The sequence below is a fragment of the Panthera tigris genome, chromosome B1 (genome assembly GCF_018350195.1).
Source record: "Panthera tigris isolate Pti1 chromosome B1, P.tigris_Pti1_mat1.1, whole genome shotgun sequence".
Lineage (NCBI taxonomy): Eukaryota > Metazoa > Chordata > Mammalia > Carnivora > Felidae > Panthera > Panthera tigris.
In genome coordinates this window covers 152103565-152247743 of record NC_056663.1, presented here as the reverse complement: position 1 = coordinate 152247743, position 144179 = coordinate 152103565, and the positions used below count along the sequence as shown (strand labels likewise).

Here is a 144179-nt window from a genome sequence, read left to right as displayed (position 1 = left end):
GAGGCTGTATGGTTGAATAAGAGATCTTAAAGAAATCCACAAATCAAACAATGTGAATTAAACCTTTCATGATTTTCATGCAGTGGGGCTAGTAAACTTTTTTTTGTAAAGGGTCAGATAATGAATCTTTTAAAGTTTGTAGGCCTTTATAATCTCTGTTGCAGAAACTCAACCCTGCAAGTGCAATACTAAATCAGCCGTAGACAGTACATGAATAAATGACTGTCACTGTGATCTAATGAAATGTAAACAACAACAACAACAAATAATTGTTAATAGGCCAGAATTGCTCTATGGATCGCTGTTTGCTAAGCTGTGGTTTATAGAATCCTGTTGAAACAACTAAAAAGAGAAGAATCTGAGAATCTCTTCTACTTTGGATTCTACTCTATTTCAAAATTCACAGAACTGCTATGTGCTAAAGCATATTTTATTACACTTTCCTGCCTTAGTCATTCATTATGTCCTAATTTCTGACACACATGTGTCTTTCTTCTGACACTAAATAACTTAGATACTACACTTCTACTTTTGAAATACTCATTTCCAATTAAAGTCTAATTCCACATATCAATTGACAAATTACATTGACTTAAATTCTCACAATCTCGTGTGTATCCACTCATTATATGCTCCAAATATCCTCCTGTACTTATTATGGAAGCCTGGTAAATGTGTGGGATCCCCCTATGGTGAAATGTCAAGGGAAATAGTGGTACATGAAATTCAAATTGATGCGGCCCCACAGTACTGAACTTTAGCTTGTCAAACAATTGTAAGGATTTATTCCCTTTGCTCCATGCTAATAATACAGCACTTATGGAGTGAAAAATAGAAAGAATAAATGAAACTAGTGTTCAAAGAGCCTGAAGAATTTGTTAACATTCACATCTTGTGGACTTCACCTCTTTTAGGCAATGAAATCTCAGATTTATTTGGTTACCCATAGAAGAAAACAAATTACTGTGGCATTCCTGAAACATTTGTAATTCTTTCCACGGGCGGCTTTAGAGCTTCTCCTTCATTAAGACTGCATTCTGTAGCTGCTGTGGTCTGTTAAAGTCACAGTAAACACTGCTGACAACCAGCTGTTCCTTTCTTGTACCATAACCGAACTGCTTAAAGTAGATCATCACTTGGCTTAAATCCACATATGTTATTTTTGCCACTCAACAATAAAAATATTAATCTACAAATATTCCTAATGTGAATCTTGAGTAATATGACATACTTCCCTGAGAGAATTACATTTCAAGTTACAAAATCCATTCTTAATTATACATGAGAGTTAAAATACTACTGAATATTTATGTTCCTATGTTTTGACTTTGAATGGTGACTGGTTAAGAGGATTTGTTTTTTTTTCCCTCCATGTGACGTGACATTATTAAAAAATTTAAAGCACTATCAGTCAACTACAGCTGTTGATTGTTCAATTACACTGAACTTAAATTTTAGGCATTAAAGTGAATGTCATCCTTCTTCCCAAGTAAATAATGATACTTCCATCTTGGAATGTAATTCATGCAGATATTTTTAATCTGAAGTTCACTGAGATACATGGACATATTTTAGCGTCCTTAAATCCTCTGAAATCATATGCACAATTGCTCATGCCATTTTTTTTTTCTTTTAGGAAAAAAAAGTCTGCAGATTGATATCAGTAGATTAAAAAATGGAACCATGAGTCAAACTTATCAGTAATAGAAAAATGATTGCTATAACTTTATGACTGAAAATATAACTTTTAATTTTTCTCTATGTTTCAACTCGATTTTGGTAACTTGAACTCAAAATTATTCTGTTTCTGGATTTAAAGCCTTTAAATTAACCTTTAAAGACAATTTTCATATCACATGCAGAAAGGTATTGAATAATATTTAAAAGAAATGACAGCAGACATATATCATTTGCTAAAATCAATCAATAACATTATGTGGTGAATGAATATATTGTAAGACAGACTTTTTCATTATGTTTCTAATAATGACATGTGACCCTGTGATACAGGACAGCTACAAAAACTTGTTGTCAGTGTTGTGATGTAATCAAGCTTTTCAAAGGTCTGTACCAGAGCACCAACTGTTGTTTTTCTTTTTTACTATATGCCATTTGTAAAAGCCCCAACAAGGTTTTGTTGGCTGCTTGATTGATTTTGTTGTTTAGATGGCTTTCTCCTTCAAAGTATTTTTAAACCATGACGTCAAGTCTTTGGAGTCTGCTCATCTAGCACATAGGTCTGGGTTAGGCTAGAAGAGAGCTAATAGGGCATATTTCTAATTATCCTTATATCACATTCAAATTAAAAATAAAATAGGATCCAGTTTCAAAAGAGTGAATAGAAGAAAAGATGGTTAACGTTCCTGTACCTTTGGTTTTATCATTTGTAAAATCTCTTCTAGCTTGAAAATGCTATGATTTCAGTTTCAAGAAACATCCAGCAAGTGAATCATAAGAACAATACCGCATTGATCAGGATAATGGTTTGAATAGGAAGTAATGAGTGTTGGTGACCCCCTCAAAGGACCCAAGGTATTAAACATCTAAGGTCAATTTCAACCATCAGATATTTTCACTTCAACTACCAGGTGAATTTATTTGAGCAGAATCTGGGCGTGTGTACTTGAATCAATAATATACAATGAACACAGAGTTATGATGTCTCATGCTAATGAAGCAGAGAACCGATCTTTTTTCTTCAGGCTTATTGGATTGACCTAAGAACAGGACTTGCTAAATTTTATAATTGGTGGATGATCTACTCTTCAGTGTTATAGAACAAGACAGAAAAATAAAGACTCCAGTAGAGGTATATCAGAGGTATCAATCTTCTGACGTGAAATAAATATGTAAGTGCTTCCAAACTGAGATGGTCTGCTGAAAAAGAACATAACTTCTGTTAGATTTTAGCTATATTGCAACATTTGGCTATATATTCCCTATTAAATGTGTAGAAATTTTAGTTACGGAAGTTCATTTTCCTTTCATTTATATATTTCATACCAGAAGAATCAACACCTTTTTTCAGTGAAATAGCACAAATAAACGTTTATATTTAGAAATATATTTAGCTACAATTGTCACTGCTATTAAAGTAATATAAAAATGCTAATGAGGAAGATACTTCCATCAAAATATATTTAAAAGTAAGCCTCAGTGATTAAGATTAATAAATACAAATATAATACAAAACACCCAGACAAGAATTACAAATGTAAGAGGTGGAAATCATTATATCTCTTCTCTTTGTCATCCATTATGGTCAGTTAGAATGTGCTTCTAGATCACCTTTACTGGAATAACTATCTTAAGATTTTTTTTTTGTCTTTAATTTAAGACTTTTGAGAATCATGGTTTACTATTGCAAGGCAGAAGCTATGAGCATTGATTATATTAATGAATACAAAAATTGAACATCTAAACTGATTTACATTTTAAAATATATCTACTTATTGAAGAAAAAAAAGTAGATCTAAAATATGGAAAAAAGAGAAGATGAAAGTGATTTTGTGTGAGAGGATCTACCATTATAAATAAGCCTTTGAAAAAATAAATGCAGTTGTGACTCAGTCGGTTAAGCATTGACTCTTGATTTTGGCTCACATCATGGTACCACGTGAGATAAAGCTCTGTGTTGGGCTATGCACTGACAGGGCAAAGCCTTCTTGGGATTCTCTGTCCCTTCCCCACTCAACGTGTTCTTACCCTCTCTCTCTCAAAAGAAATAAACATTGAAAAACAAGAAAAAAGAAATGATAAAGAGGATATTTGGGTGCTTTTCCATGGGTGCATCTCACGATGCAGTTCCTCGGAGGAGGAACCTCAATCTTTAAAAACTGATTCAGTTCAAAAGTCTCATTTTATTTATGAAAAATATATGCAAAAATTAACTTTATTGAAGTATAACATTAAGTAAATTAAAAATTTTGCTTTCCATTTTACTGTTTTTCCCTAATTTCAGAGTTACCTGTGTCTGAGAATCTGATAATGGATAGGAATTAGAAAGTGTTATAATCTCAAGTATGACACCCTTCAAATCCTGACTAAATGACCTTGATTCTTTTCATACAAGAGAACCATAACATCAAAACTGGAAGCTGAAATATCCTTCAACTGTTGAATGATAACCTACTATGGTACATGAAGTAATATATGGAATACTATTCAGCAATAAAGAGGAATGAACTATTGATACACAAATCAACATAGATGAATTTCAAATGCATTACAAGTGAAAGAAGTCAGACTCGAAAGTGTACATATTATGATTCCATTTGACATTCTGTAAAAGTTAAAATTATAGTGACAGAGAACATTCCTGCTTTCCATGGTTTGAGGATAAGTGGAGTGGTTGAATCAAGGAGAAGGATAACAGAATTTTTTTGCATGATGGAACTATTTTGTATCTTGATTGTGATGGCATATGTTACATGACCTTATATATTTATCAAAAGTCATAGAACTGTCCACTAAAGAGAATGAACTTCTTGAATGCAAATTTAAAACAATAAATTAAGTTGCACAGCTAAAGTACTTTTCGTAGTCTATGTAGTTTTCATGAAAAATTTATGCTTTGTTAATTTAGTGAGTCCACTATAATTTATTGAACTTTCACTTTATTGATGAATACTTAGCTAACTTCTGATATTTCAGTGTTATAGCTCTGCATTGGGTTTCCTTAAATATGTTCTTTAATGCTCAGAGCTTCTTTAAAACATAATGTCTATTACCTTCTGAAGGGACTAAATTGAATGTCACATGACTAATGATTATATTATTTTTCCATTATCCTTATCCCAATTGGGCATTTTCATCCATTTTTCCCATTTTAATTAAGATAAAATACAAAGAATATAAAATTTGCCATCTTAACCATTTAAAGTGTACAGCTGTAATGTTACTACATTCAAACTGTTGTGTAATCAATACCATCAGAAATTACCAGAACTCATTTCATGTTGCACACCTAAAACTCTATACCCACGGAACAAGAACTCCTCATTCTCTTCTTCACCTAGCCCCTGGAAACCACCATTCTACTTTCTATGATTTAAACTACTCTAAGTACTTTATGTAAATAGAATTATATAGTATTTATCTTCTTGAGAATGGCTTATTCACTTACTATAATGTCTTTAAGGTTAATGCATATTATAACATATGTGACAATTGTCTTCCTTTTTAGTGCTGAATAGTATTTTAGTTTATGTATGTAAATGATATTTTGCTTATCCATTCATCTGCCCATTTGGGTTGTTTCCACATTTTAGTTGCTATGAATAATGCTACTAAGAACATGGCTGTACAAATATCTCTTTGAGACCTTGCTTTCAATGCTTATGGCTATACCCAGAAATGCAATTGTTGGCTCACATGGTAACCCTATTCTTAATTTTTGAGGAACCATTATTTTTTTTCATATAGAAGCTGTATCATTTTACATTCCTACAATAGTTTGCAAGAGTTTCAGTCTCTTCACATTCTTGCCAACTTTTATTTTCTGTTTTATTTTGTTTTGGTAGTAGTTATCTTAATGGGTGTGAGATGGTAACTATGATAGGTTTGATATGTATTTCCCTAATAATTTGTGATATTGAGTACCTTTTCCTGGGCTTATCTGCCACATGCACATATTTTTTGAAGAAAAGTCTACTCAAGCCCTGTGGCCATTTTTGAATCAAGCTGTTTATTTTTGGAAATTCAATTTTAGGAGTTTTCGATATGGTCTGAAAATTGATGCCTTATTAGATCTATGATTTTCAAATATGTTGTCCCATTTCATAGATTATCTTTTTACTCTGTTGATAGTGTCCTTTGATGCACAAAACGTTCTTAAGCTTCTTGAAGTAATTTATCTATTTTTTCTTTTGTTGACTGTGCTTTATTGTCATATCCATGTAACCACTGCCAAACTCAATTCTGAATTTTTGGTCCTAAGTGTTCTTTTAAGAGTTTCATAGTTTTAGGTCTTATATTAAGGACTTTGATTTGTTATGAGTTAATTTTTTTATATAGTGATAGATAATGGTCCAACTTTATGTTTTTAGGAATTGGAAATCTTAAAATTGGAATATCCAATTTTCCTAGTGTTGTTTGTTGAAAAGACTATCCTTTCCCCAGTAAATGATCTTGAGACATCATCACAACTCATGTGACCATATATGAGAATTTATTTATGGGTTCTTTATTCTATTCCATTGGTCTATATGTCTATTCCAGTAGTACACTGCTTATATTTCTGTAGTGTAGAAATTTTAAAATCAGGAATTATGAGCCCTCCAATTTTGTTCTTCTTTTAAATTATTGTTATGGCTATTTGGGGTATCTGGAGATTTTATATTGATCTTAGAATGTTTTTTCTGTTTCTTCAAAAAAAATCTTTGGGATTTTGATAGGCATTGCATTAAATCTGTAGATCACTTTGGAGTAGTAATAAGATCTTGAAAATATTAAGTTTTCCAATCCATAAACATGGGATGTGTTACCATTTATTTATGTCTTTTTTTATTTATTTCAGCAATGTTTTGTAGTTTTCATCACACATGTCTTTTGCCTGCTTGGTTAAGTTAATTTTATTTTTCAATGCTCTTTTAAATGCAGTTTTCTTTTCTTTTCTTTTTATTTTATAGAGAGAGAGAGGGAGAGACAGTGTGAGTGGGGGAAAGGGGCAGAAGGAGAGAGAGTATGAATCTCAAACAGACTCCACATTCATCATGGAGCCTGACCAGGGCTTAATCCCACAACCCTGGGATCATGATCTGAGCTGAAATCAAGAGTCACATGCTCAACAGACTGGGCCACCCAGGCGCCCCTAGAGTTGTTTTCTTACTATCCTTTTCAGATTGTTCATTGTTTGTATATAGAAGTGCAACTGATTTTTTAGCATTGACATTGTAATCCTGCTAATTTGCTGAATTCATTTATTGATTCTAACACTATTTTGTGGAATCTTTAGGAATTTCTACATATAAAATCATATTATATGTGAAAAGAGGTTATTTTACTTTTTCTTTCCAATTTGGATGCCTATTATTTCCTTTTCTTGCCTAATGGCTCTGGCAGGGTCTTCCAGTGCTATGTTTAATAGAAGTGGCAAAGCTGGTATACTTGCCTTGTTCCTGATCTTAGAGGAAAGTTTTCAGTTTTTCAACATCAAATATAAATTCTCTGTGGATTTTTTTATATATGGATTTTATTATGTTAAGGTAATTTCCTTGTAATACATAATTTGTTGAGTGTTTTATCATAAATGGTGTTGGATTTTGTCAAATGTTTTTTTCTGCATCAATTGAAATAATCGAAATGATCATGTTTTTATTTTTCTTCTGTTAATGTGGTATATTACATTGATTAATTTTTGTTTGTTAAGCCATTGTTATATTCCAGGAATAAATCTAATGTAATTATGGTATATAGTCTTTTTAATATAATGTTGTATTTGTTTTCTTTCTTCTTTCTTTCTTTCTTTCTTTTCTTTCTTTCAGGATTTTTGAATCAATATCCACAAGGGATATTAGTCTGTAGTTTCCTGATAGTGCCTTTGTCTGGCTTTGGTATCAGGATAAATTTGGTTTCATAAGATGAGTTAGGAAGCATTCTCCACTTTTTTTTTTTTTGAAATTTTAAGAAGAAATATTAGTTCTTTAAATGTTTGGTAGAATTCTTAAATGAAGCAGTCATGTCCTGGACTTTTCTTTGTTAGGAGATTTCTAATTACTGGTTCAATCTCATTACTAGTTATAGGTCTATCCAGAATTTTTATTTCTTTATGATTTAGCCTTGAAAAAATTGTGTTTCTAGAACTGTCCCCATTTTATCCAGATTATTCAATTTTTTTTGGCTTACATTTTTCATAGTACAAATTCTTGTATAAATCTTTCATTTCTATAGAATTGGTAGTAATGTCTCCACTTACATTTCTGATTTTAACAAGTTGAATCTCCCTATTTCGTAGTCAATCTAGTGAAAATTTTGTTAATTTTGTTGATCTTTTGAAGAACCAATTTTTGGTTTCATTGATTTTTGTATTTTTCTGTCCTCTATTTTACTTATTTCTGATCTTTAATATTTCCTTGTTTCTGCTAGCTTTGAGTTTGAGTTTCTCTTGTTCCTTAAGTTGTAAAGTTAGATTATTGACATGAGATCTTTCTTGTTTTTTTTAGATCTGTGTTTATAGCTTTAAATTTCCCCCTTAGCACTTTTGCTGCATCCCGTAAGTTTGGTATATTGTGTTTTTGTTATCGTTTATCTAGCATTTTCTAATTTATCTTGTGATTACCTTGACCCATTGATTATTTAAGAGTGCATTGTTTAATTTCCACAAATTTTTAAAATTTCCAGTTTTCCTTCCGCTATTGATTTCTAACTTCAATCTGTGTGATCAGAAAAGATCAAAAGATTTGATCTTTTAAAGTATTTAGAGACACGATTTGTGACCTAATGTATGCATATTCTGGTGTATGTCCCATGTGCACTTGAGAAGAATGTATTCTGTTGTTGGATAGTGTGGAGGAATCAGTGTCTGGAGTCTGGGATATTCCCCCAAATGGATGCCGAGTGGCCATCAGCTGCTTGCCCATATATTCTTCTTTCTCATTAGAAGAAAATATTGCCCTGTTCTCAGTACACAGCAAAATTCTTTTGTTGCTTAATAGTATGCATCATATGGCATTTGGCCAGCCCCCGCAGTATATCTGCCCTTATGCTGGAGGGGAATAGGATCTTCACCTGTTTTAGAAGAAGGGTGCATGCAGTCCATCACCCTGAGTGGGCTATCAGACAGGCCTGGTGGCCATGGGAGACCTGCATATACTACAGACACTGATCTTTTATTTCTTCTCCTTTCTGTAAGTAAAGTGCTGTTCCAACTAATGATATACATGGTGAGTCCTCTTTGGCAGCTGCAATGCTGTAGAATATGCAGTGGACCAGTGTCTGTGAACTCCTACTTCTGATGGTTGACATTGTCATGATTTTCACATTTTCCACACAATGGGTATACTCACTTGGGATTGGTAGCTGGATCTTCTTCCCTGACAGATACAGTGTCCTATATGTGCTAATTCTAGTTAGTTCATTGTGTTATTTGGGTTCTTCATTTCATCTTGTGTCTAGTTATTCATTATTAAAAATGGGATATTGAAGTCTGTAACAATTGTGGAAATATCAATTTATTTCTTTAATTCTGTGAATTTTTGCTTCTTATTTGATTGTTTGTTGAGACATAAATGTTTATAATTGTTATATCTTCTTGACGTATGGGACTTTTTATTTATATGTCTTTTTTTCTCCTCTTACAAACTTTGTTTAAATTTAAAGTATATTTGTATTATATTAGTATAATCATACCTGCTCTCTTTTGGTTACTATTTGCATTGAATATCTTTTCCAACCTTCACTTTCAACTTATTTGCATCCTAAGATCTAAAGTGGCTCTCTTGTAGACAACATATAGCTAGCTCAGATTTCTTCTCTATTCTGCCAATAGCTGTCTTTTGGCTAGAAAGTTTAATCCAATTATGTTAAAACTACTTACTGATAAGAGGAAAATTAGTTTTGTCATTTTTCTATTTATTTTCTAGATGTCTTATAGCTTATATTGTCCCTCATTTCCTTCATTACTGTCTGTTTTGTGTTAAGCTGATATTTTATATTGAAAATGCTTAAATTTCTTCTCATTTACTTTTGTGTATATTCTATAACTCTTTCTATCTGGGTTACCATGAGGATTATATTTAACATCCTAACGTTATAACACTTATTTAAATTTATACCAGCTTAATTTCAGTAACATAAAACCTGCTCATTTAAAGCTCTGTTCCCACTTTTTTTCAGTTATTGATGTCACAAAATTACATCTTTGCACATTGTGTGTCTGAAATCATAAAGTTATGTTTTTTCATAAATTTATGTTTTTAATGCATTAATCTCTTAAATTATTACAACATAAAATAAGTAGTCACAACCCACAGTTACAATAATACTAGCTTCTAGACTAATATTTTTGAAATGTATTAGTCTCTTAAATCATGAATAAAACCAAAACCTGTGTTATGAACTATCATTACAATAATGCTAGCTTTTATAATTGCCTGTGTATTACTTTTACTGAGATTTTAATTTCTTTATATCACTTTTAGTTACTGTTCAATGTCCTTTCATTAAAACCTGCAAGAATACCTTTATAATTTCTTTCAGGACCAAACTCTAGCGATAACAAACTCTCTCAACTTTTCTTATCTAGGGATATCTTCATCTCTCCATCATTTTTGAAGGACACTTTTGCTAGCTATACAATTCTTGAGAGTTTTTGTGTTTTTTTGGTTTTTTGTTTGTTTCGTGTTTGTTTTTCCCCTTCAAATATATCAGCCCACTGACTTCTGGCTTCCAAAGTTGCTGATGAGAAATCTACTGATAATATTATTGAGGATCATCTTTTGTATAGGATGTCATCTCTCTCTTGCTGTTTTAAAGATTCTCTCTTTGTCTTTCCACTACTTGATTATAATGTGTTTGGGTATGAGTCTCTTTGAAATAATCCTACATGGAATTCATTGAGCTTCTTGGATGTTCATATTCAGGTCTTTTATAATGTTTTTTAAAGTTATATTAAGTGGTACTGCTTTTTCAGTTAGGTTTCTTTGTTAATACAGAAGACTAAATACATCTTCATTTATTTCTTTTCTTTAATTTTAAGTTTATTTATTTATTTTGAGAAAGAGAGAGTGAGAGAGAGCAAAAGTGCTAGTGCAGGGGGAAGAGAAGGAGAGAGAGAATACCAAGTAGGCTCTGGGCTCTCAGTATAGAACCCCATGAGGCCCTCAACCTCCCAAACTGTGAGATCATGACCCGAGCCGAAACCAAGAATTGGATGTTTAACTGAGCCACCCACAGACCCCTTTTTTCATTTATTTCTTAAACATATTCTCTTGATTTTTAAGTCTTCCTGTCCTTAAGAGAAACTATGTGATTCAGTGGACTAAAGGGAGAACTAATTAGTTCTAATGTACATATATTTTATCAATAAAGCTGTGTCAATTCTATCTTGACATTTCCACCATCATTCTTGATAAAAAAAAGCACTTCCATGCAATGAAAGAGTCAGAAAGACTCAAAACACACACACACACACACACACACACACACACAAAATGAACCAAAGCTCCAAAAATGGAATATGTTATGTTAATCACTGATATAAGTAGAAATATATATATATATTCATCTAATTTCATCTAACCTTTCAATTCTGTATCATTAATTTCTGACACAAAATGTTGAGTTAGCAATTATATTGAAGTTTAACTTTAATGCTGCCTTGCTTTTCCAATCAATATCACAAATATATACTACTATTTTGACATTTTAGCAACCTGCCTAGTATATCCCCTGCCCGTTAGTGTATTTAATACATCGAAGAACCCCATAAGGGACTGTTATCTTTTGTCTATTTTTTACTGCTGTAATTTTTTTCCTATGTTACAAATTATCTGTAGATTGTATATGTCAATAAGATATTTGAGTGCTCTGAGAAATAAAATTTTATTTCCATTTTTTGAAATATCTGAAAAAGTATTGTTCTCTGTGTTTCTCAGGGACAAACTTCTTGTTATCATTCAAGAAGATGACAAAGAAGTATAATGTTTTATAATTTATTATTTGCAAATAACAATGTAGAAGCAATGTGATCATCCCCTATACTCACGCTAGAAGTATGAAAATTTTAAGATTTTTTTCTCACATAATATATGTTTTTATAGTCCTCAATATAAAACTGCTTGCTTTGCTCTGCATTTCTCAGTAGCCTGTTGCACATTACCAGATTTAATGTTTTTTCATGAATCAAGTTCAAGTAGATGAAAGTGACCAGTTTGTCTCAATAATCACTGAATGGCAGTCCAATTGTCAGTCTTTTAAAACTGAAACTTTCCCTATGTAGCAGTTGCTAAAAAAAATAATTCATCTGAATTATATACTATTGTAGAATAGAAATTCATTTCACATTAGCAACTCTAGAGTCAGTATCCCTAATTGAAAAAAAAAAAGAGATAAAGAAAAAAAGAAAGACCTCTAAAACTGAACGCTTACTGGTGTGTAATCTGTTGATTGAACCCTTGTAGTGTTCTTAAATATTTGCTCATGACTACACATATAAGTATGATTAAGTCTTGATTCTTGCCTGCAAGAAATACATAGAATATACTATCTATTAAGGCAAGAAGGTCAGTACTTATAATATGATGTATGGTGTATCAACTGACATAATAGAGTGTGTTTAAGTATAATAGAGAATAAGTATATAAGAAACAACCACAACTTGTGAGAAGAGGAGAGTATAGGAGAGCGTCAGGTTATGGAAAGTTTCATAGAGAAGTTATCAGCTCAATTTATCTTCAAAGGTGATTTCATAGCTTTATGATTTTGTTCATTTGGGGATAAACACGTATACATGTGTGCATGTGTGCATATATATAAACACATTTAATTGTAATGATGAAGAAGGCTGGTGAAAGTAGGATTAGAAAAACACCTTCAAGAGACATTTTGAATATTTAATTTGGATCCATATTGTTCTGTTTAGTTGACTCAAAGGCTGGTACTACTAGAAGACAGATCATTATTTTCACTTACATTTAAGTTAACCTTAAATCTATATGTTAATTGAGTTATAAATGCTTAATTATGACAAGTAATTATATCAGAATCTTAACACTTTTATATATACATATATGTATACATACATGTATATATACATGTATACATGTATATATACATGTATGTATACATATATGTATGTATATATGTGTGTATATATATATATATACACTTACCTCTACTTAATCACAGATGTGGAGAATCTGCTGGCAGTAAGAAACAGCTATTTAAAACAAAATATAAAAAAAGCCAAAAGAGTAATGTGCCCCTTTATTCTTTTTTTCTTAGTGAAACGTTGTTGGATAGTAATGAGGTTACTTTATTAAGAGATTATATATATTCAAGTGCTAAAAATGCACACACACACAAAAATAAACAGAAGATTCTCTGAACTCACAGAGGATACACTGGTGAGAAATATGCAAATGATCAAGTAAATGCAGGAGCCTAGAGTGAGTAGAAATGAGAACTTAGAGTCTAATCAAGATCTGTTGTCATGGAATGACATTGGACATTGGATTCTCAATATCCAGCACAGAAACAATCAGTTTAGTAGGATAGTCTGTAAAAATTTGGAAAGTGGCCAGAGACTGGCAAAGGTTAGAGGTATGTAAAAGAACTTTTCATTCGTAGAGTGAAAAGCGAAAGTAAAATTGCATAGTGGTACCAACATAGAATGTCATTTTCACTGAATACTTATCATTTGTCTGTTGTTGGTATTTATGAATTATGTAGTTTGGCGAGTTTTTGCAAATGAAAAATTCATGGTTACTGAGATTCCCCACCCCCTTGAAATTTTAAATACAATTTTTGAAGTGGTTTTGCATGACTATTAAATATTAATAGAAAAATATCTTAAAATCTTTATTGATTGTATGTGTTCTATTTTTATATACCCCATAATTAATTTCAGGTCCACTGGAACCAGCTTATTGGCCTATAATTTCTAAATTATTATCCTTATCATATTTAAAGTCTAAATTTAGTAAATGCTAAGTATAGTTTTAAAAGCTAATTTAGTATTTACTAATTTAAGCATAATTTTGTATGTATTAGATTTAGTATTCATATATAAATTTTTAAATAGTAATCCTTATGGAATGTAATATTTTACAGTAGCTTTATATCCAAACCACACCCTCATGAAGACTACAAGATAGTGGTAAAATTAATTTATTGAAGTAAATTAACGTGGCTGTGTCTTATAGAAGACACCAAGTTATACACAGGCAGATCAACCTAATATGACAGATATTGAATAAGAACAAGTAAACTCTTACCTTGATTTCAGAAAAGTGTTTATATCACTGACTTATGTTCTTTGATTAGTTCTTACAATTTTAGTCTTTTAGCAGTAAGAAAATAATACTAAAATTATATATTAACATTTGTTTATTTGTGCATTTACTTATGTATTTAATTAGTCTGAATCTACCTAGTTCCAAATAATGTTCAGAACAAGATAATAACTCAAAGATGATACTAGATACATAATGCTGAATCATAAAAATATCAGTTGGGGTGTGAAAAGTCATCCTGAGTTAAAATTAAGTTGTTAATAACAACTTTTAACAAGTGACTTGAAATATATCAGAAAGTCACATGAAGCAATTATATTGGAAAAGTAACTAAAAGGTACATTCTTTTATGTCACAATAATCCAGTTGAATAGGTTTTTATTATTATTCTTTTGTTACATATGAGAAATTTACCTCTACTTAGCTAATTTAATTTTGTCTTTAAATGTTTTGTCTTTATATTACTTTCTTTTTAAGCCTATGCACTTTTATCTCTTCTCACAGAATTAAAGAATCTGTATTTGTAAATAACTACACCGGACTGTAGAGTAATTAATTTTAGAAGTTATTTGTTTCTGCTATTGGCAAACAAAGAAACAGAAGGTTAAAATTCACATTTGAGAACATAGAGAGCAAATCCACTTAACTGAACACTTCTTGAGTAGCCATTCCATACAGTGTGCTAGAGTTTAGATAGATGAAAATCCCATGGTTCCTGTTCTGAAAGATATTCTCTAATACCTGAGGGAAGTACTTTGATTAAGTTAACAATATATCTGAAATCATGGTAATAAAACTGGTAAAGCCATCATTTATTTATTATAGACCAGAAATTGGGCTAATTACTTCGCTATGATTTAAACATTATTGTCCTTATTTTACTGAGAGCTAAAAATCTGAGTCTTATCAAATATCACACATTTAATAAATATGAGAATACAATTTGAAGTCTTGTCTGCCTAACTCTATTTCCATGATTTTGACTACAAAAGTAAAATAAATATATATACATATGACATTAGGGGAAGAGAGAAGGAAAATATAAAACTTACTAGAGGAAAAAGTTTTGGAAAAGAATTTCTGGAGATGATAAACTTTGAGTTAGGTCTTGGGTATTAGAAAGAATTGGGATGAGATCAAATTTATTACAAGTAGGTACAATGCGTGAAGGAAAGCAGACATATTAGAAATATTATATTATGATCAGGGAAATGTAAGTGATTATTTTGGCTGAGTGGGAAATTGAAATACTTATGGCCCAATAATAGAGAACCCTACATATCAAAGTAACCACCTTGCTGTTGAAAGTCTATGAGAATAAATCTTAAATGTTCTTACCATACACACATGAAAGTTATTATGTGAGGTGATGGATATATTAACTTTATGCTGATAATCACTTTAAAGCATATATGTGTACCAAATACCACATGTATACCTAAACCTACACAATGTTATATTTCCATTATATCTCAATAAAGTTGAAAAAAAAAAACAAAAAAAATCAAAACCAAACCAAAACAAAATGAAGCTGACCAGCTTAATCTTAATTCTAGTATTGAGAGAGATCCTCTTAATGGATTTAAACAAGGGAGAGAGAAATCTATATAAGCATATGACATATGTCACTCTATCCATTTTGTTGAAAACATCTATATTGACTAGGAGTAGTTTTAATAATGTCACAGAATATGAACATTAAGAACCACAAAATATAGAGAAAAGAGTAATTTATGACATACTTTTAAGAAATAACCTTCAAGATACATAGTTTGGAGCTCTAAATCAGTTAAACATAAATAGGACATACACCTATTATACACACAAGTACATACACACAAAATAACTTCATATGCTGAAATTTTAGGTACTTTTAAAATTTTAATTAGAGTCCAAATAGAAGACAAACTGTTCTTTGGAGCATATGGAGAATGTTTTAGAAAGTTCCTAGATCAGCAGAGAGAATGTTGCTATAATTAACAGCCACTGCATATGGACTGTGTGGCCTAGAGATCACTGAATGCCTGAATTCCCAAAAGAGCTCTAAAATGGTATCAAAAGCTAATGTTTAATTTTCAGTTGCAAACTATGTTGTACAGTTTAGCATGGTTTGTGACTTATGTCCTAGATTCATTGGAATAAAATAATAACAAACTAAAATACTGTGAATATATTTCTTTATATTTTGGTAATCAAATTCTTATATATAATATACTCCTTCGTAGTTTTGCCCTATCAAGTCTTTCTGAGATCTTAGGGATGGATTAAGATTTTTAATCCTATTTCCTGTAAAAATTGCAAATTTATCGATTCCTTCATTAAAAGTAAAAAACTAAACTCAGTCTCAAGCAGTTCACATATATAAATGACAAACTTCAAACTTAAACCTGCTGTGTTGTCAATGAAAAGAAAAACAGTCTTATCAATTTTATTTGGTTAAATTTCATTTTTTTACGCTTGTTGATTTTATTCTTTACTTTGAAGTTCATGTTGTTATTTAGGAAAGGGTTTTCTGTTTTGTTGTTATATCATTTGGAAAAGCCAATGCAAGTCGTTAGTGAATTTTCCTTTCTAAAAATCATTTCTTTATTCTATGTATACTTCAAAAATTCCTCCACCTCATCAGTTATTTCGTGCTAACCGAATTGTCCCATCACACTGTATACTTTTCCTCATAAACCCAAACAAGGATTTCATTTCAGTGTTTATTTATTTTTGAGAGACAGAGTGCTAGCCAGGGAGGGGCAGAGAGGGAGCAAGGTGGACACAGAATCCAAAGCAGGATCTAGGCTCTGCACTCAGCACATAGCCCAACGTGGGCTCAAACGCAAAACCTTGTCAGACATTTAACTGACTGAGCCACCCAGGAGCCCAAGGGTTTCATTTCAAATGACCTTTGTGTTCCCTTTCAATTCTATTGGGAAAATTAACAGAGATTAGCATTATAATTTTAGCCATACACCAAAAAATTAAAATGCTACCCTATTTTATCCCCATCATTGTATAAAGCATAAATTACTGTGATAGTGAATAGGTAAGGAAAGTGAGCCTCATAGATATTACCAAAATGGACCCATGTTTTAAAATGTTTAAATGTAGAACTTATAGAAGATGGTTTTGCAGATGTTTGGGTTCATCACAAGAGTAATTGAAGTTCCTACTAAAATTTGAGGGTTTTTTTCAGTAATACATACTAATTTCACATATGCAAATAAGTCAATGTTAATAGCTTATGATATATATCAATAATGCATTGTGCATTTTTAAATATGCAAAGGACTGAAATTCATGAAAGTCTAGTAAGCTTATATAAAATGTGCACATATTGCAACATTCATATTTTTTGAGTGTGCAGGAATTTACCAAATTCGACCATATGCTGTGCAACAAAGTCTCATCGACTTTCAAAAATAAAAGAAATCTCAAATTCTGAGAGACTAAAAGTTTACTCTTAAATAATCCATGAGTCAAATCAGAAAAACATAAATTACAATGTATTCTTACTAAAATGTAAAATAGTAAATGAGTGATATATCAAAACTTTGGAGATACATCAAAAGCTATGGTTAGTGGAACATTTGTTATAAAATTTAAAATGTTAAAAATTATTTGAACTCCATTCTGAGGAAGTTAGAAAAAAGAATGGGAAAAAACCCTAAAGAATAAGAAGAAAAAAAATGTGATCATTACAATAGATGAAAAAAACCATTTGAGAAAACTCAATACTCCCATCTTGTAGGTGCCAAGGGCAGGCAGTCCCAAGATGAGCCACTTTGGCAAGAACACTAGTTTGAGTTAGAAGCAGTCAAAACTCAGCAGTTTCAGGAAAAACTCTATAACTCCTCCTTAATTACCTGCTTGTTACCAGGAAGAGAGCTATTGACAGAAAATGATCCTTACGAAGAAACTTATCTACATAATAGGGCAACTTTGGTTTCCAAACATCTCTTTTCATCTCCTGCTAATGATCTTTCTCTCCTTTGTATCCTCAGATCCCCTACCCCTTTCCAGAGCTCATAGAAGTCTTGTTGCCTGTCTTTGGAATTTCTATGTCTGTGTGGATTCCCCAAATGTTTGCTGTTAAATTTTATTTTCTCCTGTTAATCTGTTTCATATCAATTTGATTCTTAGCCCAGCTAGAAGGACATTGAACTGTAGAGGAAATTTTTCCTCTTTGACAATTATAAACATTTAACAAACTAAATATAGAAGGAATACTCCATAATTTGATAAGGAACACCTACAAAAACCTAAAGCAAACCTAATAATCAGTGATAAAACATTGATGTTTCTCTGATGTAAAAATGCAAATTATCTCTCATTATTTCATACACTACTGTACTGAGAATGTATATACACACATATGTACATGTATGTAATTATTAGAGAAAAATCAAAAATATTTGCACATTATACAGTTATATTGCTGAAAAATCCAAATTTTCTTCAGAAAACTATTAGAAATAATGCGGCAAATTTTTGAAGGTAATAATTTTTTTAAACCTGACAAGTAGAAGATTAAAAAGTTATAATTTAAAATAGTGATAAAAAGATCTGTTAATAAATCTAATGAAATATGTAAATATCTCTACATGGAAATGATTTTATTGATAGAAAGTAAAGACTGAATAAATTGAGAGATTGTGAATTGTAAAACCCAATATTGCAAAGATCAATTTTCCTTCAATTAATCTATAAATTCAATATAATTCCTATTTGAATCCCAAGAGAGTTTTTAATTTACAAAGTGGCTCTAAAATTCAAATAAAAATGTAATGGCCCAAATATAAACAAAATAGTGTTTAAGAAGATGAAGAAATGTGAAGAGGTAGGACAAATGCCACCAGGAAATGTCATTAAATAATGCCAAGGTAAAATCAGTGCAAGGTTAAACCCAAACCCAAACAAAAACAGCCTAAGCCTGACTAATGGGATATATTTGTAAACCCCTAACATAGACTTAACATAAACACTCAATTTATAAAACTAAAAGGTGATGGGCAATTTTTTTCTTTATAAACAGTTTTAGGACCCTGACTATCTATACAATATAAATGGATTTTGACCTCTATCTTACCCTGAACACAAAAGCATCAGTTCCAGAGCATAGTGAACATAGGTGACCTTGGATGAGGGAAAGAGCATTTAAAAAGACACAAAAGGCAATAACTATACAAGAAAAATGATTAGACTATACTAATGCTAACATTACTATTAAAATATGCATTGAAGGACTAGAAAAGCAACTCACAGAACAAGAGAACATATTTGTTAGGTTCATAGATCCATAGAGAAATAAATGAAGGAAACAATGGCGAAGGTAGATGCATATAAAACAAAGAACTCAACAACTTAATCCCTGAAGATTTTCTATATATCAGTAAGAAAGAAAATTCAACAATCTTTTTTGGGTAAAAGACAAATAGCAGTTTACAAAACAGGATACCCAGTTGACTATTAAGCATATGATAAGTGCTTAACTTCTTTAGCCATGAGAAAAATGCAAATTAAATGTATAGTGATATATCAATATATACCCGACCAAATGAAAAATGGAAAACATCGCGTGTTGGAAGAACGGACTTTGTGACAGTATTTACTAAAACTGAAAAATAAACCTACCCATGACACAGCAAGTCAGCTGTTAGGTACATACTTAATAGGCCTAAATATGTTTATCCAAAAAAGTACTAATACGTTCATAACTACACTATTTGTGATAATCTAAAGTCAGAATTTACCTAAATGCCCATGAAAATTAAAACCGATAAAAAATATCAAAAAGGATGAAGGTATCACACATATTAAGTAGAAGAAAAATATACAAAAATACATGTAACAATATTTATTAAACTCGTATGATTTGAGTAAAGAAAAACAGACACAGGAGGGAATCACAAAACTTGCAAAATTAATTTGTGCTATTAGAAGTCACACTAGTTTTACTTTTAGAGAGGTTAGTGACAACAAAGTTGCATGAGGAGGGGGCTGGGTTGGGGAATTGGAAAGCTGCTGGTAACATTCTGTTTCTGATAATCTATATATGCTTAGTTTGAAAAATTCATTATACTTAGAATAATGTATCATTTGGGGTATACATATATATATATGTATGTGTGTGTATATGTGTGTGTGTGTGTATATATATATATATATATATATATAAAGATAATTTCAATATAAACTAAAAATCTTTAAAAGAGTTCATATTGTAAAATAAAGAATGTATGCAGAAACTTAGTCACTTGAAAAGTTCAATATGTGATAAGTTGATTAGTGATTATTTGAACACATAGAGTATAAGGAAATATATTTGGAAATGACACTAGAGAAAAAAAATGGAGGAACCATCTTATAAAGAATCTGGTTTGTTTAATAAATTATTTACTTTATAATTTATAGTGAAATAAACCATACTTGTACATGGAAAACAATCTGGAAAGCATAGAACAATAGAAAGAAAAAAGTTTTAATCTTCCTAATCCAAAACAATTGTGAATATGTTAATACATTTTTTGTGGTATTCTTGTTTGTATATTATTACTTAATATATAAGTTGGATCTTATCATCTTTAGCAGTATTTATTTATTTATTTATTTATTATTTTACTTTAGTGATGTAAAATGCCTACAGGTTATTTATTTTACTTTAGTGATGTAAAATGCCCACAGGTTTACATGAAGTATCCATTTGTACATTCTATTTTACTTATTTAAGTTTTCATTTGAGAGTTTAATTATGCCAATTAAAATTCATAGAATATATATTTTATTTTTTTTAATTTTTTTTTAACTTTTAAAATCTATTTTTGAGAGAAAGAGAGAGACAGAGCATGAATGAGGGAGGACCAGAGAGAGAGGGAGACACAGAATCCAAGGCAGGCTCCAGGCTCTGAACTATCAGCACAGATCCCGATGTGGGGCTTGAACCCACAAACTGTGAGATCATGACCTGAGCCAATGTCGGATGCTTAACTCACTGAGCCACCCAGGTGCCCCTAGAACACATATTTTGAAGCTATATAGTACTCCATGATTTAGAGCATGGATTGATTTGGTAGATCCACTTGTTAGATGCATCCAAAGATGCATTGTGCAGTCTCATAGGCTTTGAAAAAGTTCTCCATATTCTAACTAAGGATGTCATTCAGGGATGTGCTTGGCAAATGCAAGAATGTCAAAGGGCATGGGAAGCTCTTGCTCTTTATGTGTGTACACACACACAAGTAGATTAGACTTATTGACACTGTAATTGTTTGGGTTTGTTTATTCAGGCCAATAAAAGGACTTAAGATTCAAAATCTAGACCCACCATGCCTTCACCCCAACTCTTTCCTGGAATCTAGAATGTTCTATAGACATTCTCTGTAACACAAAAGCAAGACCCAGAGCATCCTGTAGCAGCTAAGCATTTCTCCCTTTGGATATTACTGGATTCTTCTAAATGTTCTCTTGTGTCATCTCTTTATCCACACATTTTTTTTTTCACATAAGAAACAGAATGAGCTATTTTTAAAAGTATATCAGATCACTGGGACACCTGGGTGGTCCAGTCGATTAAGCAACCAACTCAGGTCATGATCTCGCAGTTTGTGGGATCGAGCCCCACCTTGGGCTCTGCGCTGACAGCGGGGAGCCTGTTAGGGATTCTCTCTCTCCCTCTCTAAATAAATAAATAAATAAATAAATAAATAAATAAATAAATAAATAAAAAGTTTAAAAAAGTATATCAGATCCCATTATATTTATTTATTGCCTTGCATATTTTTTTTCTTTCAGTTGGAATAAAATCTTAATATTATCCTCTTGGAAATTACCTTGATGGAATTTCTTTATGTGTCTCCTTTAATACATACATCCTTATATTCTATAGCAGAATTGAATTTTCTACAATAATATACCAAGTAGTATAAGATTTAGACTGGCCTATGGGCCATACATGACATGTATATTCACTATTTCTGTATCACTATTTAAAGCAGCCTTTAAAATAAACGGTTTTTAATTATTATCATTATGCAAAAGCTGCATAAATGCCTTTAATTGTGCTTATAAAGTAACATTTGCTGTAATCACCTTTAAAATCCAGGATAGGGGCACCTGGGTGGCTCAGTCTGTTGAGCGTCCAACTTCGGCTCAGGTCATGATCTCAGGGTTCGTGAGTTCAAGCCCCACATCAGGCTCTGTGCTGACAGCTCAGAGCCTGGAGCCTGCTTCAGATCTGTGTCCCTATCTCTCTCTCTGCTCCTCCCCTGCTCACGTTCTGTCTCTCTCTCTCTCTCAAAAATAAATAAATGTTTAAAAAAATAAAATAAAATAAAATCCAGGATATTTCGCCAAAGTCAATGTGCATGACTCTTTCTCCAAGTACACTCCGTCTATTCTGGATGGCTTACTGATCTTCAAGCATACCAAGTTTTTCCTGTCCCCATACCTTACACATGTCAATTCATTTGTGTAAAATATTCTTTCTCCAATCCTTCACCTATCTAAATACTCTGAGTGTCTGCTAAAAGGTCATCCCCTTACAGAGTAAATTCTTGATCACACCATCTTCCTATTTTACCCCTCATATTATTACCTAACTTTGTCATAGCACATAATTCATTTCCTTACATCATTGATCATAGTCTAAAATTAGTTTGTCACTCATTTATTTAATTGTTATATTCTAATTTTATACCTCAAATAGAAAGCTCCAAGAAAGAAGAAATCATGTTTAATTCATTTAGGAAAATTCAGACCTGCTTTTTGGATACCTCATACCAATAAATACATTTAACAAATTAGTAGAAATTATGCTATATAAAAAGTAAACATTGATCATATAATTCAAACATGGATTTTATGATATATAGTTTTTGAAAACAATAAGAATTGACAATTATTTGAATCATCAACAATTTTCTATAAGAATATTAGGAAAGGATATCCTAGGTTATTTACCTCTAATGTTTTATTTTATGGATAGGAAAACTCATATTTAAACAGGTAAACAGGGGTGTCTGGGGAGCTCAGTCACTTAAGCATCTGACTCCTGATTTTGTCTCAAATCATTATCTCATAATTATAAGATCAAACCCCATGCCTGGCTCTGTGCTGGGCATGGAGCCTGATTGGGATTCTCTCTCTTTCTCCCTCTCTTTCTGCCCCTCCTCTGCTCATTCTCTTTGTCTCTCTCTCTCTCTCTCTCTCGCTCTCTCGCTCTCTCGCTCTCTGTCTCTCTTTCTCTCTCTCTCTCAATATGAATAAACATTAAAAAAAATTATACAGCAAAAGAATGACTCATTTTTAAAAAAAAGAAATAAGTAAACAAACTTCAGCTAGTGTCAGATATTTCACAATAATAAATCCTAAATTACTTTTTTATTTCTATAAACTTCTTAAAGTATCAGTACTTGGATTTAAAAAGTCCTTAATGGGATTATATATACTATTGTATTCTGTATTGAAAATTAGCAACTAGGTCAAGTGTAATGATTACCTCTACTTGGAGATTCTGTCTGGAAATATGAGAGAGCTTTCGGAAAATGCACCATCTGGTGAATGGATAGTAAGTAGGACATCACTAGTAGAGGAAGAATGAATTGTTAAGTGAGGATTTATTATAGAAATAGCATTGATTTCCAGCCCAGTAGAATGACGAGATACATAGGAAATTCTGCTTTGTAATTGTTTTGAAAATTTCTTATATTTGTTGTAAATAATAAAATTTTCCAGGTAGCAGTCTTATGGGACTTCATTTCCCAAACAAATTATATGAAAATAGGTCTTCTATATGTCTTCTCAATGAAATCAATCTGGGATGATTATAGATTCATTTTTTAAAGTATTTCGGAGCATTTGTTCTCACATATTTTAAGCACCATTATCAAACTAAAGTTAAAAACCAAAATCCCATTTTAGCAGTGAACTTCTGCCTTTGGAAATGCCTTTATGTATTTCCTCAACCAAACCTCCTCTGAAGAAAGGCTAATTATAGGCTTCAATATGCACCTGGGTGAAAATTAACTTTTAAGCAGCCTTTAAAATAAACGGTTTTTAATTATTATCATTATGCAAAAGCTGCATAAATGCCTTTAATTGTGCTTATAAAGTAACATTTGCTGTAATCACCTTTAATATCCAGGAGCAATATAAAGGTTTTCTTTTTTATTAAAATAAAAATATAAAGAACCCTTACTACTGATTCACAGGTCATTGTATTTCATCCTATGAGAAGAAATATTTTAACTGAAATATATCAGCTGCTAAAACTTAACATGTTCTGAATGCCAGTTACTTAAAAATGAACTTAAAATATCTTCAAAATGCATTTAGTTACTGAAGATTAAATGTCAGTATACAAGATATTCAACTACAACATTGAATTTTAATATTTGACTATTCTTAGACATTAGACTTAACATTTCTATAGAAAAGATAAAACATGCATATTTTAAAAAATAAGAATATGCTTAATTTATTTAAAAATTATTTGACACAACATAGTCTTCCTCTTAAGAAATACTGTTTAAAATTTCTGTGTGTATGTATGTGTGTGTGTGTGTGTGTTTGCGTGTGTGTATGAGTCAGAGAATAACTTTGTTTACACAAAACTTGCTAAAAGAAAAAATGAACTACAGGTCTATTTTTATTCAAAATTAGCCAAAACATTTTTTAAAAACACATGCAAACAAACCAAAAAACACCTTTAAAATAGCAGCTTGAGGTAGACATGATGAGGAGTGGGGAATAGAGGCATGCTGTGATAATATGGAGTAGCATAGCAGCTGATTTAAATTTTGTTGTTTTTCCTCTGATTATTTTCTTTCTCTAGCTACTTTTTATAAGAAATGTGTGAGAGATAAAGATGTGGTATTTTAAAAACACTATTTGCAAAATTTTATTTGGGATCAGAGAAAGTATTATTCCAGAATTATTTAAAAAAAGCAGCTATTAGAGGAATTATTAGATTAAGTGAAGTCTAATTTTTTAAAGTATTATATGTAATCACAAATCCAGTATCAGTCTGAAAACTCTGATGTTAATTTATTTACTTTCATAAGATTAATTACATTCATAAATTTAAATATGTTATTGGCTACCATTCTTAAACACTCCAAATGGAAGGTGCAAAGCTATAGTTTGGTAGGGATCATAATAATCATTTTATTAAATGATCTGGACAATAGAAGCTGAAATACGTGATTATATTTTTGAACGCTTGCTTAAGTTTATTTCCAGCCTTTGTTTCAAATGAGGCCTTTATTAATGAAGATATAGTAAGTTCTATTTTTGATGGAGGGACACCTTACATGAGACTCATTGCCCAATCTGGTCTAGTCTACTTTGCATAGATTCATTCTCCTAAAGACCCTGTAAACTGATTTATATCTAGATGTGTCGGAGGAGTTATAAAATACCAAATAAACCAATAAATAACCCAATCTATAAAGATATCATTGGACACAAATTTATAGATCTATGTATTTCTCAGAAAAAAGATTTATAACCCTCATGATATATTTTAGGTTTAGACTTTAAGGGTGTTTGTTTTGTTTTTAGAAATGGTATGTTCTGCAAAAGTGATAGAAATGGAAAGAATATGCATTTTAAGATATTGTAATAGAGAAGTGGCCTGAGAGAAGATAGATCATGTCAATCAGGTTCCCAGTTCCAAAATTTGAACAGGAATTTACAGCTTGAGGTAATGTCCATTCCTTTATATCCAAACAGCCCAGTAAATAAAAGAATAAAACATAAGGATAATATTTTTAGTATGTTTATTTTAATTAATTTCAATTAATTCTACTAAATATTTTTAATGAATTGTTATGTCCTAAATATGTAAACTATATAAAAAGCAGAAACTACATATTCCCGTTTTTTCCTCTTATGATTGCCCACAGCTGACAGTTAATTTTTTAACAAATTCATCAATAAATGGATTATGAAAAGTTGGTTGTGAAGTGGCAACATCTTAGAATTATTTCCCAATTGATATAGCTACTGATAGCATTAAATGTGTCCATTTCCCAAACTACAAAACTCCTTGACCAAACTCACGTCACTTATATGAAGATATCATGTATATACATACCTCATTCAAATCAGAAATAGGGCCTCTTTTGTCTTTTTTTTATGAAAGCAGGGAATGTATAAGTTTTTTGTATGCCCAGAATCTTCACCTTGACAAAAAAAAAATCACTATTGTTGAAAATACACAAGAATTTCAGAATTTGATGATGCAAGTGTATTTTACTTATAAGGTGAGAATTTTGACACTCAGGGAGACTATTGTATAAAGAAACATATTTGGGACAGCATATTATATAAACAAATTATTGTGATTTTGTTTAATGTCTATAATTATTTTTTAGATTGTTAAATCAGAAAGTAGAGGACATTTGGAGAAATTATACATTACTTTGGAATAGCCATGAAAATATAACTTAGAATGCTATTTTTATGTTGTTTTTATTAACCATGAAGGGTTGGTAGGCAATTCTATATTGCTCTGTCAGTTATCAAAGAAGAAATTTTACATGTTTTTACATGATTTTACGTGTTTCCATTTGCCAGATATAGAAATAAAAGCTAAGACATATTGTACCTGCAGAAATTTTTTTTATTTTCAAAAGTTTTTCTCCGATTAAACTTAGCTGCTTGAACATCTCATTTGTGCAGTATCCTATTTGCTGAGGCATCATATCTGCTCACCTTTGAGAAGACTTTAGGAGCAACAATGTGACTGCTGAACTACTGATCCACTTAGAACAATTATTATACTTGTCCACTAAGGACAAATCCTATGGCCTGCTTTGAAATCCTAGGGTAATAAAAATGGAAGTATTTTGTTTTGTTTTATTTAAGTTTTTTTTTAAATTTTAATTCCAGATAGTTAACATACAGTGTTATATTAGTTTCAGGTGTACAATATAATAACTCAACAGTTCCATACATTACCCTGTGCTCATCATGACAAGTGCACCTCTTAGTCCCCATCATCTACTTAGCCTATCCCATTCCATAACCATCAAATTGTTCTCTATAATTAGGAGTCTGTTTCTCTCTCTCTTTATGTCTCTCTCTCCCCCCCCCCATTCTTAAAGCCCCAATAGGATTGAAATCATATGGTATGTCTTTCTCTGACTGACTTATTTCACTTAGCATAATACCCTTATCTCCATCCATGTCACTGCACATGGGATGATTTCACTCTTTGCTATGGCTGAAGAGTATTCCATTGTATGTATATACCACATCTTTATTCAGCAATCAATGGACATTTGGGTTGTTTCATATCTTGGTTATTGTAAATAATGCTGCGGAAACAAAAGAGTATATGTATCCCTTTGAATTAGTGTTCTTATATTCTTTGGGTAAATGCCTAGTAGTGCAATTATTGGTCAAAGATCTTCTAATCCTATAAGAATATGCAAAGTTCCTGAGTTGGCATCAGTCTGAATCCAGTTAAGAAAACATAAACTACTCTTTGTCTTTCAACAAAGGGATGATTATCACAGGTGGTTGATAACATGGATGCATTCAGTGTATGTGGTTTAATTCATAGTACCTACTGTTAATACTTTCAAATGAGTCCATGATATTTTGCTGAATAGGTATCAGGTAATTAAAGTTATGTGTCTTCCTCTGAGATATTTTAATGCTATATATTTAGGGAAGATAACAGAGCTTTTCAAAGGAGTGCTTTTGTTATTTCTTGAATAATTTGCTACATATATTAATGATAAACACCCACAGAAGGTATATATACCTACATTTACCAAGAACATTTTACAAATATATATATAATCTAAGAACTTTAATTAGAATATTTTGATTATGTAGAACTTAGAAGGCTGCAGAAATTAACCAATCTAAAAAATCCCAGTTTAAAAATAAGGAAATTCAGAATTTCTTTAAAATTTTTAACTAATGTGTACTTGATTTTTATAACATCAGTCATCTCTTTGTCAAAATATATATGCATAGTCACATACATACTTACATATATGCAAACAAGGTTTGAGAGGACATAGGAATTTAAATATGTAAAAATAAAGCAAAAAATATTTCTACTCTTAATTTAAAAAAATTTCCAATGTATTGTCATCACATATAGTCCATTTGAAGTATACATAATTCAATATATATTTACATATAAATATAATTTATATGTAAATATAAATATATATTTTGGTACAAAGTATATATTCAAATGATTTAGTAAATAATGTCTGGAAGATATTTTTAATTATTATAGTTTCAGAATGACAACATACATTGTATGTATGAATAAATAAATATGATTCATGAGAAATTATGTTTCACTTTTAATATTGGTAGAATTTTCACTAGAAATTGAAATACTACTGTGACATATTATACTTTTCAATAACATGTTAAACAATAAAGAAAATAAATTACCATCAAAATGTGTAAAATTCAGGTGATTTAAAATCACAAATTTTTAGTTTATAATTCAGATATTTTAATTGTCTTAAGCAGATAGTATTATGAAACATTTAATGAAGTAAGAAAATCTTGTTCAAAGACCAATCCCTTGAAAATATTTGGATGTATCTTTTATTAGTCGTATCTACAGTTTCTACTTTTTATTTGCCTCAAGTTTATTACTCTAAAGTTAGCTAGAATCTACCATTTAATATTTTTATTCAATAAAAGTACTGTTTGTTTTGAATTTCTGTTACATGATAGTCAACTATTGACCAAGTTTGATTTAGTGAATTTATATACTATTTTTATATACATGAGATAAGATAAATTATTTTTACTACAGTATGAATGGAATCATGGCTGATTTTCTATGCATATAAGAATTGAATTTCTTCAAATAAATCTTATGCTTCTTTTGTGCCCACAAAGACATCTGGATACTCATCAGAAGTGTAAAAATCCCAACTAGAAGAAAAAAGAAATAATTATCCTTTCTTATTTCTATGATCGATATACCAAGTTATATTGGGAAAAAAACTATCTTATGTAGCTCTTAAAATATTTCTCAAATGTTGCATACTTCTATATCAATTTTCTTTACTCATATTAATTGCTTAGCATAATATATGTTCATCCATATTTATTGCATAGTTGAAGAAACATAGAAAGTATATAGCAGAGTTCAAAATAATCCACATTTTTTATATCCCACTGCCACAAAGTATTTCCAAATAAGGAATTGTTATCTCTTTGAATTGCTCAATAATAGTTTTCTATATGCAGACAATATATGTCTACACACATGCATATGGCAAACCACATTAATTATGATTTAAAAATTTTGTACAGTGAAATAAATAATGTGTGAAATGGATGTAATCCATATACTTTCCAATACATGAAGTTCAATGCAATTTAACTCTCTTATGTATGTTAAAATGCCCAGCATTTGAGATTACACACTCATGCTCCCAGCCTTCCATTCAGAGACATTCATGAACACTTGAAGGACATAACACATACATATGCCTATATTCATCATAAAAGAGATTTTCAAGTGAAGTGCATTATTAACACAACTTCTTATGAGTAAATCCTTTTTGCTTAATTAATTTGTTTGGGCTACATTAAGCCATAAGTACCTAGAGATTTTTGTTCCAGTATATTTTAATACTGCTAAAAATATCCAAAATAAAGATAAAAATGAAGGCAAAAAAATCCTTTTGCAGAAATGCCAAACTTTAGCACTACAGAAACTTGTTCTCAGAAATCACTTATCCTAAAGGAGCATTTACTTAAATGTCAAATAACCAAGGTCTTACCTGGCAGTGTTTGTGTCATGACAGTGAAACTAATCCATGATCCAATCTGTTAGATTAAAGCATAAATTAATAAATACCTATGATTAATCTAGGAATATTTCATTTGTGGTTTTAAATAGGTAATGTGAAGCTTAAAACACGATAGAAAAACTACTGGTAGAAATACATTTTCCCCAAATAATGATTTTGTTGTTAATTATGATAGTCATAAAGAATCCCATAAACAGCATCATATTCATAAAATAAGAAATGAAAGACGTTCCAAAAACTTTGATAAAAAACAGAATCCTGAAACATCTCAAGACATTTTATATGAAAATTATAAAATTTTGTTTAAAAATATATATATGGAAAGATATTCATTTTCTGCAGAGAAAATTGTAGTTTATGTAAATATTCCAATTTCCCATGCCTATAACTCGAATTGAATCTATATCATAATTTATATCTCTGTCTATGCCTATACATACAGATAAATCCTGTGTATAATTATATATATTAAACTTTAATACTTGTAAATATAGAAACACATGCATTTAGTTTCTCATAGGATAAAGTTTAATTATTTACATACATAAATAGCATACCTCATAGGTGTAGTTAGGACATGAAACCAGAAAAAACATCCATGTGAAGGGGTTATAATTTGGACTTGGAAAACAGGCATTAACTCCTTTTAGAAAGAATAAAATATCAATGATGGTACATACTGCAATTTAATCATATATGTATTATATAATTCTAAATTCCCTAAAACAACTTACACCACATAAAATGTCATCAATTATTTATAGAACCAACTTCCCAAATTACTCAGAAGAGTCCCAATTTCAAATGCTATGGCCTTTTGACTCAAACAATATACCTGTAATTTTCTATGTCTACAGCTATGTTGCCATACATTTATACAATATACCATGATAATCAGTTCTTTAAAATTTAATACAGAAATGTTATTTTGCATATCATAATAGTTGCAGCTGAATTACATACTACAATTAGTAAATATGCTTTAACAATTGCATGCCTCTTCTCTTTTAGTGTCAAAGAAGATATTTTTGGTTGAGATTGTTTAATACTTCAAACCTCCCTTTCTATTTAATTAGTGAAAATCCAAAAGAAATTTTTTAAGGATGTCATTTATATCAGAAAAGTGTGAAAAATCTCTCATAAGAGGATTACAATGAATATCAGCATAGTTAATATTCAGAAATACCACATAAATTATTTCTGCTCAGCAATCAGGGTTGTTATTTACAATTTTCATTATACTTAGCATATTGTCACTTGATTTTTGTGATTCTTTGCCTTTTAATTTTGTTCAAGAAATATTTTAGATAGCATATTAAAATGATTTCAAGTTGAACTTTGAGCTGTGACATTTATAAAAGTAAATATGAATTATAAAATTACTGTTTATTCTCTGTAACAAGCTTAATTGGATAACACATCAACTAATCTCTTTTAGTTATAATTCTAAAGTCATAATGAAATGCTAGTATGTTGTTTTCAGAGTTGTATCTATTGTTAAAGTATCAACAAAAAATATATTAGGTACAGATTTCATGTACTGCTCATTTCAAGATAAAGATAAATACATATGCCATTTAATATCATATTCTCTTGATAACATTCATGTAAATGTCTTTGTGTAATGCCCATATATTCATCAAAAGAAAAATAATTGAGGGAGCACCTGGATGGCTCAGTCTATTAAGCCCTGGACTCTTGCTTGCAGCTCACATCGTGATCTCACAAACCTGTGAGATGGAGCCCAGCATCAGGCTCTAGCACTGACAATGCAAAGCCTGCTAGGGATTCTTTTTTTCCCTTGCTCTGTGCCCCCACCCTGCTCATGCGCGTGTGTGAGTGCTCTCTCTTTCTCTTTATCACAATAAATAAATAAACTTAAAAAAAAAAGGGAATTCCCAAACTCAAAATAGATATGGCCAAAACAGGAAGAAAGAAAGAAAAGATGAGAGTTGATTGAACTCAAGAAAGAAATTGTAGAAAAATAAAAAAAAAATCATCTCAGTAATATAGACATTTAAATTTTCCTAAGAGTAGAATGTTCACTAGAATAGGGGATATTAAGTAGATGAACAAAACCAGCCAAAACAAGCAAACAAGAAGGAAAAAAACAGAAAGTGATAGATATATAAGATATAAAATATAATACATGTACAATTTACCCCCTGACCCAGTCCACAAAGCAACAAAACAAATTTTAAATTACAAAACTTTCTGGTACTAAAAAAAGGGACATGAATCAATGTCCTGGAAAATTGCATCATGTATCTGGGAAAACTGACCTGAAATGATCAACTCTGAGACACACCTCACAAAATTAATAGATGTAGTGATAAGGAAAAATTCTTTTGAGTCTGAAGGCAAAAAGACCAAGTCAATAAACAAAGAAGACAAGATTAGATTTCTGATTTCTCAAGAGCAACATACAAGCAAGATAAAAGGCGGAGTGAACCCTGAAGAAAAAAAAAAGTTTTTTTCATTTGAACAATTCCAAAGTTACATTTGACTTTAGAAATATGATGATTTAAAAATTTTCATTTTCTTTATTTTTTAAATGTTTATTCATTTATTTTGAGAGAGAGAGAGTGCACAGGAGGGACAGAGAGAGTCCCAAGTAGGCTCCGTGGAGTCAGCAAGGAGCCCTAGGAGGTGCTCAATCCTACAAACCATGAGATCATGACTTGAGCCAAAATTGAGAATGGGACACCCAGCCAATTGAGCCACCCAGGAACCCCTGAAATTTTCATTTTCATATAATGATACCAGAATCCAGACAAGATGAAGAAACTTGAGCAAGGTAATGTTGTTAAGGGTTCATAGTCAAGACTAAAATTAGTGATATTCATAACTTTGGTAATGTTAGTATTTTTATAGGACTCTATTGTGTTTCCACACAAAAACAAATCAGACTATCAGAACTTTTAGGCTTCAAATACATCCAAAGAGAACTCAGTAAATCATGAATATAGATAAGATAAAAATGGCATCCAACCATTTAATTAAATGCAGGCTCTACTGTAAGGCAAAAGCAGACAGTAAACCACTATAGTACTGGCATTAATCTGTTAACATTTTTCAGCAAGAGAGAGTACAGATATTTTCAAATCATATTATAGTTATTTTAGATATCTATGTATCTATATCTATCTCTATATGTTCATCAATACTCAAGAAGTTGAGTAGTTATCACAGGATTATGTAATGTAATAAAAATGTTATATATTTTGGCTTTTTTATACATTCACAAATATACCAACATAATAAATTTCCTTTTTAATTCTATATGTGTAAGTATTATTCTGGAAAATGTTTCACCAGACTGCCAGAAATATGCAAGGCAAGAAAATGTTAAGACATTCAGGTAGATATTAAAACATACTTGAGACAAATACACGTTTATATTTTCAGCGAGATTGATAACAAAATGAAATCCAACTGTTGACCATTGTTATTTGAAAGTATAATATAATCATGTATCATGTACAAAAAACAGTGTGAATCCTTACATATAATTAAACCTGAATGACAGGACTGATTTACCAAGAATAGCTTTAGATAAACAGTATAAATTTAAAAAAAATTTTTTTTAGCTAACTACTGAATTCAAAATGTCCTCCTAGGCATTGCTATTTTATAGCTACTGTATTTGCTAAACAATGATCACTTTTATAAGAAAAAAGCTTAAGAAGTCAATTGAAATATAGTGAGATTGTGTCCATTATTATGCAAATTAGATCAAGATTGAGAGTTAAGAAATTAGATCTGTATCACTGAATTTTATATTGCCTTTATTAGTAATATCTCTTTATTTTTTCATATATTTAAGTGAGGTTATCATTTGTTCTGAGGAGGGCATGCATACTTCATTTTAGAGAAACCATTATTAGGAAATATGATTTAGTTCAAATATTTGAAAAACTTAGGCATAAAGGGGCTAGCCTTGGGGCATATTGTCTTAAATGTTTCCAACTATTGCTTCACTTAAGGCTTTGAAAGTAATAATTAACATCACACTAGATTAACTCACACTAGAGAAGATAAAGAGAAAAAGGGACTAACCTGTGTGATTAGGATGAGACAAAATTACATTGATGAAATGATTTCCAGCTTCACAAATCTGTAAAACATTTAAAAGTTTTCACTGTGGTATACCTGTTCCTCTTTAAAAATTGTATTCTCTCTCTATATACTAATGTCCATGTAATATATTAATTCCAAAGATCCAAGAGACATATTATTACTCTAATTGCAAGAAGAGGACATGTTGTATTGTAACAGTAAAAAAAGCTGTTGAATATATATTGAGTTAACATAATGAGTCACATTGAGGTAGAAACTTTGAAGATATTATTGACACTTTTGATAACTAGGTTCAAATTTCCTTGTTAATCAGGCATTGCTGACTATATGCTTTGTACTTGTTTTAGTAGGTAAAGTTTGCATGCTATGAAGAGGTAAGTCACATCGGGAAAGATAGATTTGGCAATGGTTAACATGTTCTAAATTCATTAGCACAGCAGCACTACTTCAAGGGTGGTAGTGTGATTCCCAGGTGGATTCAGCTCAGTTTAGAAAAGTTATTGTAAGAGGTACTGTCCCACCAAGACACTTACTGCTTGTCTGTCATCTGGCCCCTTGATCATGCACACTCCACATGTCCCTGTAAATAGGCCACTATGACCCTCTAAGAAGCTTGTGTTACTAACATCTTTGGAGAGGGGTTGGGGAGGGCTAATAATGTTTCCAATTTGCAACATGTATTCTCAGAAGTTACATGCCTTATCTGATTAACACAAAGTGTGTATTCAACATTTAAATATTATGGTATTAATAACAGATTGTTATTCAAAACCTTTATCGTTTAGGGTCATCCAAAGTTTTACTATAATATATTCCATAATAGAGCATGTTTTTAACTCAGTGTCTTTAATGCTATTAATCTCTTAAAATATATCTGATTTTGTTCTTTTCAACAATTTCTGTATGGATTGATTCACATTTTGTAATTGTAGAAGAAGCTCCTAGTTTCTCAAGTTATCATTAGGAATCAAAGTTGAATTTCACATTTTCAGATAATAATTTTATAGTTGAACTTATTTGTAGGTGAATGTGGTTAAGAGTGTGGACTTTTGTTGGACTAATTTGTGTTCAAAAAGCACATCTTTTAACTTACTTATTAGAGATTATGTGATTAAGACATTTGAAATTTCATTTCTTCACCTAAATGCAAATATTACTTCCTATCTCATGATGATTATTTTAGGATGATTAAATGAAATCCAGTGTCTGACATATGAATTGCCCAATAAAATTATGATAATTTTAGTTACCAATATCATCAGTTAAAAACTTCTCCAGAGAATGATCCTACATTGATTGATCTTCTCTAAATTTCTGTGTCACACATTGGCTACACTACAAAACATATAATTACCAAATTAATAATTTGTTATATTTGTTTGATCTTAATACCTGTCCTCATCTTTCAGTCAAATAGAATGTCATACTCATTTTTCATCACTCACAGTGCCAAACACACAATGGAATATATGATAAAACGAAGTAGTATTAATAAGCAAATTACCTTAGCTAATCTTTGTAAACAAATTATATTTTAGAAATACGGATTTTCTTCTGGTGAAATGTATTCACTTTTTGATTCTCAATATTTTATACTTATTCAACCATCAAAATATTTTCTCCTTCTTACTTTTTACAGCTAAATATGGAAACATCAATCTTCTACTCAAAGTATAGGCCATGGAAAAAAGAGCTTTTAGGCTTCAGTCAGACCACTAGAATAGCTGTAACTAATGCCATAATTTAAGATTATGTGCTCCGTGAAGGGCCCAGCCCCAAAATAAAACATATAACATATTGAAATAAGAAAAATAAAAGAAGGGGATTAAAAAAAAAGTTGTAAATAAGCCAACTAGTCCATTGCTGTCTACCGATGAAATGCATATCTATATACATTCCAGGGGTGGAGAGAGAAAAATAAACACATCAGCTATATCCATATGCCTAGACATACTTAGCTTATCATCAACTTAGCAACTCCATAATGGATTTTAAAGAGCAATGTGACTATTTTCAATTTTCACCTTAAGCACTGGGTTTAAAATGCTGAAGAATGAATGAGTCCACTGTAGGCTAACTGCCCTAAATAGAAGTGGTTGATATAATTTCCTCTTGGATCCGGGCTGAGTAAGATTAGAAAATTCAGTCAGTGCTATAAAACTCAATATACGGTTCTATTACCAAATAAAATTTCAGAAGCACATTAAATGTGAAACACTGGAACATTTTTCAATATGATTTATACATTTCTCCTGGATTGATTCTTTTCTAAATTAGATGTATTCATTTGGCACATTATATGTTAACACAACAATTTCATAAATAAAGCTTGAGGAAGTTGCTATCATTAGGTTTGATTTTTACGTTACTTAAAATTTAAATTATCTTATGCAGCAAAACATACAAATGCAATCTACTATGAAATGTGCATGATTCCTACGTAACACCGATGGTAAAGACATTGTAGATAATAAGTACACAGGAACATAAGAAAAAAAGCCAAGGAAACATTGTCCAGATATTTTAAGAAAAAAATTATATTTAAATAATACGTGCAAGAAGAAGCAGTTTTCCTGCATTATAGTAGTAGAACAAATGAGTTTCAAAATATTTCATTTGATTTGCTCATATACAAATTGATAATTTGGAACAATGTTACCCTCTTTCAAAAAGTTTAATTAAAAAATAAGTTTATATTTTCCAGACACATTCACAGAGAGATCAGCAACTCAGGGGCATTGCCAGAATCACCTTACTTACAAAGAACAAGATGACCTAGATTTTAAAAGTCACTAGGAGTTTTGCACAACAATGTGGATACACTTAACACTACTGAGTTGTGCACTAAAGATGGGTAAGATAGTAAATTTTATGCTCTTTGGGTTTTTACCATAGTTAATGTTTTTTTACTTCCCTGGATATATTGTTTTAATTGCAAAAGAATTTGAGAAGAGTAAATAATGAAAATTCAAATGTACTTTCATTTGGAAGTATATGTGTTGCTTAAAGTAAATCTAAAAAAAATTTATTTTTGCTTGTTTCATATAATCTTTATTGAGTAGCTTGACTATATGTTGCGTCATACTATATGAATAATAGGGTGTTAGTGATTCAATAATCCATTTTCCTCTTGAGCGTTAACATTATATTGATAAGTATAAAAATAAATTTGTCAGCTAATTGAAAGTATCACAGTGTTTACATGAGAAAATAATCTTTTCCTTGAATGTTTTGATTTAGGAAGTAAATGGAAACACTTATTTTTTCAGCACCCTCAGTATTCTCAGTTCTTTGACGTTTCAATTTTATTTTTAATTATTGCTAAATATTTAACAATGTGGGATGGGTGAAATAGGTGATGGAATTTAGGAGTGCACTTGTGATGAGCACTGGGTAATGTAAGTGTTGAATTACTGTGTTGTACTCCTGAAACTATTACATTGTATGTTAACTAACTGGACTTTAAATAAAAACTTAAAGATAAATATATAGACCTTAAGAGATATTTAACAATATGCATACGGGGCAGGGAAGTATCAAATTAATAGCTCATAAAGGACTTTTTAGTTACTATATCAGAAGTGTGGTTGTCCAAATTTTTATCAAAATATTCACCATTAAATCCCACTGTTTCCTTATTGAAAGACATGATTGGATCAGAATATATGGAATTTCAGTAGTAAAGATGCTTCTTGTTTACTACTCGGTACTGTACCTCAGTCCATAGCATGTTGTCATTATGGTAAAGATGCCTATGACCAATGTCTAGAAGAAGGCCAACTTGCAGAGATCCACTTTTTTTTAAAGTCTTTATTTACATTCTAGTTAGTTAGCATATAGTGTAATATTGGTTTCAGGAATAGAATTTAGTGATTCATCACTTACATATAACACCCAATGCTCATCACAAGTGCCCTCCTTAATACCCATCACTTATTTAGCCCATCCCCCTCCCATCTCCCTGCCAGGAACCTTCAGTTTGTTGTCTCTGGAGTTAAGAGTCTTTCCCCTATGTTCATCTGTTCTATTTCTTAAATTCCACATATGATTTAAATCATAGAGCATTTATCTTTCTCTGGCTATTTCACTCAGTATAATATACTTTAGCTCAATTCACATTGTTGCAAATGGCAAGATTTCATTCTTTTTGATTGCTGAGTAATATTCCATTGTGTGTGTGTGTGTGTGTGTGTGTGTGTGTGTGTGTGTGGTGGATGTATACAACATCTTCTTTATTGATTCATCAGTTGATGAATGTTTGGGCTCTTTCCATAATCTGGCTATTGTTGATAATGTTGTTATAAGCATCAGGGTGCATGTGCCCCCTTCAAATCAGTATTTTTGTATCCTTTGGGTAAATACCTAACAGTGCAATTGCTAGATCATAGAGTAGTTCTATTTTTATCCTTTTGAGGAAATCAATACTGTTCTCCAGAGTGGCTGCCCCAGTTTGCATTCCCACAAACAGTGTAAGAGAGTTCCCCTTCCTCCACATCCTCAACAACATCTGTTGTTTCTTGTGTTGCTAATTTCTGTAATGTTCTTTCTTGAAAGCTTCATCAAGTGAAGCATTCTCTACTTATATAAGTGAAAATTATGCACCTAGGGAACAAACTCTAAACATCCTAATATAGAATTTGTAGCCATCAAATAGTCAGACTGTATGTTTTATCTTAGTAAAATTATTTTGGTTTCCACTGTAAAAGTCAGTAATCTTTATTCTGTGATGTAGTAATATTTTTATAGGAATTAAAATGATTATTTCTGTCTATATCTGTTCTTCCCAAAGTTTCATATATGTTATATATGTTATCATTATTATTAGTTATTGGCAGATGTAAGTTTATCATTTGAACAATGTAATGGTCATTTTATTAATACAATTAAAAAATAGAATCTGCTAAAATGTTTCTAACACTGATAATCAGGTGTGTTTTGCATTTCAGCTTTTAATTTTTCTATTTCTAGTATAATAAGTATTATTATTATAAGTTGTGTCTTATTTATTTTATCTTAATATTTCAAGGAAAATATTGGATCACTATATAATTATGGAAAGCTTCATCTGTGATATGTATCAACTATTATAAGCTTGAGAAGTTAGTTTCTACTCTTAGGGATAAAATATATTCACACAGACATGATATTTGATAATACAAGCCAATATTATACTGTTTTAGCATAGGTTTTATAACATGATAATTTATATCACTATGATCATAATATTCTAATAATTTATTTCAACTCCTAATCTCTATTTTTATTGATTCTATATATATTTAGCAATGATATATTTTATCATTATAGTAGCTGCTGTTTTTAATTTAAATTATTACTGTTTTTAGAAGTAAGTCAGTTTTAGCTAAAACATAAATGATAATTATAACAAATTATAATAAAATCAATTTCCATTAATTTTACATTATTATTTTTAAAACTAGTTTCTAAACAAATTATTTAAGAAGCAGTAGTAACTCCAGCCAAATTTGCATATAAAGTTGATTCCTATTATGTTATTAGGTATCTTAGATACTTGAGGGGATTTGCGAGGAAATTAAATTGACAAATGATGAGAAAAGGTAGAGTCCTATATTTTAAGTCTTCAATAAAAAAGTAATGTGAATCTTTTTTATTGGTGTCTATAACTGTCTATCAACAGTGAGCAAAAGATAGAAAAAACTGTCCCAAACAAACCTGAGCGCGATGCTGAGAATAAAAGCATTACCTTTGGCACACTTTTCATCCCTTATTTATCTTCCCCCCACAAATACCAAACGTTCAAGCAGTTTCCTGGCCTTACTGCAGTTCCCATTGCATGGCCCCACTCTCCTCCAGCCTTGCTATGATATATGCTATGATAGATAGTGTTCCCAGCACCCTCTCTCCTAATCAAAAATTACTGTTCTATGCCCAAGGTCCTTCTTGGTTCAGTGTTACAAGTGAAGTTGTGACTGCTTGAGAAGAGCATAATTTATTACCTCTCCAAGAATATTTTCATTTTAATAAAAAAAAATTAACCTAAATGACTGGATAACTAATGGTGAGACTGAAGTCACAGAGAGAAAAACAGGAAGTAGAGTGATTTTCAGTGTTTTGTAAACCATGTCTTATATGTTATCTATTCTATAATTTCCTACGTTGTTGAAGACAGTAAGAAATTCAGGAGAAAAAATTCCTCTTCTGGTGAAGTGCTCAGTGCACAAAGAATTGATGAACTGTAACTGCTCCTGGAGAGTAAAACTAAACTGAGAAGAAGAGAGGATAAAGAAAACAGGAATATTATTTATAAAATAGCAAAATATTAAAAATTATAGAATATATTTTGTTTTGCAATAGGGTTTTTGTTTCTTTGTGGGTGGACTTGAGTTCAGAGAATGAAGAGAGGTCATAGAAATATGAAGATACTGGGTTATAGTGTATGTCCACATTATTTCTAGCAGAAAAACAAAGATCTAAAAGTTGTGGAGAAAAATATTATGATGCCTTTATAAATTTGCCTAATTTTGATTCTACTTGTTTGGTTTTTTTCCCTTATAGATTTTGTGATTTCAGAACATATTTGAGAGAACAAAGGCACATTGAAAGTCAGAAAGAATTTACACAGAGAGGGAGGTGATAAAATACTTCTCAGAATATAATATAAGCATGGCAAAACTCACAAAAATCAAAGAGTTTCCAAAAGGAATTAGACTCTACTTTGGAATGTTTTAAGTGTGCATTGTAAAGTGTGTTGTTTGCTTACAGTATATTTGGCTTCATATATTAGAAAATAGAATGGCAGTAGAAAAAAAAAAAAACGGAAGGCGGGAGCAGAAGAGAAAATCATAATTGTTAATAGTCCACAAAATGCCTGATTCATACATAAGTCATTAAGAATTAATTATGACCTTATTGAACATAGTTCTCATACATTGTCTTCTAGCCAGGTGATAATGTGGCTCTACACAACAGAAGCAAATTCAACTTTAAATGAATAAAGCATTTTTTTCTTAGATTAAGAGGGTACATATATCAATAAATGAAGAACAGGACATTTTGCAAACATTTGCAGAAAAATTAGCACTTGGAATTAAGATAGGCATTTTCTGGGTAGACTTTATATTATACAAGACTGGCCTATGAATTTCCCCTGAGTTTCTTCACATAATAGTAATTAATTATAATATATGCTGATAATCTTACTATAATATAATTTTAGATGCACTTGACTTAAAAATATGTGCTTTTGGGGCACTTGGCTGGCTCAGTCAATAGAGCATTCAACTTTTGATCTCAGGGTTGCAAGTTGGAAGCTCATGTTGGGTGCAGAGATTACGTAAAATTAAACTCTTTAAGAAAAAAAAAAAGATGCTTTTCTTTCCAAACCATTTGCATATACATTTTTGTGATATATATGAAAGGCACACACTTCATTTATTATGAATGAAGAAAATTAACCTTGAAATACAGAATGTTATGCTCACAGTGATATGGTAGGTATCTTCAATTTAGGTGATAAATGTGCAAACTCAAACAACTCAGTTTTTATTACATTCTGTATTGGAATCAGTTTCCTAACTTACATCTTAATATCATATTTTATTTGTGAAAAATAAATGTGTTTTGCCTACATCCAACATTATTAGGAAATTCCAGGGCTAGCAGGCCTTTTTAATTTGCCATCACAATTTATAATGTTAAGAGAGTCCCAGTGGCCCCTCTACCTTCTTTCTAAATGTCTACTTGCAACAGAATAGACAAAATTCAAAATTTTGACTTTTAAACAAGGTTTTCTCAGATAATACCATCTATAATTGAAAACACAGATGTTTCTTTTTATCTTAATTTAAGTCTAGGATTGAGATAGTCAATGTTTGTTATGTGCTTAGAAATGTGGAATTAAAGTCATTATATTTACCTACTGTCTATATTGGACTTAGACAATGCTACTATTTATCACTATTTATTTTGAGACCTTGGCCCTTATAAGACAGCAACTATGATAAAATTATAAGACTTGCCTAATTCTCCTCCTCCTTATTTTTTCCCCATGTGAAATGTATAAAGAAACATTGATTAATAAAAGAATGTGTGAAGATTGAAAACTAGTAGCTTAATTAGGAGGTAGCGTCTTTAAAAATCCTGGGAAAAAATGTATAGTGCAAACTATTAGAATTTTGCTTGCTTCCAATTATACCTTTTTTACACTAAAATATTATAATTGTTATGACATTTTTAAAAAGCTGTAACTTTTTTAAAACAAATTTTATTTTATACTAGAGCCATGGATTCATGGCTATACCACATTTGAAAACAGGAAAGAATCAATAATATTATATAAATGGGAAATGTGTAAATATTTACACAGAAATAACGGAAACCAAGTTGCAAAACTCTTGTACAGTGGTTAACATCATAAGGAGAAGAAATATGAGAGAAATAATCATACATGAAGTTAAAAATATATCAAAATAGAAACCAAATATGTGGTTATTGTTTTGTTTATCCACTAGTTAATTCTTCCATTTGCTCAAATTTACTGAGTAGTTAATATACAGAGATCATTAGATTTGGTACAATGTAGATTAGCAATAAAGGCATCAAAGTAAATAAACTGAAGCCTTACTATCTATGAATAATATAAACATGTGGAAAATTAAAAGGTGGTGATATACTTCTAATACATTCCCTTAAGAAATTATGAATAAAGAGGGGGGCTCCTGAGTGGCTGTCGGTTAAGCATCCAACTTTGGCTCAGGTCATGATCTCAGGGTTTGTGAGGTCAAGCCCTGCATTGGGTTCTTTGACATAAGCACAGAACCCACTTCAGATAATCTGTCCCCTTTTTTCCCTCCCCTTATCCCCCACTCTCTCTCTCTCAAAAATAAATAAATATTAAAAAAAGAAATTATAAATAAAGAAATAGTTTTTATTATTCACCCAAGAAAGTAGTATTTCTACTATGTGCAAGACCAGGTGTTAAAAATATTAAAGCATGACCTGCCTCCACCACAGCCAACAAGTAGAGAACCTTATTATATAAACTATTCATTAAAATACGCACACACACACACACACACACACACACACACACACACCCAGGTTTACATGAGACCTTTTAACAAAGTGTGGTGTGTCATTTGTGCCTTGTATGAATGTGGGAGTGTAAGTTGTCTAATACAAACTTCACAAAGGATGTAGACTTATATATGAATCAAGGGAATTTATCAATACATCAGGGACAGGAATCATGAGAGTTAATCTATCAAGGACAGGAATGAGGAAGAACATGAACAAAGAATAAAAGTATGCGTTATATGGTGGAACTATATGGTATATGAAGTAAAATATGTGTCTCATAAAATAATGCATTACAGAAAAACTAAATAATCTTTTGTGCTCAGATGGATGTGTACCCAATCCAAACAATGCATATGTAAAGTTAAACAGATTTATCTAAATAACTGGATTGAAAACAATTAGAAAAGATCTGTAATTCATTAAAAAAAGCAGATTTTGTTTTCATTCAGAATTAGTTAATTAACAATTATGCCAAAGTGTTTTTTTATTTTTTTAATTTTATTATTATTATTTTTTAACAGTTTTAATGCTTGTATATTTTTGAGAGAGAGAGAGAGACCAAGAGCTAGTGGGGCAGGGGCAAAGAGAGAGACACATAGAATCCGAAGCGGGCTCCAGGCTCTGAGCTGTCAGCACAGAGCCTGCCATGGAGCTGAAACTCACAAACTGCAAGATCATGACCTGAGCTGAAGTCAGAAGCTTAATGGACTGAGCTACCCGGGCACCCCACCAAAGTGTTTTTTAAATGTTCATCTTTTAGATTCGTAAAACTTTTTGCTGTTAGGGGTTTATAAGTGTGCAGACAATAGGAAGAACTACTAAGTATGATTTTTTTTTCAAAGTTTACTATACTTCAAAAATTTTAATCATTCTTTATAGATAAGTAGAACATTTTGATTAAAATATTTAGAGATTTGGGGTGCCTGGGAGGCTCAGTCAGTTAAGCGCCTGACTCTTGACTTCCGCTCAGGTCAGGATCTCACGACTGGTGGGATCATGCTCCATGTCAGGCTTTGTGCTGACAGCATGGAGCCTGCTTGGGAATCTGTCTCTCTCTCTGTCCTTCCCCACTTGGGCACAAGTTTGCACATATGTGAGCGCTTTCTCTCTCTCTTGTAAAAGTAAATAAATAAACTTAAAAGATTTAGAGAACTAAAAAAAAAAAAAGATTTAGAGAGCTAATGGCTTGATTTTGGGAAGTTGTTTGACCTACTTCACTTAATAGCATTAATTACATAATATAAAAAGATATCATATTTTGTACATGGCAAATCCTCAAATATTTGTTTTGCATTTTTAATAACACTTCAATTAGAGCATGAATAGTAAAAAAATATAAATAATACATACCAAAAAATTGATAGCAGATATTGTGACTTGCCGGTTTCCAAATGCTAGAAAGTAGGAAAAGAAGATGTAATGCATGCATTCACATTTTGGATTGTCTTGCTATAAACATAATTGAAGCAGTGTTTATTGGATATTACTATCCTCTAATCCAAAGTACTATGCTGTATATAATTGACCTTTTGGGGTAATACATTTGAAATTTAAAAGAATGAAATATTTTTGCTTTCCACATGAACTTTTCTTCTAGTTACCTAATGATATTTAGAATACAAATGGAATCTACTTTTAATTGGTATTATAAAATTCTTTGAAGGCAGATTTAATTTCTCATTTGTCACTTTAAAAGCACATCATTGATGTATGTGTGTTTCTGTGCCAGTACCATACTGTCTTGATGACTACAGCTTTGTAATCTAGCTTAAAATCTGGAATCATGATGTCTCCAGTTGGGTTTTCATTTTCAGGATTGTTTTAGCTATTCAGAGTCTTTGTGGTTCCATACAGATTTTAGGATTGTTTGTTCTAGTTTGTTCTGTGAAAAATGCTGGTGGTATCTTGATAGGGATTTCATTAAATGTGCAGATTGCTTTAGGTAGTATAGGCATTTTAAAAATATTTGTTTTTCTAATCCATGAGCATGGAATGTTTTTCCATTTCTTTGTGTCCTCTTCAAAATCTTTCGTAAGTATTCTATGGTTTTCAGAGTACAGATCTTTTACCCTTTTAGTCAGAATGTATTATGCCATGCGAAGTAAGTCAATCAGAGAAAAACAAATGTCATATGATTTCACTCATATGTGGAATTTAAGAAACAAAACAGATCAACATATAATAAGGGGGGAAGAGAAGAAAGGGAAACAAACTACAAGGAACTCAATGATAGGGAACAAACTGAGGGTTGACAGAGGGAGGTGGGTGGGAGATGGGCTAGATGGTTAAAGGGTATTAAAAAGGGCACTTGTGATGAGCACTGGGTATTGTATGTAAGTGATGAATTACTGAATTTTACTTCTCAAACCAGTATTGCACTGTATGTATATTAACTAAAATTTAAATGAAAAGAAAAGGAAAATGATTCCTTTATAAATAAATAAATACATACATACCATACGGACTAATATATGATTGCATTTGACCATATGTCTTGTTTTTTAATGTTTAACAACAAAAAGAGACATGCTAATAATAATTTTTTTCATTGATGTTTTATAATAGGTAATATTGTAAGTATTTTATATTTATCATCTAGAAAAAATATATGAGGTAAGATTTAATGTTCTCATCTTAAAGAAAAATATAGATTATATCAGTTCCCAAATCATATATGAGTAATTAATAAATTAGCATTTAAGAGAGTACCTTAAAGTCACCTTTCTGATGGCAGAAAAGTTGTAATATAAAAAAGTACTAAAAATAAAATTTTCTGATAAGCTCATGAGCTGTATTAATAGTTGCATTTTTTATAGATTTATGTGAGGGTGTGTACATATAAATTGTATTTATGTAAACACATTTACAAGTAAAAAATATAATGTCTCATTTTAAATCTTGCATATTTTATAAGGATATATTTAAAGACTTTTCCAATACTATTAAGCATTCATTGTAAAATCTATGACAGCATATGCATTATAATGTGTAATATGGCTAGCTGTAAACATTAAATATTATCTAATTGCTGCATAATTAGTGTAACTTTAATTTTATGTATGATAAGTAACACAACTTCAAACATCTTTCTTTGTAAGACATTTATAGAAGTTCTATTTCCATGGGCTAGAAATTTGAAAGTATAATATAGTCAAAAGTTATATAAGGATTTATGTATGAATATATATATGTGTATATTCATATATAAAACATGTAGAATTATTGGCGATTTTGTTTTTATAAAGTACATGTATCTAATTATGAAATAAAATACATTAATGGAGAAAATTTGGGAAATAGATAAAAGTAAAAAGAGAAATAAAATGCATAAAAATCCCATTATCCATTGTAAATCTATTAAAATTCAGATTTTCCCTTGGAAATATACATATTTTCTCTATACTTTTTATAGTATGTGGTAAAACATTCTTATAATCAATTATTCTTTAATATCTCTTTGCCATATAACTAAGCACATTTACCATATAATTAAACATTCTTCTATAGCTAAATCAAAATATTTTTTTATTTGTACCTACTATTAGACAAAACTTCATTCATTCAACAATACTTATTAAGAATTTATATAATAGGCACTATACTATGTGCTTGTGATAAATCAATTAAACTTAAGCCAAAAGCAACTCTTATCTTAATAAAAATTATTGTCTGACAAGGAAACAAATAATAATCACAAGATAACAAATGGGAGTTTGCAACCCTGGTAAGTGTTACTAAGAAAGACCTATATACTATTTAATGTAAGAGCTAAAATGAAGGATTTATTTTAATCAAGGAGATCAGGAAGGACTGTCTGAGTACATGATTGCACTCTGATTTAGAAAATGAATAGATACTAACATACACAAGAGAAGGGTTCAGAACATTTCATGTATCAGGACAGTGAAGATATACCTTGTTTTCATTTTTTAATGAGAATAAATAACTGTATGATTAAAACAGGTACTGGGACAGAGATTATAATTTTTAAATATTTTAAATGTTTATTTCCAGTAAGCAAACTTACAGATAGTATAACTTGAAACAAACTTTCCAGAAAAAAATCTAGCCATCATTAAAATTTTCTGTAATATTTTTATAATTTTTATAATATTTCACATTTTGAATTTTTACAAAGGCCATTTTTCCTTGCTAGCTGCTGATACTAAACATATGTATTGAATTTTCTGAACATATGCATACAGTTTGCAGTTAATGGAATATGCCTGCCATTGGGCAGTTTTCAATTATGACAATTTTTTTCCTATTTACTTTTAAATATTTTTGAGAAGTAAGAAAAATGACCTCCTTAATGGTATATGTGTCAGAAATACATAATAATATGTTGTGTTTTATTTAATGTGTGTAAATGTACAGATGCCATTAATTTTATGCAGTCAAATTTGTTGAGAATAGGGCTTCTCTTGATATTCTCAAGGTATTCTCATGATATTCTCATGAAAATATTCTCATGATATTCACTTTCCAGCTGGGATCAGCATTATAGGGCTATATATATGTTCACGGAATTTGATTCCTACTTACACCTTATGCATTTGAGAGTCTTGAGCCAGTAAAGTTAGACTTTCAGGGTCTCATTTTCCTAATCTATAATAGGGACTATTGACACATCATAATGTTTCTTAATGGCATTTTTACATTTCTTGACAAACATTTCCTTTTCAATAAATACTTTACATATGTTAATAACAATCAGCCTCTATTTTGTATCACATATGTGAATGTAACATTTTTCAGAGTCTCCTCTTCTTAAATATACTATGGAGCAAAAGTATCTATCTGTTAATGTTCTGAAGTTAGTAGGTAAATATTCTGATAACATATCTTTAAGTATCAGAGTTATAAGATGTTAGGAAATTTCTCTCTTCAATATTCATAGTCGTTAGTATTTGGAAGAATTAAAGTTTTGAACATTGCAATGATATACACTTAGCAATCTTGACTAGATTTCTTGATCTTAACAAAGATTCTGTGTTGGTACTTCAAGTATGTATTAAGAGAGTTTAACTGATTTTGTAAAATCTAAAATGAAGCTTGAATACTCTATTCATTTCTATTTATTTCAAACTTTAAAAACACCAGAAATAGATCACAAAAAATAATTATCAATTAAATTTGAAACCTCAGCCCTTTCGCACTAGAACCCCGTGTGTGCCTTGTGAGCTGCAGCAAAAGCTGAGGAGAGAAAAGTCCAGAGTAAATAAAAGAAATGGAATCCTTTGTTAGGTACAGCTATTTCCCTCCAGTTTTAGGAACTGAGAATTTAGGTTTGGTCCATTGTGCTTTCCAACAAATTGCTTCAGCTGAGTCAATGGCCAGGATATTTTATAAAGTTATAAATAGAAAATAGTATGTTAAAGAAACAAATTGCTTCTTACTGAATTATATTTAATATTTTAACTACATATTTATATTAATTGTTTATTTTTTAAATCCTGATAGTTGATTTCATGTGATTGTGTGATGATACAGAATTTTTCTTTTTAATCTTCACCCTTTCATTTTTACTATCTGTCACTTTGGAGATTTACAACCAACTCATATATTTGTTAGAGTTCCTATGGAAAGAAAATAAACCAATGTCAAAATGGTCTTTAAGTATACATAAAAATTTAATGGAGGATTATACAGAAGCAACTTAAAATTGACATTTTTTTCATTATTTGCTTATTTTTTAAGTGTACCATGTTTTATAGCTTCTGTGTAGTTTAGAAGAAAGTCTTGATGTTGGCAATTTAGTATGGATTTAATTAGAAAGAAATCATACATACATGGTGGTGTATACTGTGGGTGATTAATATAGTAGGCAATCCAAGAAGTAAATCCCCAATAAAAGGCACAGCCCTGCAAATAAAACATAATAAAAGTTAGGGAATATATATATATATATATTATATATATATATAATGTATATATATATATATTATCATATCATTTGAAATCATCCCATATACTTATATGCCAAACTGCAGCTTTTTTTAATATGAAAAATGGTATAAAATGGTCTAAGCCAGATAAATGAAACACTTCCTCACCCAATGAAGTAGCATTTTACAAGTACCTATCTGATACCACTAAGGAAATGCATTACTTTGCTCAATCCTTATTAATATAAATGGGAATTTAGGATATAAGACAAATGTAACAATATATTTTAAAAATATCTTTCAAGAGTGGTTTTGTCGTATCAAGTAATATATATGAATGAAAGCATAAAATAATAATGTATTACATAAAATATATTAATATTCATTTTCCATCAGTAAATGAATAAAATAATGAGTTATTTAATCAGTAGTAAAACCTGTCTTGATAGAATATAAAGGGAAATGTCCTAGTTTTAAAAGTCCTAGGCTGTAATACTGATCTTGTACTGATACGATAAATCTTAGTGTCTTCTGCAGAATAGAAGCAGCTAGTCTAAATGAGTTTTGAGGTTTCTAAGAGTTTTAGGGTTTATTGTTTTAATACAATGACAATAATAGAATGGCTTGTTGAAATTTTTACAAAACAGGTATTCGCCAAAAAAAAAAAAAACAAAACCCAGGAAATCTTCAATAAGGAAATACTTCCTATTGAAAGTCAATATTAAATTGGAATTAGTACTGGAAAATTGAATTGCAGTATGTTATATCATGTACATTTCCACTTTAATATTTCATAAAACTTCCCATTTTCTTGACAGCTCTTTGATGGGATGGTTATTAACTCCTGCATTCACCATTTTTGGAAGAGCAAAGACACTGTCATCACACTGACAACTGTCATCAATACAGAATGTAGTTTCATCATTTCAAATATAGGTCACACAGACCTATATTTACACAAAGTTCATATATGACATCCCTCCTCTTCAAGTGGCACTTAAAGAGTCTGAATTCAATGCTAAGTACTTCCAAAATCAAATGTGCCTGAGCCTATGTGGCCTGTAACATAAAGGACATGGCAAATCTTTTATGTAGGGTCATTGGTTGAGGGCAGCTCCAGTGAAAAAGGTCACGGAGGAAGTGGCATTTCAGGAGCAGAGGTTTATGATGTGCTGATACAGTTGAACGGAAGAATCTAAGCATAAGGGAAATAAAGATGATTGCATTATTTTATGGATGACCCAATACACAAAATTTCTCAATAGTAATTAAAATGACAAAACATATCAATCCCACCTTTATCAAATTTTTCAAAGGTGTATGTCCTGCAGAAACTTTATGGACAAATAAGGTTTCCAAAAGATAGCGGATATAGTGTATACAATGACAGAAGCAAGCCACACTAGAAAGAAGATAAAAAATGAACATTAAATTCACTTCCAAAGGTCTGGCTTGCCTTCTGTATAGGACGTTTTATTATTTATTTTTATTTAGTTTGCTACAATATTTATTAGGAAATGTTTCTAATAATCAAACACTAATGTTTATTTCAATATTGTTATGCTAGAAATTTCTAAATTTATTTCACAATAAAAGTACTATTACAACACTTTCTATAAGTTTACTTCTGATGACACTCAAAATATTTTATAATACCAGTCGTAAGCTATATGCTCACACCTACCCCAAGAATACATAAAACAATAGATGGACTCATATCAAAATGCCTCAAGAATGAAGCAGAAAATGTACACTTTTGTTTTGTTTGAGTATGGTTGACATACAATGTTATATTAATTTCAGGTGTACAACATGGTGATTTAACAAGTTTGTGCATTATGCTATGCTCACCACAAATATAGCTGTCATCTATCATCATACAATGCTATTACAATATCATTGACTATATTCTTTATACTGTGCCTATTACTCCTGTGGCATGTTTATTCTGTAACCGGAAGCCTGTGTCTCCCTCTCTACTTAACCCATTTTGCCCCCCCCCCCCGCTTTCTTCCCTTCCCCTCTGCCACTTGCTACTACATGGATAGACCTAGGCTATTATGCTAAGTGAAATAAGTCAGATTGGGAAAAACAAATACCACATGATTTCACTCTGTGGAATCTTAAAAAAAAAAAATAAATGAAAACAAAAACACAACAAAACAAATGAATAAACAAACACACAAAAAGCAGAATCAGACCTGTAAATACAGAGAACAAACTAATGGGTGTCAGAGGGGAAAATTTACAAGTTTTAAAAATATCCAAAACCTACTTAGACTTCATTTGACATTTTATAATATTCAGAATAACTTTTTCATTGTTTGGTTTTCCTTCAACAAGAACCACACATTGAAAAAGTTTGAACTTCATTTTTTATGGAGTCAGGACAGCTTTTTTGTTTTGTTTAGTTGGTTTTATGTTTGGTTTTTGCCTACCTAACAAATTGTAATGTCTTGTTTATCTCTGAGTATTTGTTTTGTTGCTGTTGTTCTAAGTTAACATCTCTCTTGCCATTTATGAAACTATTATTTTAAAAGTAAATGTCAGATGTGATTTACAGAAATATATATTCTTCCTTATGCTTAAAATATATTTCCATTAAAATCTGTACTGCATTTGTTAAAATCCTAAATTTCAAAAACTGACTTCTATTCAAGATAATCAATATGGATCAAGAATTGCATACTTAAGCCAATAAAGTTTGAACATACAGATCATGTCATTTACTCTATGTAAAATCAAACACTGATTCTCCCCTGGGAGTTTATTTTAACAAAATGAATTAGTGATTTCTGGTTAATGATATCAGTGACTTTAGGGAAAACAAACACAAATCAACCTGGCTAAATCCCAGGGAATTTATTATTGTTCATTAATTCATAAAAATATAAGTTTGCGTCTATCAGGAGAGGGGCATGTTCTATGTGCGTATATCTATGAGTAACAGATGAATTCTGTGAGAAGTGAGAAAACAAGTGTGGATATCTGGGGGCAGAGCTTTCTAGACAGTAAGAAAAACAAAAGTGAAGTTCTAATTTAGGAAGATGTCTTATGAGCTTAAAGGATTGATGAGGGAATCAGTATCTTTCCTACCTTGTTGGTTCTTTGTTAGGAGTATTTCTATAAATCCTTGAGTGAGAAAATTTTCCATTTTATAAGAAAGCATAAAGTGAGGTTATGCCCAGCTATGTAGCAGATCACTAAATAAGAAATTTTAGTTCAAGCCATGGTTAAATTAGTTCACTTATTTTTCTGCTCCTACAAAGCACCAAATTTCTTTGTACCACAAATAATTTCCACATGAAGATTTGCTAGTTAAAATCTGACTCATCCTTCCAGAAAACAAAGAAAATGGTTGATATGCCACTTTCTTAGAAAAGCCAGCTCAGAACTCCCATCCAAGTTAGGTTCTTCTCTTTTATAATCTAAAAGTGCCCAATGTAAAATAAATATGTTTGTAATTGGTTCATCCTTCTAATCATTCAAAACACTTTTACTGAGTACTTCTTGTAAACCAGGTCATGTTAAACAGTGACGATAAACTGAACATGAAAATAGACCCATCATAGAACTTTGTAGAGGGAAAGATACAAACAAGTGATTATGTGAACATATAATTTTAAAGTAATAAATTGCATAAAGGAAGAACATTTCAGTAGCATGCTTGTCGTACAAAGAATAGGAATGGCCACCCAGAATAAGAAATACTGAACTTTTTTTAAAGTTTAAATAAGAAAGAAGAAATGAGTAATTGAGATGGGAGAAGAAGGATAGCATGTGTAAATGTCCTTGTGAGAAAGGGAACATGGTAGGTATCAGGACAAGAAAGACCAGTGTGGCTGTGGCAGAGAAATTAAGGGTAAGGGAAAGCTTGATTTGAGATGAGAAAGTCAGAAGTGAAATCACTCTCTATCTTCTAGTATTCCTATGACCTAAATTGTGCTTATTTTTTTAAGTTGATTTATTTTGAGACAGAGAAAGGGAGAGAGAGAGAAAGGGAGAGCATGTGTGAGTTGGGCAAGAACAGAGAGAGAGGGAGAGAAAGGATCCCAAGCAGGCTTCACGCTGTCAGAGCAGAGCCCCAGGTGGTGCTCGATCTCACAAACTGTGAGATCATGACCTGAACCGAAATTACGAGTCAGATGCTCAAATGACCGAGCCACCCAGGCTCCCCTGAATTTAGTCTTTCCTTAAATTTTGTTCCTTATTTCACTTAGAGTTTAGTCATTAAATCAGGTTCTTTTTTTTTTCTTAACAAATTGCTAACAATACATCTCAGTTTAGCATCTTGAATAATTATTCTTTCTCTTTAATTTGGTAGTAAGCTGAGAGAAATACAGAGACAGACAGAGACAGAGAGACAGAGAGACAAAGATTATTTTCACAGTATGCTATATATTCTGCTTTGATAACTGCCCTCATCCTTTTGTGTACCTTATTTTTACTTTTCACTTTAAAGTAAAATTTAATTTTGGATTTTGACCAACTAAAGGTAACTTATAAAACTTTTTTAGGGGGAGTGCCTGGGTGGCTTAGTTAAGTGTCCGACTTGGCTCAGGTCATGATCTCACAGTCTGTGGGTTTGAGCCCCCGCGTTGGGCTCTGTGCTGACAGCTCATGGCTTGGAGCCTGCTTCAGATTGTGTCTCCCCCTCTGTCTGCCCCTCCCCCACTCGGGTTCTGTCTTTCTCTCAAAATAATAAACGAATATTAAAAAAAAAGTAAACCTATTTTTTCCTGTTTAAGTGTCATTGTTTCTTTCCTACAAATTTTGCCCATATTTTTAGAGAAGTATGTATTTTACTATATTTTATTTACTATTACATCTTCAGCCCTATATATGACCTCTCAACTTTATAATCTTAACCTTTTTGTGATATTTTTAAATTTCCAGATTTCTCCTACTGTGATCATTATGAACTTATATTACCTCCACTTTAAGGTATATTTAATAGTTCTTTGTATATAAATTTGCAAGTTGGTGTGTATACATTATTTAAAGTTACTTAAAATATATTTCTATAACTGTCATCCTCTTTGAGCTTATAAACAACCTTAATATCTGTGTGCTAGTTTTATCTCCTCCTAACCTATAGATATGATACGTATTACTTACTGTACCACTGGGTGGCGCAATCTTCTAGAGCTCTCTTTCATGTCATATATGTATGGGATCCTCAAATAAAAGAGGAGATATATCAGCAAAGGTCCTGTGTATTCAGCCAAAAATACCTGAAAGAAGGTGATATAAATAAAAAAATAATAGAATGTTATTAAGATTTCCATGTAAACATAATAAGCATGTCCACCGGCAGCCTACTGAATGAACTGGTAAATTGGATAGGTAGCATTATCTATTATTTAAAATGTATTAGACTGTGTGCTAACAAAATTAACAAGAAGTCTTCCTTGGAAGAACTAGTAAAGACTTAAGGAAAGAACAATTATCAATGGTGAATTTAAAATAAAAATATTGGGGCACCTGGGTGGCTCAGTCGGTTGGGTGTCTGACTTCGGCTCAGGTCATGATCTCACAGCTCGTGGGTTCGAGCCCTGCATCGTGATCTGTGCTGACAGCTCAGAGCCTGGAGCCCGCTTCAGATTCTATGTCTCCCTCTCTCTCTGCCCCTCTCCTGCTCACACTCTGTCTCTCTCTCTCTTTCTCTCAAAAATAAATAAACATTAAAAAAATAATAATAAAAAAATAAAAATGTTGAATTTAATGTAATGATTTCTTCACAAAGGAACTTTTATTTAACTAATCAAACCATTATAAACCTATTTCTTTGTGTCTCCTCAGTCCCATATACATTCCATCTTCTATGTAAACTGTCTCTGTCACTGAATGGAATTGGCTACAGTATCTTTTTTTTTTTTTTTAATCTTTATATGGCTGTGTCATCTTGAATTCAATTGATTTGACACTGATTCAAATAGAAATAATTTAGTTCTTTCTTTTGGAAATTTTAGACCTTGATTCTAATGAGTCTAAGTAGGTAGTTGAAAGGATTGTCTTCTGAATTCTGAAACAGAGTCAACCATATATGTGGAGAGAGATATCTGATCTATAGAGAAATAATCATAAGATTTGGAAAGATAAGTGGAAACAAGGCGTTTGATTGCATGAAGTTTCACCAGCTGACTATTTTTCTGATAGTTTTCTAAATCTTATAACTGTCCATTATTTGGTTTTGTTTTGATGCTAAAACAAGATTAAAGTCACTCTCTGGAATTTCAGAGAGAAAAAAGGAAAATAATTTACCTCTGAGTGTTCAAAGAGAAAGGATACAAACATGACAATGATAAATTCAACTGCCATTACTGCTTTGCTTTGTCTTTGCCAATTTTCATCATTTTCTAAGAAAGAAAATGTAAAGCTGCACATGTTTTACTCAAATATACAGGTGTGCACATTGATTAAAAATTATGTTGTTATCTCTTGTGAGAATTTTATGCAACTGCATCTTTATAATATGATATATATTCATATATTATATATAGAACTATATATGTATATATATATATACACACATGTATAAATATTTATATATGTAGGTTTATTTAGATTTTTTTTTCATTTAACAGTATTTATCATCTCATTAGCCAAAAAAGACTTTTATATGAGGGTAACATGCAACATCTGACAAATTCAGTGTCAAACAAACCTTTTACTGATGGACTATATTAATTTATGGCATACAACATGCCTGATTATTCAAATGTAAAGAAAAAAATGTTTACTACTTTTGAATGTCTGATAATAGAGTCTGGTTAATATTCCAGAATAATTAGAATAATTGTTCTATTAAAACAAAATATTCAAAATATTTATTTCAATGCCATCTGATCTAGTCAGGTCAATTCTGAGCAAGTCTTCCAGTAATATATCAGTAATGAAAAATGTTATGAACAATAGTTAACCTTGATCATATGTCACTCTTTATTAAGTTAATAAAAATGCTATCACAAATATGAAGTTTCTTTGAATCAGGAAATTAAACTACAGTTTTATCTCCATCATACCCTAAAAATAAATCAGGAGAATCTGCTAGCTTACAGTAATATGTTCTAGGGCACCCAATATTTTATCACAAATATTGTGCACTTGAAACATGGGGGTTAAAATAGTACCAAAGTATGAAGGCTGTACCCTGACCTGAAAGCATTAGAGAATGATAAGAATAATTTTTGGACAATGCATTTTTAAAAAAAAGTCTATCTGGGTGCAAGTAGAAAAAAAAAAAGGAATAGAGGTGTTTTATTAAACCCAGAAAGTAATAAAAAAGTAGTTTCAGAATAAATAAAGAGCCAGATAGAGAAAAATAATAATTAGACACACTTCTGAAAAAGGATTTTTTCTTCTCCTACTAAACAAGAACAAATTCAAAACCAAAGCTAAAGAAACAAATAAATATGCTGCTTATAAGCCCCAGCAAATCAGATGAATTTACAAAGACTAGGAAGTCCATTATAAACCAAAATTTACTGGAAATTATATATTCAAAATAAGCATATATACTTTTTTTTTTACTTTGAAGACACACACACGCGCGCACACACACACACACACACTACTTTTAAATTCCAACTTGTTTCCAATATCATTTTCTTGCTTTTGCTTTATAGAATGTTCATTCACTGTATTGAACTAATGTATGGCTCAAAATGTAAAATTCAATGATACTAGGAAAGCTAGGTAATTGAGATTTGTTTTTGGAACTTATGTGGAATATTCAACTTGGGATATGTCTAAATTGAAAAAGGAGGAAGACAATAAGATGTTTTAGAAATATAAATTGAAACACACAGCTGCAATTGTTGCAAATTGATTAGAATCTTTGTGCTTAGACTATGCTTAATGCATTTCATTCTCTCTTGAAAAAAAAAAAACTTTTTAGTCCTATTATTATTAGGATAGTGTGGACTTCATATCTTTTTTTTTAAATATCAGTTGATGGGCGCCTGGGTGGCTCAGTCGGTTAAGCGGCCGACTTCGGCTCAGGTCATGATCTCGCGGTCTTGAGTTTGAGCCCCGCGTTGGGCTCTGTGCTGACAGCTCAGAGCCTGGAGCCTGTTTCGGATTCTGTGTCTCCCTCTCTCTGACCCTCCCCCATTCATGCTCTGTCTCTCTCTGCCTCAAAAATAAATAAACTTTAAAAAAAATTTAAAAAAAATTTCAGTTGACAGTTGAAAACAAAATAAATTGCACATTTCATAGTTGTTGAAAATTACTGACAAAATAATGTAGTGTTGACCTTAACCTTCTAATGATGGGAGAGCTATTAAATTATGAGAGCATTTCCTAATAGTAATATCACTTTTTACTGAATGAGAAGTATTGAAGCTAATATAATACTTAAAGAAGTTTTTCTCTTAATTTAACCATTATATGAATAATATGTAATGGAGAGTTTTATTCTAGGTTATTCAAATAAACACTGTAATGAGATCAGCAAGATAAATTGATCAAAATATTTTTCAGTGTTCAAAGAGCTACTGAGTCATTGAAGAATTAGAAGGCCAAGATATTTTAATCAGGACTCTGGAATAGTGATTGAATCTAGGATGTGAGGGTATGTCTTTTTCTTTTTAATGTTTATTTTTGAGAGAGAGAGAGAGAGGGAGGGGGCAGAGAGGAGGAGACAGAGAATCTGAAGCAGGCTCCAGCCTCTGAGCTGGCAGCACAGAGCCCAATGAGGGGTTTGAACCCATGAACCATGAGATCACGACCTGAGCCGAAGTCAGCCACTTAACTTACTAAACCATCCAGGCGCCCTTAGGATATGAAGTCTGATAGCACCCTGGAAAGAAGACTAAATTTTTTGAGGGTGCCTGAGAATGGAAGGACAAAAATTGTTGGTTGGTATTTTTCAAAGACAGAGATAGCCTTATAAAATCTCCAGGTTTTGGGTTGAGACCTAGAAGAGTTACACCCTAGGAACAATGATGAAGCATGAGTAGATCTGTCTTTATAGGTGCTAGAGCTCAGCCTGAAATCATTTCAATCATCAATTGGATTAAGATGACCCAGACCAAATAACATCATTAGTCCTTCTGCAGGAAGATAAGTCAGTTTGAAAAGAAGTTAATATCATTCTATGCCTCAAGTTATCTTTACAAGTTTTTCATACACATTTTTCTGCACTAGGTCAGAAATGTAAGGGTGTAACAGGAGTAAAGACATGTAATCAGGGGCGCCTGGGTGGCTCAGTCGGTTAAGCGTCCGGCTTCAGCTCAGGTCATGATCTCAAGATCCATGAGTTGGAGCCCGGCCTTGGGCTCTGGGCTGATGGCTCAGAGCCTGGAGCCTGCTTCCGATTCTGCGTCTCCCTCTCTCTCTGCCCCTCCCCCGTTCATGCTCTCTCTCTCTGTCTCAAAAATAAATAAACGTTAAAAAAAATTTAATAAAAAAAAGACATGTAATCAAATCCAAAGAAACAACAGACATTCGAAACAGATAAACTGAATATCCACATAACAGAATTATCAGACACATACATTTAAAAAATGATCTTTGTATGTTCAAAGAAATAAAAACCAAAGTTGAGAATTTTAGCAGATAGTTGAAACCTCTCAGAAGAAAAATATGGAAATGGGTGTGTGTCCCAGGAGAATACAAAGAGAATAATGGAAAACCAACTGTTAAAGAGATTATGATAATTTTCAAATAAAATATTTATACAAAACAGAAGACTCAGATTATACTCTAAACCCAAAGCGGGATAAACAGAAACAATCATAACTGTATCATTTTCCGACAGTGAAAATCAAACAAAAGACAAATTTCATATGAGCCAGAGAAAAGGCACATTAATTTCAGAAGACTGTAGTGGACTTTTAGAAACAAGGGAGTCAAATATCAAAATAATGAAATTTTGTGAAATGAAGACAAATATAACTGCCAATATGGAATTATTTTTTCCTGTAAAAAGTATTTTCCAAAATAAATGTTAAATGAATATATTTAGAATGAATATGACAGAACTAGAATAAATTACTAAAGATATTCTTCAGGAAGAATGATAATGATCACAGTTATAAGAGCAGCATTAGAGGTACTAACTAAATTACAGTGAAAATGATAAATCTAAATAAATATTGGCCATATAAAATTATAGTAGTTGGGGTGTGCCTGGGTGGCTCAGTTGGTTAAGTGTCCAACTTTGGCTAAAGTCATGATCTCATGGTTTGGGAGTTCAAGCCCCCTGTTAGGCCCTATGCTGACAGCTAAGAACCTGGAGCCTGCTTCCGATTCTGTATCTCCCTCTCCCTCTGCTCCTCACCCATTCGCACTCTGTTTCTCTCTGTCTCACAAAAATAAATAAACATTAAAAATTTTAAAAAAAATTTATAGTTGTGGGTTTTTACTTAAAAGTACCTAGAAAATTAAAATATATCACAACAATAGAAGATGAGTCAGGAAGAGCTCAAATATCATAAAGTCATTCAATTATCTATGAAATATCTTCACATCAGCAAACCTAAATTCAACAATGTATATGAATGTTCAATATCTTAAAGGTATACATTATAATCTCTTGGGTAACCAGTAGAATTAGTAAAAAAGAAACCAAAATAACAGCGAGGCTAATAGATAATAAAGTATGACAATTCCAAATGGAGCAGGGAAAATGAAAACAAAACAAAAGGATTGTAGAACACATGAAGCAAATTGAAAGAAAATATTAAGTTGGGTGATAAAATTCAATATCCTTTATAATAAAAATAGACTATGATTAAAATGTAAAACATTGAACTATTATACCACTAGAAGAAAACATAGAAGAAAGCTCCCAGACCTAGGGCAAGACAAAAGGTTCTTCCATATGACAGCAAAGACAGGATCTTTAAATCATTGACAACTTAAACTGCATTAAAATTGAAAACATTTTGCAAAGAAAAAGAAAATCTCATTAAGGGACTGAAAAGACAAACTGAAAACTGAAACAAAATATTTGCAAAACACTTAGCAAAGGACTTTAGAATATAAAAGATAATTTTGAAACTCAAAAGTATGTGCTAAATAAATGAAAACTTATGTTTATACACATACCTACACAAAGATAACAGCTTTATTTGTAAGAGCAAAATATTGAAAGCACCCAAATGTCCATCAGTGGGTGAATAGATAAACAAACTACTACATTCATACAACCAAATACTACTCAAAATAAAAAGAACTGAGTATTGATATATGCAACAGATAGAATGGATCCCAAAGGCACTATACTTAGAGAAAATTAAACATCAATCTAACAAAAGAACCTGTTTAATTCTGTTTATAGCATTTGACACATGACAAAAATATAGAAATGAAAAACAGGTCAGTAGTTGCTCCAGGTTAGGGAAAAGAGTGTGTAAATATAGAGGGATAATATGAGAGAGTTCCTTGTGGCAATGGAACAATTCTGTATCTGATTGTGGTTTTAGATACTTGAATTTTCCCAAGAGATAAATTACACAGAAGTTAGGCACAGACACGAATGAACATAAAAATGGTGACAAGTGAATTTGTTATTTAGTTAATTGGATCTATATAATGAGGATTATTATATTAATCTTTTATCCTAAGTCTTTCAATAAGTTCAATGAGGCAAATATTTTCTCAATAATCTGTGACAGCACACTCTTACTTGACGAAAAATATTATTAAAATCTTAATTTTGACCTTGTAAAGAGACTGTTTCTAAAAAAACCAAAAAACAAAAACAAAACCCAACCCTATGATAATGCCTTTATTATAGGAGCACATTTTAATGTTTTATAAATGTATAAGAATGTTAGGTGCAGTAAAATATTGCTTTTATTGTATAATTTACTTGATATAAAGTGGGTGTGATTGCAATGTAATGTGTATATTTTTAGCATTTAATAGGACTGACTCATTTGGAGCAAAAGATTATGTGAACCATAGGGTTGATTTAAAAATATTCATCCTATTTCCAGAGTTCTCTTTGTCACCTAAATGACTTTCCTCTCAAATAAGCTATAATTTTCTAGTACAATTGTCCTAGAATTCCACCTTAGCACTTTCTCCGCTCAGTGCTTATCCAAATGATGCAGCTGGAATTTTTAATGAACTCACCATTAATGCCACTCGGCTCGACACAACTTCTGTAGACAGAATTCCCTTTTCATCATAAGTGTGGACAAAGACTATGAATATTTTAACCTTTGAAGATCAGAATCTGCTTGTCTAAAATCTCCTTTAGTAAAGGTCTGTTGATAACACATTTAAGTATTAAACCCTTTGCTTACATAATGCATGCATTAATAGGTTCTTTTATAAATATTCTACTTCACAAGGATTCAGAATATTCTAAACAGTGTTTTTGTACAACAAATTAGTACTCAAAGCTGAATCAACAAACTTTGAAAACTAAAGCAACTATTTAACCAATAACACTAAAATATAAATAATGATCTAAATTTAGGAATAATATGTATTAAGGGAGGGTGTTAGAAAAGCAAAAGATGTGACAATATTGTAAGTAATAAATGCAAACTTGGATTTCTCTATTTGAGGATTAATAGTAATGAATAAATTGTCCTGTGTTTGGAATAATTTTGAAAACTGAATGAGCACTGCCATCCAGATGGAAGAGAACGTGGTGAATTCAGAACCACAAGTGTCAACATTGGTTCAATCAGTACTGCAGATGGTTCCACTCTAGTGAAGCTGGGAAATACTACACTAATTTGTGGAATTAAGGCAGAATTTGCAGCACCACCAACGGATGCCCCTGATAAAGGATATGTTGTTCCTAATGTGGATCTACCACGTCTGTGTTCCTCGAGATTGCGGTCTGGACCTCCTGGGCAAGAGGCCCAAGTGGCTAGCCAGTTCATTGCAGATGTCATTGAAACACAGATAATTCAGAAAGAGGACTTATGCATTTCTCCAGGAAAGCTTTCTTGTGTTCTGTATTGTGATATCATTTGCCTTGACTATGACGGGAACATCTTGGATGCCTGTACATTTGCTTTGTTAGCAGCTTTAAAAAAGTGTACAGCTACCAGAAGTTACTATAAGTGAAGAAACTGCCTTAGCAGCAGTTAATTTAAAGAAGAAAAGTTATGTGAATATTAGAACTCATCCAGTTGCAACTTCTTTTGCTGTATTTGATGACACTCTGCTCATAGTTGACCCTACTGGAGAGAAGGAACATCTGGCAACTAGAACCTTAACAGTAGTAATGGGTGAGGAAGGAAAAAACTATGTTGTCTTCACAAACCAGGTGGAAGTGGGCTGAATGGAGCTAAACTTCCAGACTGTATGAGCCGAGTGGTTAGCAGACACAAAGAGGTAAAAAAGCTAATGGATGAAGTAATTAAGACTAGAAACCCAAATAAACAACCACCACATTTTGAAAACGGATTTGTAAAAACTGTATTTGTTACACTGTGCACAAACCTTTTATACTAAATAAATATCAAACTACATTCTTCTGGAAAAAAAAAAAAGAATGTTTAACTCTAAAGGGAAAACTTAAAGCACTGCCGATGATAATTTTGAATGTTGATTGTTGTTGATGGTAAAAAGGAAAGCTATCTTAATACAGAAAATATTAAAAATGCAGTCACATCACAAATATGGAATAGAGTGTAATCAGAAAACCTTTAAAATTCTAAAAAATATAAAATAATTGAATAGAAAAATAGAATGATTGTACTATTCTTTGTATATCAGTATCAAAATTATTTATCAAATTAACTCTTTTACTGCCTCTGTCACTAAATATCCCCTAGTATTTCCTCTTACTACTGAAGCTGTTCCATCTATCTATTCCACTACTCATCAATAGTTCAGTGCTTGTGAACTAGTGCTAAAGTATGTTCTCTGTTTCTTAGTCCTACATGTCTTTAAAATGTTTTTTTTAGGGGCACCTGGGTGGCTCAGTTGGCTAAATGTCTGACTTTGGCTGGGGTCATGATCTCGCTGTTTGCGAGTTTGAGCCCAGAGTCAGGCACTGTGCTGACAGCTTACCCAGAGCCTGGAGCCTGTTCCAGATTCTGTCTTCCTTTCTCTCTGCCCCTCCCCCACTCATACTCTGTCTCTCTCTGTCTCTCAAAAAATAAACAATTAAAAAAACATTTTTTAAATTTTTTTAATGTTTTTTTTTTTTTTTATTTTTGAGAGAGACAGAGACAGAGTGTGTGGAGGGGGGAGGGTCAGAGAGAGAGGGAGACACAGAATATGAAGCGGGCTCGAGGCTCTGAGCTATCAGCACAGAGCCTGTTGTGGGACTGGAACCCACGAATGTAAAATCATGACCTGAGCCGAACAAAGTCGTATGCTCAACTGACTGAGCCAACCAGGCACTCCAGTCCTACGTGTCTTTTAATGTAGTTTTCATTCTTACAATGCTATTGGATTCAGCTGCCACCACTTTGAAAGCTCCTCCTTCAAGGAGAACCAAAAGTATGCCACAATCTCCTAACTCAAAGATGTCTCATTACTTCATTCTGATTTTCCAAAATGTCGTCCCCTTGCCTTAGAACATTTTTTATTGAATATCCTATCTCCTCTCTTTCCAATATCAGAAGTCTTCATATCCCCAGGTTCCTAGAAGGAAGAGCCAAAGAAACACCATTTAACTAACAGCATAGAGGAAGCAGAAATAGGGCCATCAGTCCTAGGGTAGATTGACACTTAAAAAAAGAATTTGCCCTCGTTTTTCCAATCGAGTATTTCCATTGCCCTAATTCTTGTGTAAAATTTTGGCCACTAATCCTAGTAAGCATGGAAAACTTAACATACTATTCAGTATAGTATTTAGTTTCATTATGAATTTATTTAATAACAATTGTCCTATCAAAATGTGGGACATGCATATTGTATTTTAAACTGATACTTACTGTAGTCCAACTGACCTGTTGACCTAGGTCTGTAAAATAGAGAGTGACAATGGAGGAAGTTGCAATGCTTTGAATGGTTATGTAGTCCTTCAAAAAGGGCCCACCTTAAATAATAAGGAAATAGTAATTTAATACAATTTCAAGGTATAGTCATTTAAAAAAACACATTTTTTAATGTGAAACCTGTAAAAGCAAAGGATAAATTATACATAGAAATTTCAATGTATTATGAATATATAAAGTAAAATAAAATGTGAACAAACCCATTTTATAAGTGATATCAGCAATTTTTCAAATGTACAGTGGTTTCCCACCTCTACCTAAACAAAGTTCAGACCACCATCCGCTACTATCCTGTGTGTTCTGAGAAAATGTAATATTAGATAATATCATAATCAAATCTAATACAAGGTATTTTTATAGTATAATTTAGGGTATCAGTAGATATAGATGTCAACTGTTCTCTAAATGCTTTTATTATATGATAAATTAGTTAGGGTTAATACATTTTAGTGGTCATCGCAAAGCACTAGTGGAGTGACATGATATATGTTTTAGAAGATCTCTATGGATGCTGTGTGGAAACTGGGAGGAAGGGGAAGCAAGATTACTTAGGAAAAATTCAAATTCATCAAGCAGGGGACTTTTTTTTTATCTTTATTTTTGAGAGAGAGAGAGAGGAGAGAGAGAGAGAGAATGAGTGGGAAGGGGCAGAGAGAAGGAGACACAGAATCTGAAGCAGGCTCCAGGCTCTGAGCTGTCAGCACACAATCCAATGCGGAGCTTGAACCCACGAACTGCAAGATTATGACCTGAGCCAAAGTCGGATGCTTAATTGACTGAGCCACCCAGGTGCCCCATGCAGGGGCCTTTTTGGATTAAGATGGCACTGATAGAGATGTTAAAAATGCATCAATTTTAGATCTGTTTTGAACACAGAGCAGGTTCAACTTGAGAGGAGAGTATATCAGTGAAATAAAGACAGCTCTTAGATTTTGACCTGAGCACTTAGGTGCATTATAATTTGGGGGTGGAAATTAAGATTTAAGTTAGGGCATGTTAAGTGTGTGATATTTATTAGACATTCAAGTAGGAGCTGTCAAATAGGCAGTTGGGTAAGTATGTCTGTAGATATTTGAAAGTCATTAACATTTAAAGCCATGCTGCCTGATGAGATTATTTATGTATTCAGTTTGGAAAAAGAATGGAAACTAAGACAGGTTTCTAGCACTCCAGGCTTTCAAAGTAATAAGAGAAACATACAGCAAAGATTACTTGGAGTTTCTCATGAAATAGGAGGAAAATAAACAGAACCGATGTCTTAGAAGACATGTAAAGGAAATGTTCCCTTCTTAATAATAAACACTAGATAAGTCTGGCATGTGTGTACTGAAAGATATGTACAGAGATATTCTTATTAAAATTATTTATAATTGCAAAACAATTGTAAAGACTTAAATGTTCATAAATGAGATAATAGTAAATATAATTTATTTTATTCAAAGATATACAGAAAATACACTAGAGCTAGATTAATCTCATAAGTATAATGCAATTATTATTGCCATTGTTGTTGTTTTGTTTATATTATTCTTTATGCTAATCTATTTGTGATTTATATTATCCTCAGTCATGAAAAAGTGTTATTTCATTCTCTTTTTTGCAAGACACATTGAATGTTAGTTTATGACTATTTTAGATTATTTCCAGAATCCAATACATTGATTTGTAATTACAGGTATCTTAAAGTAAGATAAAATATACAATTGATATATACTAATTTTGAATATTGTATTTGATAAATCCAATATGAATATAATAGGCTATCATTCCCTTGATCAGGTTATGTTATGTGGCTTCATAAAAGAGATTATTCAAGTGAGTCTGAGTTAATCATGTATTATTTAAATCTGCATGAATAGATAAGAGAAAGGAATTCAGGTTCAAAGTACTAGAGTACTAGGAATAAAGTACTAGAAAGATTTCTGGAATGAAGATGGAGAGGGCCACATGACAAGAATGCAAATAGTCTCTAGGAACTGAAATGCCCCATAGGATGTGACAACTAGTCAGGAAATAGGAACCTCTGTCATACAACCACAAAACAACGTGAATTCTTCAAACAAGAATGAAGATGGAAATAGAATTTTCTAGAAGTCTTGAGATGAGAATTCAGCTCAACCAATACCTTGATCAGCTTTGTGATATTCTGAGCAGAGAAGCCAGCCATACTGTATCTTCAAGCTAATAAATGAGTGTTATTTTTAATTTGTTACACAGCAGTAGGAAGTTAATGCGACATAGATCAAGGTAAAGACTGATATAAAAATGGTCAATAATATCTTGACAATCATGTATGACAACAAGAAATGTTAATTGGAACAAAAGAATATGATAGCCTTGTAACACCAAAAAAAATGCTGAAAACATCTTTACAACATACATCTATGTATTGTCACCTTTGAGAAGGGGGTTCATTTCTATTCCTGTATCACTTGATGACTTCAAGGAACAGAGCATTGGAATATTTTTTATTATTTTTATTTTTTATTGGCATGTTTTTAAAATGTTGTCCCATCAATATGACATTTGAATAGAAGGAATTGAGAAAATCCAGGAATATCATTAATAATGCCACTCAGACTCAGTAATCCAGGAACTTTGCCTCTGGCCTTCTATGTCTATGTATGTTTTCCAAAGAGAGAGGAGTATGTAGGGCCAAGAAAATATGCCTAAAACAGGAGCTGATGCTGTCTGTATCATGCTTCAGCATATATCATGCTTCAGCCACTTAAGGCCCCTGAATTTCCTGCCCAAATTAATTTAAACAAATCATCTTTCTTGGGCATTTCTTCCCAAAGTGGACCAGAATCTAGGGTATGTACCTAGGGGTTTTTCAAAGCTGTTGTATAAAGGGTGTGGATGATTGGAGCCAGCAATGGGAAGGAGAGTGCTAACTCTTCACCTCTCTATTGTAGAAATCCAATAATTTTAAGACTTGGAAATTTAACTCTGTGCTTCCAGAACATTATTAAATATATTAATCAAGGTAGGAAGAGAGAACACATTTTAGTTACCAATTTGTGTGACAGATTTATTACAGAAATCAGAGTTCTTTACCATTCCCATATCTGCACCATTTGCAATATGAGTTTTAGTATCTCTTATTAAGACTTGGTGTCCATTTCCCCACTTCCTTGAATATAGGTTAGCCTAGTCACTCACTTTACCTAACAGAATGTAGGGCAAAGATCATGTGACAATTCCAAGCCTGGGCCTAAACAGTCCTTGAGTACTTGTATTCATTTGTTTGTACCCCTGATTCCACCATGAGAACAAGCTCACGATATTCCACTGAAGCCTGAGAAACCACATAGAGTAGAGAGGATTTGATTGGCTGAAGTTATGACCAACCTAGACCAGACAGTCACCAAGAACCTACCAGCTGACGGCAGCTGATTGAGTGAACCTACACAAGTAAGGCCAAGTCCAGCTCAGCTCAGCACAATCCCCAAGCTAAATAAATATTTGCTCTTTTGCTCACAAAAAGCAATGTTTATTATTTTCTTTAGTTTTTGTGGTGTCTTTTGTGTGATGAAACTGTAAAAGACTAAATTTACATGATGTCATTGCTCACAGTACAAGTATTCTGACAAATATATTCTAGCAGGAAATATAGGTAAATATTGAGGACCTGCTTTGTTTCAGTGTTAAGTTTTATTTCCTTAATATTAATAGCTATAACATCAATCAGCTATAACTGATTGATAAAGCATCTACCATATGCCAACCATTATAGTGCTTTATAAACATAATCTTATTCGACACTTATAAAACAAAAACCAAACCATGAGTTTGGTTCTTTATTAGCTCCCCTTTACAAAAGAAAAGATCCTATAGATAGTTAAGTAAAAGGTTTAAAATTCTGCATTACTTCAAACAACTTCTTTCTACCATATCTTGCTTAGCCTGCTAAATTAATTGACTCTTTTTTTCAAATATGACATCATACTTTTATTCAAGGACACTTAATGGCTATATTTCATTTAGATTATACCCTGTAAATGTATGTGAGGAGAAATCAAGTAAATACATGCGAGGAGGAAGTAAAAAGTCATATTCACCAGGAAGGTTGAACTAACAGAAATTCCAGTTCCTTATAGTGTTCTTCAAACCGAGTTATATTTTACATTGATGCCTGTGGCATTCTAGAGTCATCATTATATACTAGTCAAGTTCAGAAAACAATATCACTATATAATTTTATATTACTTAGCATCTATGTGTTGAACTACATTTATATGCTTGGCATATATTAGGCTCTGCAGAGGCAAAAATAAACAAGATAATGAGTCTTCTCTTTTAGACTCTAGGAATTTGTCTTGGACATTTGAGCTTGGAAGAATTTGGGACCATCAGGAAAGTGTGACTTCCAAGAATACCATGTATTCCTATGTTTTCAGCATAGAGGTTTCAAAGAAAGGTGTAATGTCTAAGAAACAATGAAAGCAAACACGACAGCTTAGATCCAAAGAAATCATCATTTGTCCTTGAGTAATGGTAATATGAGAGAAAAGATGGCCTGAATATTAGCAAAAGTACAAGGAAGAAAAAAAGAAGGCCGTTCATTACAGTGTAAAATAATTAGAGATTGAAATTCCTTAATAGATGTGTATTGTAGATTTACTATAATTGACTTCAAGTAAGTATTTTCTAAAATTTATAACAGCTCTTCTTGAACAAGTCCAAATTTAAGATCAAGTTGATGTAATGTTAATTACAATGATTCTTAAGAGAGCTAACTTTTAAGTGTATCTATTTATAAATTTTCTGAATGGAAAATAGGATTTGACAGTTTGAGAAACTTGAGGCTTAATACTGGATGTAATATTTTCCCTAAAATTAATTCATTTCTGCTCCTCATTACCTCATTTATTTTGCTTTAAGTAGAAAATAAGAGAAAGAAAGAAAAGGAAAAAAAGAAAGAGAGAAAAAGAAATTGCTGACCAGTATCCCTGAGAACCTATTAGGAGGTAGTAGGATGAGAGAAAAAAGCAGTAAAACTTTTAGAGATAGAAAGATGTTAGTTCAGATCCTGCATCCAATGCATGTTGACAGTGAATATGTGAAAATTATCTTCTTGAGACTAAAATTCCTCATCCATAAAAATGGAGCACTAGCTTATTGGGAGAATCAATTGATATAATTGATTTACGGCACTTATTACAATGCCTGTCATTTAGTAAGTGATGAATAAATATTAGCTATTGATGAGAGAAAAGGGATTCCAAATTAAATAAATAGATCAATGAAATTTGATTCTTACCTCGTTCTAGCTGCAGGCCAACTCTAGAAGGGTACCACTTCGGACCTGTTCAATGAAAAATAATAGCATTTAGTTGTCAACACAAGTGTCAACACAATTTAAAATCCAATAGTTTCTTTGTATAAATACTTAGAGTGCAATCGCTGGGTCATAGGGTAGTTCTATTTCTAACTTTTTTGAGGAAACTTCATATCGTTCTCCAGAGTGGCTGCATCAGTTTGCATTCCCACCAACAGTGCAAGGAGAGTTCCCATTTCTCCACATCTTCAGCAACACCTGTTGTTTCTTGTGTTGTTAATTTTAGCCATTCTGAGTGGTGTGCAGTGATATCTCATTGTGGTTTTGATTTGCATTTCTCTGATGATGAGTGATGTTGAGCATCTTTTCAAATGTCTGTTAGCCATCTCGATGTCTTCTTTGGAAAAATGTCTATTCATGTCTTCTGACCATTTTTCATTTGGATTATTCATCTTTGGGTGTTGAGTTTGATAAATTCTTTACATATTTTGAATACAAATCCTTTATCAGATATGTTATTTGCAAATATCTTCTCCCATTCCACTGGTTTCCTTTTAGTTTTGTTGATTGTTTCCTTCCCTGTGCAATTTTTTATCTTGATGAAGTCCCAGTAGTTCATTATTGCTTTTGTTTCTTTTGACTCAGGAGACATATCCAGAAAGAAGTTGCTACAGCTAATGTCAAAGAGGTTACTGCCCGTGTTCTTCACGGATTTTCACGGTTTCAGGTATCACATTTACATCTTTAACTCTATGATCCAGCAATTGCATCACTAGGTATTTACCCAAAGTACTAATTCAAAGGGATACATGGATATGTTATATATAACAGCATTGTCTACTATAGTCAGATTATGGAAACAGCCCAAGTGTCCATCAACTGATGAATGGGTAAAGAAGAAGTAGTATATACATACAATGGAATATTACTCAATCATAAAAAGAATGAAATATTTTCATTTTCAGCAATGTGGATGGAGCTAAAGAGTATCATGCTAAGTAAAATAAGTCAGTCAGAGAAAGGCAAGTACCATATAACTTCACTCTTATGTAGAATTTAACAAACAAAACAATCATAAGCTAAAATAAAGGGAGGCAAAGCAAGCAACAGACTTGTTAACTATAAATAACAAACTGATGGTTGCCAGGGAGGAGGGGGGGTAGAGTGATGAGTTAAATAGATGATGAGGATTAAGGAGTGTACTTGTAGTGATGAGTACCAGCTGTTGTATGGAAGTGTTGAATCACTAAATTGTACATGTCAATCTAATATTACACCGTATGCTAACTAAATGGAATTTAAATGGAGTTTTTAAAAATGAATAATGCAACTAAAAATGGGCAGAAGACATGAATGGGCATCACCCCCTCCCCCAATAAATCTAAGAGTTTCTATTGAACAGCAGATTCGATCTTAGGAAGTGCATAAAGAAGTTATCCAGTGTCATAAATGGAGATAGTATTTACTCTTGCAGTGTGCTGATGAGCAGTAGTGGATAGTTCTGGAAGAAAGCATGATGTGAGCCTTATGGGTGATAATTTTCTGTTTTTCAATTTAAGAACTGGCTACATAGATGTGTTCAATTTGTCGACCTGTACCAAGGTATATGACATAGAATTTATGCACTTTTAAGTAAGTTATTCTTCAACAAAACGCTTCAGCATCTTCATTTGACACTAAAGAACTTTGATCTCATTAATTTTTTAACATTTTTTTAAAATTTATTCATTTTTGAGAGTGAGAGAGACAGAGCATGAGCAGGGGATGGGTAGAGAGAGAGAGGGAGACATAGAATCCGAAGCAAGCTCTGAGCTGTCAACACAGGGCCTGACGTGGGGCTTGAACTCACAGACTGCAAGATCATGACCTGAGCTAAAGTTGGACGCTTAACCAACTGAACCACCCAGGAACCCCAAATTAAATTTTTAAAAAAATATTGGCACCTGAAAGTGGGTTATTTTCTTTATCAAGAGTAAAGCACACAATTGGAATAATATGTGTTATTGACTTTTAATAATTGTGGGCCTATTGATCATAACAGAACATCACTTTAATTTAGTATCTTCTCCTACTACTGTTAGGAATAAATACATAGTTTACTAAGAATTCTACCTGGATAAAGAAATCAAAACATACTTACTATACACAGCCACAATGGAAAAATTGGCTCATAATTACCAGAATATAATTATTTTCTCTTAAAATGAATTCTGTTATTATTTTAAAGTTTGTATTGAAAATTTAATTCTTAACTTTAATATCCAATGTTAAGCAAATTAACTTGATTTATAATAAATTAACAGAAGAATATTGACAAAGGAACGTTCCACATTGCTCTTTTGTTTTCAAAACATTACTCTTAAAGGTGGCAGTAAGAGTGATGATAATGTGACATAACTAGACTATTGCAATAAATTCTATCTAAATTTACTGTAAAAGACAATTTATACATGTACATTATCTTGGACAAATAATTCATACGTCAAAAATTATAATCGCAAGTTTAAAATTATTTAGAATTATATTTAAACCAAACTTAGTAATAGCAAGGCAAATAAGCAGGCACAAAATTTAACTTTCGCATTTGATTTTTTCAAATTAGAAAATATGCAGATAAAGACACTTTCTTTTTTTGTATTTACTAATACAATTATTATTTACATAGGCAGTTGTTCTGGAATGTGTATTAACATTGTTTGCTGAAAAATCTTTTAAAATATTTACTTTTATTACTGTTAGTGAAAATCTGCTGTCAAAGAAGATATGATGCAAATGCATACAGCAGAGGCTTCTATAAGTTTAAATGAGTTTCCAATATGGGTATTGGAGAAAATACAAAGCTAATGGGAATCCATTTATATTGAACATTAATCATCGAGCACCTATGATGGGTGAACATAAGCTGTCAATTTCTGTCCATTTTAATAATATTCACACGAAACACTGCTTTTGATAGTTATTTCATGATGCCTCCTATGGTGGAAATGCAAAATTATCATTTGAAGCCCATAGATATGTCTATGATCTAGATGAGTGAATAATGGTTGAATCCACAAAGATTCATCAGAGAAGTTAGAAGCTCTAAACACTTTCAGGGAAATCCATATCCTCCCAAGTCTCTCAGCATGGATAAACTATAAAACTACTTATGAAATAAACTTGGCATTTATAGGTTATAACCTTTGAACATTGTGTCCTAGTGAAAAAGTTATTAACTGTCTATATAAGTCTTTAGATTAGTTTCAGGCACCTTTTCAAAGAGCAAAGCATACATTTGCTGAAATGTTCTGTGCTTATTGTGGTGAGGTGGAATAGGTTCGAAGAATGGCAGAAAAAGACAGTTTATAAACATAAATTATAAAGAACATATGTTGCATAAGGACTTTTAGCATGAGTGAATAGTCTAAAATATTATTTGTAATGTATTAGTACATTGAAGATAGACAACTGGCATAGACAACTGGCATAGAGATGAATTACAACAACATAAGAGATCTAATGCATCTGTGTGTCTAAAGTTGTCAAGATATATAACTTGATTTGCGTAACTTTTTTCGTATTTTAGCCATGACTTACAGTTCTTTCCTTGATAATTGAAAGTGTTTATATCACTAATGGATTAACATTCTAAATGAGTAATATATATAATTTGATATATATGTAGCTCACTATGTAATTTAAATATACTTATTTTAATATACTTATTAAATATACTTATTTTAATAAAGTAGTGTTTTCCAAACTGCTGGTTGTGACCCATTAGTAAATTGGAAAAAAGGAATCAGTATTATTCTTAGCATTACAAAAAGAAATAGAATAGAATAGAATAGAATAGAATAGAATAGAATAGAATAAGTAGAGATGGATTATCATGACACTGAATAAAATACATTGGAATAAACTCTAAATAGGTTAAGTATTACTTCATGAACTTTCATTCAATATTTTAAATTTTGTAAATACATTGTATTTTTATAAGACCAATAAGCATTTCACATTCTGATTCATAGTCAAAAAGTTTTGAAATCCAAGAATCTAAAAGATTTCAATTTCCTAAATTAATTTCTATTTGTATATAGCATCCACATAGAAAAACTAGTGATTGAATTAAATTCCATAAGATGAAACAGATTCAAAGTATTTGATTATTTTACTTCAAAAATATTTTTAATTTGCATTATTAAGAAGAACAATAATACAAATCATATAGGATATATATCACATAAAATGTCATCAGCCATATTCACTCAAGTAGCATGTGCCTGATGCCTGCCTTTGCTTTCTTGTAATGTAAGACTGTGTTACTTGCCGTCATTTTTATTATGATTTAAATTCCTCTTATTGGATGTTGTTCAACAGTATAAAAATGCTCCACTTGTATTTTTAGAGGTACAATTTTATTTTATTTTATTTTTTTAAAGATTCCTTTTTTTTTTTAATTTATTTATTTATTTTGAGAGAGAGCAAGTGAGAGCAAGCTAGGGGCAGAGGGAGAGAGGGAGAGGAGAGACTCCCAAGCAGACTCCATGCTGTCAGCCCAGAGCCCAATGTGGGACTCATGAACCTCAAGATCATGACCTGACCCAAAACCAAGAGTCAGACACTTACCTGACTGAGCCACTCAGGTGCCTCTAGAGGTACAATTTTAAAAATTGGTAATAGATAAGTGAAATGTTTGCTTCTTGACTTGCTAGTAGAATCCACTCTATCTTTGTATATATGAAAATATAGAGCCAATTAATAGGTCATACAGACTAAAGCATACATCAAGTTATTAGCATGCTATAGTTTGAAAGATGTGAAAAATTATTATTGATAGTTGTTGATTACAGATGGTATTAAATATTTAACTGAAATCTAAGTTTATATTATTGCTGAAAGAAGAGAAATTTAGAAGAAAAATGGGAGAATTTTTCAGAAATACTAAGTATCCTTCATGACCTAGAACACTTATGTCCTCACTTATGACCCTAGGTAAAACCTCAGCCTTACTCCTACTCTTTTCTTGATTTCACCAGTCTCACTAGGAAGAAGTTCTGAGAACAGTTTAGAATTAAGGAAATTTAATTCAAGTAATGAAACCTCCATAGTAGACCATAGAGACTTCTGGGAATGGAGAAAATGGTGATCAATTTTTGTTGTTTACATCCTGGTTTCTTTGTGGTTGGTGTTGTGAGATGGTACAAAGAATAAATAGAAGCAGAATATAATACTGAGAAGTATGCTATTCAGAGCTGGCTTTGTTCAAGACTTTAGTGCAAGAAAGATATAGGTCTACAAGTTTCTACTTGGCTCAGTTTAATTCCTCAAGATTCCAAAACTGGATGTAGACAGTAATAAGCAAATTTGACAAGCTGGTTCACTGTGACCTGCCACTAGATACACATGTGGTGATCAATGCCAATCTTGGAGATGACAGTTCCAGAGAGTTAGAAGAAAAGAAGGTTTATTTTCAAATAATTGATATATGCAAGTTATTATAAAATAGATTCTAAGTAGTCTGAAAAATAATGAAACCTGTCAACAAAACCTTTAGGTAATAAGCCTCAAGAAAATGTAACATTATTTTTTTAAGTAATCTCTATGATCGGGGTAGCACTTGAATTCACAACGCCAAGATGAAGAGTCACATCCTGTACCAATTGAGCCAGCCAGGTGCTCTAAGACAACATAGCATTATAAATTAAAGTGAATCAACTGTTCTTTGTAGTAACCCATTTGAAAGAAAGAGTAAATTGTATGTGTATATGATTATACTATATAATACACTATGCAATATATGTATATATGTTTGTATAATTTATAGTTGTTTATATAAATAGAAGCTCATTTGACAAATATGAATAAACTTTATAGAAATCAAATTTATCAGAGGCACCAGGGTGCCTCAATTGGTTGATCATCAGACTTTTGATTTAGGCTTAGGTCATGATCTCACAATTTGTGGGATTGAGCCCTGCATCAGGCTCTGCACAGATAAGAGTGGAGCCTGCTTGGGATTCTCTTTCTCCCTCTCTCTCTGCCCCTCCCCGACTTGTGCATGTGCTTTCTCTCTCTCTTTCTCTCTCTCTCTCTCTCTCTCTCTCAAAATAAATAAGTAAACTTTAAAAAGAAAGAAATCAAATTTATCACCAACTCATTCTTGGTAATAAAAAATTATGGAATGATAGTATAGCCAATTAGACCAGGGAGAAGAGAGAATTAGTCATTTGGAATATGGACCAGAGGAAATTACTCAGAAAGTAAAAACATGAAAGGATTAATTAAATGTGAAAAGCAGATTAAAAGAATAGGGGCTATGGGGCACCTCGGGGGCTCAGTCAGTTAAGCATCCTACTTTGGCTCAGGTCATGATCTTGTGGTTTGTGAGTTCAAGCCCTGCATCATGCTCTGTGCTGACAGGTTGGAGCCTGGAGCCTGCTTCAGATTCTGTGTCCCCTCTCTCTCTGCCTCTCCCCCACTCACACTCTGTCTCTCTCTCCCTCAAAATAAATGAAGATTAAAAAAGAAAAAAAAAGAATAGGGGCTAAAATTGGACAATATATTAGAGATACGCAAGCATAAGCAAAAATTTTAATAATTATAATGGTAAACTATATATTCTTTCTTATTCATCCTATTGAGGACAACTAGAAAAGTATGGCAAAGTATTTTATCAAAATCTCCACAGAGTAATTAAGAAAATGAATAATTATGAAGCCAAGCTCCAGCAGGAAGGGAAGCTCAGAAAACTGAGTCCAACAACTGGAGCCACATTCCCCAAAGGATATCTGCTTGTACTAGAAGAGGTGAACAGGAATTCCCACAGACTCACAAGTTTAAGGGGACAAAAAAAGCAGACTTTATGCTCAATTGAAAAGTAGAAACCCTGGTAAAAGCCCAATATCTCAATTAGTATTGTAAAATAAGGGCAAATCAGAAATAAACTAGTTCCTATAGGAAATGAAGCTGAATTTTGAATCATCTCAATCCCTGTTTGCATTCAAGTGATCTGTAATCTCCAAGGTCCAGCTCTCCTACCCAAGGAAGTAAAAAATAAATCATCTATGGAGGCAGATAATTTCATTCAGAGTCTTCTACTTTCTTTACATATTTTCATATTTTTCCATATTTCATGTGGCAATTAAACTGACAGCAGACTTCTAAATAGCAACAACAAAAGGTATTGGACAAATAGGTTTTAAATGGAGTATCTTGTAAAGATAACATAAAATAAGGAGTATTACAGTAAGAAATCCTATACTCTATAGACCCTTTCTGTCTTTTGGTAGATAAACATCTAAAGGATCAACTTCCATAAAAATAAATAAGTACCAAGACTAAGAGATAAGATAAACTAAATGATATTCAGTACAGGAACTGACATATATATGGATAATTCTATAAAAAATATCATAATATCTATATAACTCATTTATATAAAATATAGATAATAGTCATAATAGTGTATATGTATATGCAGAAACAAAATACTGTATAACAATAATTACAAAATGAAAAGCATTCTTTGGACTAGAGCATTCTAAATACCTTAGATTATTTCAGAAGAATGTAGGAATATTGATCAATCTCAAATTTTGATAAAAGGATTTTTTTTAACTTTGAACAGTTTATTAGTAAAATTTCCTATTTCTATTAAGCCAAACTTTCTCTTAATAACTTCCACATATATTAGTTGATCTGGTATCCAAAGTATACAACTTTTTCTTTTCCTGTCAGGCAAAAGATGTGTTCTGATTACAAAGTTCTCATATGTACAAAATAAAATTAAAGTACAGGACGTGTCAACCAAGTAATGGAATCCTAAATAGGAAACATGATGTCATGACAGAATGTCCTGTACACTTTGCTTACCACTTTGTCTATGTTTTATTATTTAGTACTGCCATAGTCTTTCCAAACAATACAATCCTATAAGCAAGCCTGAACAACAGGGCAGACACATGAATTCCGCTTCCTTTTTTATAAGAAATAAGCATCAAGTATATTATACAAATCTCTTATGTACCAAAATATTGGCTGCTGATTTAATATTGTTGGTTGAGTTGTTCTATTTGTTAGAAATGATCCATTCAGTACAGTACTTCACTAAAACTAAATGGGCCATTCTCTTCCTTGTAAACCATTTCTTTGTAGTCTTATAAATGCCACCTACATAATTAAGTGATCACGTTAAAACAGAATCAAGGAAGCCTGTAAGATATGAAATGTGGAATAACATTTATATATCTGAAAAATAAAAGAACCATTTCCTATCTCACCCCAACAACGACAAAATGTTTTAACAGTAAAACCGGCACCAACCAATGCATATAATTTTGCTGACCTTGAAAAGAAAATGCATCTGCTAAAGAATTTGCTATTACAAAGTGCTCAAATAAGAAAGACAGAGTGCTATCACACTGTATAATCAGCAATCACAAAGCAAGGCTCCTTCAGGAAAACAGACATGGTTCTAAAAATGGAAAATTTAAAAGCTGCATAAAAAATATTCAGAATTATAAAATAAAAGAGAGCATGAAAGCAAGAGGCATAAAGTAACAAGCCAATTTCATAGTAAATGCAAGGCATAAAGCAAGAATAATGTGAGGCACGGAGAACACGCAGAGTATAACCTGACTGATTCGTTATCTTCACTGGCTTAAATTTATAGCCAGTTTGTTCAGCAAATTACCCACTAAACTTCTAAGAAACTACTAGCATTGATCATCATGCCTATATTCCCATTTACATTGGACACCATCAGCTGCCAAGTCTCCCAGTATATCCACCAGCACAATGACACTTCTCCCAATTTTGCTTTGCACAACCACTAATCAGACCTGATTGTCCACTTCTCCATGCCTTCTAATACTCCCCCAATGTACTTTAAGGCACTCCTACTCTGTCAACAGCAAAGCCTTCTAAATGATCAATCACTCAAAAAAGTCCCTCTAACTTCTTACTTTAATAGAAAAGTTCTCTGCATATCTTTCAACTAGTATTTATTATTGACATTAAACTTATCCAATTTTGGGCATGAAAATGTATAAGGAATCCTCCTTGCTTTAAATGCTGTTTCCAAAACATTTTTCTCCATTCTCCTTGTGGATTTCATATATTCAGACTTTACTACCTAATTTTATTTCTTCTTGTTGCCATCTATGATGGACTGGTCTTTCCACTTAAAACACTCATGGAGAACACACTATCCACCATTACTTATTTATTATTGTTGGTGATTTAAATATAACTTTGAAATATTCTTTGATTCTTCAAATATTTTCCAACAATTACCATATTATTATTATTATTTCTCCCACATGTCCATTCCTCTCTAGGCTCAATGCTAGGGTCCAATAACACACTAATGAAAAATCTACTACTTTGCACTACTCTCCCTCTCTCTCACTACCTGGCAAACACTAAACCCTGAATTATTCAATTGTTGGTGTCTAAATCGGAGTTTCTGGATGATTCCTGTACAGAGAGAATCTCCCTGTTGCTATCCAATAGAGCAGATCCCAGTATTATTTTCCAGTTACTTTTTTTCATTACCCTGTTTTTGTCTCCCTATCTAAAATTATTTATGCACTCTTAAAGATGTTTCTACCTCCATAAGAACAGACAGATGCAATCATTTTTATTACCATTGTATATGCGTTAATTAGAAGACTGCCAGGCACAGAGGAGTTTTATAGGATTTGAATAAACATATGGCCTCTTATTGAAGAAGAATTAGTAGAAGTTATATATGCATATTCAATCAAATGTGAAATTAGTTACTATATAATAAATCATTTTTCCTACATAAAAAGTCAGTATTCCTTTTCTAGTTAACTGCAAAGTAGATAGTCACTGTCTGGACTTAACTCTTGGTGCGAAAATCTACTGGCTATCTTATTTATCCTAGGCAAGTTAAGTCTGTGAATTTTATTTTTCTCATCTGTTAAGCAAAAATATTTAAAGAAATAGAAATATAACGAAAGTATCTAATAGGGATGTTGTGAATGTTAAATGAGATGTTTGCGAAGTACCAGAAACTATTAAAAACTACCTTAAAATGTTTTACTAACTTTAATTTTTTTTTGGAGGGAGGGAGAGAGAGAGAGAGAGAGAGAGAGAGAGAGAAAGAGAATGTTAAGTAGTCTCCATGCCCAGCACAGAGTCTGATGCAGGTCTCAAACTCATGACATTGAGATCATGACCTGAGCCAAAATCAAGAGTCAAACACAACTGAGCCACCCAGGCACCCCCACAATGTGTTAACTTTAATTTTAACATTTTAAATGTTTATTTTTGAGAGAGAGACAGAGAGAAAGCGTGAGCAGGAGTGGGGAAGAAAGAGGGAGACACATAGACCGAAGCAGGCTGCAGGTCCCGAGCTGTCAGCACAGAGCCCCACATGCGGCTGGAACCCATGAACCATGAGATCATGACCTGAGCCGAAGTTGGCCCCTCAAAGGACTGAGCCACCCAGGTGCCCTATGTTAACTTTAATTGTAAAAGAAAACAACATAAAACCTTGTAGTCGTTTGTACAGATAAAAGATTTTTGCTAACAAATGATATTTGCATTCTTGGAATACATTTTCTACAAAATCATACCCTGAAAATAACAGGTATGAAGAGTAGTTAGGACCAGAGTATTAAAACCTGTACAACTCTGTATTGTGTTTACTAAGAGATACAAGTAATGATCATAATAAAAATACCAGTACAGCTGAAAAGGTGTTTAAAAAAAAAAAAAATAACGGGAAAATGAGACTTTACCTTGTTTTAATAAAGTAAAAGAAAAGTTGATGGAATTGTATGTAAGAAATATTTGAAAGAGCTGAATAATAAGGTGGAAAAAGACAATAGACACTTTCAAGGCAGAGCACATGGGCAAATTGAGTCAGGTAAGAAAAAGATATTGTGATATTATATCTATTTGTCTGTAATGTAATGTGTTCATGTTGTTTTCTGCATTAAACTGCTATTGGTGGTTGGTTCAAAATGATACTATGCTCAGAAAAAAAAAGGGTATGAACAGTTGTAAATTCCACATCAGGCTAATATCATTCCTGAATTTATATAAACTGATTATTTGTCACAAATAGATACGCCTAGTAAACAATCAAGTAGAAATAATCTCATAGTCAAAATGTAGTTGTTATTTAACAGGAACAATACTCAGAAAACATTCCCCACCCACCCCTCAAATTATCTATTAAATACATTTTTCTTTGCTGCCACCAAGAAACATACCTACCCACATACATATAGAGTATGAAAAAATTATGAGGGCCTTATGTGCCATGAGGAGCTTGAACTTGATGCTGAAAGTACCAGGGTAGCAGGGATAAGATACTAGAGCAGATCAATGTGTGAGGAAATATATCCAAAACTATAATTGGTATCTAGAATAAAAATTACAGAGACTTGTACTGTGATTATGGGAAGGCAATGTGCAAATTTCAGATATACTAATTGTACAGAATTGCTATTTGTTTTTAGTAACAGTCACTCATTTAATTGAAAAGAAATAGAAAGAAAGCTACATTTTAACACCCAATCCAAGGATTTTAATAAATGTAATATGGCTGTATGCACACATATGTGCATAGTACCACACACCTATATACATACACAAATAGTTGCTCTTATTATTAAAATATTCTGTTTATTTTAGAGTTAGGCAAGTTTACATTAACTTGCCATTTCCCAAACCCAATAGCTTCAAATATAAACAGAACGGTTAGGATGAATATGGTTTCTCATTAACGAATTGTGGCAAATACTGAGAAGTCCAAAAACAATTTCAGCAGTCAGATAAACAGTTGAGAAGTTTAAAATCATCTATGTTAAGAAACCCTGGGCATTTTTACATTGCAAAATAATTCAGTATGAACTACATTCATTTTATATTGTTCCAAGAGTAAGTTCATTTCAGTCTTTACAAATTCTTGGAATATGGAAAAAACAAAAACAAAAACAAACAAACAAAAAAAAACGTTGGATGTTTCCAGATTGAATCTATTCCCTCAGTTTTATGTGTCAAAACTCTAATGAAAATGCTGAAGTGTCTGCAAAAAAATACAAGATATTAAGATGCTACACTGGCTGTTTATTATAGAGTCAAAATTCTGGGAAAGAGACAGCTTTCATTTCATTCATTTATTAGTGTTAATTTTAAAACCATGGGAGTTGCTGAAAGAAACCTAACAATGATGTGAAGTCCTCAAAGAGTCTGAGAATGAAAGGTCAGAGAGAAGACAAAGAAATTAGATCTTAGAACCAAGTGGACAGAATTAGAATCAAACCAAAGGAGTCAAACAGGATGGTGTACCCAGTCAAGTGCAGCTGGGAGTTCAGGTTACACATGACCAAAGATGATCCACTGCCCTAGCAAAAGGGAAACTCTAGTGACCTTAGGAAGGTCTTCGGCAAAAGGACAAAGAAGAATGTTCTGAAGTGAGGGCTAAGTGATGGAGAAAGGAAGAGTGATGGAATTGGTATAAGCGGTTTGTAAGTTAGCAAATTCTTGGTAAAATAATTTTTAGACAACATTTGAAGATACAGAAAAAAAAAGACTTAAAAGAGTAAATCTAAGGATTTGGAGAGAGAATTGCCTCGTGGACCTAAAAGTCTATTATGGATTAACCTGTAAGAGAGCAGTTTAGGTAAAGCGTGGAATAGTTTTAAGCTAGGGAGAAATATGGATCAACTAGTAAAAGAGCAGTTTAGATAATATACAACATAAACTTTAATCTAGATGATAAATCAGAAGAAAGGTAGTGTTTTAGAGACTATATTTCTCTGAGTTTCAGAAACTGTGAGTCCTAGAGCAAAACAGTGAGATATTTAAAATGGTACATGGGCAAGTGATTTGTTTAGTTTCAAATATTAAAATTCAGTTATAACTAATGTCAAATCTCATGGCATGGATAAGTGATAAGTAGCTAAAGCAGAGTGGAAGTGAAAATTCCAGGAAAAGCAAGTAGTTTTGAAAGTATCATATTGGATTATTATTTTAGATGTAATTTTCAATGTAATGCTGGGGCTTAAAATGAAGGGGAATCTAATAGCAAGAATTTATTAGATCTCTCAAAATAGAGAAAGGGTAGGTAAGTACAAAACAAAGAAGAATGAAGGATAATATACTAGAATGACATGAATCTTAAAATAGGTAGAGATTACATGTTAGAGAAAACTTCATGACTTAAATTTTAAGAGTATACTAGATAAATGATGTACTGTGGATTGTGACAAAGTATATGGATTTCACTTGATAAACATTGGTCAACCTCAAAATGATACTATAGAAATGTCTAAAATATTTTTTGTAGATTAAATCTTTTCCTTTGAGTTTTTTAGATTATTTAGGTACCTTTTGGAAATTACAACATTAAGCTTTTAGGCTCAAAAGATGCCGTAAGAGGGAATTAAGATATTCTATAGTTAAGAAAATAACTACATATATATATGTCATACACATAATCACACACACACATGAGGTATATGTATATTAAAATGCACAAAATACATTTATACTACATACTACCACCCTATTATCACTTAGATGATTATTACTGAAATCTTTAATAATGTGGATTTATTCTGGGGATATTTTACTCTAACCTGTTTCAAGAAAGAACTATTATTCATTAAACTAACTGGTGGGAAGATGAGAGTGCCATGCAGGGTCAATATTGTCATATTTTCAGAATGTCATCCTCATTTATTTTGTTTTTTTTTTTCTTTTTAAACAGACATTGCATTTAATTCCAATATGTAGTATTCTTATTTATTACTCAACCCTTTGCTACTGCTAAAATGTGCACAGACTCAGGATTTAGTTTTTCCAAAAGGCATTTAATATTTTTGGCTGAAAACATTAAACATCTGACCACGGGGAAAAATCAAGCTTCTAGGATGTCATAAGTATAATACTTAGCACTGAAGAAATTGATTTTAGGAGTTAGCCAATAGTAATCTTAAAGTAGCATGAGATGCTAGAGAATCGGCCTAGAAGAAAGCAACCAATTTGTGAAAAAGACTAAAATCTCCATTCATTCCTACAAAATGCTACTTTAACCTATCTACTTTTGGAATTATTTTGTTTTTGTTTTGGTGTCTTTTTCTTCTCCTTCTTCTTCTTTTTCTTCTTCTTCTTCTTCTTCTTCTTCTTCTTCTTCTTCTTCTTCCTTTTGTTTTTCTTTTTGAGAAAACAAAATACTACCTGTTTTTGGCAATTTATACAGTAAACTGTAATGGTCTGTAAATAAATAAATATTGACTTAAAAAAGTCCTTACTGGAAAATGAAATATAAAGGTATTTTAGAAATGTTTGGATTATAATATATACAAAACATAATCTCCTTGAATTCAAATTTATGTACCCTAAACAAAACATGAAAGAGATATCAAGAAGTTATCTAACCAAAATTGTCAATGAAAGAATGGAGAAATCATGATACCAGATAAATTACCAAAAAACATTTTTAATGTAGAAATAATTCCCTAATATTTAGATATTGTTTTGTAAAACACTGAATAAAATAATAAAATAAATCAGAAAGAGAGAAAATAGCTATATAATTTCACTAATCATGATATGTGACCAGAAATTAAAATCATAAACATAAAATATAATTAAAATGGTGAGAATTCTTCACTCCATCCCCTCTACCAAGATAAATTACAGATATTAAAAAACTATAACTTACAAGTATTTGAATAAAACATAAATCAGTATTTCCAAAGATTAGAGGATGAAATGATACTCAAATAGGTCACAAAACAGAAAACAGAAAATAAAAAAATTGATTAATTTGGATCTATAAAATTGATTTTTCTTCCAAAAATGGGGAAAAGTGTTTGTTACCTATATACTAATTCATAAAGATTTTCTATATTATTAAGACAGCAAAAACATCCAAGTAGTCAAAGATATGGGTGAACACTATGAACAGGCAATTTCCAGAAAAAAATACATAAAAATCTCAAAGGAGAGTATGAAAAAATTAATTCACTAATGATTCAACAAATGAAATCTAATGCTAAATTATTTGTTTCCATACATAAATTATCAAAACTTATTAACTTGTTAATATACAGTACTAATTAGGAAAGGGAAGAAAAACTCTGAAGTACTCTTTTAAGTCTACAAATTAGGGGAGAAAATTTGGCAATACATACATGTTAAGATTTGAAGTGAGGTTATTCTCTATAACAGCATTTTTTCCCTGCTATTATTCTTACAAATACAATTAAATAATTTTACAAACAGGAATTATTCTGATCAATAAATAACTTGATGCATGGTACATATTAAATGTCTGCTAAATATTTTTCAACATTCAACAAATAGTGATGAATAAATAAGCATAATATTTCTTTATTATAGAATCAATTAGAATGTGTATCCAGAAAATGTGTATTGCACATCCACAGAAAAGTATATCTCCAGTAATATTTATCATGTAGGTCAATATATATTTACACAGAAATACACTGAGAAAATATGTTGATAGGAAAAGCTATTAGAGACCAATGTATAAGATATGTGAAATTGTCAGGGGGGGGGGCACCTGGGTGGCACAGTCATTTATGTGTCTGACTCTTGATTTCAGCTCAGGTCATGATCTTATGGTTCTTGAGATCAAGCCCAGAGTCAAGCTGTGTACTGACAGCACGCAGCCTGCTTGAGATTCTCTCTCCCTCTCTCCCTGCTACTGCCCTCTCTCAAGCTCCCTCTCCCTCACAAAATAAATAAATAAACTTAAAAATAAAAAAAAAAAAGATATGTGAAATTGTGTAGATAGGCATAGAAAAGTATCTCTAGCCTTTAGTAAAAACATTTATATTAGAAAGCTAATGCTTTAATCTTTGTGAGATTTTGCATTTTTGGAAATTTATCTTGTATGTTTATTCTTTTATTATATTAAAAATTGAAGCTATTGTTATCTTGCTAAAATAATCTCACTTATTGAATATGATGCTTTGCCGACAAAGGACATACAAATCAAACAAAAAATAATACATGAAAATGAGAAATTGGCACATTAATATCTTTGGGATTATAAAAACATTGTGGTACATTTTAGCACATCTGAATTTAACGTGGAGATTATATTTTCAGGGGATTTGTAATAGGGTCTGAGGAACTTTGAATATGACATATTTTATGAAATTTGAAAAATGAAAGATATTTTTAAACCAACTAGATAGGTGACAAAATATATAAGCACAAATAACTCATTTTAGACATTTCCTTGTAATGATGAAGTGTTATTAATAAACCATTTTAAAAGCTCATGTGCTTGTTTTTAGATCATTTACATAAAATTCCACTGTGATGCATTCCATGTCTTTCTGAAAATTTTCTCAGAAATGAGAAGATTAATACTATAAGAGTAAGCTATGTCTTAATAGATTCCTTTGTTTTATATTACTCATCTATAATCCTGCTAATGATTGCAATTTAACCAAATTTTTTTTGGTTAGCCAAAACAATTTTTAGAGGAAGAAATAAAGGAAAAGAAAAAAAGAAGAAAAAAACCATTGCTTGTGCATTAAAGTTTGCAAGATGATCTTTGATTTTGTACCGGTGGCTTTAGTGCTGTGTGTGCTTTCTGGTTTCGCATTTTGAGAATACTCCCTTATATGGTATATTAACCAGTCTAGATATTTCACTGTCCCAATATCTGTCTCCTTTTGAATTTAAATTTCTTCACACACTCACATATTCAAATATAAATTGGAAATCAATCATGTGCTATAGATAATCTATCTCTTCTGATATTTGGTGAATTTATATTGTAGGCACTTGCTCAAGTTCCAACATTGCTAACCCAACTATTTTGATGTTTGCATATTATACAACAAAACTATTTCATAATATCACGCTTTGGGAATATCAGCATGTCATGAAAGATGAATCAAAATAGCCCTGACATTGCATAGCAATACACAGGTTTAAACGTTGTGCCATAATGAGAGACTAAACAGTTTACAGACAGGATCATACCTCATGCACTTTAGGAATTGTATTAGTCATGACAGTTGTATTACATGAACCTTGACTGGCAAAATGGCCATCCGTTCCTAACGCTTTGATCTAAGATTGTGCAAACAGTAATACATCACATAGGTAAATTGAATTTTCAACATTTATGTGAGTTTCTGATGATATTAAGTATATAGCAATGTAAATTTGACGAGTATTTTAAAGTAGTTACAATAAGAAGAGGTCTATTTTCAACACCTGGGACATTGATATGTGCCAGTGGCTTACACTATGATTTGAATTGAAACCACAAAGAAAATATGGGCTTAAGTAAAAAAAAAAAAAAAAAAGAAAAATTGAGAGGTACATATAGCGAGGGCAGTTAGAGAAAACAAAATTATATTATTCTATATATCATTAGCTGAATTTCATAATAGAAAACATTAACGAGGTATCATTAAAAACCATGTTTTGAACAATATATTACTACACGTTGTGATTTATAGTACCTATATACACTATAATAGAATAGACTTGAGATATTTCTTTTCAGAATATTTTTATCTCAAAATGTTTGCAGCCCTTAATATATTGGTAGATGATACATTCTTTAGTTTCTTTTTTTTTTAATCTCAATTTGCCACTTTAACAGGAAATGAATCATCAATTTCTCTAAAATTTCAAAATTAGGGAAGCAATCTTCTTTCAGAATTACTTTTGTTTTTTTAAAGATTTGACATTTCTCTCCGTTAACATACAAAGTTGTTAAACTATTTTGAAATATACTAAAAGGAAAGAACGTTAGGTATATCCTGTCAACTACTTTTAAGAATCCAGAGAGCATGTGTGGACACACAAAGTAACATTTACTAACATTAATGTAAAATAAAATTTTAATTATTTTTAACTAATGAATTCAACATTAATCAATTCTGGGAAGTCATTCAATTTGTGTATGTATGTGTATATGTTTGTGTGCATACACATAGTGTTTTAGTATGCCAAAAAACCATACTAGACAATGGCTACACTATGAATATTATCTTTAGTAGTATAGCATAGTACCTGATCATTTAACTTTATTAATGAGTATTTGTTGAATTAAGTTGAATGAAATAATTTTTGGTACTCAAGTAGTAAAAATTTTTTTTTCTTAAAGCTAAAAGTGAAAATACAAAAAAATTTAAACTATTATTTTGTGAGGTAATCATGTGGAAACTTATAAACATTTTCTGTGAAACAACTTTTTTTTTTAATTACCAAGTGTTATTTGGCTTCAAATTATACAATTCTTTCTTTACTGAAGGAAAATTAACAATATGTGGGATAAAATTGTCAAATGATGTATACAGTATGGTAAATAAAGGAGAGATATTTTGAAAATCCTGTTAAATTTTAAATGGGTTAAATATATTTCATAAAAATTTATTCTTTTCCTGAAATATTTTGTATGAGGTTCATCAAGAATGCAGTTACCTGAAAGACGTTTTTTGTCCATATAACCTATTTTTTGTGTGCCATTTGGCAAATTTGTTAGAAGTTCTTCAGTGACCAGAACATCAATGTTAACTTATTAATTTATTAACTTATCTCAATCTTGAAATCTACATGTAATATTAAAACAATGGTGTAATGCCCGAGGTCGCGAACCCCCCGCAAGAGACCACCAGAGTCGTAAGTCAAAGCCAAGCGGCAAGGGTCATTTATTGCAGGTTCGAACCTGAACCTCTGCGCACTCGTCGCCAGTGACGCTGAGAGGCCCCGATCAGGGTTGGTACGGCGTTTTTATAGACAGAGACAAATAGCACAGGGGAGGTTTCAAATTATGAGGGGCCTGATTAGTTGGTTTTAAAGTAAGGACATTTGTTGTTCTCTGATTGGGCATCCTTTGTCTGTCCTTTGGCGGGAAGGCTTTGTCCGTTACTTGTGGCAGCAGGAAAAGGGGGAAGGGGGAAGGGGGTAGGGGAGGAATGTGTTAAGCAAGCAGGTTTACAGAAGCGAGAAATGCTGGTTAGTTTATGTACAATCACTTATTCTATTACATATCAGACTACATTCAGGAAAGGTTTCACAATGCTCGTAGCAAACAGCAAGCAAAACAGACTTCTCAGCAATTGTATTTCTTATCAAAGATCCATAATAAGCAGAAAAGAGAACTTAGCTTTAAACTAAGGCAGGGCTGTCATTTGGATTTAAAGCTGTTCTTTTCAATGGTGGTATTACTCCCCCTGGCCAAGGGTCTTACTGGACTTTGGTGATTAGATTTCTAGAAGTGAAATAGCCACTTAATTCCCATAGCTTCCCCAAAATGCAACATTGACTGTTACCCGACTGAATAATCTGCCAGATCACTCCATTTGTTCATTTAAATTATTGATAAAGCTAATAATTTCTGTTGCTGAAGAAACTATTAGAAAAAGAACGTTAGCTACTTATAGAGGTATGAGTGGAGAGCTTTTTTAAGATAAAAATTCTGCCACTTCTTCCCTTGGTTACATTTATCATTTTTCTAGCTTCTTTCATTGAGAGATCAGGGAATTCTACAGCCTTGTCCAGGAGGCTCCTTCAGATTGCCTAGAGAATACTCATTATTCTATATGATGTGTCATAAATCCTTCTACTGTGTTATCTTTGTTTTGAGTTATTCTCCTTGAACCTTTCAAAGTTTAGCATTGTTTATATCTCCCTGGCCTTTCGGCAAAGAATTATATGCATTTCAACTGTCACAAATAAATCCCTTCATGTGGCTGAAACTACAATTGGTCTGCTAATTCCATTGTTCTTTCTCATGCTTCTTCCCCTGCCCCACCTTCCCCAGGCTCTGAACTGCAGAGACAAGTAGATTATAAACATCATTGAAACTTGGTATTGTCAACTAATAGATAACACATAGATAAAATGACTTGATTTTTCTTTCAGAAACTTCTTTTAGATCTAATTCTTAGATCATTGATCTAATTCTTAGATCAATCTCACAGGAGAAAATTCCATTAGCAATTACAAACCATATTTGCATTCATTCTTCTTACTCATATTAATCATTGTTTTTAATTCATAGTTGATCTTATGGTGTCATGTAACATTACCCAGAGATTTCAGTTTTTATAGCCAATTGTGAACTATACTTAGACTTATAGCAATATTATTCATTACATAATTTGTAAAACAAACTCTTGAATTTGTTCCTTTTTGCAAATGAGGACTAACCATAGTATTTCTGAAGTAAAATAAAGTATTATTTGAATTTCTGCCTAAAAAATAATTAAAAACATGATTCAGTAAAAAAGAGGCAATGGATGGGGTTAGTGGTTCGAATACAGGTTACAGAGCCCTATTTTCTGAGTTTGAATTCCAGCTCTGCCACTTATTAGCTATGTGACCACAGGCAAGTTATCTAATCTTTTAAAAAGACTTATCTGTAAAATGAAAATCAGAATACTATAAGATGATCATAAAATTGCTGTGATATTTTTAAATATTTGCTGCACAGGAATATCTTAGGATATTCATAACAAAGAATGACTATTTCATAAAAGTTAACTATATTTATTTTTCTTATTATGAATGTTAATGCAAGGTAACTACAGTAGGACATCCAAAGATATTATAAAGCACAATATTTGATAGCAACAGCTCTGTGACATCAGCTATAATAATTTCAACTTAAAAAATGAGAGTATAGATCTCGGTTCCGGAAGATGGCGGCGTAGGAGGATGCGGGGCTCACAGCGCGTCCTGCCGATCACTTAGATTCCACCTACACCTGCCTAAAGAACCCAGAAAACCGCCAGAAGACTAGCAGAAGGGAGTCTCCGGAGTCAAGCGCAGACCAGAGGCCCACGGAAGAGGGTAGGAAGGGCGGCGAGGCGGTGCGCGCTCCACGGACTGGCGGGAGGGAGCCGGGGCGGAGGGGCGGCTCGCCGGCCAAGCAGAGCCCCCGAGTCGGGCTGGCAAAAGCGGAGGGGCCGGACAGACTGTGTTCCCACAGCAAGCGCGACTTAGCGTCTGGGAGGTCATAAGTTAACAGCTCTGCGCGGAAAGCGGGAAGGCTGGAGGACAAAGGGAGGGAGAGCTGCTGAGCCCCCGGACGGCAGAGCTCAGCTTGGCGGGGAACAAAGGCGCCAGCGCCATCTCCCCCACCCATCCCCCAGCCAAAATCCCAAAGGGAACCAGTTCCTGCCAGGGAACTTCCTCACTCTGCGCAAACACCCAACTCTGTGCTTCTGCAGAGCCAAACCTCTGGCAGCGGATCTGACTCCCTCCCGCTGCCACAGGGCCCCTCCTGAAGTGGATCACCTAAGGAGAAGCGAGCTAAGCCTGCCCCTCCAGCCCCCGTGCACCTTGCCTACCCACCCCAGCTAATACGCCAGATCCCCAACAACACAAGCCTGGCAGTGTGCAAGTAGCCCAGACGGGACACGCCACCCCACAGTGAATCCTGCCCCTAGGAGAGGGGAAGAGAAGGCACACACCAGTCTGACTGTGGCCCCAGCAGTGGGCTGGGGGCAGACATCGGGTCGGACTGCGGCCCCGCCCACTAACTCCAGTTATACACCACAGCACAGGGGAAGTGCACTGCAGGTCCTCACCACGCCAGGGACTCTCCACAATGACCAAACGGAAGAATTCCCCTCAGAAGAATCTCCAGGAAATAACAACAGCTAATGAACTGATCAAAAAGGATTTAAATAATATAACAGAAAGTGAATTTAGAATAATAGTCATAAAATTAATCGCTGGGCTTGAAAACAGTATACAGGACAGCAGAGAATCTCTTGCCACAAAGATCGAGGGACTAAGGAACAGTCACGAGGAGTTGAAAAACGCTTTAAACGAATTGCAAAACAAAATGGAATCCACGATGGCTCAGCTTGAAGAAGCAGAGGAGAGAATAGGTGAACTAGAAGATAAAGTTATGGAGAAAGAGGAAGCTGAAAGAAAGAGAGATAAAAAAAATCCAGGAGTATGAGGGGAAAATTAGAGAACTAAGTGATACACTAAAAAAAAATAATATACGCATAATTGGTATCCCAGAGGAGGAAGAGAGAGGGAAGGGTGCTGAAGGGGTACTTGAACAAATTATAGCTGAGAACTTCCCTGAACTGGGGAAGGAAAAAGGCATTGAAATCCAAGAGGCACAGAGAACTCCCTTCAGACGTAACTTGAATCGATCTTCTGCACGACATATCATAGTGAAACTGGCAAAATACAAGGATAAAGAGAAAATTCTGAAAGCAGCAAGGGATAAACGTGCCCTCACATATAAAGGGAGACCTATAAGACTCGTGACTGATCTCTCCTTTGAAACTTGGCAGGCCAGAAAGGCTTGGCACGATATCTACAGTGTGCTAAACAGAAAAAATATGCAGCCGAGAATCCTTTATCCAGCAAGTCTGTCATTTAGAATAGAAGGAGAGATAAAGGTCTTCCCAAACAAACAAAAACTGAAGGAATTTGTCACCACGAAACCAGCCCTACAAGAGATCCTAAGGGGGATCCTGTGAGACAAAGTACCAGAGACATCACTACAAGCATAAAACATACAGACATCACAATGACTCTAAACCCATATCTTTCTATAATAACACTGAATGTAAATGGATTAAATGCGCCAACTAAAAGACATAGGGTATCAGAATGGATAAAAAAACAAGACCCATCTATTTGCTGTCTACAAGAGACTCATTTTAGATCTGAGGACACCTTTAGATTGAGAGTGAGGGGATGGAGAACTATTTATCATGCTCCTGGAAGCCAAAAGAAAGCTGGAGTAGCCATACTTATATCAGACAAACTAGACTTTACATTAAAGGCTGTAACAAGAGATGAAGAAGGGCATTATATAATAATCACAGGGTCTATCCACCAGGAAGAGCTAACTATTATAAATGTCTATGCGCCAAATACCCGAGCCCCCAGATATATAAAACAATTACTCATAAACATAAGCAACCTTATTGATAAGAATGTGGTCATTGCAGGGGACTTTAACACCCCACTTACAGAAATGGATAGATCATCTAGACACACAGTCAATAAAGAAACAAGGGCCCTGAATGATACATTGGATCAGATGGACTTGACAGATATATTTAGAACTCTGCATCCCAAAGCAACAGAATATACTTTCTTCTCGAGTGCACATGGAACATTCTCCAAGATAGATCATATACTGGGTCACAAAACAGCCCTTCATAAGTTTATAAGAATTGAAATTATACCATGCATACTTTCAGACCACAATGCTATGAAGCTTGAAATCAACCACAGGAAAAAGTCTGGAAAACCTCCAAAAGCATGGAGGTTAAAGAACACCCTACTAACGAATGAGTGGGTCAACCAGGCAATTAGAGAAGAAATTAAAATATACATGGAAACAAACGAAAATGAAAATACAACAATCCAAACGCTTTGGGATGCAGCGAAGGCAGTCCTGAGAGGAAAATACATTGCAATCCAGGCCTATCTCAAGAAACAAGAAAAATCCCAAATACAAAATCTAACAGCACACCTAAAGGAAATAGAAGCAGAACAGCAAAGGCAGCCTAAACCCAGCAGAAGAAGAGAAATCATAAAGATCAGAGCAGAAATAAACAATATAGAATCTAAAAAAACTGTAGAGCAGATCAACGAAACCAAGAGTTGGTTTTTTGAAAAAATAAACAAAATTGACAAACCTCTAGCCAGGCTTCTCAAAAAGAAAAGGGAGATGACCCAAATAGATAAAATCATGAATGAAAATGGAATGATTACAACCAATCCCTCAGAGATACAAACAATTATCAGGGAATACTGTGAAAAATTATATGCCAGCAAATTGGACAATCTGGAAGAAATGGACAAATTTCTAAACACCCACACTCTTCCAAAACTCAATCAGGAGGAAATAGAAAGCTTGAACAGACCCATAACCAGCGAAGAAATTGAATCGGTTATCAAAAATCTCCCAACAAATAAGAGTCCAGGACCAGATGGCTTCCCAGGGGAGTTCTACCAGACATTTATAGCAGAGATAATACCTATCCTTCTCAAGCTATTCCAAGAAATAGAAAGGGAAGGAAAACTTCCAGACTCATTCTATGAAGCCAGTATTACTTTGATTCCTAAACCAGACAGAGACCCAGTAAAAAAAGAGAACTACAGGCCAATATCCCTGATGAATATGGATGCAAAAATTCTTAATAAGATACTAGCAAATCGAATTCAACAGCATATAAAAAGAATTATTCACCATGATCAAGTGGGATTCATTCCTGGGATGCAGGGCTGGTTCAACATTCGCAAATCGATCAACGTGATACATCACATTAACAAAAAAAAAGAGAAGAACCATATGATCCTGTCAATCGATGCAGAAAAGGCCTTTGACAAAATCCAGCACCCTTTCTTAATAAAAACCCTTGAGAAAGTCGGGATAGAAGGAACATACTTAAAGATCATAAAGGCCATTTATGAAAAGCCCACAGCTAACATCATCCTCAACGGGGAAAAACTGAGAGCTTTTTCCCTGAGATCAGGAACACGACAGGGATGCCCACTGTCACCGCTGCTGTTTAATATAGTGCTGGAAGTTCTAGCATCAGCAATCAGACAACAAAAGGAAATCAAAGGCATCAAAATTGGCAAAGATGAAGTCAAGCTTTCGCTTTTTGCAGATGACATGATATTATACATGGAAAATCCGATAGACTCCACCAAAAGTCTGCTAGAACTGATACATGAATTCAGCAAAGTTGCAGGATACAAAATCAATGTGCAGAAATCAGTTGCATTCTTATACACTAACAATGAAGCAACAGAAAGACAAATGAAGAAACTGATCCCATTCACAATTGCACCAAGAAGCATAAAATACCTAGGAATAAATCTAACCAAAGATGTAAAAGATCTGTATGCTGAAAACTATAGAAAGCTTATGCAGGTAATTGAAGAAGATATAAAGAAATGGAAAGACATTCCATGCTCATGGATTGGAAGAATAAATATTGTCAAAATGTCAATACTACCCAAAGCTATCTACACATTCAATGCAATCCCAATCAAAATTGCACCAGCATTCTTCTCGAAACTAGAACAAGCAATCCTAAAATTCATATGGAACCACAAAAGGCCCCGAATAGACAAAGTAATTTTGAAGAAGAAGACCAAAGCAGGAGGCATCACAATCCCAGACTTTAGCCTCTACTACAAAGCTGTCATCATCAAGACAGCATGGTATTGGCATAAAAACAGACACATAGACCAATGGAATAGAATAGAAACCCCAGAACTAGACCCACAAACGTATGGCCAACTCATCTTTGACAAAGCAGGAAAGAACATCCAATGGAAAAAAGACAGTCTCTTTAACAAATGGTGCTGGGAGAACTGGACAGCAACATGCAGAAGGTTGAAACTAGACCACTTTCTCACACCATTCACAAAAATAAACTCAAAATGGATAAAGGACCTGAATGTGAGACAGGAAACCATCAAAACCTTAGAGGAGAAAGCAGGAAAAGACCTCTCTGACCTCAGCCGTAGCAATCTCTTACTCGGCACATCCCCAAAGGCAAGGGAATTAAAAGCAAAAGTGAATTACTGGGACCTTATGAAGATAAAAAGCTTCTGCACAGCAAAGGAAACAACCAACAAAACTAAAAGGCAACCAACGGAATGGGAAAAGATATTTGCAAATGACACATTGGACAAAGGGCTAGTATCCAAAATCTATAAAGAGCTCACCAAACTCCACACCCGAAAAACAAATAACCCAGTGAAGAAATGGGCAGAAAACATGAATAGACACTTCTCTAAAGAAGACATCCGGATGGCCAACAGGCACATGAAAAGATGTTCAACGTCGCTCCTTATCAGGGAAATACAAATCAAAACCACACTCAGATACCACCTCACGCCAGTCAGAGTGGCCAAAATGAAGAAATCAGGAGACTATAGATGCTGGAGAGGATGTGGAGAAACAGGAACCCTCTTGCACTGTTGGTGGGAATGCAAATTGGTGCAGCCGCTCTGGAAAACAGTATGGAGGTTCCTCAGAAAATTAAAAATAGACCTACCCTATGACCCAGCAATAGCACTGCTAGGAATTTATCCAAGGGATACAGGAGTACTGATGCATAGGGGCACCTGTACCCCAATGTTTATAGCGGCACTCTCAACAATAGCCAAATTATGGAAAGAGCCTAAATGTCCATCAACTGATGAATGGATAAAGAAATTGTGGTTTATATACACAATGGAATACTACGTGGCAATGAGAAAAAATGAAATATGGCCTTTTGTAGCAACATGGATGGAACTGGAGAGTGTGATGCTAAGTGAAATAAGCCATACAGAGAAAGACAGATACCATATGGTTTCACTCTTATGTGGATCCTGAGAAACATAACAGAAACCCATGGGGGAGGGGAAGGAAAAAAAAAAAAAAAGAGGTTAGAGTGGGAGAGAGCCAAAGCATTAGAGACTGTTAAAAACTGAGAACAAACTGAGGGTTGATGGGGGGTGGGAGGGAGGGCAGGGTGGGAGGGAGGGCAGGGTGGGTGATGGGTATTGAGGAGGGCACCTTTTGGGATGAGCACTGGGTGTTGTATGGAAACCAATTTGACAGTAAATTTCATATATTAAAAAATAAAAAAAAAAATAAGAGATTAAGGAGAAATCATTAAATGAAACCTGAGATTTAAAAAAAAAATAAAAAATAAATAAAAAATAAAAGATTATCTCTATATAATTTAAATTAGATTTAAATTTAACAATGATGTTAGAGTTTCTCCATTTTAATTAAAATTATTGATCTAGTCTCTTTATATTTCAATGATATTAACTGCACAAGGGAAATATCTATTTTCTTTTTCTTGCATATAACGGTAATAGTAAAAATTCAATATAATATTTCCAGTTTATGCTCTTTCTAAAATTCAGTTAATATGAACCTTTATATGAGGAAACCATTTAATAGAATTGGCTATATTTATATCGCCATCAGCTGTATTGTTTGGTTTCAAAATATTCCTTATGTCTCAGTTCTCAGGAAACAGAAAAACCTATAAAAGAAAATGTAATAAAGGCATAGTTTTCAAGGCACACAGTTCTTAGAGAACTATCAAATGCTCTAGTTTGGGTGCTAAATAGTATTAGAATAGTTTGTTTTTTTTTCCGCTTGATTCCATTTGTTTGAATTTGCATATAATTCTATTTCCTGGTAAATTAAGGAATACAGAACGAACTTGACATACAAAAGGAAACTATTGTGGCTTGGGAAGATTTCAAACACGTTAAAATTGTCTTTTCTTCAAGTTATTCTTTTTTTCCAGTAGCTTAATCATTATTCTATTTTTTAGATTATCTGAATTTTATGAATTAAAAACGATTTGTGAGAAATTTAATAAATTAAATTATACCTTTTTAAAAAAGAAAAAAAATGAGAGTATAAAAATCAAGGATTCTCATATGGAACAAAAAGTCATTTATGTCTTGATAATTTAGCAAATATTTAAAAAAAAATTTTTTTAACGTTTATTTCTTTTTGAGACAGAGAGACAGAGCATGAACAGGGGAGGGTCAGAGAGAGAGGGAGACACAGAATCTGAAACAGGCTCCAGGCTCTGAGCTGTCACCACAGAACCTGACGCGGGGCTCGAACTCACGGACCGTGAGATCATGACCTGAGCCGAAGTCGGACGCTCAACTGACCAAGCCACCCAGGCGCCCCTAGCGAATTTTTTAAAGATAGAAAGATTATTCCAAGTAATATAAAGAGATATGAGCAAGCATGGGGTAAAGAATAGGGATTCTCTGCCTAAGAGAAAATTTAAACTTAATGAACAATTTTTTTAAAGGGATTCAAATGTCCAAAGAACAACGATAAATGGTGCTATAATCATTGACAGAAAATATGAAATTTAACAAAGTGACATTCATTTGAAGGAGAAATAGAGGTTTTAAGTATCAAGGGGCAGTTATAGAGGCTCTGTGCCAAAAACTGGAAGGAAAACCAAATATATATTTCTTATTATAAAACAAAATATCACACATCCTAATTTATTTTGATAATTTCAAAAGAAACCTGATCTAGAAACACTAAAAAAGTATTTACTACTTGAAATTTTTTTAAAAAATAGAAAAGTATTAAAACTTTAGTCTCACATAAGAATCCAAAATATTTATGATGAATTATCTAGAAAGAAACTATTCATCAAGTATTTGTACACATGCTCACATGAATCAAAATTTTACATGGTTACTCTTGTCAATTGTGTACAAACTTTGATATAAGCTTTGAAAATACAAGTTATGATGTAACGTTAAAAACATTTTGGGAAAGTTATGTGATTTGTTACTGCATAAAGATTGGATCTCATTCAATATTCTTCAAATATTCACTGAATTTTATATCTCACCCAACGTTAAAACTGGTGTCTGAAAGGGCGGGCTTACGCTGCCAACTCCATCTTGTTCTGTGTCCTTCACCTTGACCACGCCTCCTCCCCTTGAGTAACCGTCTACTCACCTGCCTAACGGGACTCAGACCCTTCCCCAGCCAATCGGCTGAAGCCACAACCATTACCTCACCAACTGCCCCTAGACCCCAATAAAACCTTTGTCCTTTTGAAACTTGCTCTCTCTCCCAGGTATCTCACCGCTATGTTGGTGCAGGTAGGGGATTGAGCTGGAGCTAGCTCGAATAAAGGCTCTTTTGCTTTTACATCGGACTCGGCTCCCTGGTGGTATTTGGGGATCATGAATTCTGGGCATAACAGTGTCAACACAAAATGAAGGAACTTTTTATAGTCTCTAAACATAAGAAAGAGAGCTTTATTTGCCCTAAGTTAGAATAGTGGTCTGGGAAACGTGCTCTTCACAGGGAAGAAAGTGTTCTGGAAAAGGAAGAATTTTTATAAAGTTACATACTTTTTAGCAAAAGCTCAAAAGCTTTTAAATTAGCATATAGGCAGGAATCACAAGTGTTAACATCAAGGAATGCAGGGAGTAAGAGCACTGATTGTTATCCTAAGGACAAGATGGTTTTCCTTTAGGCTACTTATTTACAAAGCAAGTAGACAATGGATGCTTGATGGGCCATAAATCAGGCTTTTTGTTTAAACAAAGTTTATATACAGTCATATTGACTTTTAAAGAAATCTAAAATGGCTTCCCTTGTATATCAGATTTTTAGAGATAGCTTTTATCTCATCCATCTTAATTGTAATTATGGTATTTACCTCCACCAAACAATCATAGAAGTCATCATTCACAATAAGTGGTTGATGATTAGTTTCTTTTTAGAGATTATGGATGATGTTGTAATAGCTTTCAGAGCACCTTATCTTGTGGTTGCAAATCACCCTTAACTACAAAAAGTTTTTAAAAATTTGAAAAAAAAGATTTTTTTTTTTTCTTTAAAAAAAAGCTGTTTAGATGAAATTCTACCTTTATACAACTTTGTACGGCAATGGTATTTTCTAATTTCTGGTTTAGATTCCTTGGCTTCCTTCCTAAGATAAGTAATGATACAGTTCCAAAAGAATGTATTCACTAGACCTTTACTTTGACAAATCTTTAAATTATTTTTATTAATATATCTCCTGCTTTGTCCATGCTAACTATTGCATACATCTCACTTCTGTGGAGGTCTAGACTACAGGAACTTAAATAATTTTGAGTATTATAAAGCATAACAAAATAACTTATAACATTCAGGCAGAATTTTTCCACTGGAATTTACTTGTCATTCTGGCAAATACTTTGTCAATTGATTAGATCTACAATATGGATTACATCATTACAGATTTACATTAGTATACACACAGTTGGCTGTGGCTTTTTGTAAGTTCTATTATTTTTTAGAACATAAAATATTAAAAATTATTCTAATAAAGTCATATTATACCCCAAGAGAATATTAAATTTAACTTAAAGAAATCATGGAATAGTTGTTGAATTGAGTAACACGAAATAAGGTAAAGCTACTCAGATTATGTAACAGAGTTTTGTTTTGTTTTTAACATGGATGGTTTTTTAATCCTTTGAAATCTTAGAAAATATTCACATAGTTTTAGTCAGAGTGTCACCTGGACCTTGAATGATTCTTAATTTTTCAGCCCAGCTTTAACAACGAGGTTTAATTCTTCTACACAATCTTTGTGAGAATATGAGAGTAAGTGAAGCACAACATATAGCATGATGATATTTGAGACTCTATAGGAGAGGCTTCAAGATACAATCAAGAAAAATAATTACAAATGTGAGTAAAGAAATGTATGGAGGTAAAGAAAGACTAGTGGAGTATTGCAGCTGAGGCATTTCATGAATTTTTGTGCATTAAGAAATAGATAACTGTGTGTGTGCATATATATAATTGAAAGTTTTATCAGAATCACTTTTTCATGAAACCATTCCTCTTTTCCTCTTACCTTGCTGCTAATATTTTCATTGTAATTTTCTCCCTATTCAATATTTCTTTCACTAGTCTGAGGGCTATACTGTCTCCAGGGTAATCTAAAACATGACTCTTATAATACAGCAGAACTAAGAAATTAGAAACCCTGGGAGAGGAAAAGATAGTCATATACAGGACAAAAAAATCACAGTAAAGAAAATTTTAAAATAGAACTAAGAAAAATGTAAAGCTGACACAAAGTCTGAGAAATAATAGGGAGACTAGAAATCAAGATCAGTCAAAACACCGAAGAGAACACAGAATAGAGATAAAAGACATATAAGGAGAACTCTCCCCTCAGGAAACCCAGTTCCTCTGATGAGTTTGGTTTTTTCTTTACAAGATTAGCAATTCCTATTATAACTGCAGGGCGTAAAAATAAACACCATCAGAAGTGTTGTAATAAAATATTTATTCGGTGTCAGAAAGTAAAGAAGTAAGTTTGAAAAAAAATCTAACAATTGTAGTTATAAATATATATATATATACATATATACATACATACATATATATATATATATATATATATGATTGTTATGATTGGAATATATTTATGAAAATAAGGTATTTAATGTTATTGGGTTTTAAATATGCTAAATAAGGGTGCCTGAGTGGTTCAGTTGGCTAAGCATCCATCTTCGGCTCAGGTCATGATTTCACAGTTTATGGATTCAAGCCCCACATCAGGCTCTGTGCTGACAGCTCAGAGCCTGGAGCCTGCTTCAGATTCTGTGTCTCCTTCTCTCTGCCCGCCCCCCCCCCGGCCCCCACTCACACTGTCTCTGTCTGTGAAAATAAATAAACGTTAAAAAAATTTAATATGTTAAACATAAAATATTAAGGCAATCAACACATAACTTTGTTTTGTTTCATTTTTAGCATTGTAAAATTGTTAGTGTTAGCAACACTTTTTTGCTTGCTTTTTATTATTTGGTAAATATATTAAACATAATGTTCAATTTAATTGACTAACAGATAATTCTCTGTAATGTAATTAGCAAAAATTGTGTTTTTGTGCTTTGTAAAACTTGAAGACCAATACTTTTTTTGAAATAGAGTATAATGAATGCAAATTGCTTGAATATTATATTTCTTTTTTTTATTGCAGTATGATTGACACATAATATTATATAAGCTTTAGGTATACAACATAGTGACTCAATACTTACATGTATTATGAAATAATCATCACAATATATAAAGTTACCACCTTTCACCATACAATGTTTTTACAATATTATTGACTATTATCTGTGCTGTATACCACATCCCCATGTCTTATTTATTTCATAAATACAAGATTGTACCTCTTAATCTCTTTCACCTGTTTTGTTCATCCCTCTGGCAACCATCAGTTTGTTTTCTGTATTTGAGTCTCCTGTTTTGGTGTGTTTGTTCATTTGTTTTGGTTTTTAGATTTTAAAGTGAATCATATGCTGAAATCATATGGTATTTGTCTTTGTCTGACTTATCTCACTTAGCTTAATACTCTTTTAGGTCTACCCAGAGATAAACAGACCATTGTTACAAATAGATATTCTTTTTTAATAGCTGAGGAATATTCCTGTGTGTGTGTGTGTGTGTGTGTGTGTGTGTGTGTGTGTGTGAGTGTGTGTGAGTCTGTATGTGAGTAGCATATCTTTTCTATCCATCATCTACTTATGGATACTTAGGTGGACACTTATGCTCTCATATCTTGGCTATTATAAATAATGCTGTGTAAACATAGGGGTGCATTTATCTTTTTGAATTAGCACTTTTATTTAGATAATACAGATAAGTGGAATTATTGGATCATAGAGTATTTCTATTTTTTCTATTTTTAATTTTTCACAGAACCTCTGTATTATTTTTCACAGTTGTTACACCAGTTTACATTCCCACCAACAGGGCATGAGGGTTCCCTTTACCCTAAATCCTCACCAACACTTTTTATTTCTTGTCTTTTTGATAATAGCCATTCTCAGAGATATGAGGTGATGACATTGTGGTTGTAATTTACATTGCCTTCATAATTAGTGACATTGAGCATTTTTTTCATGTTGGCTACATATAATAAATGCAAAATTACTGAATATTATTTTTCTTTAAGTGATGGGCTACTTTTGATATTAACAGTAATTTTTAAAAAGTGAAAAAATTCACAGTTTACATAAAGTTGTTAAAGATTAGAAGTATGCCTAAGAAAACGAGTAAAATAATAGTCATCAAGAAATCCTCAAGTCTTGATATAGCTATTAAAACTAATCACATTATTGTCATATTTTTTAATTATCCAGTTCGGATACTGGACATTTCTAAGATTTTTCATGAACTACTTAACTTCACTTATTACTAAAAGTAGGCTCTGGACCACATAAGTACAGAATTTCTGGTTCAAAAATTTTAACATTTCTTGTAACTGTTATGTATGTCTATATATATTATAGACTATTATAAAAGGAATCAGAAAATAGTAATCAAGATAACTTCACATGCCTTCTACACATGCATTAGCTTTTGATTCTTTTCTTCATTTCCAGACAATAAGAGAAATCATGTATTTATTATGTTGTTATTATTAACTTAAATACAAGCATTTTTATTGCAACTTTCTACATTATAGTAATAACATCATTTTCAAGTGTCTTTTCACTTACTGCTAGAATCTAAACTTTCTGAAACCATCTTATTAGAGAAGTTTAGTCTAAGTCTTTCCAAAGATGAAAGTTCAATTACTAGTTTGAGATCCATATTTTATGTGAAGACAGGAATAACCCAAACAAATTCATTAATATATAAATAAAGAAATGCTTGTGTAAATAACGGGATAACATGGCTAACATAATGGTAGGTGATAAGGCACAAATTTGGAGTTTGAGAATTTTTTCAATAATTTAGAAGTAGCATAAATATACAGGGGATTTTATCATGCTACAAGTTAGAAAATTAATTCCACGACAAATCTTTGCACTTTGCACTGTTCTCTTTTCCTTACCATAATCCTTTTGTGGCTTATTTCTACATACTCAAATCTTACACATCTTTGTGGTGAATATTAAAACTTACCTTCTTGAAGAATTTTTAATGGGTTAAGCATATTTCAAATAATTCTATTCCATACTGTATATGCTTTCTATTCCTATGAAAAATTCTACCTATTTTACTCTGAGGTATTTTTAAATAGTTTAAAGCATTAAATTGTAAACTTTAAGAATATTTTCAGAAAAGAAATAGTGCTCAACTAAATACAAGACATTGAAAATGTTCACTAGCAAAAACCATACAGTGTAAAATACCAAGGATGAACTCTAATATAAACTACAGACTTTGGGAAATAATGAGGTGTCAGTGTAGGCTCACAGATTGTAACAAATACCCTATTCTGATGTGAAATGTTGATGGGGGAGGCTGTGCATATGTGACACCTGAGGGTATATAAGAACTCTGTATTTTCTGCTTAGTTTTGCTATGTATCTAAAACTGCTTTAAAATTAGAGTATATAAAAAGTGCCTCCTAGTAATTAAAGACACGTTCACTATGTTTAAGTTATGAGTAAACTTTACTGGAAAGGTTTAAAAATAAAACCTGAATTTGAACAAACCTCATATAAATATTTCCAGTAATAATGAAACCTTTAATTAGGTAATTTAGCTATTAATAAAATTAAATAGTATAATTTTAATTTATTGTATAAAGAGTTCCTTTGTGGAATAGATTTGACCAGTATAAACACACCCAGTAAAACTTTTGTTCAGTATTTTGTTTACATATAAATACTTTTTATCAGTTAAGAATTCTCATATATAGGATGTTTTCTGCTTTAATAAATATGTTCAAATATAAAAGAAAAAATAATTTTGTGAAAAACTAAAACTATTGTGGATAAGAGAGTTAGATATGAAAACACAGTATTTATAGTCAAGAAGTATTTACCATATTATTTCTGAATTTCATGTAAAATTATGGTTTCCATACACCCTTTCTATCATAACATTGAACTTATTTTTACAGATAAATTTGAACCAAATTGAGAAAACTGTAACATAAATTCTAGATTATATATAAAACTTACATGCTTTGTGGAATTTTTGTTTAACATCATGAATAGTAGATGTTTGTATCACCTGAAAAGAAAAAGAAAACATATAGAAAGAATTGTAAGAAAAAAGTATCTATTTGTTTGCTATATATTTGAGAAGAAAACATAAAATAATAAAGTGTAAAATGATTATGAAATAACTAGTGTGTTTTGTTTGGCTTTTTAGGCACTGCTGCTTTGACAACCTTGAAATATTGAGTCAATATGCCTTTTCGTAAATTTTTTTTTTGTACATAGCAATAATGGTGGTATTGTATGAGTTTATCCAAGGGTTTGTCTCTAAAATATATTTTTTAATCTTCTCTGCCCATAATATTCAATTTCTGGCTCCCAAACTGATGAGAATCTCAATTAAAATATGAATAAATATACAAGATAGAAGGTAAAAAGGTATATAGCAGAGGGCTTCAGCATATGAAATTGATGTATGTGGGCAAAGAGGGAAATGTTTATTTCAGCATATCATCAGAAAAAAAATCCTATCCAAGCCCCCTCATTAGTTATGTTATTAAAACCCCCAACCAAAATTGCTATAGGTCCATCGAAATTCATGTTAGATATATTATTTGGATTCATCAGAATTGCAAAACTCATGAGGATGAGAGTTCTATTTAAACACCTCAAGCCATCACACTTTTTGACTGTCTGACTTGGTTCACATCAAACTTGCAAACAAATTTCCCTCTGCATCTGGTTCCTTATGAAAAAAACCCAAAACACTTCAAAGTCTACAGCAAAGGACATATTCATGATCATATAAGAAGATATATTTCCTTTCTCAAAACACATATAGGAAACTATGTTAATGATTTATTTTATTGCTGCATTAAAATCTTATAGCTGTTGTGAGAAGTGAAGTGAAAAATAAAAGTGCATGAAGGGTGGCCCATAATAATACCCCAGGCAGTTCTTATTAACATTGTATTATATTTAATACTTAATTAAACATTAAATGTATAACAAGGAATGCATTTATTTTACCATAATCCACTCTGCTTAATACACCTATAACCATGGTATCCTATACTATTCATAGAAATTTTTTTTCTGATTTCTTCTATGTATATGATCCACTAAATAAAAAAGTTCTAAGATTTAATCACTGAATGATGATATTAATCCCCATTTTGGATATGCTATATGTAACAAAAGCCCTTACAGAAGCTGTGTGTAAAATAAAATTTCAAATATTTTATAATACTGCTCTTGCTTGGAAGATAATAGAAAATATTTGTAAACCAGTTTTTAGAGAGGACAATTAATAGACACGTGAATATATCATATTTTAATTTTGATAATTTAACTTTTATATTTGAATTACATTTTATAAAACATGGAGCTTTGTTTTAACATTGTTCATTGTTTTATCTCACAGTTTCCTGGGTTCCTCTGATAAGGATGCCTAAAATCCGCATACTATTTTCTAGAGTAACTAATACTTGTCCACCACACATTTCAAGGGCCGTCTAGTAAGGAAAAACAAATAATTTTCATGATCAATAGCTCCTCAATTAGAGTTTGCTGTTGCTCTGCTATCACTTTATGAAGGCATATGATCTTGTGTTTACAGGCTGATTGTTCCGACAATCACATCCTTGAAAAGAATGACCCGGTGTTATTTTAGTCTGTGTTTCAACATTTAGTGCACCAGAGAGCATACAGTAAAGTTTAAGCCACTTTTGTTGAAATAAAAAATAAAGCTGTGAGTATAAAGTTATATAGAAACAGATTTTTTTTAGTTTATTTATTTATTTTGAGAAAGACAGAGACAGGGTAAGCAGGGGAGGGACAGAGAGAGAGAGAGAGAGGGAGATAGAGAATCCCAAGCGGGCTGTGCTAGCACAAAGCCTGACTCTGGGCTCAAACACAGGAAACTGTGAGATCATGACCTGAGCTGAAACCAAGAGTCAGAGGCTCAACCAATTGAGCCAACCAGGTGTCCCCCAAACAGAAGGTTTTTAATTCGGTATGAAATCTTTCTCAAGTAGATTTCCGTGGAAACTTCTATGCTTTCCTTCAAGTATAATCACTTAAGTAAAAATCTAATTTGATATGTGCATTTTTTTCTCTGAATTTGCAAATTTTCAAGACTAAAATGATATTCTCCTGAAGGAAACCTACATGTGGAAATGGATTTTTTTGCAAGCTTTTAACCAAGTTTGTAATTTACTTTCCAATTTTAAAAATGACATTTGACTTTCACATGTTAGAAAAATGCTGATTTTGAATAAATCTTTGAGAACTGCCCTATATGGAGCAATTTTAGTCAAATACAGAAGAAAAAAAATAATTAACTATTAAATGATCCAGACAGCAATGCTCAATTAGCCACAAGACTGTGTTTGAGCAACTCCTCCAGTCCTTCAGCTGCACTCGGAGCACAAAGAGAAGATAAGATGATAATTAACAGAGCATATAAGACGTTCTGATTACTAAAACTGATGTCTCTGTAGCTCCATCAGGAAGTTTATTCATAATAACTTCTACTTTTTAGCCAGTTTTAATACCTCTTAAAAAGGATGAACTATCATCACAATAATTTATTCCTTTTATAAATCACAATTGATTGTGCAGATGGGACACATAAGTATTCCAACATCTGAAATCCTGAAATTCCCTTCATTAATGTTTCTCTCTCATTAGAGAAAATTAATCTTAAAATGTTAAGTAGACAAGGTAAACGGCGTTTGTTAATTGAATGAAATATTTATTTCTAAATTTCAAGTGATCATGATTGAGTTTTGGGTCATTATCCTTTATCCAACAATTTAAATTGATGGACTTGGAAAAAGCTTTTCACGTTCAAGTGAAATCTAGGATTTGTTTGAATTTGCCCCCTACAAAGATACTGCATTATTTCACACACACAAAAAAACCTATTTTTGTACTATTGCTACTTTTTAGAACTATATTTCAGCTACTTTCTCAGGAACTCCTTGAAATGAACCGATGTCTTCAGAATACTGTTTATCCTGCTTAAAGAATGAAAATTAAGGGAGAAGGAAAAACAACAACCTCTTTGAAATTCATTTGACTGTAATTGCAATGTGCAAACCAAAATTTGTCAGTAAACTTTGTTTAGAAAAGAAATGTGTCCAATGGTAAAGACACAGAAAAACAGAATAAAAGATAAACTGAATCGAAATGAATAGATGCTGAGGCATGAAAATACACACACACGCACACACACACACACACACACACACACACACACACGATATCTAGTGCAGGGTAGCTAAATGGCACGAGCTTTCCATCCCTGGTTTTTGAGACATAAGAAAGAATACTAGCCTGAAGAATCAATTTTTAGATTGGTTAATTGAGGAAAGTGCAAAATATGCCTCTAAGCATTTCCATTAGAAGGTTTTACATTAGTAAATGGAATAGGTACTTGCATATATTGCATATATTTTACTCAGAGTGGACAGGGAGTTTTCAGAGTAAACAAATATTATTTTACTAAAAAGTAATCTTCAGATTGTAACTAAAATACAAATTTTTAATTTAAAACTTTTCAGCTGTATTGAGGTATAATTGACAGATTAAATGGTAAGATAAAATGTACCACGTAATGATTTGATATACTTGTACACTGTTAAAGAATTACCCCCACTGAGATAATTAAGACATGTATCAGCTCACTTTTTTTTGTCTTTACTGAGGACATTTAAGTTCTACTCTCTTAGCTAATTTCAATTACATGATACGGGGTCATCAGCTATAGTCCTCAGGTTATATAAAAGATTCTCTGACTTTATTCATCGTATAACTGAAATTTTGTACCGTTTTACCAATCTGTCCTTATTTCCCCTACCTGTCGCCCCAGCTCCTGGCAAGAGCTTTTCTACTCTCTGTTCTATGAGTTCACTTTTTAAAATTCCATATATAAATAATACCGTACAGTATTTGTCTTTCTCTTTCTGGCTCATTTAACTTAGCATAATGCCCTCCAGCTTTATCCATGTCATTGTAAATCACAAAATTTCTTTTTTTTTTGGTTGGTAGAAAATATTTCATTATATCATATATACATACAGGGTTCAGGGTTCCCTTCACTCCACATCCTGGCCAACTCTTGTTATCTTTTGTGTTTGTGAAGATAGCCATTGTAACAGTTCCAAGGTGATATCTCATTGTGGTTTTAATTTGCATTTGCCTGATAATTAGTGATGATGGGCATCTTTTCATGTGTCTGTCGACAATGTATATGTTTTCTTTGGAAAAAAAAATACCTGTTTTTAACTGCTTTGCCCATTTTTATATCGGGTTATTTGTTCTTTTGCTTTGAGTGGTATGAACTCCTTGTATATTTTGTATATAAACCCCTTGTTGGATATGTGGTTTGCAAATGTTTTCTCCCATTCCATACATTGCCTTTTTATTTTGTTGATGATTTCCCTAAGTTTGATATAGTCCCGCCTTACAGCTTTAAGTGGAAGAGGAAAAAAAATGACAATGACATAGAAAATCTTTATCTTTGTTGTAAGTTTTTCTAATGATAAAAGGACCTTTAATAAAGAACTGACAAAATCAAGAAATGATTTATATTATTTAAATTATCTTTTTAAAAAGATTTACTCATTTTAATTCAAGTTTAATTGAACATACTTTCAAAATAGGTTGCACCACAAATAGTGGTTTAGAACAACACATGCTTATTTTTCACACACACCACAGTATATTACAGACCGGCTGATGGATCCACTATGCACTTTCCTCTCTCTGGGATCTACACTGACAAAGCCGACATCATATGGAACATTGCTTATTTCCAAGGCAGAAGTTAAAAAAAAAAAAAAAGTGGTGAAATTAGATTATGTTCTGAAAGCTTCCCTCAGGAAATAAATGCATGCCTTTCACCTTCATTTCACAGCACAAATAAGTTACTTCGAAGAAGTAGGTAAATTTAATTTTACCTATTTCCTGTGTTGAGAATGAGCCAAAGTTCTTAATAAACAACACTAACATTTACCAGAGTTTACCTTTCTGGTCATCAAATATTTGGTCCTCTGTCCCTTACATTCAAAATACACACACTGTGTCCTCATGTATCTATCTACCCTCTTGATAGATAGGTATAGATATAGAAATGTAGGTATGTTATATATTACAGATTTCAAATAGTGTTGCATATATCTGTATATATAATAGTAGTTGGAAAATACAGGTCCCTTTAGTGTGTGTGGGGGAAAGGGGGTTAGGACTCGAAATATAATTTTAGTTTCCCTTCTTCACATAAGGTCTATACTTTCTATACTTGACCAAGACATTAGTTTTCTGGGCATATGAAAGAAATAAAAATAGTCATATCATGAGATGTTAAATCAATGTAAGATCAACTCTTTTGTTTCTTTTTCATTTTTTTTCTTTTTTTCTTAATTCTAGTTAGTCAATATACAGTGTTATATTAGCTTCAGGTATACAATATAGTGATCTAACACTGTCATAGAATATTAGCTATTTTGTTATGTGAATTATAAAATTACCTCCATCACCAATGTGCCACACTGTGTCTAGTGTCCATAAAATCATGGCTGCAGAGAATAATCAAAATTTCTTTTCCACTGAATATGGCAGGCAGCTTAGCCGCTGTTCCTCACGGTATAAAGTGGCAACTATGACCGGCTGATGGGTCTACTGTGCATTTTCCTCACTCTGGGATATACACTGATGAAGCCAACATCATATGGAACATTGCTTATTTCCAAGGCAGATTCTAACAACATCATTCTCCCCATTACTGTAGAGCTAGTATTTTTTAAAAAATAACTTTTATCAATTTCTTTCAAAAGTAGTCGTGCAGGATATAGGCTTTTAGAGCGTACTTTTCTCACAGGCTTAAATGCAGAAAAGGCAACCATATAATTTATAATCACAATGAAGACAATTTTAAGTGTACACAAAATGTTATCATTAAATCCACCAGGAAACTGGGATAAAAAGTATGATATGGGTAATAGTTGTACCACTTCTCTCCTGGACGTAAAGTGTCCTACTATGGACCTCAAAGAAACTGAATGTTATTGAAACCTAGAATTTAGGTCAATTTCAATTTCCCATTTGTTGTTCTATCCCCTATTACTTTGATATAAATTACCATTTTTCATCACTGAAGTGTGTTTGCCAGCTAGTGCTATATTGTAATTAAATCTTTTATCTCATTTTTGTTTTAAATTCATATGTAATGGAGAAACAACTTTGAAAGCCATTAGGAATAATGCTAGCCGTCATAAGTAACATCAATGAATGCGCAATTAGAGTCCAACACAATTCCAAGACCTTTACCTTTCTTCAATAATTTAAATCACACACCATCTTTATGGCTTTAGATATAATACTATTATTTTCATTTTACATATAAGAAAACTGTGACTCCAAGAGGTTAAGTAATTTGTCTGGGTGACACAGCTAACAAGTGTACGAGAATGGACTTTGAGTGCAAATAGCCCGGTTCAAACCTCATTCTTTACCATGGTACACCACGTAGTGGAGGCAGATAGAAAAGGTGAAGGTAGGGGCTGGAGGAAAATGTAATGAGTATTTGCCATTGTAGGCACTACTTTAAGGTCTATACAGGGAGGCACCGGAACATTGTAAACAATCTTATGAAGTAATGACACTGAGAATTTTTTTTTTTTTTTAGAGAGAGTGTGTGCATATGCATGTAACCAGGGGCAGAGAGAGAGAGAGAGAGAGAGAGAGAGAGAATCTAAAGCAGGTTCCCCATCCCCCCGTGCACTCTTAGTGCAGAGCTGCCTGCATCCCAAGAATTGTGAAGTCATGACCTGAACTGAAATCAAGAGTTGGATAGTCAAACCCCTGAGCCACCCAGGTACCCTGACACAGACTTTCTAAAAAATTAGGAAACTGTGGTCATGAAATATGAATGTCTTTCAAAAGTTATACAACTGATAAATTAACTAATATGGGTTAAAAAAAAACTTGACAAAATGTTCACTATCATGTATTGCAGTTTATAATATTTATTCCAAGCATTAGAGCTTAGATATTTATTATTGTTAATTAAAAACAAGTCAATTATTATCCATTATACAAATACAAATCATATTTGTATTTTATTAACATGAAATACAAAATCCAGTAAAGAAAGAATCCAAGCTAACAACAAATATGATATGGTAAATATGTGTGGAGTTTGCTGTTTCATTTAAAAAAACATTAATTGAGCACCAACTATGTACCAGTAACCTTTGTGTGTGTCAGAGTGAAAAAACTACCTCTCTCTCTTTCTCTTTCTCTAGTTCTGTTTTAAAATAATAGCTAGCATTTACATAGTGTCTTATATGTACTGGGTACTTTTCTAAACAGTTGCTCATTTAAATTCCTAACAACCCGGAGTAAGGTACCGTTATCCCCATTTGACAGAGAGGAGACTGATGCACTCAAATGTTAAGAGATCTGTGTTCTAGGAGCCCCTGGATGGCTCAGTTGGTTAAGCAACCTACTTCAGCTCAGGTCATGATATCATGGCTCATGAGTTCAAACCCAGTGTTGGGCTCGGTCCTGACAGCTCAGAGCCTGGAGCCTGCTTCAAATTCTGTTTTTCCCTCTCTCTCTACCCCTACTCTGCTTGTGCTCTCTCTCTCTCTCAAAAATAAATAAGCCTTAAAAAAATTAAGAAAAAGAGATTTGTGTCCTGTCACACAGCCAATAAGAAGCAAACATTAAATGTATGCAGGGGTTAAATGTACACAGTCTTACACCTGAATATACTTTCTAAAATACTGTGGCATAATGGCACACACTGAACTAATATTTAATTGTAACCAATTTTCAAGAAATGAGACAGACAATTAAGAAATACATATGTAATATATTGAGGGTGATAAGTTCTAAGAAAAAAAACATAAAAGAGGTAAGAGATCAGAATGATGGAAAGAAGAAACATGATTCTGTTAGGGAGGTAAAGTTATGAGCAAAGGCTTAAGCTACAAAGCAAACTATGCAGATAGATTGAAGAAGATTCTTTCAGACAGAGGTAACATCAAAGACACAGACCCTGAGGGATCACTATATCAAGATTATTTGAGAAACAGCAAGTAGGCCAATGTGTTTGGAGCAGAGTGAGTTAGGGACAGCTTGGTTAAAGGCATGACCAGAGAGAGAGATGAGAGTGGGAAGATAATGAATAACCTTTTAGAATATGGAAGAGTAGCTTGGATTTTCTTCTGAGTGATATACGTAGCTGTTGGAGGGTTTTCATCAGAGGAGTGACATGATGTAACTCTTAGAAGAATCGATCTGGTTTCCGTAAATTTAACAGACTCTAGGTGACAAAATGATAATGCAAAAATAAAATGATTTCATCTATAATAACAAATTCCAAATTCAGTATCTGGTGATACTGTGGAACATGTATGGGCTATAATTACAGGTGATACAAATTATACTATATTTACTGTTTTGCTACATATATTGTGTATCATATATTGTGTATCTGTAGATCAGTCTGTATGTTAGAAGCGATGATGATTTGAAGTAGGATGGTAAAGTTCAGAGAGGGGATATATTATGTATAGAATAAAATGATTTTACTGATTACTTGAATGTAGTACAAATGGGGAGAAATTTTAGAGAATTGAAGCAGAATGATAAACTGTGTTAAGGCGAAACTTTCACTGTCAGCTCATTAAATAATTAGCTCCACACATGAATTCTCTACTGATAGAGACACTTCGATCATCTTGCAATCACTTGCTGAGTGTGGTGTCTTCAGTCTCCCAAATGAATAACCATGAGGCAACAGCAGGGGCGCATCTGAAAAAATAGCACATTCCGTCACCCATGCATTATGTATGATAGGACTCCATGTGTTGGTCCTTCCTCTTAGGATGAATGTGATGGTGGATGATGTGGGTAATTAGAAGAGATGTAATCTGGCAGAAGGGGTATCATGTCATTGTGTGCAGAAGCAAAGCTAAGTGGTTAGTCCAGGTTTCTGTCTATTACAGCACAATACAGACCCAAAAAGAAATAGCCTAAAAAATTAGGAATTTTAGTGAAATTGTACCTACATACTTAAATTTTGACATACGTGGGCCATTAAGTCATAGGAATTCTATTACCAACAGAGGCCTGCAAAGACATTATGTCGGGGTAATGCCAGAAATGCTGATTGAAAGTAAAAACAAATAAGTACATTTATGGATCTATTTTTTATAGTTGTAAAAAGAAAACCCACCTGATTTGTTCTTCCCATTTTGAAATGAAGCATATTTTATTTTTTATAGTCAAGAGCTCAATGTTTGTGGCTGTTCTTGCTGTTTGTGTTCTTCTTATAATGTCTAGTTAAAAGAATTCTGCATGAAATAGATCTTAAGGCAAAATCAGTTTCTCAGGAATTTTAGAGTGAAAGCTTTTTGGAATGTTCCTATCTGTTCCAAAGAAGTAGCATTCATCTGAATGTCTCAGGATTCTATGTTAAAGTCCTTATGAAATTAAGTTCAGGTTATAAATGGATTTTATTAAATAAAGTTAATGAGAAGCAGATAATAAAAATATTATTCAAAGGTGCACAGACCAGTATCGACAAACTCAGTTGCATAGCCAATAATCCATTATATGTTTTCCTAAAAGAAATGAATAATTACATTACATTTTTATTTTTAAGAAATCAAATAACCAGTAATTGCAAAGTCAGAACCACCCAAACATGAAGTAATATTAAATGTTTATTTTGGAAGCAGTGAAAATGTGTGATAAGAAAAGTTAAACTGCAGTAAGAAAAAAGACAGATGATAATTAATTTACACCTCACACAAAATGATGTTAAAATGATGAGTTTATAAGAAGGCAGAGGTACAACATTCTTGACTTAAGAGTAAGATCAGTTCTCAAATAAAATATTCTATATGTAGATGTAGTAGGCAGTTTACAATAAATCTTTCTAAAAGGGAACTAACTTCTTATAGGAAAATAAATGAGTGTGACATTCATAGGCTTTATGTGGTGACCGGTGGGTTCAGGTTACTTAGTTGAATCCCAGTAGATCACTGGGGATTGGAAATTATTTGATGACTGTCAGTTTAAAAATCCACTAATAAAATATAACGTACTAATGTTACGAAACCCGAAAAGTTTGCACATTTGAAAACTGTTAAGTGAGTAGAGAATTCATCTTTGCCTTCCTTCTTAAATTCTCTAGAGGTGTCTTTATAGCCATATGCCTTCTGTTAAAGCCTGAAAAGCTGAGGATATAAGGCATTTAGAAGAGATAATTTCTACTTTAGGAGATTGCCCTTTACTGTTAGAGATATCCTCAGGATGATCCGTCAGTGTGCCAGGTCTGTTTATAACTGGAGGAGGTTTCTAAAGCCTCTCTCAATTTCTGCAGTAAAAAAGAACATCATCCCCTTGGACTCAGTCAGCACCTTGTTCATTCCTGTTTTAGCTTGTATTATATTATCTTGTGTTGGACTATTTACATGTGATTATCCATCAAATTATAGCGAATGTCTGAAGAGGAAGGAACATATTTTGTTTGGTTTGATTTGTTTTTCATGCCGGTGTTCCTAGGGTTTATTACAGTGGAAGATCGATATTCTTCAACGTATATGAAAAACAACAAAAACAGGAAGGAAGGAAAGAAAGAAGGAGGGAGGGAAGAGAAAGGCAGATGATTTTCTAGGATAATGTCCTTGCAAGATATTCTTATAGGAATGCAATGATCAATTGAACACAGTTTAAGAGTACTATCACCTTCAAACAATGGTTGCCTCTCCAAACCTTTGAGCTCTGATCATGTAGCCAAGCAAACAGCATAGTTTTCACAGCAGAAGGTAAGACACAGTATAAGCATACATAAATCTAAGATTACGGACTTTTTATAATATAATTTGGGACTGCATGGAACTTACATTCTGTCATTGCACTGATTCTAGCAAAAATATAAATTTCATCACAGCTATATTCTGGGTTGTTAAGAAGCAAAAATGTGTGCCCACAAATTTGTGTTGTGAGGATATTAAAAGGCTTTATATGATATCAGTATCAGTTTTCACTATCTGTGATATTGCACCTTCAGACTTCTTTCCCTGAAGCCATTAGATAATTAAAAAACAAAACAAAAAGTGGAATGTTTATTTCTCAATGTTGCCTTAAATTACCGCTCATTTGTTAAATACTAATGTTATGAGTAATAGCACAAGAAAGAGGGTTGTTACTAGATAATTCTGAGCGGGAAGGCCTATAAAAGGAGCGATGAAAAATATGTTACACTTAAGTAACGTTAAGATCACAGCAACGAGATATGTGATGATTTTAATAGCTCTTTATCAGGCTACCCAAAAGTAACAGTAAAATGTTAATCTGGACAAGGTACATGCCTAAAATACAATTTCTTTAAAAAAAAAGCAAAAAGAAGCATACCAAATACCAAACCAAAATTATTTCCCAGAAACACATTATGTAAGCATAATCTTTATTTTTTTTGTTTGTTTGAACTGTTAGATCATGAAAAGACTAAGAATTCCTTCATCATGAACTTCATAAGAACTAATACACTATGTTCATCTGCAGGTTTTATCAAGAATTTAGCTAAGCTACTTCATGATATTGCTGTTCTGCCATCTGTTTTGTTTGACCAAGCAGCTTGCAGTGACCTTAACCTGACATTAGCCCCTCAGACAAGGACCTGCCCAGGATAGCAGCCCTCATAGTCCTAAGTAAATATGCACTCTGATATGACTTTACGGCAGCCCTTTGGACCAACGGTTTCCCCTGTTTCCCAATGGCTTCTCTTTATGTGGCCCTAAGATAAGGCTTCCTTGGGGCTTACCAAAATCCCCCTCTTTTGGTTTGAATTGGCTAATTTGGCCTTAGTCCAGGAACCCCCTAGCACTCTACTCACAGACCCTATTAAAGGCATATGCCTTAGGTCCTGTCTTTCTCTGTACCCTGTCTTCCCTCACCTCCCCATGTGGCTCCTTGAAGCCTGTAGATACTCCAGAACCTGTGGGTGATAGACTTCTCTATTTTCATACCTCTTGTGGTCTGTTGTTGAACCTTGGCTCACCATCTGGCACCCATGGGTTGCCATGGGTTAATTTCACAAATTCATAGCATGTTTATATACAGAAAATTGCCTTGATTCATTACAAGTTCAAACAGCAAAATTCTTGTTAAACCAAACTTAACTGAAATAAAATAGTAATGGAATATCATATTCCTTTTACCTTTAATACAACATTCAATTCTAATGTACCAGATATGTACATTTTTCTAACCTACATGGACTGTAACCACATTTGATAGGAGCTACAGTATATTTATTGCATAATTATTCTGCTTTGTTACAAAAAGGTGTTGTCCAGTAAAGTTTAAATTAGAAATAAATGTGTGTGTGTATATATATATATATATATATATATATATATATATATATAATATTTCTTAAAGTTTCCATGGTGTCCTAAAGATGTGTCCTTTGATTTATATTTTATTTGAATTATTTTACTTACTCTCCAAATATGAGTTATATACACATACCAAAAGAAAAAAATAACTTCAATACTTTTATTACATTTTGAAAATTTTGTTAAACCTTCCTTTATTTTGTAGTTTTTAACATACTTAAATGATGTGAAACATTTTTAGATTATTATTTAAAAAAAAATTTAAGTTTATTTATTTGAGAGAGAGAGACAGAGAGTGAGCAGAGGAGGGGCAGAGAGAGAGGGAGAGAATCCCAGGTAGATTCTGCGCTGTTAGCTTGAAGCCCCATGTGGGGCTCAAACTCACGAACCGTGGTCATGACCTAAGCCAAAATCAAGAGTCCAACGCTTAACCGACTGAGTCACCCAGGTTCCCCCAAATTTTATGTTATTATTACATTTGTAGATTTCAATTTGTTTAGCAATGTTCTACTTATTCAAGGCTCTGTGCCATAGATATTTCCTTATGGAAAAACCTACTAGACAATGGTATTTGTTCAGATGACCCCAGTGAGATAACTCACAATAAAATTTAAGGGAAAAGAAAATAAGGACATCGCCCAAAGCCACAAGCTGGTTAAGTGTGAGGGGTGGCTGAGTACCCTCAAAACCTAAGCAGAGCCCTTGATACTACATTGCCTCCCAAATGTGGCAGTCCTGAGTAAGTTCCCCAAAAGATTTACTTCTTGGGGCACCTGGGTGGCTCAGTCAGTTAAGTGACCAGCTCCTGATTTCGGCTCAGGTCATAATCTCATGGTTCCTGGGATCCAGCATACGTGTTGGGTTCTGGGCTGACAGCATAGGACCTGCTTGGGATTTTTTTTCTCTCCCTCTCTGACCTTCCCCTCCTCGCTTGTTCATACTTGCTCTCTCTTTCCCTCTAAATAAATAAACTTAAAAAGAGATTTGCTTCTCAGTTTTACGGAGCTCTCTGTCTTCAGACTCTCTACTGCTCATTCTATCTTCCATATTGTTACCAGATTTAATTTGCTGAATGGCAAATACTACCCCCTGATCTGAAAGAAAAGAAAAAGTCCAGATGCTAGGCAGTCATCTGGGACTCTACCATCAGTGCTAACCACACAATCTATTCTCAGTTTGTTCCATTCTGCAACATCACATCACGAACTTAATTACAGTAGGCCAGAAGGCTTATTGTTACTGTTCTGCTTCTTTGCCTTTAATATGCTAATTCTTCTTCCTGGGATGCTCTTTGTACACCATTCATGCTATTGTTTTGTAATGTATATATAAGTTGAAGTATAGTTGACATACAATATATATTAGTTTCTGGTGTACAACATAGTATTTGGACAATTTATATATACTATGAAATGATTGCCATAATAAGCATCAATACTATCTGTCACCATACAAAGTTATTATAATGTTATCAACTATATTTCCTATGCTGTACTTTTAATTCCTATGACTTATTTATTTTACAACTAGACGTTTGTACATCGTAATCTGCTTCACCTGTTTTGCCCATCCCCCTACCCTGTGACAACCACATTTGTTCTCTGAATTTATGAGTCTGTTTCTGTTTCTTTTGTTTTGTTTTTAGATTCCTCTCATAAATGAAATCACATGGCATTTATCTTTGTCTCACTTATTTCACTCAGCATAATACCCTCTAGCTTCATCCTTGTTGCAGCAAATGCCAAGATTTCATTCTTTTTCATGGCTGAGTACTATTACAGTGTGTGTGTGTGTGTGTGTGTGTGTGTGTGTGTATGTGTGTGTCTGTACGTGTGTACACAACATCCTTATCCATTCATCTATTCATGGACACTTCCTGGTCTTGGCTATTGTAAATAATGCTGCAATAAACATAGGACAGCATATGTTTTTGTGAATTAGTGTTTTGTTTTCTTTGGATAAATACCCCATAGCAGAATTACTGGATCGTATGGTATTTCTACTTTCTACAGTGGGCGCAACAATTTAAATTCCCACAAATAATGCATGAGGGTTTCCCGTTTTCCATATCTTCACCAACATTTCTTATTTCTTGTCCTTTTGATACTAACCATTCTGACTGGTTTGAGGTGATACCTTATTGTGATTTTGATTTTCATTTCTCTGATGATTAGTGATGTTGAACATATTTTCATGTGTTTGTTGGCTATTTGTATGGCTCCTTTGGGAGAAAAAGATCTGACCAATTTTAATCAGATTATTTGCTTTATGTTATTGAATTGTAGGAGTTCTTTATGTATTTGAATATTAACCCTTTCTTTGATATATCATTTATATATATCTTCTTTCGTTCAGCAAGTTGCCTTTTTGTTTTATTGCCTGCTGGAAGCCAAGCTATCCCAGCCTGAGTGGCAGGGCCTGGGCTGTGGACGGATTGGTGACTGCAAGGCGGCCCACCGACACGGAAGCTTCTTGCACTCCCGCTTTTAGGTAATTCGGCCTTAAAACAACCTGGGGTATTGTCTATTGGGGAATTGCCCTCGACAGGCCCTCTGGGAAAAGAACCATTAGGAAAGAAAATAAGGTTCTGCAAGAAATTGTGTAGCCTTACCTTTAGCCCTTGCCATCCCCTATGGAGACTCCTCTACTTAGAGGGAGGATAGCCTCATGCATTTGCCAGCAAAGGCGGCCAACAAAAGAGAGACATACGGATCTGAAAGCCCCACTCCAGTAACTAAGGAGTGTATCTCTGGGCACAGGTGACTTCAACCCATAGCCCCACCTGGCCCCCCGGAGGCATTCCTGATGATGACTGAACCTAGTCGGTTAAGGTACAGAATGGTTCATTGGTTCCTAGGTGCATTGTCTCTCTGAGAATGTAGGAGGCATGGGTTTCTAAGGCCTTTTCAGCCCCTTCCTGGCACCTCGGACCGAGGCAAACACATTGTTCTTCTGGCCTCATGTGGTTGGGAGGTCATGTCTCTGTAACTGTTCCACTTGAGGTGTTGAGAAATGGAGGTCCTTTCACGAGAACAGCAAAGCAAATGCTTTGTAGATTATAGATAAACACAGGTGCATAATAGAATAATGTAAGAAATGAATCTATAATCAAAGGGTATGCGGGAAAGTTAGGGGAAAATCGCCATGTTATTTCTTAAAGGTTGTTTACACATAGGAACATTTTCAAAATTAGGTAATGTTAGAAAAACAGATGACATATGTTACAAGGAAATCACTAGCATATATAATGTCACGTTTACTACAATAAATCGGCCAGTTCAACACGCTGCTGTTGTCTGTGTCCATTTTTATTCTAGTTTTAGTTTTTTATTTTAGTTTTTTATTTTCTGTTTTTTATTTTAGTTTTGTTTTATTTTCACCGACGTCGTTCTTCCTTCGGGAACCCCTGGACCTGCTGGAGCTGGACTCTGGCAGTTGCCAAAGCTTTTTATTTTGGTATAGTCCTAATTGTTTCCCTTGGCTGAGCAGACAGATCCAAAAAAACATTGGTAAGGCCAGTGTCCAAGAGTTTACTGTTTATGTTTTCTTCTAAGAGTTTTATGTTTTCAGGTCTTACATTTAGGTCTTCAATCCATTTTGAGTTTGTTCTTGTGTATGGTGTGAGAAAGTGGTCCAATTTCATTAATCTGCATGCAGCTGTTCAGTTTTCCAAAACCATTTATTGAAGAGACTGTCTTTTCCTCATTGTACATTCTTGCCTCCTTTGTCATAGGCTTATTTCTGGGATCTCTGTTCTGTTCCATTGATCTGTGTTTATGTTTGTGCCATTGCCTTACTGTTTTGACTGCTGCAGCTATGTAGTATATCTTGAAATCTGAGATTGTAATACTTTTAGTATGTTAATTCTTCCTGGGATGTTCTTTCTAGCCCACCTTTGCTAATTGATTGTTATATACATATACATATACATATACATATACATATACATATACATATATATAACAATTGTTATATAAATACAATTATATATATATAATATATATTTATACATTATATATTATAATGTATAAATATATACATTAATATATATACATATAATATATGTATAAATGTATTTATAATATATATAAATGTTGTATTTATATAACAATTGTTATATATATATATATATATATATATAAAATCCTTTTGGGTGCCTCTTTCCAGTCACTTTAGCTTTATTTCTCATCCTCATGCTTAAACCTCTATCAGATGGTAAAGTATCGTTTCCCTAGCCACCTTAGTATATAATTTGTGTTAAACTCCCATATGCTATTCACCATGTTGTAATTTGTTTCAAAATGCATAATCTATCTTTCCAGTTTGACTCATGTATATCAGGATAAGGAAATATGTTTAATTTTCAACCCCAAGTAATCTAAAGTATGGTAGCTACTCATAAAGTAACTATTTGTCTAATTTGAATAACATGTCTCTTGGATATACATTTGACCTTTGAATAACATGGGTTTGAACTGTGTGGGTCTACTAATTCACAGATCTTTTACAGCACAGCACTGTAAATATAGTTTCTTTCTTTGTGATTTACTTAATAATATTTTCTTTTATCTAGCTTACTTTATTGTAAAAATGCTGTGTATAACACATATAATATACAAAATGTGTGTTAATAGACTGTTTATGTTATAGTAAGGCTTCCAGTCAACAGTAGGCTATTAGTACTTAAGTTTGGGGGAAGTTAAAAGTTAAATATGGATTTTCAGCTGCGTGGGGGTTAGTGACTCTGACCCCCAAAATGTTCAGAGCTCAATTGTTATTAGTTTCTTTACATAGACTGTTATCTAAATCTTAGGTACTATTTTAAACATGTGTTTCTAAACTTAGCTTTCTTTATTCAGCCTTGACTTAATGGGAAATAGGATTTCTTTTAATAGTATAATACTCCTCTCATAAATTTTTTCCCTAGTAGTTAACATTTTTTTCATCTTTTCTTTACATTTCCAAGGAAAACATGCTTTATTCACTTTCACTGATCTAAAAGCATGTCATTTCAGCTATAATTTTTGTTCTATATTTACAATGCAAATATTTGAGCATTATTATTTTATCTTACCTGTAAAGAACCTACACTTTTAGAACAAAATCCAAGAGGAGTCTTGATATGACATGTACTAATTTTGCATCCAAGGCATATTTATTGTATAATAGCATTTAGGTCATTCCCATGTCCTCTAGTTCAATGCTTCCCAACTATGTAGGATAAAACATCACTTCTTAAAAAAAATTCTATGATACATTTGTAAAATACAATGAAAATAAATTGCTAGAAAAATGAAATAATGATGAACTATTTACAATTTTCATTTAAAAAATTATTTGTTTGAACAAACACAAAATTACTCTTTCAAGTTGTCAAGATAGCTTACAAATGCTCATTTCCAATGACTAGACTATATAACTTCTATAGTGGAAATTTCAATCAACTGTTTCTGGGACAAATAACACATCTGCTTATAGATCATAAGTGGCACTCAAAGAAGTTGTCATTTCAGTTTGATCATGAGGAATGGTTGTGAATTAGACAGAAGATTGTAACAGAACACTCTAGGCAGAGGGATCAAATTTTACCCAAACTCAAGGAATGGAAATCACAATATTATTTTGGGATTGGTGAGTAGTAGAGATTGATGAAAAATGGAGCAATAAAGAAGGGGTAAACAGTAACCCAAAGTATGTGAATTGGACTACATAGGAGTTAATATAGAGTTGAAGAATGAAGAGTTTGAAACACTTAAGTTTTTCAAGACTTTTGCTGCCTATAAAAGAACACTTTTCTAGGAAAGTCAAATTTCTTGTTACCCATTGACTGTCATCCCCATTCTAGACTGGGTTTCCCCCCAAATCACTGAACCTAAAGCAATCTAATTAAACTAAACATGAGCATTATACCACTTAATTCAAGGGATACTTATCATATTTCTTTGTGCTTTTTAGTCACATCTACTGATCTTTCCCTTCTCACTCAAATATTCTTTCTTAGGCTTCTGTGATGAAAGAGTTACCTTTCTGCTGTCCTTCTGGAAACTTCTCTTAGTTTCCTTTTCAAACCTCCCTTTATTTAACATCTTTACATATTGGAATTCCTCAGGCCTGTATAGTTGGTTCTTTCCTTTATTCATTATATTGTTCTTTTAAAATTTTCTCTTCTATACTGTAATGGCTGCAAAGATCACCTACACATTTCTAATTCCCAAGTCAACATATTGAATCATGACCACTCTCCTGAGTCCTACATCTTCATACCCAAATGCCTACTAGTTATTTCTTCTTGGGTATTTCACGGAGATCTCTAACTCAAAATGAGCAAAACTGAGTACTTGTTTCCTACCTGCCTCTGTACTTGTCTGCACCAAAAATAAGAAAGCAAACAATGCTAAACCTGAAACTAATATCAGACTGTATGTTAACTAACTAGAATTCAAGTAAAAACTTGAAAAAGAAAGAAAAGCAAGCAAAAAAATAAACAAAAACACATAAAGGACTTAATAACTTATACTGTTCTTAGGATCCCAGTAGTTTAAACAGCAATTCAACATCATACTTGCATCCTCCCTAACCTTCATTCTTCACAACCAAACAAGTCTTGTTCTTTCTACCTCCTTTATCTGTCATATCCCCCTATTTCTCTTCCATCTTATCCACTGTCTGGGCCACATATTAACATAATTTCTCCAAGGAGATTCTGCTGTTTCACAGATTATCTCCCTTTGTTTACTATCCCAAACTACCATTCCCCCCCCCGCCCCCCCCACTGTGTAGGTATCTTTGCACTTAAAATTACTTGTACAGTGTTTGGCTTCCACCAGAGAGTATAGAATCTATGAGAACAGGAATTGCATCTGTTTGAGTTAATCATTATCTCAAACATATAATAGAAAACTAGACAAATATCTTAGCAGATATCTATTGAGTTAATAAATGGTCACTATAAGATGGCAAAACATAGAGCTGGAGAAACGCTGAATCTGGTAAATTTCAACTCTTTTCTTTCAAGATGCATCCTCTAAAACTTATTCATCTATGTTGACCTTCTAAAGAGAGTGTCATTGTATCTCGTATTTTACAGAAGATAAAATGACATCTTCTTTATAGCTTGCCCATAAACAAAAATGGTTTTCTTATATGGTGATATATTTAGAAAATGGAAAAATGTAGACATAATTTAAAGGAATACACATAATAGTTTATATTTGTTATATATAATGACTAAATTGTCATAGTCACAGCCAAAAAGTACTAATTCAATTATTTTCCTGTGCCAATGGAATAATAATATTATTTACATACTGCCATTATCTAAAATACAGCTTTAATTTACAGAAAACCAATAATATGGTACATGGTGGTATATTTTGCACATTTCACAAATATAAAAGTCCTAGATACTCCTGGAAGATAGATATTTACTGTATTTTGATTTGATATTTACCTTACATGGAAAAGCAAGAGTCAGAGTAGTTAGGTAACATGTTAAGATGATAAAATATTAATAATTTGCAAAGCTCAGCTGCAGACACAAGTATGTCTGACTTCTGAGCATAAACCTCTACACTACATTTCTTCTCATGACAGTATGCATTTGTTCAATATGGTAGGACTACTTTTTCTGAGAGAAATCTAAGGGCAGATGATTTAAAATATATTAATATCAAATACACTGATTCTATGAAATAAGACGTGCATGTTGTATTATGGAATTCTGAAGTGTATGCAAAGAGAGGAGTAGGCATTGAGGCTCTTCAGGACTCACAGAAAATGACTACATTAATTCCCTCTTTGTGGAGGAATAATCCATTTTAATTTCTTAATTTTTAATGATATAAACACTTTGTGCATATTTGTTGCTTCATTTATTATTATAGAGACTTCAAAGGTATTTTTAATTTCTAGGTTTGAATGTTAATTAATGTTATTTTATGTCTGTATATAAAAAAACTGAAGAATACTTTGGAACTTTCTTTTGTATCAAATGGAAGGGAAGTAGACAACCTTCAAAAATAGCACCTCTAAAAAACAGATGAACATAGGGGAAAGAAAAAAATAGAGAGAGAGAGAGAGAGAGAAAAGAGAGAGGGAGAGAGTGAGAAAGGAGAGAGAGAGAGAGAAGGAGAGAGAGAGAGAGAGACAGAGAGAGAGAGAGAGAGAAACCATAAATGAAAAAAGAAAAGAAAATAGCATTTCTGTCTTGAAACATATTGTCTGTATGGGAAGTCAGATGTCCTGTCCCAGTCATGAAATGAAAACAGAACGTGAGAATTTGGGCTAATGAAAGTCATTAGTATATGTCAGGTGGTAGTGTATGGCAGTTAAGAGCAAAGCCCAGAACAAATATTGGCCAGTTCAAAGCTTGATTCTAATACACACTAAGTTCTTCATTTCGAATCTCTGTACCACCGTTCTTACTTTATAAACGGATGGATAACAATACCTAAATCCTTTTACGGAAAATTATAATAAAGGGCAGAGATATTGGATTATGTCCAAGGAAACGTAAAATCAATCAGATTCATATTAAAATTCTATTCTATGTGAATTCAAAGCTCATACCCTTTCAATTATAACATGTTCTAAGAAGAAATGGGAGGGGAGGAAGGGGACTGAGGTGGAAGGAAAGAAAACGGGGACAAGGATGGAAGGAAGAGGGGAAGGATAGAGGAGGAAAGAGGATGAAGAAAGAGAAGGGAGAGGAAGAAGGAGAAGAGTGGAAGAAAAAGATCTTGTCATTTCTATACACATGAAATTGTGAAAGCTGCCATGACGATATTTTAAGACAGATGCCATTCTCATTTTGCAAATGAATGAATTGAGACATATATTTGCTAAGTTGCATGCCATCCAAGGTAAATTATTAAAAATGACAATATTAGAAATTAAGTATTTTCAAACTTTCTAACTAGAATATCAAAAGTGAAGTTTTTAGTTAGTCTATCTACCCTATAATTCTCTCTACTATTTTCTGGTTAAAACTGATATTTTTATCATTAGAAGGATTGGAGAATTACTGAGTGCTTTCTTTTATTTATACAGTCTTTTTTTTTTTTTACATACATACAGTGTTCTATTAGTTTCAGGTGCACAATATAGTGATTCAACAATCCATACATCACCCAGTGCTCATCACAACAAGTGCACTCCTATAAGTAGGTTTTAAAATGCTTTTTAGAGTTTTGACATAAAGCAAATAAAATAATAGGAGAAAGAGGGCTCTTGAGGTCAAGTTCCTTGGAGAAAAGATTAAAGAGAAAAGTATGGGATGATATTGGGAACATTTATCAATCCTAGCTTTTAAAGTTCTTGCTGTGCTCTTGAACCATCAATATATCACTAGATAAGCTTTTGACATTTTACAAAATAGAAGTGAGACAGGGATAGTGAGCAACTGAAAATAACTCATTGTTAAAGTTTTAAAAATTATTTTTTATATATTTTTTATGTTCCAATAAAAACAAGCATGATATTTACATTTTAATTCAGCTACTAGCTCTCCATCTTTTCATCCTACATTAGTCATATTATTTTACTTACATATGGTATATAAATAAGTTAGTTAAATAAATAGCCCCATCTGTATTGTCTGCCTTATAAAAACCTTATTAGCTTTTTATAATCAGAATATGATGGTCAGTAAATTATACACTAATACAAAGTTAAATTCTATACATCTTTCTCGGGAGAAAACCCAGAAGAATTTGGGCATTTAGTGAAATGGTTTAATCAAATGTCTTTCTCTGTGAATATATTTATATTTATTTTAATGATATTTTGATTTAGAGAATAGTAAAAAGTATTTTCAAGTATCCTACTCTTTCACCCCAAAACTATCACTGCTAAATATGAGTGCATTGTGAAATCCACAAAACTTTTGAACAGGTATAATTTATTCAATACATTTTGGTTAAACACTTATCTTTGTTCTAAATGTTGCAGACACAGGAATGATAACAAAACAAAACCAGATCCCTGATTTTGCAAAGGTGGAATAACAGGGTAGGCCAAATAATAAACAAAATGAAAAAAAGGGAAAATAAACAGTATATTAAATAGTAATAACTTGTAGTAAAGAAATAGAACAGGATAGGGTAATAGAGAATATTGGCAGATTTTACCACTTTAAATAAGTAGTCAGCAAATTCTCCCAAAGAAAAAGTGACAATTAAGTGGACCCAAATAAGACACTGACTAGTTTTATGAAGCAAATGTTATGATCTAACCTGATAGCTCTAGTTACTATGGAAGGAATATACTGAAAGTGCTAAGAACAGAAACAGAGGAAAGATTTAGGAGCGCTAGCAGTAGAGGTGGTGAAAATTTGTCAGTTTGGATATATTTGAAAATATCACTGAGACGATGGATTATATGTGGGGTATGAGATTAAGATATGAGTTATGATGCCTCTAAGTGTTTGACTTGAGGTATTCGAAGGATGCAGTTGCCACTTATTGACTTCGGAAACTCTGTGATAAAATTTTGAGGTAAGACCAAGTGTTCAATTTTAGATATACTAAGTTTGAGATTCCTAGTAAACATCCAGATAGATGGGTGGGTAGATACATAACTAGATACATAGATAGATGCATAGGTAAATATAGATAGATAGATAGATAGATGATAGATAGAGATACATACAGAGATGTATACATACATAGATAAATGGATTGACAGTTGAGGAGAAAAAGATAAGCTACAGTTACATATAATATATAAGTCATCAATAGATAATATTTGAAGCTATGGGATTCAAAAAGGTAAATGAGTAAATATTGGGAGAAGTTTCAATGACTGAGTTGGTGACAGTCCACACCTAGTAAGTCAGATGATGAAGAAGCAGCAAGAGAAAATGGAGAAGCAATGAAATAAGTTTGTTTTTTTTTTTAAATATGTCTATTATCCTGAACTCATATAGCAAAAGAGGAAGAAGTGCCTATCAGTGGCAAATGTTGCTGATACGCTAAGATAAAGCATTAGAAATGACCTTTGGATTTTAGCAAGGAGTTTTTGCTGCGGCAAAATCAAACTGAAAAGGTATGGAGGCAAATGCCTAAATGGAGTAGTTTTAGGATCGAATGAAAAGAGAAATGTGGATAGACAATATGAAGAGGATGAAAGTAATCATAGAAATAAAGCAGAAGCTGGAGAAGATAGTGAAGGCAAGAGGTTTTTGCTTGTTTGGGGGTGTGTGTGTGCATGCAGGCATGTGTCTATGCATGCATGTGTGTGTGTGTATGTGTGTGTGCATGTACATGTGTATGTGATATTAAGTAAAAGAACATGACTCAGTATATTTTCTTTAATCCCAGGAATTATTTTGATGTTTTTGTTTCATGAATATCTTTAGTAGATACATTGTCTATATTGAAGTTTAAATTATAGTATCTAGATGAAAACTAACTTTCTACTAGAGGTCAGCATATATTACTAAAATACATATATTCTGCTCAAACTATTTGAATATTTATATCTAATCTATGCATTATAAGAAATCATGTCAATGGGCAATTATCAAGGAGTCAAGTTTAAACTCTGCCAGTATCACAAGGTTCATCACTTATTTTTTCTTTTACATTTATACACATTAAATTTATCTCTCCAAATGATTATTAAAACTAATATATATATATATATATATATTAGTTTATATATTGTGTTCAAGGCATCATGACAAATATGTTACATATATTATTTTTAGTTTTCATTCCAAGCTTACATACAGATTTTATTAACTTATTTTCTAAATAAGGGTCCTGGTGATCAGCATGTCAGCGAGTTTTCTGCACCTTGATAAATATGATTGATGCAGCAGGGATTTGGTCCAGATATATTTAATTCCAACGTCCATGACTTTCAACTTTTACTGCTTTGTAACACAGTGCTTACTGAAAGATAGGGACTGTCATAAGCAATACTTAGTATGTTGAGTAGAGCCAAGTACAATGAAAGGCACTTAACATGACCTTACTGCTAAGATAGCTGTTACTTTGTCTAGGCAAAACAGTATCCTGAACAATAAACAAAATCAATCTTTCTCATATTTACAAATTTGAACTTTTAGGAATCATGAAGCAAAAAAATGTGAATTAATCCAGATTTTTTTCTTTTAAATGTCTTGCATTGTTGGGACAATTTATCAAGCTACCAAACTAAAACAAGACAAAACAAAATCCAGTTTTACTGACAAGTCAAAGACTTGGATGTTTTAACTTCCACATCATCTGGTGTTAATTGTGCAATAAAGGCTGGTGAGGAATCCAGAAATAATCCCCTATGTGGCCTACTGAGTTTCCCTAAAGGTTTGCTACTGGTAGTGCAATTACAAGAATTACTGAAATGTAAGAAAAACTTCTATATCAAAATTCCTTTTCTTTTTAAAGGAGATAGAAGTTTATTGAATATACCACAAAGGAGGGGTAACAAGACAGCAGAGAGACTGTCTGCCTTTAAACCAAAATTCCTAAGCCAAATCTTTGTCTCTAAAGAATATTGGCTTTCTGCATGCTTAATTTTTTTCACAATTTAATTAATAATTGAAAATGTAAACCCCCATGTCTAACCTTCAAATACAATCTCAATATCAAAATTTAAATATATGGGAAAAAATAATTAGCAGCCCATTAGCGGTTTCTCATTACTCTGAGATGGATTTTGCATCAAGGTTTAGACACAAGTCAGAAAGGACATAAAAGCCAGTCTCATTTTAGAATCTTGATCTTTGGAAATCCTTGACCAATTCAGTATCCATTCACTACCTTCTTTCCTTTAATTTAATTGTATTTTTCTGATGAGTTTTAAATTTTTAAGAGTGAAATAATACAAACATCAGTAACCTCTGGGTGATTTTTTTGTTTTGTTTTGTCTTAGTCTTGTATGATATAAAAAAACCCAAAAACCTTATTGAGGTATTAAAATAGAAGTAAATTACAACATGCATGAAATTTATGTTAAAATTCTATTACCACAATATATATTCATTTATATATGACTCTAGTGGTAGTATTGAAAAATAATGTGATTTGGAATTCCTTACAAATAGTTTTGAATCTCTTGCATTCCACTTATGAACTTTATGAACTTGTAAAGTTCTTTACCTTTTATTTCCATATGTAAATAAAAGTTACTGTTACTAGCTAATAGGTTGGTCATAGATTTACAATTACTAAGTGAGAAAGTACGTATGATCTTCTGCAATTAAAAGCAGGAACAGTTTTGTCTCTCCCTCTTATCCAGAAACATAGCTAGAGTATAGTTAAATGAAATCAGTGACTGAATTTTATTTTCAGAACAATAGAAAAAAGCTTATTTGACATGTCTGTATAGCAAAATAAATGAAAATATATTGTTGTAAAAAATGTCAATCTTTCTCAATAAATTAAACTGCTAGTGACCTTTCAAGCCAATGAAAAACAGACAATGGATGAAATATTGTATACACATACGTATATCCATGATGTACACGTATACTTATGTGTTAATTTTCTAACCCAGGAAGTATGTATTTTATCTTTTCTGAATGAAACATCTTTGACGTGAATATAAAAATGTTTAACATATTAAGCGAGACTTTTTTAAGGAATTTAAACACTGTAACTTTGAAATAAGTAAACTTTCCATAAAAAGCGAGATGTTCATTTTTCAAGACAATGAATTCTAAATAATTTTTAAATGACTAGACTGTATCATATATGCTAAATATCATTTTTAGTAAGTTTGTCGCCTTTTGCTTGCTATTTTCTGTGAACACTGATAAACTCTATGATAATTTGAATACGTAATGAAGTATACAGAGAGAAAAACCTAGGGAAATTTTGTTGTGAAGGCTGAGAAGCTGAGCACTGGAAATTTTACCTCTTGACAATGGTCCACCTTAACAGAAAAAACAGACATAATAATTAGCTACTATTTAAACTGACTATGAATATCTTCCACTGAAATAGTATATGAAGTATCTATCCTACTCATCATAAAACTAACGTTAAAAGTCAGGACTATGTTTTGATACAACTTCGTCAGCATTTAATCAAGTGACCAATAATCTTTGGTGCAGATAAGAGAATTTTAAGTGAACAAATATAACTTACCTTATCCACAATACATATCTGCTTTCTTGTTTGAGCATCAAGTACTTCAATCTCAAAGTGCGTAGTTTTTGAATGTTTAACTACTGGAATTGATTTTAGAGGGCCCGCTGAGAGCACAAAATGCGACAAACAGTGGAAGTTTCTCAAGTCATTCTTCAGGATGGACCGTGTAGCTCCTCGGGAAAATATTTCTCTCTTGCGTTCTGAAGCAAGGGACTTGTGCCTTTTGAACATTGTGTGAACCAGGAGAATCTGTCATGTCAACAGAAGACACTTGCCAGTGTGTTCCCTTTGCACCAGTTTAAATACTGCGGGTGAAACCAGGAAAGGTCAAGTGCCATGCCATTCCAAGAGTTCAGTTTTATTTAGCAGGCTTGAAAACAATGACTGATCTATTTCTATATATAACACACTATTGTAAATTGCTGCAGTGTAGAGGATTACTTTACCAGCATTCCAATTATTTCTTGCTTTCTCCTTTTATCTCTGCTTCTTAATATGGCCACTAGTATCTGAAATTCCAGAGCAAGAAAAGAATAGACAGAGTTTTTATCTCTGAATGCTGCATGCACCTCAAACAAATATATTATTATTGACACATTCACATTTACAGGTATTTAAAATTAGCATAGGGATATCTTATAGATAAATTAAAAAACACCTAGTACATAATTATATAACAAAATTTTTTATAAGTGTTGCTTAAGAGAAAGATTTGTGGCATGTTTTAAATAGATATAAATAAATATAAATATATAAATATATATTTAATATATAAATATTAAATGTTATATAGCACAATATAATATAATATAAATTGTATATACAAATAAACATATATATGTTACAAAAAGGATGAATTCTTCACTGTACAGGGAATAGAAAGATGGAACATCATCCATGAGATTGGAATATGTAGAAAGCAATTTTATAACTTAAGGAAAAATAAGTAAATCTCATTTTAACATTTCTAAACATTATATGCTATTAGCAAATCTTTGAATTTATATAAAAAATTAATACTAAACATTACATTTACCACAGCACTAAGTTATGACAAATTCAAATACTATCATTATAAACAATGAAGAATGTTAAACAACCTGGAAAGAGGGGTTTGTTGGAAAGACTCAAAGCACTTGGATACCTATATATCTGGTGAAGAAACAACTGAAAAATATCCAAAATATATTGTCACTGATTCAAAGGGATATTACAGGAAAATATTCTGAGATGTTATCTGCAATGAAGACATGAAGAGTCAAGTGGCTAAAATTATAAAGAAGTGAATATATATATATATATATATATATATGGCTAATATTTACTGTTATAATTAAACAAAATAACATGATTTTTAATTGTGACCAAACATTATGCAATGAATATCTACTTACACATTGTGCAGTTATCATTTTCATATTCTAGACAACCATTACACTCAATATGTAATCTTTTAAAAACAGAGAAGACAAAAATATATATGTTTGTGTGCCTGTTACACATACACACGTGTTGTGCAATTTCACCACTCAAATTGCACAACACTCCATCCCTTTTCTCCCACAGCTCAGATCTAATCCATTAGAAACCCAGAACACAGTCTTCTCACCATCCCACAGCGACCTTCAAAGCATCAACCTCACCTGTGTTCCTTTTCCAAACTAGTCTTTCTGTGTCAATACTGGCCGATCTATTATCATTTTAATATAGCAGCTAGATTGATCAGGCTCTATGCAAAAGCAGACCTTGCAATAATCTGCTCAACACACTGCAGAGTCTTTCTATTTTATGTAGCAAAAACTCCAAAGTTCTCCGTGAAGGTCTGTAGGATCTGCATCATCAGCACCTTGTTATATTTCTATCTCATCCCTTAATCTATCTATCTACAGTGCCTAACACAGTGTCTGGTACACATTAGGTGCCCAATAAATATATATTAAACAAACAATCAGTAAATGTATCTTAAAGGTGTAGCAGAATGGGGTGATGCTAATAGCATGCTCAGGTAAACTACGTCTTATACTAAAATGACATAAACATATCCTGTAGGTCTCTCCAGATATAGTTTCTATTTAAAAAAAGGAGTAGTCTAAAGGACACGGGAGTTGAACTGAAAGAGCTCCCATTGCCAAAGTTGGAAAAATACAAGCAAGAAAATAAACGCTGATGATAATGGATTCTAACGCAAAGAGCAATATAAATATCCATGAGTCCATACTGTTATGAATAAATGATAAATAAATAAATAAATAAATAAATAAATAAATAAAGATAAAAGGTGGGTTTTCCTTACGCAAGAATTCCAGATAGTATATATAGATACTTTCTTGCTGCATGTGGATTTCACTTAGTGACACACTTACAAAAATAATGAATGGAAGGGAAAATAGAAATGTTATGGAGGAGAAAACTGGAAGGTAGAGAGCATTTTAACCAAGAGGCCAAGTTTAAGATCACCATGAAAAGTCATGGTGATATCATGTACCCAATGATATCATGAGGTGAAGACATTTCACCTCTGTGGTACTCTTCCAAAAGTTCACTTCCTCAGTCTAACCTTGGGAAAAATCAAGACAAACACAAATTGAGAGACAGTCTACAAAATACTTACTATTCTGAAAAACTCTCAAGAATTTGAAAAAGAAGGAAAAACTGAGAGACTGTAACGGATCAAAAGAGAATCTGTGGTTACATGACTAAAAAATTCAATGATGTCCTGTTTCCTGGAACAGAAAAAGAAATCAGTGGAAAAACCTGTGAAGTAAGAATAACATTTGTACTTTAATTAATAGTGTTGTGTCAATACTAATTTCTGAATTTTGATGAATATACCATTGCTATCTAAGATGTTAAAATTAGGGGAAGCTGGGTAAAAGTACACACACAGAAAAACCTCTCTGTACCTCCTTTTCAATGTTTTTGTAAAATTACTCCAAAATGAAAAGTATAAAATAAATACACAGCCATCCCAACACATAAAATAAGGAATAGATAAAGAGAAAAATGGAAGTGAAAGACATTTAAAATAAGAAACTTTCAGATTTTCATCTGTGTCAATCACTCAAGTTAAACATTTTGGAAGAGAATAAAAATCACTTTAGATATTATGCTACTTATTATTTCATTATGTATTTTGGAAGTAGTTTTAAAAATAAAATGATTTATATTTGCTATGGTGTTCTCACAAGATTATTGCTAAATAGATCATAATAAAAATAACACCCTTAATTAATATTTGTTTAATACTAGACCTAGAATATCACTTTGTAAACTAGATTTCAATTTAAAATATATTTAAAATGGAAAAAAAGGATTACAAAAAGATACAATCTCAAATCAGAACCTTTATTCTAATTCATTTATTTATAATAAAGTGTGAAGGACAAGAGTTAAGATACTATTGTTCTTTACCTCCATATTTTTCATTCATTTTTGACAGAAAGTTACCCATTTCAGTATATTTTCCATTTGAAGTACCATTTTAAAATATTAGATTATTTTAAATAATTAACAGGCTAATTTTTTGGAGCAGTTCTAGTTTACAGAAAAAAAATACATAATTGAATGTGCAGAATTCCTATATACTCTTCCTCTTCTGCAACACAATTTCTTCATTAGTGTGGAATTTTGCTACAACTGAAACCAATATTGACAGATATTTATTAATTAAAGTGCATACTAAGCCTTTGTGCTTTACAGTTCTTTGAGTTTTGACAAATGTATAAAGTCATGTCTCCACCTTGATAAGATCATACAGAATAGCTTCACTGACTTGAACATGTCCTGAGCTCCAACCTCCACTGTTCCCCTGTTCCAAACCCGTTGGTCACAACTGATCTTGGTGCTATCTTCAAAGTTTCATTTTTTCCAGAATATCATTAATTAAAATTATATAATATGTAGTATTTTGAGAGTGGCTTTTTTTCATTTGGCAGTAGGCTTTTAAGTTTCCTCCACACTTTTTCATAGTTTGATTTCTCTCTCTCTCTGTCTCTCTCTGTCTCGTGTGTGTGTGTGTGTGTGTGAATAATCCCTTCGTGTATGGGTATAAGACAGTTTATTTATTCATGCATTTATTGAAGGACATCTTGGCTACGGCTATAAACATGCATGTTCAGGTTTTTGTGTGAATATAATTTTTAATTTATTGAAGCAAGTAACTAGGCGTATTAATCCTGGATGGAATGATAGGCCTATGTTCAGCTTTATATGACCCTATCAGATTGCCTTCCAAAGTGGTTGTACCATTTTGCATTCCCACCAGCAATAAATGGGAGTTACTCTTGCTCCATCTCTTTATCAGAATTTGATAAAGATGTTGTCAGTGTTTTTGATTTTGGCCATTTTAATAGGTGTGACATAGTATGTCATTGTTTTAATATGCAATTTTCTTTTTTTTTTTTTAAATGTTTTTTTAACATTTATTTATTTTTGAGACAAAGAGAGACAGAGCATGAACGGGGGAGGGTCAGAGAGAGAGGGAGACACAGAATCTGAAACAGGCTCCAGGCTCTGAGCAGTCAGAACAAAGCCCGACGCGGGGCTCGAACTCACATACCCCGAGATCGTGACCTGAGCCGAAGTCGGACGCTTAACTGACTGAGCCACCCAGGCTCCCCTTAATATGCAATTTTCTAATGGCAAATGTGAAACATTTTTGGGGAGCACCTTTTTTTTATGTTTATTTGCCATCTATATATCTTCTATGGTGAAATGTCTGTTCAGATTTTTTGTCCAATTTGTAATTTTTCTTCTTACTGTTGAGTTTTAAGAGCTCTTTGTGTATTTTAGATATAAGTCCCTTATCAGATACGTGTTTTCCAAAAATCTTCTTCCAGTCTGTGGCTCATATTCTCACTCTCTTAACATTATCTTTTGCAGGGTAAAAGCTTTCAAATTCAGTGAGGCCCAACTTATCTTTTTTTTTTTTTTCATTCATGGATCATGCTTTTGGTGTTGTATCTAAAAAGTTATCTAAGCTACAGATTACCTGGATTTTCCCTATGTTATCTTCTACCTTTCTAAACCTGAGTAGTTATAATACTAGTTCACAGGAAAATGAAATTTATTCATAATAACCACAGTAACAGGCAATGCTCTAACCTAGTTCCGTTAACACCAACAAATGTCTGCAAGCATATTATACTCTTCCCCTGTGAAGTTTATATGGTCTTATTTTTTCTCCAACCTTCCCAATTTTAGTGATACCAATGAACTATGAAATGGGCTGTGAATCAGCAAGCCAAAAGCAGATAGGAAGAACCTTAGTAATACAAAAATAAATTATTTTCTGACTCCCCAGAGGATATGAACTTTCCCAAAATAATATTTTATATCCTGATCTATTATACAAGTTTTCTGAAAGTCCTGAAACTACTAAGTGGCTGAAACCACTGATATTAACATTTCAACTAATACATAATAAATGAAAAAATATACATAGTAACTGAAAAACTATTTTGGCCACATGAAATAAATCACTTGTAATAGAAGTAAAGGGACAGAAGAGCAAAGCAGGTGTTATTATAAAGTTTCCATTTTACATTTTTGACCAACAGATTAGGATAGCTGATCTAAACCAATTATCATTAAAAAAATAATGATAAATGAATCAGTTCAAATTACAGATAAATCCTGGTTGCTGTATTCAAAAAGGCAGTGTGGGTGAAATGTAGGGGGAAGAGGTCTGGTATTAAAGAAAGAGATGTGGATTCTTATTCTAACTCTGCCAGAGTGAGCTGTGTGATATTGGATACACTAGGTAACCTCCCTCAAAAGTAGTTATAATGAACGTTCATGAAATGAGTACATTCTTATCATGATCTCTAATGACCTTTATAACTATGATTTCTAAGTCATATTTATTTATTGATTGATTTTTCTTTTTTTCAAGTTTTGTAATTGAAATTCCAGTATGTGAGTGATGAATCATTCAATTCCACACCTGAAAGTAACAGTACACTGTATCCAAGTAATAGTTAAAAGACTGTTTCCTGTTTAAAATCAGCCATAAGAAAAAAGAAGAAATAGAATCTGCATAATAGTTTTCCCTCACAGTACTACTGGACAGTTAAGTAATGCTTGTAAATCTGTGATGTTACACTTAAATCAGACTGGAGTGCAAATATCTCTACTTCACCAAGTGCTATGGGGAAGTTAATGGTTTTCTGAAAGGCACATCCGTTGGTCTGAGATTTAATTTTTTTAAAGAAATTTGAGTAAAACAAAGTCTCATCTTTTGAGTACAAGGTTCAAATTTTTTGTAAAATCAAAATATCCATCCATGGAAGAGGAAAAATGAAAAGGAGGGGATACAACTTAATTTCATGGTTTCAAGCAAACCACGCATTTCTGTTTACCTTGATTTTATTTATTTATTTATTTATTTATTTATTTATTTATTTATATTTTTAAAAAATTTATTTTAGTGAAAGAGAAAGAGTACACATGAGCAGGAAAGGGCAGAGGGGAGAGAGAGAGAGAGAGAAAAGCCCAAGCAGGTCCCACCCTCAGTGCAGAGCCCTATGTGGGGCTCTGAGCAGAAATCAAGGGTCAGTGGCTCAACTGACTGAGCCACCCAGGCACCCCGTGTTTATTTATTTATTTTTCTTAAATTTAGATATGACTATTTACTAAAATGTTTCCTTTGGATTATTAATACAAATTACAAACTTATCACAAACCATTCAATTTCAGTCATTACTTAGCTCTGCTTCACTCCCCTTCATTGCAGACTGTGCTTTTATTAGGGCAGTTGGCTAGGCCCTCTCTTGTGTTCTTTGAATCATTCCTGGAGAGTTTCCAGATCATTCAGGCCTGTCCTTCCCCAGAGCCTGTCTTAAGATTGCAGTTGTTCTGTGATGTGTGGTGACACAGGCCACCCTTTATTTTGGGAGCCAAGCTCATAAGTATGCCTCTTTCTTTCAGGAATTCTCTGTCAGGAATGGTGTGGACCATAGACCTTTTTTCCTCAAAGTTCAAAGAAGGACTGAATAATTCCCATACAATTATTGTTTCCTCTACTTTGGTAGGTTGTGGGGAAATCATGGTCACACAAAAATTTAAGATTCAGTGTGAGAATTGAGAACTCAGTTTGTTTATTTTTTATTACATGAAGCTGCTTTTTTCATTCTGGTGGGAGATTGAGGCAGGTGCCCTTCTTTGGTTTCATAGATCTTCACGAAAACCTAAAGTACATCACAGAGATGAGGCAGTACAGAGTGAGGGTATTAACTATCCTCATCATTTAAATGCACATGTAAAACAAATCCTTAAAAATGAGATGTTTGAAGTGCATTTTCAACTGGAAGCAGAATGATTGACTATCAATATTTGAAACACCATCTTATTTTGTGATTCTGTGGGATTGTCATATTGTTTTCATTTTGATGCATTTTACACCACAATATTTACACAATTTAATCTACTTAGAAAAGGTTAGATCAATGCTGAAGTAGGTGGTATTCACAGAATAAAAGCCAATGCCCATTCATGCCAGGCTTATTATGGTCCAGGCAGTGTACTCCATGCTTATCCACATAGCAACTGGATAGGGTGGTTTTTATCCTAATTGCAGAAACTGAGAGAGAGAGAGAGAGAGAGAGAGAGAGAGAGAGAGAGAGAGAGAGTTTAAGTAAATTGACCAAAGTGATAGTCAAAAAGTGGTCACTAACCAGTCTAAGTTCCTGATCGCTTCCCAGTATCACTTTTCATGACTACATACATACAGGTACATAGCCAAGTATATATAGCTAGGGGACTCTTATTTACTTTTACATTCAATGCTTGTGACTGAAAAATGGTAGACACATACACATTTTTCAAAAGCACACTTTCAAACCTTAGGGATTCTTCACTCACAGTATCATCTATGTGAATATGTTTTTGTGTACAAATGTGTGTGTGTGTGTGTGTGTGTGTGTGTGTGTGTGTGTGATGACAGGGCAATCAGTACTGTTCTTTGGAGGGTTTACTATTAATGAAACAGCAGATACAATGTCCCTTGAAAAACACATAGGCTCACACGTCTCTGGCTTTTATTCACTCTAAATTTGCCGGATGAGTCACTTTTCTGCCATTCTTAGATCACAACTATTCTGGGATTTATTTTGGGCCATAGTGATACCTGGAGTTATGCAATTTTCTTAAGGACTGAAGTAGCCACTGAAGGGTCATTATATTTGCTATATAAGAACATTAAACTGCACTGTGTTGAATACTCATTTTATTCTGTCTTCTGACTTGATATACAATGCGGTTTTTATAAAAGAATTACATTTCCTTCACATTTCAGGATTGATCTCAGTTAATGTATTTGTGAAATAATACAGCATAGTAGCTAATGTGTAGTAATGGCATTTAATAAAATTTAATGAATAAATTAATTAATAGCAATAAAATATGCTTAAGACAGTATAAAGAGATTGATAAAATATAGTTTTATGTTTGTAAGTATAGTCAATATCACTATTGGGGTAGAATGGTGTGGGACCAAAACATTTCTTTGATTACATTTATGAAGAAAGATCCAGTCAAAAAAAGTCTTACTTAAACCCTGCCATGTCTGTCTCCACTGAAAGAATGGAGTGACACTGGGTGAATAAGGAGAATCACTTATCAGGACGATATAAAAATCAAGTTTAAGTATCTTTTATTCTAGGAGAATATATGATCACATAAATAGTGAAGAATGGCATTTCTTTGCAGTTGAAACCAACTGATAAGGAATAATAGAATTACAAAGATACCACTTTGCTACCATCACAATTTTTTTTCCAGGGAAAAATCTTCAATAGACAATAAAACAAGATATTCTCATAGTTTTAAAGTGTCTCCCCATAAAGTAGTCACTAATTACAGAATAAAAATGTGATATTTCATTGAAGAAGCTTGGCAGCCATCACAATAAGTGATATATTTTAACATAAACAAAAATGGGATAAACTGATGCCTTGTATCCCCTGATATGACTTGCAGAGAACATAATATTGACTCTTTAATATTCCTTCCAAAAAACAATTGTTCATTCTAATCATAAGAAAATGTCAGATAAAAATAAACAAGACCTCTGGACTAAATTCTTCAAAAGTTACAGTGTAAAAGTGAGTCAATAACTCTTCCAAATGAAGAAAGACTAAAGAAACATGAACAACAACTAGTATTTAATTCTAGATTAAAAGCGGGATCAGGAAAAAAACTTTCAGTTATAAAATAAATAAATCATGGAGATATAACGTATGCATAGCAGCATAGGAATTAGTCAATAATATTGGAATAACTTTGTATGGTGACAGATGTTAACTAGAATTATCATGGGGATCATTTCAGAATGTACAAAAATATGGAATCACTATGATGTATACCTGAAACTAATGGGATATTGTGTCAATTATACATCAAAACAAACAGACAAACAAAAGGATGAATTTGAGATCATTGAAGAAACAACAAATTATATATTAAATAACATTATTGTATAAAAATTTAATGTGCTAAGTTTGATACGTCTATCATAGTTCTGAAAGAGAGTGTACTTAGGAAATAAATGCTGAATTATTTAGGGGGAAAGGGCCATGACATCTGAGACTAACTCTCAAATAGTTTAGGAAAATATAGTGTATTCATACAAGTCAAAAATGGTAAATTTGGGCTAAGGGCGTTCTTTGTATTATTATTGTTACTGCTTTTTAAGCTAGTTACTATTTAAAAATAAGAAGTACTTTTGTTATAAATGAAGAAGTTCTTATATAGAACACTCAGAAGAGATGAAAGATAAGTACACTAGGGTATAAGCCTTTAATTTAATGTATATTCCACATTTGCAATGAGATTAGACATAAACAATAGTAGCTATGTGCAGTTTTCCAAAAATCTGTGACATCTTGCAACTTTTATCCTCCTGGTAAGTTTATTGGTAGTTTTACATCTTGGCTAGTCTTCAGTGCCATGACTTTCACCATTATGATATCACATCATTTATATTTTAGTGCAGTCCACACACGAAAGGCACTCAATAAATTATAGAAATGAATAATTACCATAAAATTACTATTCAATTCACTTTTCACCAACTACCTTATACTGGTATCAGTATGAAACTATGAAAGAAACTATGAAAAAATGCCATAAAAGTAAGCATCATTTTTCTCCTAATATTAGAGTTATCTCAAGACTCTTCTTTTGTCTGCAAATATTAATGAATTGGCAGGATGGTTTTATAAACACCCTAACATTTAGCTCTAAATATCACATAAATCATCTACTCAGTGCTGAAAAATATGTTAATTATTTAACTCCTGAATGATAAATACCTTTTAATATGTTTATAATTATGTATGTTTACATTAATATTATTTTAACTATGAAATAAACCTGAATAAGTGTATCTACCAAACAAGTGTTATGTTTATTTACTCTGGTTAATCAGTCTTATTATTATGCCAATTAACCTTAAAAACACTATAGCGAAAATAAATCAATGAAAATTAAAACTTTTGAAGGTTAAATGCTAATGAAAAAGAAAAGTGAATGTATGTATATAGATATATGTGAAATTATTCACATGTATCAAACTATAGAGAGAAAAATCATTTCTTAATAATAAAAGTTAACTGGAAATTATTATATGATATAAAATCATTTCTCTCCTCTTCACTTATAGGAAGAGACTTTGATTATTTGTTAGGAAAGGGGCTAATCTTTACTCTTCATCTACTCCCTGTACATCTGTATTTAGCTGAACATATCTGAGTGTCTGAGTCTTTTTCCCCCTTATTCTTTCAACATTTTTACCCCACTCTGTTGTCTCCCAAATGTTGAATATTCTGCACATGGCAAAAGGAAAATATAAACAGTGGTAAGAGAAGTTCCACATCTGTCAGTAAACTGCCTCTGTGCCTATGTGTATTCCTACTTTTTTATACTCATAATTACAGGATTAACCATTCTCCCACCCAAGGTCAGAACCTCCAGTTGTATACTGACTCCCATTTCCTTTTGCCGGGTGAAGAACATTGTTCCAGAAATTACCTCTCGGTTTTCCATTTCATCAATTTTTAATTGTTTTTACTGTATCATTAATATCACCTTAATACACATGTCATCATATTCCTTATACCCCAAAAAAATAAAAACTTTGTTTTTACCCATATCTTCTCCAGCTAGATACCCCTTATTCATATGTTCCTCTTTCAATAGAAACGTACAAAATTTTTTTTGAAATCTTTGTCCCATTCTTTTTCCTTCTATTCCCTTATGCACTCATTTTAATATGTCACTTGCTCATACCCAGCTGTTCTTAACAAGATCACCAGTGTTGTCCATTCTTGCAAACCATTTTCAGTTATCGGTCTTCAGTGTTCTAAGCAGTCTGCAGCATTTAATGCAGTAAGTCTCATTCTCTACAACATCTTCATCAGGTGCCTGGGTGGCTCATTCGGTTCAGTGTCTGACTCTGATCACGGATCATGATCCCAGGATCTTGGGATCAAGCCTCATGTTGGCCTCTGTGTTGAGCGTGGAGCCTGCTTAAGATTCTCTCTCCCTTCTTCTCTTCCTTCTCCTTCTCCTTCTCCTTCTCCTTCTCCTTCTCCTTCTCCTTCTCCTTCTCCTTCTCCTTCTCCTTCTCCTTCTCCTCTTTCTCCTCCTTCTCCTTCTCCTTCTCCTTCTCCTTCTCCTTCTCCTTCTCCTTCTCCTTCTCCTTCTCCTTCTTCTTCTCCTCTCCCCCGCCTGCTCACTAAAATAAAAAAAAGTAAAGTGAAATATTTTTGTCAACTGGCCTTCTGAACTTCATCTCCTCTGCTTCTTTCTTTTATCACTTTCCTTGACTCCCAAGGATTGCTTTCTAGAATTCTTCCTGAACCTTTAAATGCTGCTGCTCTTCCCTTGGGTTCATCCAAAAACTATTGTTTTCTCCATGTACTATCACCGTCTACCTACTCTTACATTGTTTTATGGCTTTTCCTTTATTTAATAAATATTTATTTAGTATATGTTATGTGTCAAGCACGGTGTTGAATGGTAGAGGTGTATCAATGAACAAAAGAATCAAAATCCTGCCCTCTGAAGTGCACATCCTATTGGGTAGAGAGACTTGTAATACATAACAAACTATATAGTATAGTATAAGGTAGCAGATATTAGGGAGAAAAATAAATCAGTCCTAAGAAAAGTTTGCAGTTTAAGATAGACTTGACATGGAAGACCTTGGGGGGTGGGAGGTATTTGAGCAAAGGCAGGAAGAAAGTAGAATAGTAAGCACAGGAAGATGTATAATTTTAAATATGGCTTATGCATGGGAAAAAAATAATCTTGGACTTAGAGCTCCAGTTCTGGCCTGTACCCTGAACTCTACATTCCCACATCCAACTACCTACTTATCTCTCACTTAGAGAAATGACCTAAAAGGCATCTCAAATATAACATGCCTAAAAGCAGAACAACTTCTAAGAATCCTTATTTTCTCCAACAAACATTCTCTCTGTAGTCATTTACATTTCAGTAGATGGTAATTCTGCTAGTTTTTCTGGCCAAAATCCATATTTCAACTTTCCCTCTCTCCTTTCCTACATCCTATAGCCAGTCCATATGCAAACGCTGTTGACTTTACTTTTTAAAAAATATCTGGAGTGTGAGTATTTTCATGCTCTTCACAGAAAACTGTGAAAACGTCCTATCTCTCAAGACATCATCATCATCTCTCATTTTGAATGTGGCAGTAGCTTCCAAACTGCTGTTTCTTGTTCTAATCTTATTTCTCAAAAGCCAGTCTTCACACAAACCAAAGTGCTCTTATCATCTCCCTAAAAAATAGGCACCAACAGAGCATCATGTGCTGCAGAGGCTTGTATGGCTGGAGCCCTAGTGTCCTGTTTGTTTGTTTTTCCATCAGTCTCTCTGCTCATTCTTTCCATCACTCATGCCTAGCTATTTCTACAAAACATAAGCATCTCTCCCCTTAGGTTTGCAACTTGTCTTCTCCCTTCTTGGAATGCAGCTACTCAGATATTTGCAAGAGTACTGACAAAACGTTTTGTTAGGTCTCTCTTTAAGTATCACCATTTCGGAGAGGACATTGCTAACCACTCCATCTCTATTGCCACAAGTCTGAGTCCTTTCCCACCTTTATTTCTTCTGAGCACATATACCATTTGATGACATGAAGTATGCATTTCTATTTTTGTTTTTGTCTTTCTTTAATCTACTAGAATGTAAGCTCCTTAGAGCAGGAATTAGTGTCTTTTGTTTAATATTGTACCTTCCAAGCCAAGAATAATTGCCAGCCACATAGTAGGTATGTGAGAAATATTTATTGAATGTATCTTGAACAAATTAAATGTGAAACAAGCAATTTAAATGTGCTATAGGTTATTGTAATTGAAAGTAGTCTTACGATCTAGTTATTTTATAACTATCAAAATCAAATATATGTAAAGTTGTATATATTTAAAGTTCATATATTTTTTTCCTTGATATAGAAAAGAAAATATGTAAGAAAACTTTGAGACCAGCAGAAATGACGCTTTTCACACCTCTGACTCTTCTTAAAAGAGTTTCTGAGATTTTTTTTCTTGTTTTCTCAGACTATATTATGTAAGAAAATAATATAGAAGAACTAATATTCCTTGGCTATCAATCTAAATAGATATCTTGAATTTCCATAAAAGTAAGTGGAAAAAGTATGGATACAGACCATCTCAGTTTTGAGAACAGAGACAAATACTGACTACCTAATTTATTCAGCCACAATTTAATTTTAAAAACATGCTTATGTGTCACAATTCTTTCAAAAAGATTTTTGGTAATTATGAAATAATTCTTCCTCTTTCTCTCTCTCTCTCTCTCTCTGCCCCTTCCCCATTCATTCTCTCTCTCCCTCTCTCTCTCTCTCTCAAAATAAATAAATAAACTTAAAAAATATTTTTAAAAAAGGGGACTCCTGGGTGGCTCAGTCGGTTAATCATCTGACTTTGGCTGACAACATGATCTCATGGTTTGTGAGTTTGAGCCTCACATTGGGCTCTCTGCACTGACCGCACAGAGCCTGCTTGGGATTCTCTCTCTCCCCCTTTCCCTCTCTCAAAATAAATAAATAAACTTTAAAAATATTAAAAAATGAAATATTTCTTTCAACTAAATGATGCATATTTTATTTAATCCACTATACCGGCAGCTTCTCATTTTCTCCTAATCCACAACATAATTACATAGCAGTATTTTCATCAAATTTCTAAATATTCAT

The 144179-nt window shown here is 32.6% G+C and overlaps 1 protein-coding gene and 1 pseudogene across 1 annotated transcript; one reads left to right on the top strand and one right to left on the bottom strand.

The window, feature by feature from the left end:
- Positions 1 to 28447: 28447 nt before the first annotated feature.
- Positions 28448 to 130185, bottom strand: TECRL (trans-2,3-enoyl-CoA reductase like). Its single transcript, XM_007086898.2, has 12 exons — positions 129938 to 130185; positions 103444 to 103495; positions 68962 to 69006; positions 63636 to 63739; positions 53893 to 54008; positions 50071 to 50176; positions 48679 to 48751; positions 44237 to 44280; positions 33806 to 33863; positions 30304 to 30389; positions 29717 to 29762; positions 28448 to 28859 (listed from the first exon to the last, which is right to left on the bottom strand). Exons 1-12 carry the CDS (start codon positions 130169 to 130171, stop codon positions 28732 to 28734), a joined length of 1092 nt encoding a protein of 363 aa, XP_007086960.1. The 5' UTR covers positions 130172 to 130185; the 3' UTR covers positions 28448 to 28731.
- LOC102957225 lies at positions 54078 to 62202 on the top strand (annotated as a pseudogene).
- Positions 130186 to 144179: the final 13994 nt, after the last annotated feature.

Excerpts from the sequence above, each read along its gene's own strand:
- TECRL (XM_007086898.2), bottom strand. The coding sequence starts at position 130,171 with ATGTTCAAAAGGCACAAGTCCCTTGCTTCAGAACGCAAGAGAGAAATA. Across the intron at positions 103,496-129,937 it reads AGATATGTATTGTGGATAAG|GTGATACAAACATCTACTAT; the intron begins GTAAGTTATATT and ends TTTTCTTTTCAG. Across the intron at positions 30,390-33,805 it reads GTCTCATCCTAATCACACAG|GAGTTAATGCCTGTTTTCCA; the intron begins GTTAGTCCCTTT and ends TCTTTCTAAAAG.